At 45.1% G+C, this 124,307-nt stretch overlaps 1 protein-coding gene and 1 long non-coding RNA gene across 15 annotated transcripts; one reads left to right on the top strand and one right to left on the bottom strand.

The window, feature by feature from the left end:
• The first annotated feature begins 43,826 nt into the window (after positions 1-43,826).
• Positions 43,827-49,695, top strand: LOC122460891. The gene is made up of 2 exons (XR_006282498.1): positions 43,827-47,526; positions 47,656-49,695. It is a non-coding gene; the product is annotated as an uncharacterized LOC122460891 (long non-coding RNA).
• A 1,860-nt stretch (positions 49,696-51,555) lies between these two features.
• Positions 51,556-122,171, bottom strand: SLF2 (SMC5-SMC6 complex localization factor 2). 14 transcript variants are annotated; one of them, XM_038409120.2, is made up of 20 exons: positions 122,020-122,171; positions 97,452-97,495; positions 94,822-95,531; positions 93,652-93,709; positions 88,486-89,681; positions 86,012-86,094; positions 84,823-84,942; positions 83,985-84,152; positions 76,942-77,044; positions 73,041-73,116; positions 71,282-71,420; positions 70,371-70,473; positions 69,209-69,385; positions 68,468-68,565; positions 66,657-66,744; positions 65,933-66,061; positions 65,075-65,152; positions 55,907-55,993; positions 54,377-54,445; positions 51,556-53,418 (listed from the first exon to the last, which is right to left on the bottom strand). In XM_038409120.2, the coding sequence occupies exons 1-20, from the start codon at positions 122,079-122,081 to the stop codon at positions 53,383-53,385; spliced, it is 3,624 nt and encodes a 1,207-aa protein (XP_038265048.1). In that variant the 5' UTR covers positions 122,082-122,171; the 3' UTR covers positions 51,556-53,382. The 14 variants fall into 14 exon arrangements, 13 of the variants coding, with proteins under 13 accessions (XP_038265048.1, XP_043373977.1, XP_038265047.1 ...); XM_043518042.1 differs by lacking the exon at positions 122,020-122,171 and adding an exon at positions 105,406-105,476; XM_038409119.2 differs by lacking the exon at positions 122,020-122,171 and adding an exon at positions 105,177-105,419.
• Positions 122,172-124,307: the final 2,136 nt, after the last annotated feature.

The raw sequence follows: 124,307 nt of genomic DNA, 5'->3' as shown, positions 1-124,307 counted from the left end.
TGCCACGTAGGCTGATGCTGCTTGGCTCATGCCAGCCGGATGGGTATCCATGCCAGGCATCCTCTGCACTGCAGCAGCTGAGCACTTGGCCCAGATTCACAGTGCTGCATCAGAGCCTCTGCCTGGCAATTGGGAACAGCCCTGGTGACGGCTCCAGGGCTGGGGAGGGAGTCCAACACGACTCAGGTCATTTCCCTGGAGTGTGCAGATTCCCTTTGCTTTTGCAAGTTGTGCTGATTCAGCTGGTAGCATACACCATCCCCAGCAAGGTGGGGGAGATGCTATGCCTTTTCTACCAAGGTTATTCAGTTTAATGACTAAGAAGTTTTGTGCAATTCCTCCCCCCTTACCACGTGGCTGACCTCTCCTCCTCATTCGCAGATTACACAGTGACCCAGCCATGTGACTAGCTCAAGGCAAAGGTAAACACACTAGAGATTGCAGCCTCCTCTGTCAGACAGGTGGCATTCAACACCCCCATTGAATCACCTTATTGGATGAGCAGAGTTCAAGGAAAGCATGTTGCAATCGGAAAATGGGCCAAGCACGCATTGCATAACAGGCGCCGGGGCATCCTGGTTTGTTACATGAAATGCTTCATTCTTGTTCCACGAAACCATGGCTTCTCTCTGACACAGTCTCCAAAGGAAATGGCAGCCTCATAAGATACTCTGCCATACAGATAGTGACAGGTGAGGAAACCCCAAATCCTGCCAGGCGCTGAGCACACAGTGACATCAATGGGGGCCAATTGCACTCAGCCCCTTGTTGGGTTGGTCCCCTGATCACTTTTCCAGCCGTCACACTGTAGAAGAGACAAAGATGTAGTTGGGCTCGTAACCAGAGTACTGAGTGGTGCAGCAAAGCAACCACAGGTCAGCTCTGACCAGATAGGAAAGGCAGGGCAGGAGACTAGCTATGCTGTAACAATGCCATTACACTGAAATAAACCATTCACATGAGTTTAATCAATAGCTTTGTAAGTTCCCCAGCCTTTGGAGCCATTTTCCTCTTCTCTGAAAGGCCCCCTGAAGCCAAAGGGTTAGCAGTCTAGGGCTTGTGACACACAGATGAGCAGTTCTGAATCTAGCTAGTAGAGGGCAGTGGTGAACCTGCTCAATGTCTGCTACAAAACCGATTCCGTAGCCAGCTGAGACTCTTTCACTGCGCAGTTTGTGGGTACAGCATTTCTGAGTACTAGGAAGAGCTCAGCTGAACTAGGGTGAACTCAGCTGAACTACCTCAGCCCACTAGACTCATAGGTTTGATCTCCAGGAATGGTGGTTTACCCTTTAATTCCCCCAAGGTGAGGCTTTAACCCCAAATTTCCTTGCTTTCACCTGTTTGCAGTGCATTGTGGCCCAGATCCCCTACCTCCCATAGCCAGGAATCAACCCCGCACTGGTGCTGCCTCTTCATCGTCCTATAGCCTGTTATTTGTCAACACATAACTGCCAGGATCTTCATTCATTTGATAAGAAAGTTTCCCCCACAATGCAGCCAGTAGTCACACCATGCAAAAAGAAAAACATAAATCAGGTGAATAACTCGTGGTTATATTTCAAGGTTGGCATTCTGCTGTGGCTGGCCTGGGCAGTGCAGATTAATTCAGCAACCCAGTGTGATTGTGCCAAGGGGGTCCCCAGGAGAATAGAGGACATGGTTAACTCCTGCCAACATGTAGAGCCTGCTCGCTGTCAAAGCCCTGGATTTATCCCTCACTTTAGCAGTTACTTTTTCCAGGTTCATGCATCATCCAAAATGTTCTTCCATCTTGTTGAGAGGTAACTGCAATTCTCTGTTCCACTGCATCATTCATCAGCCCCAGGCGATGAAGATAAAGCCATTGAGTAATGTGACACTAGACTGGTCAGTTTCAGTCTCTGGTCAGTTTCACTTTCTGGTTCTCCTGTCTTAGACTAACCAGTTGTGTTTGGATTGGAAAGGCTGCTGAGGCAAGTTTGGGTATTTCAAAGGCCAATCCCTTTGCTTGTTTCATAAAGGAGATCTCATCCTATACTCCTCCCTTGATGGAATGACCAGATTATGTCATGTCTACACAGTGGCCTCATGGAGAAAACTCTATCCTCGTACTCCAAAAACACATGGCCACCCGCTTGAGCTACTGGGGAATCTCCATTAGCTGTTAGCGGTATAGGCCCCATGACACACAGCAAAGTGACACTGATTCTAGCTACAAGAAGGCAGTGGTGTACACACACTAACTGGTTCATTTTCATTAATCATCATTATTACTTATTTGTATTGCAGACTTTACAAGGATACATCTATCTCCCCCTCTTTATTTCCATCTTTCTCCACCCCCAAACAATACCAACTTCAGGCCCTGACTCTTCAAGCTATTCTGCATGGGCTGACCCAACTGGGGCTCTGCCATGGTCTCCTCACTCATACCAGTTTGCATGATAAGGGGCCAGGTTTCTGATTTTCATGGACCTTGCCCTTCCCCACAGAGGAGGAGCAGTATGAGCTAGAACTTATTATTATTATTACTATTATTTGTATTACCCATAACACCTGGGAGTCCTAGTCACAGGCCAGGTCCCAACTGTGCTAGATGCTGGACAAACAGAACAAAAAGACAGCCCCAGCCCCGAAGAGCTGATGACCTAAGTAGGGCTGGTTGGGAAGTGATTTTATTTTTCCCCACCTTGAAAATTTTAGATGAAAATAAAACTTCTCACATTTTCTTTCAAATGTTTTGGGTTTCTGTTGACAAGTGAAAACGTTCAGTATTCGGGTTAAAACAGATAACGTTCACCAAAACCAGACATTTTTCATGGAAGTTTCCATTTTGTCAACAACAAAAAAAAGCCATTTTCCACCCAAAAAACCACCACAAATATTTTGAGGGAAAATTTCCAAACAGCTCTAGGATTAACTATCCATCCCGGCTCATCCCACCTCATGGGTGCCCCCTCTTCTCAGGTCACAACATCACACAGGATCTCCATCTCAGGTAATCCCTCCCCTCCCACCAAGCTCTGCCTCGGCTCTGAAATGGCGTTTCCCAACCTTCGTCTTCTCCGACTCCCCCTCTGAGTGTTCTGGGGCTCGGCCTTCCCACCAAGTAACTCTCTGGTAACTTTCTAGTTAGCTCTACCTCAGGGCTTTCCCAGCAGGAGCCTAACCCATTCCTATAGAATTCTTCTTCCATTGTTTCCTGTCTGCTAAACCCTATCCCAGGGCTTCTCTGCACCAGACACCCATCTCCTCTGCAGTCTTCCCCCATCAGTCTACTTCTAAAGCCTAGCTCTGCCTCCTTGCACCAGGAGGCAATTAGTTAATCACCTCCCAGGAGCAGAGCATGATTCATGGGGGTTCTTCCTGTGCCTTGCAGGGAATGAGGGTTAAGCCCCCATCACACTAGCATCAAAGTCTTTGTCTGCCCCATGATCTGAATTGATGACAATTCAATCCAATGATGGAGATTCCACAACCTCCATAGGCAATTTATTCCAGTGCTTCACCCTCCTGACAGGAAGTTTTTCCTAATGTCCAACCTAAACCGCCCTTGCTGCAATTTAAACCCATTGCTTCTTGTCCTGTCCTCAGAGGTTAAGAAGAACAATTTTTCATCCTCCTCCTTGTAAAAACCTTTTATGTACTTAAAAACTGTGATCATGTCCCCTCTCAGCCTCCTCTTCTCCAGACTAAACAAACCCTATTTTTTCCATCTTCCCTCATAGGTCATGTTTTCTAGACCTTTCAACATCTGTGTTGCTCTTTCCTGGACTTTCTCCAGTTTGTCCACATCTTTCCTGAAATGTGGCGCCCAGAGCTGGACACAATACTCCAGTGAGGCCTAATCAGCGCGGAGTAGAGCTGAAGAATTACTTCTCGCATCTTGCTTACAACACTCCTGCTATTACAGCCCAGAATGATGTTCACTTTTTTTGCAACCGTGCTACACTGTTCACTCATATTTAGCTTGTGATCGACTATGACCCCCCAGATCCCTTTCCGCAGCACTCCTTCCTAGGCAGTCATTTCGCATTTTGTACGTGTGCAACTGATTGTTCCTTCCTAAGTGGAGTACTTTGCATTTGTCCTTATTGAATTTCCATTCAACTTCCCCCCACACACACACCAGGATCTGTAAATTCACAACAGGGGGTACGATTTCCAGACCACATCCCTCCACCCACCACAAACCCAACTCACGGTTCAGGTCATTAACTAGTAGCGTTCTGGCTGGCTAAGGGCAGCGCTCTGCAGAGATCTTTGCTGCTTGCCTAGTCCCACCGCCCCCACCCAGCTTTGTGAATCAGTTCAGTGCTGGGTGGGGGCAGGGGATCACATCAAAGTCACCCCAGGTCTTCTAGCACCCTTCTGATCTCTGCTGAGGAATCCTCTTTGCATTACAGGATCCTCAGTAGGGGGAACCCAAAACCACCTAGGACCCTGGGGCAGAGACCTTGCTATTTAGAGATGCACTTCTCACCCCACAGAAGAACCTTTTCCCACTCCTCCCTCAGAGTTCAAACCTCACCGCTCTACAAAAGTCTACGGCTATGTCTACACTACACAGCTTTTAGTGACATGGTTGTGTTGCTACAGCCGTGCTGCTAAAAGTTATGCAGTGTAGCCACTGTTTGTTGGCTCTCCTGCCACCAAAAAACTTCCACCCCCCATAAGCGGCATTTGCGTTGTCGGCAGGAGAGCGCTCTTGCCAACAATACACTGTTCACACTGGCACTTGTCACAACAAAACTTTTGTCTTTCAGTGGAGGGTTGCATTTTAACACCTCTGAAAGACAAAAGTTTTGGTTTTCAATTGCAAGTGTAAACATAATCTAAGTCTGGTACAATTAGGGTGAGAGCCAAGTGCTACTGGTGGACTGTGGGTATGTATGTGTAAATGAGGTGCTCTATAGCTATGCTTTTCCCTTTCCACAAACAGAGGGAACAAGGAGCTCTTTCCACTCTGAAAAAAGAAAAGGAGTTCTTGTGGCACCTTAGAGACTAACAAATTTATTTGAGCATAAGCTTTCGTGAGCTACAGCTCACTTTATCGGATGCATCCGATGAAGTGAGCTGTAGCTCACGAAAGCTTATGCTCAGATAAATTTGTTAGTCTCTAAGGTGCCACAAGTCCTCCTTTTCGTTTTGCGAATACAGACTAACAGGGCTGCTACTCTGAAACCTGTCACTTTCCACTCTGAAGTGTCTGGCGACAGGCTTATGCATGCACAGAGGGCCCTGCAGGATGGGGCCCGAGCTGCTTGGCTCCTACCCTCTTCTGGCTGCAGGTTCTGATTCAACTGGGGAAAGATGGAAGTGGCAGACCCACCCTCTGTCAATCAACCCCTGTGCTTCCCAGCAGGCAAAGAATTAACTCCCTGTTCAGCTCTCCCAGGAGGTGGAAGCCCCAGTGGGGCCCTGGAAGGAAAGGCAAGAAGCAAGCCCAGCCGGTAGCCAGAGGGGAGCAGAACCGCGGAGCTGGTAGAGCTACTGGAGGGCCAGGCTGTTTGCATCATTCATTCTATGTTCAAATACCAGGAGTTTTGACCAGCCAAGGCTATTTCATTGCCCACTCCACCAGCTTCCTCACCTCTGTCCAAACCAGAAACCTCATGATTGTGCTCCCTAGCTTGGCTGGCGAGTCTGCACCAGCCTGCATATCCTCCCTGACGTGAGTTTGCTGCAATAAAAATTCCTGCTGGCCTGTCGAGACATGAAGACCAGACAAAGCCTGAAAGCAGCTTTCCTGCTCTTTAGACCTGAAACCAGACTCTGCTTTTTAAGAGTAAGATAGGACAGATGGGAAATCAGGGATTTCTCCTGCAAACACAGACTGGCCCTGGGGAGGGGAGGACACCTATGACCTTGATATCTAAGTGCCTGAGCACTGGTACAGAAAAAGCCCTAGACAAGTCACAAGTTCTTTTCTCGGTGGTTGCAGATCAGTGTGTGTTATTAGTCTTTTTTGACTCAAATAGTTAGCCAAAATTCAGGGTGTTGCAGGTTGTTTTGGTTAGGAGGAGAAATTGATGGTGGACTCAAGTCATTCTTTGATGCACTCCTGTTTGTTTACCAAGAATGCACAAATTCTTGTTTCTCTGAGCACAGGAGGACTCAAACAGCAGGAGACGGTTCACTTGCTCACAATTCCTAGCCCCTTTCTAGGCAGCACACAACCCAAAAGCTCTCTCTTTCAGCTTTTTCTCAGGGTCATGGGACCAGTGTTTCTGTGGCTGTGTCTGATGCGTCCTCCTCGCTCTACTTCTCTGGTCTTTCTGCCTCTCTTTCACAGACACATAAACCTTCACAAAACAATGGCCAGGGAAACCCCTCCACCCACGTGTGCCTTTGTTTTGGTGGAGGCTGCTGTTGTTTCAGCTCCCTAGTTCCATAAAGGAGTTGAACTGCATCTTGTATTTATTCCAAATGAAGGGTGGAGGTTACACCCACCTGTTTCAACAAGGTTTAACCCAACCCAGAATGTTCTTTCAGCAGCTGCCATTGAAAGCAGGGCTAAACACGGTACAAACACACAAGCGAGACAGCCCATGCCCTGGAGAGCTCAGACAGATAAAGAGTGGGAAGGGAAACAGAGGCACAGAAAGGCACAAAGACTTGCCTAAAGTCATGCAGCAGAACCCAGGGCTCCTGACACCCGCTCCAGCTCCCTCTCCACTAGATCACCCTGCTTCACTCCACGCCACTTGGTGGAACGCTTTGCTGACAAGACAGGGCCTTGCCCGTGCTCAGCCGGTCTGATCTCTCCCAGAAAGGGTTTCCCTCGCTAGCGCCCTGCTGCTGAGAAGGTTCTGCCTCCAGAGAGCCTAACGCTGAGGCTTCCAGGTCCCTCAGCCCCGTGAAGTACCATGGTCGTGGGTGATAAGCCTGTGGGCGATAAGGAAGCCTGCTGAAGGCTTTGTCAATTAGGGCCAACGCTCAGTGCATAGAAATTGGGTAGTGTCCCTTTAAATAGTTTGGGAGGCTTCCCAGTCTTCTATTGCTACAGCTGATAGATAGCTAGACCTGGTAAATCAAAATATACCAGGCCTAACTACCTATGCACACAGCTGCTCTGGGAGGGCTCTGGTGGCTCCAGGAGCAGTAGAGACTCCCAAACCTTGTAAAGGGGTGGATATGACCCAATTCCTGTATACTGCAGCTCTGAATTCAGATGGGGAGTTGAGGGAGCGAGGAGTCGGTATGACAGAAAATCTCCCGTTTTCTCCCTTGCTGACAACATAGAAACTGTCAGACTGTCGAGGATCACGTTCTGCATAGAGATAAATGGTTGAGGCATGTCTGCACAGTCCCCCACCGGCTGGGCACGGTAACCACTGCTAGTAGCCGATAGAAAGAGCTACCAGAAATAGTCTGCCGGACCCGGAGACTGTGCGTTGGCCTATGCTGCGTGTTCGGGAGCATGACCTACCAGCACCTGAGCTAGTACCCATTTACATTGCTGGAGATCTGGAGCAGCCCGCCTGTATCAGCCTCCTGGAAGGAGATGCCGTGAAAAAGCCATTTGCTCCCTCTGTCCAATCCCTTCCCTGAAGCAAGCCAAAGCAAAGATTTGCTATTAGGAGAGCGTGGTGCATCCACAGGACTCACAGATCACTGGGATGCAGGTGGGGAAGCAGGTGGCTCATTCTCAACATTTCCAGATTGGGATTTCCCTCACATTTCGCCAGGATGGAGCTAGGACTGCCTGTCTGTTCAGCAATGTGGGGAGGGCAGGGTCATCGTTACCTTCTGATGCCTGTTCATAACCCCCAGCGTGAGACCCCCCCAGTTTAGGGCCAACACTGGCTTCCCCGTCCCCAAAGTTCTCAGACAAAATATCCCAGGGGCTTGCAAAGTTCCACACCAAAGATGCCCTCCACACAATCTCGCCCCATAACAGAACCCGCCCTGCACCGCAGACCTTTGCCACAGAGGCCTATTGTCAACGTTACCAATGGAAGAACCAAAACAGCGATACCCGGGGATCAGCCAATGTGCCGTTGGTGAGCTGAGAGGAACCAAGCCATCGTAGGCTGGAGTGCCTGGCTCTCAGGAGAGCACGTCGTGGAACACTCTGTGCAATGCTGCTTCTCCGATACACGCAACCGTGAGCCTTTCGCATCTTTATTAAGGCAGAAAGAGGCCTGGTTATGTCTCTTAATGGCTCAAGGCTCCTCAGTCCAAGACCAATGAACCAGCCCGTTACCTGGACAGCCAAGTCAGCTGGGCAGTTGTTGCCTGCTTCCAGGCTAGGAGTCTACGTGCCACTGCTGGAGCTTCCGACTGCAGATGGTGGAACCGGGGATGTTTAGATCAAGGTGTAGGCCAGGTTTTGTGGTCTCACAAAGATTTCTCACCACCATGAGTAGCAGATATCCCAGGAGATCAGCTCCTGGGAGATGGCCATCATCTTGACCTGGACCTGGAAAACAGGCCCCCTTCTGCGTTTGGGCTCACCTCGGAATGAGCATGGGTTCAAACCTGGCCTCCAGCCCCAAAGCATGTGTGGTGTCAAGGCAAAGTTGGGCTGGAGGTTCCCATTCACTATACTCCTAACCAGTAACTGGTCCCAGAGCCTCCCAACTTCAAGGTGCCCATTGGAGCCAACGGCAAAACTCTCCTTGACTTGAAGGAGTCAGGATTACAATGTGCTAGGTCCTGATTTTCCGCCAAGACCATTCCCCATTCCATTTGACTTGTTCTAGCCCACACAATCCCACAATGCAGCCTGGGGCGTGGGCCTGGCAAAGGGGTATGGCTCCCCCCAAATAAATCAGGTGCATAAATCCACCTGGAGTAACAACACCCTTCTTCTTGGGAGCCGGGGAGGTGGGGCAGAGGGCAGAGAAGGTCTGTTTTAAGAGAAACAGAACAACTTCAAACAGGATTTCAGCCGTTTGGAACAACAGGTTAGATCAAGCAGCCAGCTTCACAGGGAAGCACACACAATGGGGATTAGGAGAAACTCTGATCACACGGATGGCCCAGGGCTCTGGTAATGAGATACAGAGCCTTCCGCCTCTGAGCTGCTGGCTTCAACTCAGACCCAGGGCACAATGGCGGAGGGGAAGTTTTCCAAAGATACAGATGGGAGTGGGAGGCACACAACTTTCACTGACTTCCCATGGGAGTTGGACACCTGAAATACCTTTTGTATCCGCAAAAAGAAAAGGAGTACTTGTGGCACTTTAGAGACTAACAAATTTATTTGAGCATAAGCTTTCGTGAGCTACAGCTCACTTCATCGGATGCATTTGGTGGAAAATACAGAGGGGAGATTTATATACATAGAGAACATGAAACAATAGGTGTTACCATACACACTGTAACCAGAGTGATCACTTAAGGTGAGCTATTACTAGCAGGAGAGTTGGGGGAAAAAAACCTTTTGTACCCCTGACAGTGGTTGCAATCAAAAGGCTGTTTTGGGAGGGATTTGGGAAACGCTGGCATTAACTTGATCCCTACGTGACAGACTCAGGGGAGACGCTGATTGGACTAGAGTAGTCCTCGAGGCTGTCCCTCCAGATGGGAGGTGGAGCAGCAGGATTAGGGTGTGGGGACTTGCGACTGCACAATGGAAGAGCCCTTCTCCAATGCTTTCAGTCAGTGTCACAACTCACGTGAGCAAGGATTTGGCTCTTAAGCTGCTTGTTATTATGAGTCATGAGACTATCCATCCCCTGACAAAACCCAGCCACCAATTTGAGCCGATGCCTCCTGCAGCAGTGAGTTGCACAGGTTGTGTGAGAAAATATTACCCCTTTTTTGTTCTAAATTGACCATACCATTGAATGTGGTAAGCATTCAGGAAGGAGCCTACAAAGACCGAGCTGAATGCATACCTATAGGCGACCTGTTGCATAAGAACTACTGAAATGCACTCCTGCCCCCTGAATTGTGGGGATGGTAGCTTTAAGCAGGATGAGTGAGCAGTGTTCTTTCCAAGCTACTTTCACTAGGAGGGAAAGGAATGTGGAGCCAGTTACTTGACGTCTGAACTCAGGAGAGAGAGCAAAGTGTCTGATGCAGGGCCCTGTTAAGACTTGTCTGTGTCTAATGCTTAGCACGCCTCTGGATGCAGAGCACTTTCCAGCCATTCTCACCCTGCTGACCTAGCCATTATTAGACATTTGATTCCTCCTGTTCCCAGAAGGCTGAACTCCTCATCCCTCCCTGTCTGTCCAAACTTTCCAAATACCAGCCACTCTCAGGCAGAGACGGCACCTGGAAAACATCAGCCCAAAAGGTAGAAGCTGTGAGTGACTGAAAACAGCAGGAGAGTGGAATGAAAACAGTTGTGCAACCTTTAATAGCCGCAGAGCCGCCCACTGCAGGGAGAATGGAGGGAGCTGGGATGTGATTACCCAGCATGCAGTTTGGCCAGGATGCCCAGCCTAACAACCCAATGCCCTTGCAAAAATGCATGGTAGGTTCTTTAATGACCACACCTGGCCAGAAGCTCCATTGGACATTTCATCCAAAAGACAGCACCTCCAGAAGAACAGTGCTCCCTAATGCCAGGTTTAGGCACCCACATCACATAGCACGAATATACTTCGGGGATGAGACGGTAAATCGAATTCCCATGACGTGTCCATTTCCCTTAGCCTGTTGCCCCAGCGTGCCCGTCGCTCCTTTGGCACCGACAACAATGCAGGGTTTGTTTAAGCCTGTCAGCGCTGCAGTTATGCAGCGGGGCTAGAGTTTATTCCAGCCAGTGCACCTGGCAACGGTGCCTTAACCTCAGTCATTTGCTTTAAGGAGGCACCATGTCTCCTATTGCTCACCAGCTATCTCCCCATTCTCAGCCTTCTTCTAACTCTGCTCTGGCTGCTGCTGACCTCACTGATGCTCAGAATATCCTGCCCCATGGGGATGGCTTTTTTCCTTCATCTCCTGGGTAAATTCCCACTCCCTGGTGATCCTCCTTCTCCATTCTGTAGCTACATCTATATTTACTGCATCTGTTTTTTGCCATGGAAATGGCTGTCTCAAAATAATCGTTATAGCTTCTCTGCAGGGATCAAAGGGGATAGGGATGGAGAGGGGAATACTGTGTTCTCTTTGTGGATGGATTTAAGGCCTTTCTGCAGTGGGCAGGTGTCTCCCGTAATAGACTCGAGCTCGTTCCCTTGTTGACAGATTCCCAAGAGTGGCAATGGATTGTCTACCACATGGCGCCTTTCAATCAGGGATTGGATGCCTGCCTACAAGAGAGGATCTAGCTCCACCAGCAATTGTAATCATGCTAATCTGGGACTGGGAGAGTCCCATGGTGATGGAGGCCAGCAAGTATAGACAGAGGCAGGAATTATTGGGTGAGGTTCTCCGACCTGTGTTATGCAGGAGGTAGGATTACATGATCATAATGGGTCCTTCTAGCTTTAAAATCTATGACTAAGGGGTCCCTGGAGAATAAAGCCCCTCTTATTCCAAGAGTTGGTCTTTCCTGGCCAGGCCAATGGCCCAGTAGCTGGGGAGAGGGAGTGAGGTGGAGAATGTTTGTTCTACGGCTTTGTATGCCATACCTGCTCTGGGAGATGGTTAGAAGATGTCAGTCTATAAGGCTGGCAACACACCCTGCACAACCACTGAACTCCCTTAAAGAAAAAAATTATTAGCTGAGAATTAGATGGCAGAGTTTCCAATGCTTGCTGACTAAATAGATATGGAGAGACAGACAGAATTTCTGTGTTGTTCAACGTATTCCTTAATGATTTGGAAAAGGGAATGAACAGAGAAATGGCCAAGTTTGCAGAAGATACAAAATTACGCAAGCTAGTTAAGTCCAAAGCTGACTGTCAAGAGTTACAAAGGGATCTCACAAAACTGTGTGACTGGGCAACAAAATGGCAGAGGAAATTCAACATTGATAAGTGCAAAATAATGCACGTTGGAAATAAATAACCCCAGCTACATATATATAATGATGGGTTTGGAATTAGCTGTTACCATTCAAGAAAGAGATCTTGGAGTCACAGTGAATAGTTCTCTAAAAACATCCACTCAATGAACAACAGCAGTCAGAAAGGTTAACAGAATGTTAGGAACTATTAGGAAAGGGATAAAAAGTAAGACAGAAAATATCCTGATGTCACTATATAAATCCAGGATGCACCCACACCTTGAATACTGTGTTCAGCTCTGGTCACCCCATCTCAAAAAGGATTTAGTAGAACCGGCAAAGGTCCAAAGAAGGGCAACAAAGATGATCAAGGGTACGTAACTGCTTTCATATGAGGAAAGGCTAGAAAGATTAAGGCTTTTCAGCTTCCAAAAAAAATGATTGAGGAGGATATGGCAGAGTTCAATAAAATCATGAATGGTGTGAACAAAGAATAGAGAAGTGTTATTTACCCAGTCTCACAACACAAAGAGCCAAGGGGCACCTGATGAAACTAATACATTAATACACCAGGTTTTATACAAACAAGAGGAAGTACTTTTTCACACGTCACTCAGGTTTCAGAGTAGCAGCCGTGTTAGTCTGTATTCGCAAAAAGAAAAGGAGTACTTGTGGCCCCTTAGAGACTAACAAATTTATTAGAGCATAAGCTTTCGTGAGCTACAGCTCACTTCATCGGATGCATTTGGTGGAAAAAACACACCACTCAGTTAACCTTGGAACTCATTGCCATGGCGATGTTGTGATGGCGAAAAGTATAACTAGGTTAAAGAAAGAACAAGGTGAGTTCATGGAGGATAGGTCCATGAATGGCTATTAGCCAAGATGAACAGGGATGCAACTCCATGCTTGGGGCGACACTAAACCACTGATCACCAGAAGCCAGGAGGGGAAGCCAGGGTTGAATGACTCCAACTGCCCGGTTCTGTACACTCCCCCTGAAGCTCTGGTACTGGTCACTGTCAGAGATAGGCTACTGGACTAGATGGACCAGCACAGCCGTTCTTAGGAAGGACTGAGCCTCCAGACACATCATCTCTGCTGCACATGGAGTCAGGAGCACACGTTAGAGCAGGGGTGGCCAACCTGAGCCTGAGAAAGAGCCAGAATTTACCAGTGTACATTGCCAAATTGCCATAGTAATATGTCAGCAGCCCCCCATCAGCTCCCCACACTCCCCCGCTTCCAGCACCTCCCCCTCCTGATCAGCTGATTTGTGGCATGCAGGAGGCTCTGGGGGGGAGGAGGAGGAGAGATGGCCATAGGCGCCAACTCTGTGGGTGCTCTGGGGCTGGATCATCCCTGGGGAAAAATTGGTGGGTGCTCTGCACCCAACGGCAGTTCCCCGCCCCGCCCCCCCAGTTCACCTCCGCTCCACCTCTGCCTCCTCCCCTGAGTGCACCATTGCGTCCTGCTTCTCCCCCTCCCTCCCAGCGCTTGCACCGCGAAACAGCTGTTTCATACGGCAAGCGCTGGGAGGAAGGGGGAAGGAGGAGGAACGCAGCGCGCTCGGGGAAGAGGCAGGGCCGAGGCGGGGATTTGGGGAGGGGTCCAATAGGGGCAGGGAGGGGGTGGAGTCGGGGCGGGGGGGCACGAGTGTTGGGGCCGGGGGTGAGGGCACGGCAGGCTGAGGGGAGGGCACAGGAAGGGGTTGCATCGGGGCAGGACCTGGGCTGGAGCAGGGGGTTGAGCAGTGAGCACCCACGACACATTGGAAAGTTGCCTGTACAAGGAGCCGCATATTAACTTCTGAAGAGCCACATGTGGCTCCGGAGCAACAGGTTGGCCACCCCTGTGTTAGAGGGTTATTTTGGTGGTGGTGGGGTTTGTTCCTTCACCCCCAGAGGCAACTGCTCCCCGATCCTGATGTTACCAGAGGAATACTAAAAAGAGAGATGTTTAAGGGTCACTGCTTCCAAAGCAAGTTCGATTTCCCCGAATTAGGATCTATCACCTATCGTCGCAGTAAAACAAGATACTTAAAGATATTTAAAGGGTGAACTAAAAGGATTTATTAACAAAGAAGATATACAGATATAAACCAGGTATACAGCAATAGAAAACAACTATAAAACAGCTTGGTGGTTTACCAAACAAATGGGCATTAAGCCAGATCCCAACGAGAATAAATGGGCTACCGAACAAATAGTCTTAATGTTCCGGTTAGATAACCAGAGGCTGGGGAACCTCCAGGACCACGCCACCAAGGGATCAGGACCCCCAGATGTCTGGAGCAAGTCACCATCACCGGGTGGATTGCCGGCAGGTGGTTGATGTTCTCCTGAAGAACCGCACGACCCGAACACAGGATCATGGGCTACGTCCTGGGCGGACAGCAACCTGTCACACTACGTCCGTCCCTTATATCCTGTCCTGTTACCAGGCAGATTACTGTGACCCTTTCCTGCTCTTTTTGTCTGAGTTTCCCGCCTTTGCTCAGTTGCTGGGCAGGATTATGTAAACGTTAACCAATCAAAAATGTGACACCACAAAAAGACGGCCAAAACCGAGCACGAAGATAGTGCATCAGAATGGAGGGTAAAAACTTGCCCCGGGATTCCTGCTGCCCCGTGCCTCTCTCGGTGCGTGTGTGCCTGCGACAGCACCCCGGGGGGAAGCCACCCTGGGAAGGATGCTGATGAAGAAGGAGTTGCTGACCCCGAGCGTTGGAGAAATGGGGGGGGCCGTGAGATTAGAGGCAGTGTGTGATCACGTACGGATGCTCTTGGAGCTTCACAGTCCCACCCCTCCTGCAGGGCGAGTGCTGGGGTATAATAGCACCACGTGCGAGTTCCGTCGCAACCTCTCTGTGGTGCTTCTCGTCCCTCGATCTCAAAGCGCTTTACAACGGTGGGCAGGGATCACTAGCCTCATTTTACAGAGGGGGAAACTGAGGCAAAAGGTGACAGACTTGTCCACCATCACGCAGCAGCCCAGTGTCAGAGCGAGGAACAGAGCCTGGTATCCTGCACCCCAGGCCAGTGCTCTACCCACTAGGTCACACTGCCTCTCATGTTATAATGTCGGTAATAACGTTACCTAGAACAAATCAATTTAAAAGGTCATCCTTTTCAGGCCTGCTTCTTTTGAGACAAACCCCTTGGATGCTGCTCTCTCGCCCCCCTGCTGGGGTTGCTTTCTCTCTCTGTGTGTGTGCCATCTGCTGCTCTAATTAGTTCTCATTTCTGGGAACTTTGTTTTCACTGGATTGCTTTGCCACCACGCTGTTCCTGGAGCAGGCCTGCGTGGGAAGGGTGTTTTACACATCGCTGTTCCCATCCAAGCAGCAGTTAAGCAGCATTCTTGGTTTGCTGCAGTGTCGTGTGCTTCAGAGAGACCCCAGAGGAACAGGAGTGGGAGGGAGGGAAGGAGGGAATGGAAATGACCCATGCGCTACTCAGCTGGCAATACAGTGGCTGGCCTTGTGTGTGATGAGTTTGGTGGGTCTCTGCCCAATTCTCTGTGGACAGGTGCTGACATCACCAAATCCAGCCCGCCTGACACGATTGGCCCCTCTCTTGCAGCTTCAACAGAGAGACCCTTTCCCCTGACTCTGAAACTGCCTGTATGATGGGGGCATACACACACCTGGCCCCCGCTCTCACCTGCAGCTTCCTCTGGCCCTGAGAAACACTATGCTGTGGTTGGGCAACTTGGAAACCCAGATGTTACCTGGCCATGGCTGTGAAGGAACACCTGTTTGCTGCAGACAGAGGCAGTGAATGAAGCCCGGAGGAGGTCTGGGCAGGGAATCACAGCTGTTCATCGCATGCCGATCTGGGTAACCTTCCTCCACTGCAAAAATCAATTTGCTCTCTAAAACTGGTCAGGGTAAAGTGCATGTTACAGCTATCATGGAAATGAGCTTAGCCAGTTAGGGAGGACCCCACACACACTATAACCTGCTCACTGGTGTGACCACTTGGTCTGCGTGTGGTCTGAAATCGCAGGCCCCAAGCAGGTGCAGTCAATTGCAGGATCAGCCCTTACTTCGTAATTGGTATTACTTTATACCACACTCCTCCTGCCAGCTACCCCTCTGGCTTAAAGACTGGACTCTTCATGGATTTAGCAGCATAAACGACATACCCTGTAATGAAATAATTATCACATAAGAGAAGAGAGATCACAACCTTGTGCATTAAATGCTGCACATTCACAAGACAAAACCTGAGTGGCTTAATTAAAGAGACACCATCAGGTGAGAGATTATATATTTGAAAAGCCCTTGCCTCTTTTACGAACAGCCACTTAGATTGTTCCAAAGGAGAGAATTTAAAGAGACACCATCCACTTAAATTCAACTCCCATCATTTTGGAAAAGAAAAGTTTTTATAAAAGCCAAAAGCAACACGGTTTTTAAAACATTCCAGTGAAAACGGTCATTTGTATAACAACAAACTCTCCCCCATAGGGACTGAAACACCGAGACTGCAGGGCCAGAGAAATAAAAGTAAATAAAGAACATTTCCAGTGTCAGGGACAACAGGAGAGAGGAATTGCCAGACTGGATCAGCCTCATCATCCATCTTGTTCAATCAGGGGCCGGAACTGGGGGGCCAGAGGGCCATGGTCCCATCACTTTTAAAAGTGGGAGGGCTATGCCCTGCAACTTTTTAGTGGCTGTAAGAGTGAGTGGCTGTAAGGGTGACAGGAGGGAGGGGGCAGAGAAGAGTGAGTAGGGGCAGGGCCTCGGGGAGAAGGGGCAACGTGGGGGCGGGCCTCGGGGGTGGAGGCGGGGCCACGGTTCAGGTGCTGGTGGCTCCCCTACTTTTAGGAAGCTTTTGCCCCTCCTGTGTCCAATACAAAGGCCTGTACCAGGAGCGGGACAATGATGGGGAAACCTGCCTTGGGAATATTTCCTCCTTGGATCCTGAATGTTTTCACTGTTAATCACAGGCGATGTCTCTAGTAGGAGTGCTAGGGTCTAGGAATACCGGTCTACTACACCAGCAAAGCAGACCTAGTGTGGATGGAGCTATGTCATGAAAACTGCACTCTGTAAAGGGCCCCCCTCCACAAGTGAAACAACATATACCAGTAAACGCAGTCATTTGTGAACAAGGGTCTGATGTTCAACCTCTTGGGGGGCGTAGAAAAGAGCAGCTCATTTGGTCTGGAAATAGTCTGTGTTCTCGACCTGAATGTCAGTGCTATTCAGAAATTGGAAAAAACAGACCGAGGCCAAAAAGATCATCTTGCTTTGAAAGGTGTGTAAAGGCTACTGAAGAAACAGAAGCTCTTGGTGATGCTAGGCAGGGCTGTCCTTAGGGTTTATGGGGCCCTATGCATTATTATTATTAAACTGGTGCCCCTACGCCCGACTTGCTCTTAGCAACACAAACATAAGATTATAGTATTGGAAAATTTACCACATGCACTGGATTAAAAACAGCTTAAACAAATGAAGCACACTATAATGCTGATGGACTATATTTGCACTAAAGAAGTAGCACTATGGAAAAAATTCGGATTTATTGACAGAATGATGTGGAGAGTCACAGTTCCCCGCAGAGACCCGACCCCTGTACCCCCTCGCCCCGGCACATCGTGCATGCTGGTGGCTCCGTGCGTACCAACTCCTCCCCTTCCCTCCCAGTGCTTCCGGAGTACCGCAAACAGCTAATTCACAGCGTTCAAGCTCCGGGACGGAGGGAGGGGGCGGAGCAGGGATGGGGTGCGCTCGGGAGAGGAGGCGGGGCAGGGGTGGAAAGAGGTGGGGCAGGGGCTTGGGGGAAGGGGTGGAGTGGGGGCAGGGCCTGGAGTGTAGGTGGGAGGGTAGAGCATCCCTCAGCAAGATGAGAAGTTGGTGCCTATGGCCCTGGTGGTGCCCCAAATTTTCGGGTGCCCTACGCAGCCATGTATACTGCGTATGCCTAAGGAGGCCCTGATGCTAGGAAGGTAGAGTGTGTGAAGAAGTTTGTATGCCCAGTAATTCCTCCACATGAACCTATTTGCTTTAGTAAATGTCTTCCTCCTTTGGAACCTTGCTCCAAGGGACACACAGACTTGGCCACAGTGAGGAATATTGTAGAAAAGTCCATCCAACAGCATCAGTCACAAGGCAAACAGATTCATGTGCACGCTGATGGCACATCAGACAAATCCTTCAAGAAAGGTGGTTGTGGGTGTCTTCATGCAGTGGCCTATTGGAAGGAGAACAAGTTCGGGACATAGCCACTCAAACTATATGGCCAAACTGAAAACTTTCTTCACTGCCCTGCAAGAAATACACAGAGCAGAAATAGAGGTGAATGTCGTGATGTTTGTTAACTTGCAGGTGGCAATCCTCGGTTTCTTTCGGAGAAACCAGAATCCCACCAACAACGCAATTCATAAGAGGACTCAGAAAGCAAGGCAATATGCTGACTTTTCAATGGATTCCATCACAATTTGATGCATATGGGAATGTATAGGGCCCTTCTGGCCTTAAAGTCTGTGAGTCTATGAAGTAGCGGATGGCCAAAACAGGAAGATTGGAAACACTGCTGAAATGACAACGGTTGAGGATATTGACACCCTAAAAAGGGAAATATTAACTGAAATAAACGGTCAGAAGATGGAATTTCCGCCAAGTGATACCAAAGCATCTTGGAAAATAGTATCCACTGTTGCGAGCCTGAGGACAGGGCACACTGCAGGACTGAAAACCAATAGAGATGGAACCAAGACCATCTCTGCATGATGTGTTGGGAGCTGGCTTTGACACCTGCCCACGCTTTTGAATGTAATATTGTAAGGAAAGTGAAGCTTTGCAGATTGGTTACCTTGGAGCAAACCTTTACAAAGGACCCTGGATGAGCTGCCAAATTCATTCTTGAACCTCATGGCCTAATCTGATTATTGTGGGACAAAACAACAACAACAGTGCAATTTTGCCGGTATTACTCTGTCTACACTAGCAGCTTCTGCCAATCAGGCTGTATCAGTCACTCACACTCCTGATTGGCACAGCTATACCAGCAGAAGTCTCCACTATAGATCTGGCCTAAGATGGAGTCAGAGAGCTAGAGAAATACTTTGCACTAGTTTACAATGTATTGTTTTTTTAAGATGACTGTGTCATTGATTGGGAGTGGATGGGTCATTACACAAAGTAAAACTATTTCCCCCATGTTTATTCTCTCCCCCTCACCCCACACTGTTCCTCAGACATTCTTGTCAACTGCTGGAAATGGCCCACCTTGATTATCACTACAAAAGGTTTTCTCCCCCCCTCCCCGCTCTCCGGCTGGTAATAGCTCTTCTTAAGTGATCACTCTCCTTACAGCGTGTATGGTAACACCCATTGTTTCATGTTCTCTGTGTGTGTATATAAATCTCCCCACTGTATTTTCCACCAAATGCATCCGATGAAGTGAGCTGTAGCTCACAAAAGCTTATGCTCAAATAAATTTGTTAGTCTCTAAGGTGCCACAAGTCCTCCTTTTCTTTTTGCGAATACAGACTAACACGGCTGCTACTCTGAAACCTGTCAGATGTTCTTGTTAACTGCTGGAAATGGCCCACCTTGCTTGTCACCATGAAAGGTTTTCCTCCTTTCCCCCCCCCCCCCACTGCTGGTGATGGCTCATCTTAAGTGATCACTCTCCTTACAGTGTGTGTGATAAAACCCATTGTTTCATGTTCTCTGTGTGTATATAAATCTCCACACTGTATTTTCCACCAAATGCATCTGATGAAGTGAGCTGTAGCTCACGAAAGCTTATGCTCAAATAAATTTGTTAGTCTCTAAGGTGCCACAAGTCCTCCTTTTCTTTTTTCAGAATGGAGAGAGGTAAATAGTGGTGGAACAGGGTACCCTGTGCCAGATACTAAGGGCGTGTCTACATGGGAAAGTTATACCAGTATAATTATACCCCGTGTGGACACTCTTAGGCCAGCTTTTTCAGTTTAGTTTATATCCCTTCCACAGTGACATAAGCGACACTAAAAAAAGGCCATTCTTATACCAGAATAAGAGTGTTCACGCAGGGATTGATCCCCATTGGATGGTACTGACTTAAATTCCTCCTGTAGCTTCCACAGGTATAAATGTCCTGTGTAGACAAGCCCCCAGGGCCCCAAACCACAGATACAACAGTGGTAGGCATGGTATAAGAACCCATATAGAATAGAACAGAACAGGGGTTGGGGTCCCATGCAGTACACACTGGATAGAAAATCCCGAAGTAATCCTTGCCCCAGCTGCCTCACTGGGCTTTCGGGAGGGTTGCACCTTTCCCTGTAAGACAATGAGCACTTGTAACCCACTGGTGAGTGTGTTTTATGGGACTCCCCCTCTGGGCCTGATCTACAGGGGTAGGAGTCTGTTCGAAGGTCCCAGTTAGAGAGCTTTGGCTCAAGCTGTAGCTGCTGCTGCTTTTAGCGCTGGAGGTGCCTGGTTCAAACCCTGGTGTGTCGGCCAAAAGGGCACACCTTGTACACTCACAACAGCAAATAGAGGTGATGGGCAGTGAGGGTGCTCAGCACCATGCAGGATCAGGCCTTTGATTGTCTGTGGGGGTTTCTGAGTTCCTCTGATGAAATCTGCAACATCCAGCAAGTGCAAAACGTCATTCAACACGTGAAGTGCGATGCAAGTACGAAGCACTCCTGTTCTCTTTACACATGGAATGAGATCGGTTTGCCTTTCAGGCACCCAGAAACCTAGGTTAAACCCAGCTCCATTGAAACATTTCAATCAACAATATATTCTTTTCCTCCCTGGCTGGCGTTCTAGATGAAGTGTGTAATTATCACACTTTGGCGGCGCAGCAAGACAGTTGCAACTCTGAACTGCAGAGGCAGCTAAGCTCTATCAAGGCAATTAGCGATGCCAGACAGAAAATATTAATGGGATTAAAATAGTATCAGCTCTTCTATAAATAACACTAACTGACTGCTCCAGCCCTTGCCTTATGTTCTCCTGTGTACTGATGCACTTCTGTAGTGTTTCAAAAGCAGGGACAGGGCTTGCCCTGAGCAGGGTTCATTGCACAGGGGATCATACGATGCCAAGGTAGGTTTAAAAAAAGAAACAAAGAGGTTCATTAGAAGTAAAACCCAGCAGGCAAAGCCGCCTCAGTCTGGTAGGATTTTCGACAGGAACAAGGCGGCTGAAAGTGCACAAATGTCAGGCTCCTGCTGCTAGACTCCTTTCCCTTTCCAGAGTTACCGCAGCCGAATGTAGAAAGCAGGGAGTTGTTTGTAAATTAAGCTGTTATGCAGCAAAGGTCCTTTTGTTGGCATTAGCACACACGTGTGTAACGCAGACAGACCCTGGGCGTCGGGATTGAACCTGGGATCTCTGAAGCTTAGTGTATGAGCCTCTACTGCATGAGCTAAGAGCCATGTGACTCTTAGCTAACGCTGTAGCAGACTCATTAATCTCTAAGTAGTCTAGGTGCCACTAGAGGGGGACAGAGCACCACACCCAGCAGGCATGGGTTACACTGTGTGCGCACACACACACACACACACACACACGTTCTAATTGCAAGTAATCTGCAGGGGGTGTGTGTGAATTTTTCATTAAAACCAGGACATTTCTTTATGCATGCCCATGCAAACAAATCCATCAGCCAATCAGAATGGAGACATTCAATCTGGCCATATTGGTTGGCTTGCCAGTTGTTGCTGTTTGGTTGTGATATATACGAGAAAGGGGCCCTTCTCTCCTGGCTATGCAGCTTCTGAGACTAAATGAACACTCATCATGAATTTAGATTCAATCATTGAGAAAGACCCCTGATCTAGCCCCCGGCAGTGCAGAGGATAAAGCAATACAGGGTGGTGTCACACATTAGTTACTGATCCACACTGTGGATGGGAAGCAGAAACCAGGATAATAATTTTGTATAACATCTCTGTGACCCAGGGATGGATTGGTTCCAACTGGCAGTGGGCACAGGGCATGCATAGGGGTTAATAGGGATCTCCGGGTTGGATATCTGCATCATAGTTCACGCAAGTGTGGCACGTGAGGTCTCCACTATGAGCACAATCATTGAGGAATGTATGTATCCATAATCATTAAGGAACTATGTCTCTACACTAAAAATTATGCTCTTAAGATCTTGGAATTAAGGCAGGTCACCAAGCAGTGACAAACCACAGAAGTGTTCCTTTCAGGCAGGAAATAACTAAGACTTATCTCCTTGTATATATTTGTGTATTGTAGGCCTATTTGAATATGGCCCCAGGTGTGAATTAAGCAACTGCAAAATCTATGAGAGAGGAAATCTATAGGAAGAAACAAAGAGCGGCGGGGTGTCCTGTTTATAAGCAAAGACCTCAGATTATTCTGGTATAACTTGGAGTGCAATGGGACACTCTGAATCCTTACGTAGAGGCAAACTGAGAGAACACATGTCTCATGAAAGAAGGGTCCCAGCCAGCCCATCTGTAAAGCACTGCAAGGATTTTGAGTGAGCAATACTTGGTTAGACAGATGATTATCTGGTTAATTAACTCTACGTTCTGGGATGTGTGTTATGATTTTATTTTATATGTAACTGTGTGCTTCTAATACTTCTACTTGGTATCTCACTTGAACCTCCAGGCTTTGTATGTGATTTCACTATCAACATATCTCAGTGCTGCGTGTTCAGTAGACTGGTGATCTGCGGGGGAATTGGTAAGCTGGGGTGCACTGGTTCTTTGGAACCAGCGCTTTGGTGAATACTGCCAATGTCCCAGGGCTAGACACTCCAGGGAGATTCTTGGATGGCAAGGAGGTTGGGGTGTGCAAATCGCTAACCTGTAGAATGTCATTGAGGCCTGAAAGAGAGGACTTGCATTGCCAGTGGCTAGTGGAGCTGACGCATAGCAGGCACAGACAAAGCTTCCTCACACGAAGGGCAGGGGGTAGTGAGATGCCTCGCAACCCTGGGTACCCTCAGGAGGTGTCACAACCTCCCCAGCTGCTTCCCAGGACAATTTGGCTGCAGAGAGAGAGAGTGGAATCCCAAAGCAGAGAGAAGCAGCATGAGCCAGTGTAAGAATCTGGGCCCATGGGGGATCTAGGCTGCTGACACTTCTGCATTGCCAGCGGGAAGTTCAGGCTCAGTTTCCAATAGGGGAGCCTGTGAAGCTGGATGCTGCAGGAAGTACCACCCCCTGCAGCCCACTCATGGGCCCAGGCTGGTATATAAACCAGGAAGCTGTCATGGGGAATCGTCTGAGCAGCAATGCAGACTTGTTTCTGTTCCAGACCTTGCCGTGCTGTGAACCCCAGATTCTGGCTCCTGTCCCTGGTGTGTCCCCAACTCCACTACTCACCTCCTGCATGCGGCCCAGTGCTGACCCCGGCTTCCTGGCCTCCTGGCCCCAACGCCTCTGCTTGTCTCCTGACCACAAGCTGGTAACTGACCTGTGTTCTCAGACACCCATAACCCGGCCCAGACAGCCTTTGGCCCCCTGCCATTCAGCCCTCCACTGAAGATGGAAGAGGCGGGCGAAGTCATTCATCTGCAGGGGGAGAACCTCGCGTTACAGACCCCTACAGTGTTTGCAACCGAAGCACAGACTGTGCACGAGCCGTTAGCCTGCTCACAGGCCTGAGGGAGGTGGCCAGTGTGCTCAGAGGGAGAAGCAGCCATACGACCTGTCTCAACCCATCACCCGCACAGGCTCCCAGGGTGCTGCTGCCAGACCAGACAAAGGTGGGGTAAGTCATCAGCCTGCTCACTGGAGAAGTGCTCAGCTGGGCTTCCCCCCAGTTGGATGTAGAGCAGCCCGGTGCCCTCCGCCGGGGACACCTTCCTGCTTCCTCTGCAGAGGCTGCCAACCAGAGGCTTTGTCGGGGCAAGAGCCGGCTACCTCCCATGCCCCTCACTTCCGATGGCTTGTGGCTGATGTTGAATGGAATGAGGTGGCCCAACTACCCCAGTTCTGGTGGGGACTCAGGGTGGAGGTAAAAGATGAGCTAGCCCACATTGAAAACTCCACCTGCCTAGAAGCCTGGTGTCTCTAGGTCATTGGTTCCAATCAACCCCAAGTCAGTAGCGACCCAGCCTTGCTCCTGTCCAATGGGCGTCTGGTGGTCTATGTGACCAGAGACATGATGGGTCAGGGGTATGTCAGAAAGCCCACCGTCCTGCATGGCACTTGTGTAACCTCTGGGTGGAGTTTACTTCAGTGCCCTTCTCCAGGGCCTAAAAAACCCAACCCCCATAAAAAAGCACCTGGAGATCCAGAATTCAATCACTAAGGATTGCACAGGGTTCACTTAACCACTTTCAAGTCCGAAAGAAATTAAATTCCTAAGTACCAACTTTCTAAAGTCTTATGATAAAGAAACAAACAACAACAACTTAATCGCTACACCATAGCATGACGGCTGTGTAAGCCACACACATTATCTTCAGTTCTACATAAACAAAGAAAATTAAAATAAATTAAATCTAAAGAGGTCAGTCCCCACAGAAACACAGGGAGAAGAAACTCAAAAGAGTTCCCAAAGCTGAGCTTGAATTCCCCTGAGTCTCAGTTAAGAGTCTTTGATCATGAAATTTATACAGGCTTCGGAATCAAAAGCAACATCTTCCCTCCCCTTGCTTGTAGACATCTTCAGTTGGAATCCATGCAGACTTCTCCTCTGCTGTAACCACTCAGCGAGCTAGTCAGCTAATTAAGTAACCAATCACTCAGTTAAGTATATAGATTAAAAACAAAAAACCCTGCTGCATAATGCTTCCGAGTTAGGAACACTAGCCTGCTTTTTGCATCTGTGCTCAGCTTCTCCCAACTCACACAGGGCACGTGGCCTTTTGCCAAGCAGCTGCCCTGACCACGCGCCCTCCTGGAGTCCGAGTCTAGCTACAGGGGATCTAGTGAGCAGACCCCAAACCACTGCACCTAATTCCGGAAACTTCTGAGTGTGGAGAGCTACTTGTGCACCTGGCCAGCTGCAATGACCCAGACACTGCTCCTTCCTACCCCCACCCCCACCCCAGACCTCCCTATTAGATACGTGGGTTACACCAACATACCCTCCTGTTGGCCAAGAACAAGACGGGTCTCACACAGCCCCCCCTGCTGATCTCTCCAAGGCAGGGAGCAGGTCCATGAGGTGAAGGACACCATGTACCATGGCTGCAAGTGCTGTGTCTGTTCGGTGGATTCAGGGCTCTCATTCCAGCCTCTCTGCCAGCCCTGAAGTGGCCAATTGTTAAGGAGGAAGGATGGCTCAGTAGTTAGAGCACAAGCCTGTGACTTCATTGACCTGGTGCAATGCCCAGGGGTCAGGCAGGTCAAAGGGCAGCCAGCTCTGGGCTAAGCATTCACCCGATAGCCAGAAGATCCAATCCCAGGGTCGGGCGAAGCAGGGTCCAGGTAGTGACTAGCAGACAACAGCTTGTTGCTCAGACAAGGCCAGATAGGAAGTGGGACGTTTATATATATATGGTCACCAGCCAATCAGGGTCAAGCCCATGTGGCCAATCAGGAAGCAGGTGGCAGAACCCTGGAAGCTGGCCCACCCACGTCTGTGAATCCCCTGGTGATGGGATGAGTCAGTGCGGCACAATGGCCAAGGCTGCTTCCCAAGGACCCAGCGGCCCTGGGTATGAGACCAGGGTCCTGACACCCGGCTTTATTGCTCTGCTCTGCCCCAGCCTTCCTGCATGACCCTGGGCCCAGCATAGGCTCCTAACTCCCATTGATTCCTGAGGATGTTAGTAGCCTAAATACCACTGAGGCTGTGTTTTTTACCCTCTCTGCCTCAGTTCCCCATCTGTACAATGGGCGCAACAGCCCAGCCCTGGCTCACAGGGGTGTCATGAGGGTAAATGCATTAATGATTGTGCTATGCTCTGGTACTCTCCCACTTCAGTGGTGGGAGCCAGAGAAGCAGGTCAGATAATTTGTTTAGAGCAACGCCCCGCCCCACTTTTAGATTTCTGTGCCAAGCCCTCTCCAGCAGCATGTAGCTCAACCCTACTGTCCCCTTGCCAGAGATGGGAGCTGGTACATTTATTTAGATGGGAGGAAGTTTTAATTGCAGGTTGCAGCAGTGTAAACACAAACAATAGGAGGCTTAGCGGGATCAAATAACCAGCTGCAGTCAATTGAAACTAAGCTGGCTGTGTAATTAGAGAGTCACTTGTATAGTTATGCAAAAAGCAGCCATGGGGAGCACCACGTTCCAGTGCCCAGGGCTGGAGTGGGAGCGGCCTCTCTGGAGAGCAGATGGGAGAGCTGCTGTTGCAATCACAGCATCTGGGGAAAATTAAGCCTAGCAGTGACTGTCAGGGCTAGTCAGCTCCTCAGATCTCACCCCTTAGCAGGTATGGGCCTGATCACTACCTGGATGGGAGACACAGCCAGGGAAGCTGCAGGAAGTGATGCTGGAGCCACCCCTGTGCCAATGGCCTAGACTGGCACTAGAAGACACAGCACATGACAATTCTACGACCCTGGAGACGAATGATTGCACCTGTCCCAGGGACCAACCCCACCTAAAGGCTGTGCAGAAGTCTGGGTGAAATAGGCGGCTGGGAAACCATCAATTTCCCGGAGACATCACAAAATCCATCATTGCAACTGGCTTTAACTGGTCCCTTTGTCATCGTCTCAGCAGAGACTGGGCCATGGAGAGTGAACCTGCCTGGACAGGTGGCTGGCCCCTCTAAGTCAAGAGCAGGAAACATGGGGGCAATGGGTGGGGGAAGCCACACATGCTGTGGGGTTAGATAGGGAATTCAGGGCTGTCAAGCCAGCAACCTTGACAGCCCTGCATCCACTTTAAATGAAAATGGGGGAAGATATCAAAGAAACCCATCACAGCAGCATTTAACTTCAAAACGGGGAACTACCCAAAAATGAGGAGGTTAGTGAAATGGAAGGGGGAAAAAAGGAGCCGTCACCAAAGTGAAATGCCTGCAAACTGCATGGAAACTTTTTTAAAAACACCATGACAGAGGCTCAAACTAAATGTATACCCAAATAAAAACAGCAAGAGGACCAAATAAATGTCCCCATGGCTAAACAGAGTAAAAGAGGCAAAGACAAAAAGACATCCTTTAAAAATTGGACGTTAAATCCTACTGAGGAAAATAGAAAGGACCCTAAACTTGTTTGGGGGGGCGGAGGAGAGAAGCTATCCCTAATCCTTGGGCTAGGCAAGAGGGTGAAGGCCTTTGTGTGCTATGTATCCGTGGATTTAGGGCCACGCAATGTGGCTATTAAAAGAGAAACCAAACCATCTCTGGGGAAACACAGCTGAGGTCCCAAGAAACAAATCAGAATGAGATTCATTGCCTCCTTCGGCCCATCTGAGCTCCTGACCCAACCACAGACCCACTGACGTCGGAGCCAACTGCCAGCAAACCCCTTCAGCCTGAGAGGTCACAGACGCTGCTGTGCATTGTGCTACACTGGGGTATGTGCGGGGTGGAGGGGGAACGGTGCCCAGCACACTCAGTCCCAGCTGAGAGGTCACCCGGGGACTGAGAATAGATTGTGGCCTATTTAAATTCCAAGGCTACCAGAACAACAAAAGGACTCGCCCTTCTCCGATGAGGCAAGTTATGGGGGACAACAGATGGAAAACGGGGAGGAGGGTGTACATCACTGGGTCCAAACAAGGGGTAGAGGGGGGACACTGACTAGAGAGCCCCAGACAACACCAACTGCTCCGCCAGGGAGTCAGCGGAAGCAGCCCAGAGGAACTGACTCGATACATGCACGGCTGAGGAAATGCATGAAAGAGTGCCAGTCCCTGGAGGTCCTATCTCCCCGGTGTAGGGGTAGAGCCGGTGCAAGGTTCCCACGTACCAGCCCGCCTCACAGCCCAGCGGAGCGCCTGAGCTTAGATGGGCGAGCTGTTTCTTTGGCCTCTCTCCACTGAGGTTGCGATCTAGAGCCATCTTGGTCAACAGCTGGGACTGAATTGGAGTCCTACAGAGAACTCTGCCCAGGTCTCTACCGCTCAAGCCGAAGAGCCAGGGTCTCTAGCTGTACCAGGCCCCTCCCCTCCGTGGATCAGGGACAGAGAGGGACACATAACACACGCTGACTGGTGTGTGCCGTCCCACTGCCATCTGTACTGGGACCCACCTACTCAGGTCCCATAAGCTCCTGAGATGCCTTCAGCTGGTGCTGTTCAGCTGTGGCACAGCTGCTGCTGAGCTGGGCTGGATTTGACCTGGTGGTTTTGAGGGGGAAGGCTCCCAGCTCTCAAGCCATGTGTTTTTACACATAGATACCCACACCCGGATCCACCCAGCCTCACCCCAAATTCATGCCGCCTGGGGGTTGTACCCTCAAAGGTACAAGGACGAGGGCTTGTCCAAGCCGTGAGAAGTGCTCAGAACATTCTTATTCATGTTCGTCTCACCAGCACGGGGAGCTGGGGCTAAAACCCTGCACAGGATACTCATCCTAGACACCCACCCCTGTGGGGTCGTGGGTAGGACACGGGGGTTCTACTCCCAGCTCTACCCCGACCTGCTGTGTGAGCTTGGATGACTCACATCCCTACTCTGTATCTCAGTTTTCCTCCACTGTGAAACACGTCTGATGGGTCAATACAATTGAGGTAGAAAAAGAATCCCCCTCTCCCCCGCTCATGGAGATCAGGAGGATTAATTCAATCCTCTGTCAAGTAGCTGTGAGATGCCAAGGTAGAAGGTCCTCTTGAAATGCCCAACATTGACTTACTGATAAGAGCCAGTGGCTGGGCCCATGCCCTGAGTCCCCGCCACAATGAACTAATTAAAGGGGAGTGATTAGCCCTCAGCACTGTCTCCATTCAGCAAATTAATAACCTCCTTCAGGGGACGGCTCTGAAGACAAATGGGCCTGTACATTCGCTGAGCCGAACCCGTCAGCTGGCACAGGGATAGTTAGCCAGGAAATGACAGATTCCTGCTTCGCTCAGGTGGGCACCGGGAGATTCCCCACTGTAATGAGCAGCTTGGATTTATCGAAGATATCCAGGCAAATGCTACGTCTCATTCACCTCCGAGAGCTGCCGCAGAGATAGGGTGACCGAGCCTGGAGAACCAAACACCCAGCCCAATGCTGAGAGCCTGCCGGGGAGAGACAGAGAAAATGATGAGTGAAAACCCAGGCTCTGGTAATGCCCTACGGGTGGGGCATGTGGGGACCGTGAGTGTGAGAGAGAAAGAAAATAAGATTTAGCTATGTTCCCGTTTTATTAACTTCCTTCTCGGACATCTTGTTACTTTTCCACCATTTTTCTCGGTGATTCCACCGTGTCCTTGCGCCAGTTCATTGGCAAGAGCCGTCCTGTCCTTTTCTGGATGCAGAGAACTGACCTGCTTAGCAGATGTCTTTATCCTAACGGAAAGCCCCGCAGAAGCTGCTGGCCTTCCTGCCCCCAGCCCTAAATCTTCCCCAAAATTTTGTTACCTTTTCTGTGGCAGCAGGCTGGCTCCACTTCAGAGCCCCTGTAATTTGCACTGACACAAGGGTCCACTTTTCCTGCCCAGGGGCTCCCCAGCAGCTCAGCTCCATTAGAACCAACGCTGGGGTTTGCACCATTAAACCCCAATCCACCCTGCTTTGCTAAAAGAGAGCCCCCCCATTCCAAAGCACGCAGGGGTTGCCCATCCCTGGCTGATTGCAGAGGAAGGGAAGTCTCACTCCGTCAGCCTTGGGGGGGGGGGGCACCTTGCTCCCTGCCTCCCACTGAATTTGATCCTGGGGAAATCTGACTTTTTCCCTTGGCTTTGCAGGCGACGAATGTATTTCCAGAGTGACAGGGCCGCTGATGAGCAGGCACTAGGATTTGCTCCATGGTGCTGGTGTCACTGCTCCTTTTGGACACCGTTGGAAGCATCAGTGCCCTGGGACAGGATTTCCAGCTGCTGCAGAGGCTACTGAGCTGAACCAGGTCATCAAATTCAGCATCTCTCTTTGAACCGGCGACTGAGGGGGGCAGCCCAAGACATGTGTCTAGCTGCAACCACCCTGCGGGGTTCCTAGTGCAGAAGGGAGCAGGCTCCCACCTGGGACTGTGAGTCACCCGGCACAGGTCTGAACAGCCCTTGAATTCCTGCCCCTACTACTCATTAGACCCAGCAGCCCCTCGGAAATGAGTCACCTTGGCCTGCAGACCTAGCATCATCCTCTTTCAACTACCTGAAAGGGGGTTTCAAAGAGGATGGCTCTAGACTGTTCTCAATGGTAGCAGATGACAGAACGAGGAGTAATGGTCTCAAGTTGCAATGGGGGAGGTTTAGATTGGATATTAGGAAAAACTTTTTCACTAAGAGGGTGGTGAAACACTGGAATGCGTTACCTAGGGAGGTGGTAGAATCTCCTTCCTTAGAGGTTTTTAAGGTCAGGCTTGACAAAGCCCTGGCTAGGATGATTTAACTGGGACTTGGTCCTGCTTTGAGCAGGGGGTTGGACTAGATGACCTTCTGGGGTCCCTTCCAACCCTGATATTCTATGATTCTATTCTATGATTCTCTGAGCGTGGGGCCTGGTAGATCCAAAGGTCTGGGCCTCTGTAGTTCCAGCCCTGGAGTTTTTACAGGGTGGCTATCAAGCATGAGATCCTCATTTCTTGCACATCCAAAACTCCCATTGACTTATGTAGTTTTTGGGTGTGCAAAGTAATGCAGGATCAGACCAGAAATAAATGAATAACACCTGCTCCTCAACAAAGCCACAGTCCAGTGACTACAGGGGCAAAGGTCTGGAAACTAAAAGGGGGAAAAGGTTTCAGCAAATCTCACATGTCAATCGCATGTGCCCACCCCCACCGCATTGCAGTCTGGCCCTTTAGGAACGTTCCCAGAGCTCAGACATCAGCAGGCAGGTGGAAGTGTATTGCGGACAATGACATGTGCAAATGAACGATGTCAAACAAGCCTTTCCACCTCTGCGATTGCCCCGGTAATTGCAAACCAGGCACCGTTAGCCCTGGAGAAGTGGGACGACAGCCCGGTACACAAGCACAAAAGGCAGGTTCTCTCGTATCAGGGCAGCATGAGTAACTGTTGTTTGGCTGCACGGTGCAGGAGGAAGGGCCAGGCTCACGCCGTGTCATTTGTCCACCTGTGTTTGCAAGGACACCCAGGTGAGATGAGCGAGTAAACAGACTCCACCTCCGCTCTCGGTTACCCCGAACCCCTGCCCCGAACCCCTGCTCCAGGGCTGAGGTCTCTCCCAAGGTCGCTGCCTTGTCAGCAGGCCGCGCGCACCGGCAGAGCGGGACGGTGCAGGCAGCGTGGCTCTGTCTCGGCAGACAGCAGCGTCTCTCAGCACTCCCCGAGGAGGGAAGCATCACGAGTCAGAGCCTCAGTTGGTATAAATGAGCCTACGTCCATGCACCAGCCGTCACTGGCACCAGCTCCGGGCAAATCCACAAGGAGCCCATGCCAGAGGCACCAAATCCAGGGGTGCTCAGCACATACCTGCCACAGCTGTTTGGTGGTGGCCCCAATTAGCTGATTGGGCAGCGGGGGAGAGGTTTTGGGGAGGGCAGAGAGCAACGAGCAGGTGGGGGCCTGGGGAGGGAGAGGGAACAGGCAGAGCGAGGGTGGGGCTTTGGGGGAGGAGGGCGGGGCCTTGGAGGAGGAGGGCCTTGCTGGATTCTCCATCGCTGACCATTTTTTTTAATCGAGATGAAGATTAAGAAATCTGCTCTCGGAATTGCTTTGGGACCCTTTTCTGGCCTGTGCCACAGGAGATGATCACAATGGCCCCTTCTGGTCTTGGCCTCTATGACTCTAATTTTCCTTCCTGCTCCCCAACATCGTCCTCCAGCCAAGAGCAGACCCAGGGCAGCTTCCCCTCCTTCTGGCAACACGAGCCGAGTACGTTCATGCCTCCAAAACCAAACCGTGGGAATACTGAGCAAGCCCACGCTCATGAGCCAGAATGCCATGTACTCTGCTGGGTTTCCCAGGCCCTACATGGGCATCTTTGTCAGCTGCTCCATGAAACAGCCCAGAGCAATGACGAGTCCGCCTGTCAGCACCATACTCACAGTGCGGTCACCATCCTGGCTGAGCGTGGAGGTGTTCGCTCACTGCTGGCACTCCTCTCCTCTGCCCTCCCCTGCCGATGGCTGCTCCAGCCCCGCGGTGCTCTGGGTCTTCTCATGCCTCCAACCTCCCCACACCTCAGGGTTTGCGTCCGCCCCTTTTGGGAGGATACGGCCTCTTCAGACCTTTCCCTGAGCCTCTAGCCAGACTCTCTCCAGCTCCTTTCAGGGTTAGAACATCTTTAAAACCTTCAGTCGACTCCGTTCCCCCGCAGGCCACCAGCCCGCCCTTCGGGGACCGGCACATGCTGTTCCCAGCCCGTTTCCCTCCTCACACTCTTTGTCTTGAGCCTGCCCCTTCTCTCGGGGCTCAACTCCCTTTTCAAAGCCCTCTCCCAGTCCTGCCTGCTGCCCAGGGATGGTCCCGGTCCCGGTCCCGGTCCCGGTCCCTTCCCCTTCAGCCCAGCTTTCTTGACCTTTTTCCAGAGCTTCCTCTCAGTAAATAATCCCTGTGCTTCTTCCCTCCTTTTCTACCTTGAAGCCCTACCCTTGGAGCAGCCACCTAGTCTTCGCCAGGTGGGTCTCATCACAAATTGGTCCTGACCCCTCATCCAGGTGCAACTAGATGCACTTATTGTGCTCTCCAGCTCCTCTTAACCTCTTCAGTGCTGGCATGGGGGTTTACCCCCCATCACACCAAGATTTTCAAAAGTGACTAGTGATTTTGGGTACCCAGTTTCAAAGGGACCTGGTTTTCAGCAGGTGGCTGCTCAGCACCTCCTGATGCTCAGACCTCCTTTCTGGTGTCTCAGATTGGCTACCACAAAAATCAAGGCACCTAAAACTCCTAGATGTTGTTGCAAATCTTTTTCCAGGGCTTTATGGCGACATACTGTACAGGGATTCCAGCAATATCTACTGCAACGAACCACAGCTCACTCCTACTGCCCAGCAAGTGAGTTGGACCTTTTCTTCCTGCATAGTGACCAGTTGATCTGGGCTTGTCAGCAATGGAACAAATGCTAACAAGCAGCTAATAAAGCACATGTGCAAAAGGTCCCAGTAGAAATGCTCATTACTTTCAAGCTGCTGAACCAATTTTCATCAACCATGGCTTATTTCTTTAGATCTCAGTGAGATTTACAAAGCAAACCAAGCACCGTTTCTGATGGAAAGAGTTTGGTTTGGGTTTTGTTTTACTGGAAAGGCTGAAGCTAACTTTCAAAATAACTGTCTCTTGGCTGAGAGCCAGCAGGGAAAATTTGAGTTCCAAAGGACTGTGTGTAGGAGAAAGTTATAACCAGCTGAAAAGGGGATGTCAATTAGAAGCTGGGTCTCAACCTTAAAGCATACCCTGTTTATAGCTGCTGTAATGGACGTGGTTTTCATTTCCTCTTGCGAAGTGCTGAATTGCTAGCTCCTAACGCTCAGTAACAGCAGTAATTACTACCCCGAGTTACATAAAGCAGCAGTCCTTTCCCCCAGCTTCTTGATCACATGCTGTATTTCTCCACTGTCCCCATTTGGTGGAGAAAATTGGGATTTTCTGCCTAAGGCTGATCATTAGCACAGGCTCTGCCGTGTGACTCTCAACCGTGCAGTGTGATGCCAGGCCAGCCTGGAGTTTCTCAGGAGAAAGGAAGGTGAGCCATGGCAGTGTATGATTTGTTCCTATGTGTCAATTAAGCTTGGGGCTCATGGAGAACAAGAGTTTGGCTTGGGAGCCTGGCTGGTTCGTTGGTTGGTTTGTAACCTTTTTCAGTACCTAGACTGCGTTACAATGTGACTAACTTCCCTTGTTCAGAATGTGTCATTGCTGCAGGAAATGGGAGTTGTAATTGCTTTGATAAACAGCTATACAGGGCTGGGCCCTCTCCTGCCCTTCTCTCGAGCAGCTGCACTGGGCTGGAGCTTTCTGCACAGCCATGTTGAAATCGTAAGTGGCCCTAAAACTCTCTTCTCCCCTCTCCTTCAGATGCACTGGGAGGAAAAGCAGCAATCTCTGCCACGTGATAGACCGAGGACACCATCATTCACCGTGCAAAGAACACCTTATCGGCCTTCAAGTCAGAGACTGCCCATTGCCATGTCTGTCCAGCGCCTAGCACAAGGAAGCCCGGGCCTGGCTGGCCTGTGGGTGATATTGCAATCACAAAGCTGTGGTAAACCGCGAAAGTAGCCTTTTCCCCCAGATTTTAAAATTGCCAGCTGGATGAGAAACAGCTTTGTGAGCAGTATCCAGGCTGCCGTTCCGTCACAAGTGGGGAGTAGGGGATGTGGTATGGCGGTCAGAACACAACACTGGCATCTATTCCCAGCTTCGCCACTGATTTGCGGTGTGACTCTGAGCGTGTCCTTAAACCTCTCTCCGTGGCCTTTGAAACAGGGATCGTGAGACTTATTTACTTCCCATGGGGATTAATGGTGCATGTACAAAGCACATTGAGGACCGCAGGTGAAAGAGATTAGCAGATGTTAGGAATTGCTCAAGTTTACCTTCAGCCTTACTCAAGGAAGCAGTGGGTCTCTGTCAGGTGGCCAAAGCAGCAACCGAACTCTGGCACTGAATTGTCATATGGGAAGCCCTCTGCATTCTCCCCATCCATAATCATTCCCCTTTCTTCCCTCACGCTGATTGCTCCAGGTGAAGCGAGGGAAATAATGGTTGGCTTCAAACTGGCCAGGTCAGAGGGACAGAAATCATTTTTAAAAGCAGCAGAATTTCTCTTCTCGCTTTCTACCTGTATTACTTCTATGGATCACGTGAGCATCATGTCTGAGCACCTCCCACTCTCTGATGTGTTCCTCTTCACAACAGAGGGCAGTGCTTTTATCCCCGTTTCCCAGGCAGGGAGCTGAGGCACGGAGAGACTAAGTGATCTGCTCAAGGTCACACAGGCCATCTGTGGCGGAGCAGGCAACTGACCTCAGATTTCCCAGGACCAAGCTAGTGTCTTCATCACTGAACCGTCTGTCCTCTGCTTTAAATTCCCATCCCCTTCCCCAGCAAAACTTTACATACAAACATAAGAATGAGCACAGTGGGTCAGAGCAATGGTCCATCTAGCCCAGTGTCCTGTGTCTGACCGTGGCCAATGCCAGGTGCTTCTGAGGGAATGAACAGAACAGGGCAATTCCAAGTGATCCATCCCCTGTTGTCCAGTCCCAGCTTCTGACTCTCAGAGATTTAGGGACACCCAGAGCATGGGGCTGCGTCCCTGACCATCTTGGCCAATAGCCATTGATGGACCTAACCTCCAGGAACTTAGCTAATTGTTTTCTGAACTCTGTTATATTTTCAGCCTCATGGCAAGGAGTGCCAAAGATTGACAGTGTGTTGTGTGAAGAAATACTTCCTTTTGTTTGTTTTAAACCTGCTGCTTATCAATTTCATTGGGTGACTCCTGGTTCTTATGTTATGTGAAGGGGTAAATAACACGTCCTTATTTACTTTCTCCACACCCAGATAGCAAGCGTAAAAAATCGGGACAGGGGGTGGGAGGTAATAGGTGCCTATATAAGAAAAAGCCCCCAAAATCAGGACTGTTCCTATAAAATCGGGACATCTGGTCACCCTACCTCCTATAGAAGCTGTTCCATACCCCAATCGGTTTTGTAGCCCTTCTCTGTATTTTTGCCAATTCTCATATGTCTTTCTGAGATGGAGTGATCAGAACTGCGGTGGGTATTCAAGGCGTGGGTGCACCATGGATTTATATAGTGACAATATGATATTTACTGTCTTATTATCTATTCCTTTCCTAATGGGTCTCACACACACAGAATCATAGACCCATCAGGTTAGAAGGGACCGCAAGGGTCACCTAGCAGAGGTACCGACTTTCTAATGTGCCAGGGCGTGCTCCCTCTAGGCTTCGCCCCGGGCCCTGCCCCCCCTCCACCCCTTCCCCCAAGGCCCCACCCCTCCCCTGCCCGCCCACCTCTTCCCACCCCGTTCTGCCCCCTCCCGTGAGCACATCCTGCCCTCACTCCTTCCTCCCCCCCCCCCCGCGCCTCCTGCCCAACGCAGAACAGCTGATCCACGGGGAGGTGCTGGGGGAGGTGCTGATTGGGGAGGGGCAGTCAGTGCCTACATCATCTAGTCTAACCGCCTACCAAGATGCAGGATTTGGTGTGTCTAAACCCAGGGCCGTCCTTAGGCATACACAGCATATGCGGCTGTGAAGGGCACCCGGAAATTTGGGGCACCAGCCCCTCTGGCTGCAGCGTGGACTCCTCTCCGGCCCCTCCCCTGCACTGGGCTGCCAGGCTTCTCCCCGACCCCCTGGCCCCTCAGCTGGCCGGCTGAGGGCTCCAGCTCAGGCTGGGCCTCACCGGGCTGGAGCGAAAGTTTGCATGTGAATGAGCAGGGGGAGCTGGGCCAGGCATGGAGGGAGGGGGGGCAAGGCTGCAAACAGAGTGGGGGGGATACCTGGAGTCTGGGAAGAGAGTGGGGGAGCTGAGCTTGGGGGGTAGAGCTGGGCACAGGATTTCAGGGAGCAGGGGGCAGAGAAGGAATCAGGCTGGGGGAGTCAGGCTGGGAAAGGAAAAAAGCGGGGGGGGGGTCTTTGTTTGGCTCAGTGAGCGAGCAGCAAACGCCCTAGGGCCTCCAGGGGAGCAGGCTAGTGACCCCAGGGGAGAACAGCTGTTTCGAGCAGCTGCCCACTGTACCTGCCCCTTTCTCCTCTTCTGCCCACGTGCCCTGCACCACCAGCAGCTCCCTGCAATCTTTCTCCTTGGCTCCTTTTCACGCCACCTCCCGCTTCTCTGAAGTTTAATCCCAGACTCTGAGGATTCCCTTTGGACCATCACCTTTTCTCTCCTCCCTTCCCCAGCAGGGATGGTGGGCTGGAAGGAGGGAGAGGCGCACACACAGCCAGGCTGGGGCCGAGGGAAAGTTAAAGGGAAATAAAAGGTGGCATTTGCTTTTCCTGCCCATTCCCAATATTCCGGTGAAAACAGGAGGAAACTGACACTAAAACAAAACGAGGAGAGGGATGTACCTGGAGCAGAAAAGCCGCAATCAGGTCTGCAGAATGCAAGGGAGAGAGCAACCTCTTAGCTGGGGAGGAAGATGGACTCACACTTGACATGGCTGGAGTAGCTGAAAACTTTTATTTAGGCAAAAGGGACGTGACTTTTTTTCTTGTGGATCCAAGTATCTCCAGGGCTGTCTCTCAAGCTGGCAGCATTTTGACCGAGGGAGAGTTGTTCTAAATAGTGCAGAGTTGAGTGGGATTTGAAAGGTCCCTTCAAGAGTGCAGCACCTTCTTCCTCGCCTGTGGGAAAGACCTTTAAAAACAGCCTGAAATAATCCAAAACAAGAACCACTGTTCAAATGAGCCCCGGCTGGTTATGGCTCCAGCCCCACTGTTGAAGCATTGTTGAAATTGCGTGCAGAGTTATACCCAGTACAATCCCACTGAATCGTGTGTGGCAACCAGGAGTGTAAATCAGGGCAGAAAAAAAGCCTGGTGCCTGAATACAATTCCTTTTCTTATTAAACTGCACCTCCCAAGCACCTCTTCACTAGTCAGGACTAGAGGGAAATGCTCTAGTTTAGGGAGAACGAAAGGACATTTGGGAGTTGATGGCCCAGAGCGGTGGCAGGCAAAGGCCCAGAAGAGGGCTGGACTCAGTCATTGGTATCAGCTATTTCTTTTTTGTCATTCAAATGGATTTGGGGCCATGGCTGACATCCCAGTCATCATGTAAAACGCTTCCCTGTGGCCTTTTGACATGCACACCGAGGTAACTCACTGCCAAGTCCCCATCCTAGCAGGGGAGAGGAGGGGGAAGGCTGCAGGGTGATCTCCCACATCTGTGCAGCCAGTGGCCTGTACTTGCCACTGCCATGCTGGAGCCTCCACATTTATTTATTGACAAAATTTGCAGAATTTTAAAATATTGTGCACAGAATTTAATTTTTTGGTGCTGATTTCCCTGAGGAATATGGGGTGCTGGGTAGTTGTGGGAGGCTGTGGTGGGGAGATTGCTAGACATAGGGATCTGTGGTGGAAATCTCTAGGTGAGGGGCCACTGGGCATGAGAATTGCTGGCATAAGGGGGTGGGGGGTACTGGGCAGGGGGACAGTGTGACAGGGCATGCTGGCAGCGCAGGGCTAGGGTTAGGGGCGCAGGTGGGAGGGAAGTGTAGAGGTTAGGGGTGAAGGCGGCACAATTAAATTGTTTTTAATAAAGTGCTTGTGGCAAGTTTTCCAATACTGTAAGCTTATGTTTGTGTTGCTAAGAGAAAATCAGGTATAGGGCCACCAGTTTAATAATACTTCGTAGGACCCCATAAATCCTAAGGACAGCCCTGTCTAAATCATCCATGACAGATGGCTCCAGCCTCCTTTTGTAGACTCCAGTGAAGGAGCTTCTACAACCTCCCTGAGGTGTCTGTTCCATTGTCCTACTGTTCTTACAATTGGGAAGTTTTTCCTCCGATTTAATCTAAATCTGCTCTGCTGTAGTTTGAACCCATGGCCTCTTGTCCTGATCTCTGTAACAAAAGAGAACAACTTTTCTCCATCTTTTTTTATGGCAGCCTTTGAAGTATTTGAAGACCGCTCTCATATGCCCCCTTAAACTCCTCTTTTCCAAACTAAACATACCCAGTTCCTTCAGCCTTTGCTCACATGGTTTGCATTCCATCCCTCTGATCATCTTTGGCACTCGCCTCTGGATCCTTTTCCGTTTCTCTACATCCTTTCTAGACATTGGTGACCAAAACTGGACCCAGTTCTCCAGCTGAGGCCTAACCAATACAGAGTAGAGTGGCACTATCACCTCCCGTGACTTGCATGCTATGCCTCTGTTAATGCAAGCTAAAATTGCATTTGCTTTTTTTGCAACAGCATCACATTGCTGACTCGTGGAAGTTGTGATCCACCACAGCACCCAGATCCTTCTCAGCAGTGCTGCTGCTAAGCCAGTTCTCCCCCACTCTGTATTTGTGTATTTGTTTTTTCTTCCCTAAGTGGAGCTCCTGACATTGGTCTTTGTTGAATGTCATTTTGTCATGTATACCCCAGTTCTCCATGTCAAGATCCCACTGAATGTTAGCTCTGTCCTCTAAAGTGTTAGCAATCCCTCCTAGCTTTGTGTCACCTGCACACTTGATCAGTGTGCTGTCAGCCTCCATCCAGGTCATCAATAGAGCTGTTAAACAAAACTGGACCCAGAACAGATCCCTGTGAAATCCCACTTGAGAGCTCCCCCCAATCTGACATCATTCCATTCATAGTTACTCTTGGTTTGCGGTTGTCTAACCCATGATATGTCCACTTAATGGTCATGCTGCCAAGAGTACATTTCTCCAACTTATTTATCAGAATGTCATGTGAGACTGTGTCAAAAGCCTTGCTGAAGTCCAGGTATATTACGTCCACTGCATGCCCCAATCCACCAAGCCAGTTAGCCTGTCAAAGAAGGAAATCAAGCTGGTTTGGAACGATTTGTTCTTGGTAACTCTATGCTGGCTGCTAGTGATCACCCCTCCATCCTCCAGGTATTGCAAATAGAATGTTTTATGCATTGCTCTAGTAGCTTTCCAGGTATTGAAGTCAGGCTGACTGGTCTATAGGTCCCGAGCTCCTCCTTTCCCCCCTTTTCAAAGACAGGCACTACATTAGCCCTTCTCCAGTCTTCCAGGACCTCTCCTGTGATCCATGAGTTTGCAAATATTATCGCCAGTGGCTCTGAGATTTCTTCAGCTAATTCCTTCAGTACCTCAGGTGAATAGCATATGGCCCTGCTGAGTTGAAGTCATTCAAATTGGTCCAAAGATCTTGGCTGTGTGTATAGATTATTTTACCTACAACCAGTGCAGCTACCTCTAGGGAGGAAAAAAAATAGGTCAGCAGGGTGTGAATAAACCAAAGTGCAGTCTTCCTCCACTGGCCAAAAGCTCAATTTTTACATCTCATCCAAAAGAGCCTCATCTCATTGTTCCCTCTCTGGCCCTTGGGTCACTCGTGACTTGGAGGGATACCTGCAACAGTGGTTTTCATATTTTTATTTGTGGACCTCTAAAAAATTATGAATGGAGGCATGGACCCCCTTTGGAAATCTTTTAGACAATCTGCAGACCCTTAGGGGTCTGTGGACTACAAGTTGAAAACCACTGTTTTATGGTAACAACCACCTTTCATGGATCCCTTAGACATTGTCTGCGGACCTCTAGGGGTCTGCGGCCCACAGGTTGGAAACCATTGACCTAGTGCATTTCCAACTTCTCTGAAGCATGGGGGGTTGTTTCAGAAAGACTTCTCATGCAAGTCCTTGCCCAGCTAGCTGGTCCCTTCTTAGGATGAACTGCCATGGGATCAAATGAGTCAGCATAACCAAGGAAGATTTGAGGGCATTCTTGATATCTCTAGTTCTATTCTAAAGTTGCTGTTGAGGGCAACCTTCCCCAAATGCAGCTGAGAGTATAGCTTTTGTCATTGCAAAAGACAAGGGAGTTAAATATGTACTTACCCAATGAGTCATCTGATAATGGAACAAAATGGACAAGATCATTTTTGACACTACATGTTATTTGCCGAAAGGCTTAAAAGGGGACATGGCCAAGGTTGACTGTGCTGAAATGCTACCTAGCTTTTAAAAACTACAAGACAGGGTCTCAAAGTCTTCTCCCAGTTCCTACATCCTTATTCCATTGTGCCTGCTGCCAGTCTCCCCCCTCCAAAAAGGGCCAGGTGCTGCAAAAAGGCTGTTACAGCTGAGGACTAACAGATTGTGCATCGGTCAGAGAGAGATGTAGGATTATTTCCTGCTCCACTTCACCTCACTGCCTTGTTGAGTCACTCCACTTATCCATTCTTCAGCTTCCCTCGCTGTAAAGGGGACAGTGCCCGCCTTTTTAAAGTGCATTGTAATCTATGGATGGCTAAAGCCCTGAATTAATGCAGTGTGGTGTTATTAACAGAACTTTACTCTGTAGGTTTCCCCACATTGATCATTGATCTTCCAGGTCTATAGGGCGCTAGGATATGCTTGCTTTGGGGGGCAGAAAAGACACTTCGAGGTACACATACAGTGTCATGACCAATGTAATTCTTTCCCTCACCTTGCACATGTCCTTATGAACCAGCAGTTTGATGTTACCAGAGTCATACAAAAGAAACAAACTCTTCTGGTTGCAAGACAGGAGAAGAGGATGACTGTGGAAAGAGCCACACATATGCTGCGGCAGGCAGGTCCGTTTATCAGTATTAACATTTCACACTTCAGCCTGAAGCGTCTCCATGTGTTTTAACCATGCAGCCCCCCCCGAAAGGCAGCTGCCTGTTTGGGCTGAGCAGCAAGCAACAAGCACAGACTAGGCTGCACACCCATAAGGACAGGGTAAATCCCGGTACACTGGAACAATTCTTTTATGGAAAGTGCCACAACAGAGCAGAGAAGACCTTGAATTTTAGGTCCCATCCAAAAGCAAGAGCCAGGAATCTGCAAGGAGGTCCATTTTTTCTGACCCAGAGTCAGCCCTCCTGGGAACGGAACCTTTAGCTCCACCCAGCCTACGTGTTTTCACTATTAACCCATCCCCTCTGGCAGTTGGTGTGCTGGCTTAGACCCTATCCTTTTTTAATGGTGTTTTAATTAGCTGCACGGGCGTGTCAGAACATGACATCGGAGAAATTCTGCTGGCTCTTTGTAAATCTGCATGTACAAACTCCATTGATAGTAAAAGTGCTATAAAACCAGGATCCAAGTGCAGTCCAGTATGGAAATCTAAGGATAGAGACTGCTTGTAAATTGTCTCACACTTTTCAAAAGTCTGATTCGTTTTTAAAGTACATTGTTGTATACATTAACTAATTTAGAATCTGACTAGGATAACAGTTAGTAGTGTGATGTGATACGTTTGCTAAAACCAGCAGAGAAACTTCACTGACTACAGGTTTCAGAGTAGCAGCCGTGTTAGTCTGCATTCGCAAAAAGAAAAAGGAGTACTTGTGGCACCTTAGAGACTAACAAATTTATTAGAGCATAAGCTTTCGTGAGCTACAGCATCCGATGAAGTGAGCTGTAGCTCACGAAAGCTTATGCTCTAATAAATTTGTTAGTCTCTAAGGTGCCACAAGTACTCCTTTTCTTTTCACTGACTACAATATCTATTTGCACAGAATAGCATGTAATGTAGCATTTGTACCCAAAAATATTTTATGTTGGGTACCTGAAGCTGCTGTATGTAACCTGGGAAAAAAAAACTCCCAAAATAGCAACATCAGGACACATACAATAATGCCAATGTGTTAATTGAGAAAGATAAACAAAGCTCATGTCAGTGGAGAGCAAGAGTTACCAGCTACTGGGTGGTTATGGTACAAGTAGATATATTTTAGTCCAGTTCCTAGTGGTCAGATGTTTACATCACAAAAACCAACAACCTAAATGGCACCGTGACTCAGAAGGGAGGTCAAAGATGAATGAGGCCACGGATGCTAGACAGCAACAATAGTCAGACTGAGGCTCTTTGCAGCACATATTAAAATACAGTATGATTTAATTAATAACCAGTTTAAGTTATTAACTAATCAGGATGCTTTTACCATGTTATTAACCAATTGTAGTTGATAAACTACTACTACTTGGTCAGTCATTTTGCTGTGAGAATCATACATCTAGTAAATGAATCCATGAATTCACACTACGGTGGCTCTCTTGGGTAATAGCTCCTGAACCACTGAGGTCCAGGTATCATGGAGTATCTTTGCTATCCAGGCAATATGTGGAATCTTGTACAACTGTTATTCATGCTGTACCACTTCTGTAGAGAGTGCACTTCCATTTCTAAGGCTACCAATTTAGCATCCTTCATCAGCAAGACATTTGCCCACACACCTTCAAAAGAAATTTTTTTTAAACCTGAGATTAAAATTGCTCACCAATTTCTTCTGTTCAGATAAATACTTGCTTGAGCTTTATTACCAATAATCTCAAATCAATTTAATATTAACAGGTGGAATAGTTTTCAGCCATTTACTCCTGAGGTTCCCCTATAGTGAGACTACATCTGTAAAGATCCAGGTGTGTAATATTGCATTGGGTCTCCCCGACCTTCATGTGGCTTTAGTTGTAGTCTGATTTTTACAAGGGAGCTTCTGTTGCTATATGTGACTACGAAAATCTTAACATACACGGATTGCTAGGAGATTAAGGGAATATAGGCAAATGAATACAATAAGATTAAAAATTACAGGACAAATTCTGCCTCCAATAAGGGTTATGTTATCACAGGACTGGAGGGATTAAACCATAGTTAATTCTATTACCAACATTAAAGGAAACTTGTAATGTACCGCCTTAGTGGTTTGCGAATGATCAATAAAAAAAAATGCAGATTGTCCAAATCTCATTTATTTGGAGAGATCAATTTTAAAAATCTCAATTTTGGAAGTTTCCACCACTCAAATTGTTGCAGGTTGGCAGTATACTAGGAAAGGCTGAAGAAAGATGGCTTAAAATATATATGCCTGGCTACAGAAGATGGGCCAGACTAGAGGAAGGAAAGCAGGGTTTGGACATCAAGAAGCCCAGCATAGTCCACTCTGCCACTGTGGTGCCGTGTGACTCTGAGAAAAGCCCTTCACTACCAGTCATGGTGGGCGGGTGCATCAGAGAGAGAGAGAGAGAGAGAGAGAGAGAGAGAGCCTCCCACAAGTCTGTCTCAGTAGAAAAGGCCTACTGGCTGTTTGGTGACAGGATGAACAGCCTTTCCCTTCTGTGTTCCTAGTGGGTGCCCACTGCTGACTCCGGTCAGGCCCCGCCCTGACACTTTCAGCAAAGAGTCCAAAGACTGAAGGAACCACAAAGACTTAGGTCTGGTCTACGCTACAGAGCTACATCAGATCAACTACGCTGCTCAGGGGTGTGAAAAATTCACACACCCCTGAATGACGGCATTATACTGACCTAGGCCCCGGTGTAGACAGTGCATTGTTGGTGGGGGAGCTTCTCCCATCAACATAGCTATTGCCTCATGGGTAGGTGGATTAACTACGCTGGCAGGAGTAGCTCTCCCATTGGCTTACAGCGTCTTCATTAGAACACTACAGCTGCACTGGTGCAGCATTTTAAGTGTAGCCCCAGCTCTACGGTTGCCTTAGTAGGCCTGTGTGGGGAAGTTTGCCCCATAACCTTCCATGCCCCATAGATCTGATCTAGCAATAGACAGACTTCAGACTTGCTATAAATCCAACATCCCTCCCATGTGTAATATTTATGAAAGGGGGGGGGGGAAATACACTTTGAAATTCCATTGCCAATAACCTGCAGATTGTTGTTTTTTTATCTCCAAATTAAGCAGGCAGTTAGTCACTGCAGCTCTGAGAGAACAACCAGCCATCTGCTTGTGGTTAAATATTCACTGTGCCGCTCTTTTTTTTTTTTTTTTTTTAAAACATGACAATTGATGGCAGCACAGTGGATTGGTCTCGTTGAATTACACAGCTGATTTGGAAACAGATGCACATGCAGTTCTCAATCAAAGGGGGAAAAAAGTTAAATACATCAGAAGTCAGGAACCTGTCCAATAATCAGCTGGATGATTGACGGGCTAAAGGAGTTTTCAAGAAAGACAAGGCTGTTGCAGAGAAGCTAAATTAATTTTTTCGCATCAGTCTTCAATGAAGAGGATATGGGGGAGATGGTTTAGGTGACAATCTGAAAAACGGTCCCAAATTGAGATGTCAGTGAGGTGGTTTTGGGACAAATTGATAAACTAAATGGTAATAAGTCACCAGGACCAGATGATATTCACTCAAGAGTTCTGAAGGAACTCAGATGTGAAATTGTAGCTACTAACAGGGGTGTTCAACCTATCTCTTAAATCAGCCTCTGTACCAGGTGACTGGAGTATAGCAAATATAATGTTGATTTTTAAAATAGGCTCCAAAGGTGATCCTGGCAACTACAGGCTGGTAAGTAACTTCAGTACAAGGCAAACTGGTTAAAACTATAAGAAAATCATTATCAGACACACAAATGAATAGGATAGGTTGGGGAGGAGCTAACACAGCTTTTGTAAAGGGAAATCATGCCTCACCAGTCTATTAGAATTCTTTGAGGGTGTCAACAAGCATGTGGACAAGGGTGATCCCATAGATATAGTACTTGGACTTTCAGAAAGCCTTTGACAAGATCCCTCACCAAAGGCTCGTAAGCAGTCATAGGATAAAAAGGAAGGTCCTCTCATGGATCAGCAACTGGTTGAAAGACAAGAAACAAAAGGGTAGGAATAAATGTGTCAGTTTGCAGAATGGAGAGAAGTAAATATCAGTGTCCCCCAAGGATCTGTATTGGGATCAGTGGTGTTCAACATATTGTGACAAAGTTCCTCCTCAACCTTGGTAGGTCTTGCACTTATTGGTGGATTTACTCGCCTTGGAGCTTCACAGCAGCCCTCAGTTTGGCCGTTTTCATGAACCCACAGTCCAGGTCAACTCCTCCTGTGTCTGACCAGGAGTTGGGAGGTTTTGGGGGGAACCCGGGCCCGCCCTTTACTCTGGGTTCCAGCCCAAGGCCCTGTGGAATGCAGCTGTCTAGAGAGCCTCCTAGAACAGCTGTGCGACAGCTACAACTCCCTGGGCTACTTTCCCATGGCCTCCTCCCAACACCTTCTTTATCCTCACCATAGGACCTTCCTCCTGGTGTCTGATAATGCTTGTACTCCTCAGTCCTCCAACAGTCTGCATTCTCACTCTCAGCTCCTAGCGCCTCTTGCTCCCAGCTCCTCACACACGCACCACAAACTGAAGTGAGCTCCTTTTTAAGCCCAGGTGCCCTGATTAGCCTGCTTTAATTGATTCTAGCAGCTTCTTGATTGGCTGCAGGTGTTCTAATCAGCCTGTCTGCCTTGTCTCCAGAAGGTTCCTGATTGTTCTGGAACCTTCTGTTACCTTACCCAGGAAAAAGGGACCTACTTAACCTGGGGCTAATACATCTGCCTTCTATTACTCTCCTGTAGCCATCTGGCCCAACCCTGTCACAATATTCATATATGATCTGGAAAAGGGGGTGAATGTTGAGGTGGCAAAATTTGCAAACAACTATCTTGAGTAATTTTGTATTAAGTCCAAAGCTGACTGCAAAGAGTTAAAAAGGGATCTCACTAAACTGTGTGACTGGGAAAGAAAATAGCAAATGAAATCCAATATCGGTAAGTGTAAAGTAATGCACAGAGAAAAAAATAAGCCCAACTATACACACAACATGATGGATTCTAAATTGGCTGTTACCACTCAAGAAAAATCTTGGAGTCAATGTGGATAGTTCTCTGAAAACATCTGTTCAGGGTTCATCTGTTCAAAGAATGAGTTACTGCTGGCAAGAAACATTACGGACAACAGGAAGGGGGGTCTTCAAACATGTCAGACAAAAATGGAAAGATCAAGGATGGCATGGGTCCAGTGCTCAATGGAGGCGGTGAGCTGGTCACGGAAGATGATAGGAAGACGGAGCTGCTCAGTGGCTACTTTGCTTCAGTCTTCTCACAAAAATATGTGACCGGACAACTAGCGAAGTTACCAGACAATAAAGGGGACGGGAGGCAGATCAGAATAAGCAAAGGAAAAGGAAAGCAGCAAATATCTCCAACGGCCAGTGATGGGACACTAGATGAAGAGGGCTCTGATTTATGACAGAGAATTTTTGCCCAGGTGGCTGAGAAAGACCCATCGGCTACATGCTCAGGATCTAACTAATCACTGTATTTGGGCTCAGGAAGGAATTTCGCCCTGTGTCAGATGGGCAGAGAGCCTGGATTTTTTTTTTTTGCCTCTCTCTACAGCATGGGGCATTTGCAAGTTTGAACTAGTGTAAATGGTGGATTCTCTGTAACTTGAAGTCTTTACAATAATTGTAGGACTCCACAAACTCAACCAGAGGTTAGGGGTCTATGACAGGAATGGGTGGGTGAGGTTCTGTGGCCTGCGATGTGCAGGTCAGACTAGATGATCATGATGGTCCCTTCTAACCTTAGTCTATGTGGACTGCTTTTTGCCATGTCTGTACAATGCCTAGAACAATGGGGTCTGGTCCGTGACTGGTGCTCCTATGCACTACAGTAGAAATTAATAACTATCCAAACTGGAATTTAGACAACACCAGGGTTAACATCCACCTCTACTTTTTGCCTAGTGCCATTGGCTCTTTAATGAGCCACCTGTTTTATGTCTCATTCATACCACAGCCCCTTCAGGAGCACAATAGCACTGTGCTGATTCAAAAGAAAACCACCACCTATTGACCCACCAATGCCAATCTATGCTGCAACAAACTATGTTTTAATGAGTCTTTGTAGTTTTGACTCAACAAATGAAGACTCTAGAGAGTACCTGCTTTCACTGCTCCTGCCAAAGAGTTATGATAGGAAGTAGATTCAAGCAGTTCTCAGCAAGCAGGGGAGGCTAACGTACTGTAGGGAAAACTAGAGCCAAAGAGAGCGTGAGGTATAAAAGTCAAATGGCATAAAACCCACATCATACTAAGTAAAGTTTATAAAAAACATCAACACCAAAGCCCAAAATACCAAAACAAGTTTAATATACAGAACTAGACATTCAAACAAAAGGTACAAAGCAACAAAATGCTGTATAAAGTCACAAAATAAATCCTTGACGTTTTCTTCCCCACAGCTTGCATAAGACAAAGCATATGAATGACATTGTTCTTTCAGGTTTCAGAGTAGCAGCCGTGTTAGTCTGTATTCGCAAAAAGAAAAGGAGTACTTGTGGCACCTTAGAGACTAACAAATTTGTTAGTCTCCAAGGTGCCACAAGTACTCTTTTTCTTATTGTTCTTTCAGTGCATAGACCAGAACAGCAGCAGAAACACCATTGTGAACAGTGCCCTCTGGGAAAAACCTCACAATTGTAACGCAAATGACACCGCTTTTACAAAAGTCTGCAGTTTGAACAACACAGGAAAAATCAACGCTTGCTGACTTTCCCTCTGCCTGCCCTCAAAAGCCTGACTACTCAAACACCTGCTACCGAGTTCTTTTTTTGCCATCCTAAACATGGTGTTTATATATCGAGGTGAGTAGCTGGAACGCCTGCCATCAATCCAAGAGCACAAAAGTCAGTCTTTCATTTCTAAGCAGGCTAAATAGAAAAACTAGTAAACAAAAAACCCCTCCCTTGGGATCCTACAGTGATGCTTCAGACCAGGACCTGAGATGAAACACTTGTAGCTCTGGTGATTGACCTCCTCCCATTCATAGACAAAGAAAGTACAGCCATAATCATCCTGCTGGATCTCTCTGCAGCATGGATACGCAATTAGGTTACCCACCTCTTAGATGTGATGAATGTAACCACCTTGAAACACCTCAATTCTATTCTCCCACACTGAACCCATGTGTCTTTCTGGGCAATTTTTCATCCCCAGAGCAGTCACCTGCAGAGTCCCCAAAACTCTATTGCTCCCTATTATTCAACACCTGTCATGAAAGAATCGGTGAGACGAATGGGGACGAAGTGCCAAGCAGCTCAGATACCCAGCTCTACATCACCTCTCAACTTTCTCACCATGAGGATGAAGAGGAGGTGCCCAAAGCTGAAGCCAGGCAAGACTAAAGCCATGCTGGTAGGAAGAGGGAAGCACTTTGAATAACTTTTACAGCCCCCACTTTCAAGGGCACCCGCTTTCAAATTATTTCACCGCCTCAGATCTCCTGGGATGCCACTGGGTGCTCTAACAGTCATAGGGGCAGAACATGCCTACTTCCATGTGTGACCAACCAAAAGATTTATATCCCATTACGTCAGGCACACATCTGGCCGCAATAACCTCCGGGCTTGACTGAAAAACTTTTGGCTAGGCATGGAGCCACAGAGCCTAAAAAGGCTCCCACTGACACAAAACACAGGAGCCCATCTGTTCAGCAACACACATCACTGAACAGATCACCCCTATGCTCTGCTCTCTGCACTCCTTCGCCATAGAAAGGGATTTCAGTTCAAGCAGTACTTGAAATCCTCCATGGGATCCTTCCTGAGAGGTCGCTACTCCCTCTGCAACCAGAATCCCCCACTATTACTACATTTCACTGAAAAATAAAGTGGTAAACAACAGTGCTGGAGGCAGAAGATTCTCAGGAGCTAGGCCTAGACCATGGAAGTGACAATAGAAATCAGCTACGTTAAGTCAGAGGAAGATTTTGCATTTATATCCTGCAAACCTGCTCCCCACCCAAATTCTTCTCACAATGAGAAATAATCACCAATTTATAAACTAACCAAGCTCTTTTACAGGCTGGGAAACATGAAAGACTTATTTTTATTTCTATTTTTAAATAGTTAGCAGACGGGAGGAACCATATAAATCGTCTAGGAGATGCTCTCATCCCACCTGACAGTGGCAGGGCCCTTGGTTATACACTATTTTCACCGCCTATCCACACTGCAGCAATGCAATACACCAGAGCACAAAACCCTCAGCTCTTAGGAAACTCCAGCTAGTACAGGGCTCTGCAGCATGTCATCTTGGCATCATGGACTACTGCAATCACACCAAACTTAATCTCCATCCTCTACGCTGACTTCCCATAGAATACTAAATCAAGTTCAAGGTCTCAGTCCTTCTCTTCAAGGTGCTCAGTGGCCTGGGCCCAGCGCTCCTAGAAGATTGTTAACATTCTTCAACAAAGACAGTGGTAAAGAGCTCTATTCCTCTGGTACAAAATTTTCTACCAGAAAGGTAAAGCTCATCTGTGCAGTAGGGCTGGTCTAAGACTGTGGAATAAACTCCCACAGAACTAAGGATCATCACGAACCTCAGCACCTTCTGACTTGCAATGCAAGACAACTTAGAGCTGCCTTCTGACAGAGCAGTATGTACATTTTAAAAAAAAAAATGTAACACAAGCACTGTACTGCATACAGATTTCTCTCCTTGGAAGGAGAGAACAAATCACATGTTGCAGATTTGTAGTCACATTGCTTAATGCAGTAATGAAAACTTTCAGATGCTACAGTAACAAGCAAGGTATCAGAACCTATACAGATCATAATATCTAGATACATTAGTTCCATACTCCAAGTATATAGAGCTTGAATAGCTAAAATTGCACTACCCATTAATAATTTTATCAAAAAGCATTTTCTGTTAAAAATGTGTTTACTTCTATGATCCACCTATTGTACTGATCTTGATATGCACCCAACAAGTTATACATATGCCATATGTCCCTGATGTTCTATTCACCTGAGATCCATTAAGCTCAACAGCTGAATTCCCTTCATAGGCTTCAAAAAGTTTTCACAACTGTCACCTTGAATGAAGTTTTTCAAAACGCACCTGTGGAGTGTAAGTCCCCACTGCCTTTTCAACGGAACTTGAACTCAAATCACCAGGCACTGTAGAAAAGCCCAACTCACATATCTAAGACCACAGCACAATAATAGGGACAAGATGGTAGAGTACAAATGTTTGTTGCCACTGTGCTATCAGATTTTCTTAATTTAAAAACATTTTATTGATCTAGTTTTGTAAACCAAACAATGATCGTCAGTAAAATAAATGTGTTGCGTAGAAGCATGAATGTACATTGCATAGCCATCCTTTCATTTCCTGTCTGTGATAGTGTAGCAATGTGTACTTAATTACCCACAGAATGAGAAAGTGGCTCTCTGTGCAGCTAGCATCATTTTGAAAGATAAGCCTCAGTGCAAAGTGCTTATTTGAAGACAGCAGAAGTGGTGACACATTAATGGTGCAATTAGCCTTTCTCCATAGGAGCATTAGCATCATAGGGACCTAGCAGGATCACAATGGGCTAGCAAAGCACAACAGCCCCGGATTCGGTCAAAGTTGGCAACAGCCAGCAGTACTGGAGGCAGTTCTGAGCTCAGAACAGATGACAGGGGAATGGAAGGAATCCCTGGCATGACACAGAAGCAAAGCTTTGGGACCATCTCTGTAAATCAATGATAGGTTCCCACTGAACCACTGTCCAACCTTCACTGGCTGGGGAGCTGTTCTTTCAAAACACAGGAGAGTTGAAAGTGATTGTATACAAATCAAAAGAGAAAGGAAAAATCCCAAGGTTTACAAAAAAGGCAAAAGGAATTAAGTGAAAAAAGTGCAGGAGTACGTGTGCTGTTACTTCAAGACTTATTGTAAGGCATTGCAGTAAGACAGAAATATGATGTGCAATGATTTTTCACAAAGTGAAAGTTGATATTTGCATGACTGCCTGTTTTATATGCAGACACATTTAATTAAAAAACAATTCTAGCTTTATTTTCCATTGGAGCTATTAAATAAAAAAGCAAATATCAAAGTGGCTATTTAATCTGAAAAAATCAGCAGTTTCAATGGGCTTTGAACTGCAATAAAAAACGAGCCTGGCTGTCCAAACCGTCACCTAACAGTCCTCAGAAATGTACAAGACAGTAGCCTCCTCTTCACTTAGTAAGAAAATATATACACATTAATTACAGTAAGTAAAAACCAATATATTCGGCACTTTTTTTAAACTTTACACAATGTGAGAAAAATATAAACACTAATAAAATTATGTACAATAATATATTCACAGAACAACAATCTGACACTAAAGGATGCATTTATATAAGACAAACTGGAGAGAGAGAGAGAGAGAAAGTCCCCTATCCTACATTACCCAAACAAAAAAATACCCTTGAGGTAGATTTCTCCAAATCCTGGTGACAGGTTAAGATTTTTTTGTTTCTTTGTTTTCAATAGTGCCATCACCATGAATCTTGTTCTAACATGTGAAGACCTTGTGAAAGGCACAAAGATGCTGTGGCTTTCGACTTTATTAACACACACTAACGCTGGAAATGGAGGACAAGAAATAGTCTTAAAAGCAATTTAGCAGCAAATGTCAAAAGCAAATAAAATCAGGTAAGGATACTTTTCTCCTCCTTATAGGTCACTCCACAATTCTATAATAGTTTCTTCTACATATTTACATGTCGGAGCTTTTTTTAAAATTGAGTCTTTTTTGGCTATTTTTTCTGGGAAAGAATTTGGAATATGCATTTGATTATACAATCAACCATAAGTACAATTAATACTTGTAAACCAAAGAAAAAAAAACGTGTGTATTTTATGTTGATATCACTAGAATCTCTGGGCTTGCCAACACAACCCGCAGCCCACACTAGTATGTTATGCTATAACTTCCTCATATAGACCCTGAGAGCGTGAATTAAAAGGTACTTAGTTCACATTAATGTAGTCCTGTTTAAAGAGGACTACATTCACACAAACTAGGTAAACTTTTTAGTTTGCACCAGCAGCATCCACATGGGACAGTTACAGCTTGTGCATACTGCAGTTCACACTCTGGTAGTCTGAACTGGAGGGCCATGTAGACATACCCTAAGTTTTAATTAGCAAAAGATTCTTGATGTTTCTACCAAATACTTGAACTTATCTATTTAAGCACATATATTTAATAGATGAAGTTGTATGCTAAGCACACTATAAGTAGTGAGTGCCAACATTTGCTCCCGAACAAAGATATTTTGGCCTTAGAATATTACACACAGCTCAAAGATTTCAACAAGAGTTCTGAGCATACCTCTAAGGACAAAATTTAGCACAAATGATTTTGGACAAGTCTAATATAACTTTCACAGCTACTTCAACGTTGGCAAAGTCAAATAAGTTCTCATTTTCCCAAATCTAAGGTGACATTTTAAAATTGATATTTTTAAGTTGATATTTTGGTCATGTACAGAAAGGTGCTGAAGTTAGACTACATACATAAACTGGTGAAATTTGTGTTTTGGATACTGGTGACAGGTAATATTAATGTTGCAGGAAGATTTCTCCTTGTAATATTCGTCTTACATACAACTTAATTTTCTGCACATTGTCACTATATATAAATTACACAGACTTGCTAAAGCATGAAGGAGGAAAATTAAGTTTCAATTGAACCTAATACATCACTGTAATGACCTCTTAAATTCTCCTTTGTTTATGGGTACAGCACAGCCATGGAACAAAGAAAAGTTCAACCATCAATCTGCCTGGACCACTATTTACACCACAGCCCCCATCCATTTAATTGAGGGCCCACCATTTCCTACTTCGCACACTGAATTCATGGCTGTTCATTTTCTAGCTGTGCAATAGCAATACTTATGGATGCATTTGGGCAAAAGAACAAAAGAAAAAGTATATTACCCTAGTTTTACATTGTAGTGATTAGCAAGGGAAGGGAAATGAGAAAACTCTCTGAGCTTTCAATAGGATAGAAGACTAGTGGACAATTCAGATAGACATACTGGAGGAAGATTTTTTTTTAAATCTTGCACATACATACACACACTTTTTCAGGAATGTTACTGTATCTATCAAAGTCAGAAATCAATTGCACAGGTTATGTTTCTTTCTAGTTGCCTGCACCAAGCTGAAGTTTTGATTCAAGTTGTTGATTTAGTCTGTTCTTTGACCAGGCTAGAGTTTCAATCCTCTTGGAAAGTCTTCCTTGTCTGCAAAAGAAGTTCTTGTTCAATTTTTCTCTGTTGTTTTTTCTGACCTGGCTTATGTTTCACAAATCTGGCTCCCAGAAATCATGCAGCTTCCCCTTAAAAGAAAAAACAGGAAAAAAATTGAGGAAAAAAAAACACACACAAATTTTATTTTTGAGAGAGTAATAAAGTGAGTAGATAAGTAGCTTGAGCTATAGTACTGCAACTAAACCTGTAAATCCATATAATCTTATTTTAAACAATAAGCCTACCAATGAAAAGCAAGTTTCCTAGGCAACAGCCAAACACATATCTAATTTAAAAAACAATTTGAGAATTGCATCATCAGCAATTTCCACAAACTGATTTATAGAAAGCTTTTTCAGCAGTGTATCACCCTCTAGTTCCTTTCCTTTCATGGCATTTTCTCTCACACAGGGATTCCATTCATTTTACCAATGTTACAATTATGTCAAATTTTCAGCAAGATCGCAAGAGCTATCAATATGCTAACAATGCCAATGTTTAATTATTCAATAATTATTTCAAATAGATTTAAGTGTTCATACGTGCTTAAAACTCAGTCCAAGAAGCCTCTATCAGATTACTGGTTTAAGCAAAACAAACTTCCCCTTAAGATAATTTTTTATATCCCTGGTTAGTATTAAAATAGAAAATACGTACTCTGATACCATGGCTGAGATACAAAATCTAGAGACTGATAGAAACAGCCCCAGATCTTGGATATTTGTACATTCCACACAAGATCATCTACATATCTTGAAGGCATATCACTTACAAAGTGTAATCAAAGTACACTAGAGTTTACTTGGTCACTCAAGCCATTTGTTAAAAAAAAAAATAAAAAATAAAAAAAAAGGCTGAAATCCTACCGAAGTCATAGGCAGGATTTCACCTAAGGATTATAGCAGCACAGCTAGTAGATAGAGTACTTTACTACTGACTTCATTTACTAATTAGAAATTGCTTTTTAAAATTGCTACATTACACTTTAAAGTAACACAGAAATTAGTAAAATGCATTTAGCAATAAGAAAAATTGGTTAAACAATACCTGAGTAGGCCGAGAATTTTGTATCATTTCCTGCCACTTGCCATATATCCTAGCAACCAAGTCTTTTACCTATAAACAAAAAATTAATTCATTTACCTATTTAATAGAATAAAAACAAATGTGAGACTTATCAGACAGCATATGAAGATCCCTTTTAAATCTGTGATACAGCAGGGCTTTGGGGTTATGGCATTTGAACTCTTAATCGAATGCTTATACTCCATATGCGGATACTAGAGTGATAGACCATTTTACAAGCAAGATTAAACTTGATCATCACAATTTAACACATGAATAATGTCAGTGGTAGAGATCAGCCTGAAAGCATTTGCCTCATAATACCGGTGTCTCACTCTTTTTTGGGTTAGCAGGGTGTAAAATGCAAGTCTTGCAGTTTGCCACTGGATTGATTATCTTGTTACAGTAATTATTCTGGCCAACAAACAGCAGCACAGACAGCTTCTAAAAGGCGCTGATACATAAGGCCATACTTCTTGGCTACCAATCTTGAGTATGCACTCAAATTCGGCTCTGAAGAGCTTACATTATTTCTTACTCTGCTTGTACAGCACCCAACATAATGGTACCCACCCCCCAAGAGCTACTTCACGACAATACATACAAGCAGAAGTGGTGGGGAGAAGCAGTTAAACAGGAAAATAACCCCTTCCCACCTCAAGGGTAAGCGGAAAAAATACACAAAAAGATATGTATGGTGGTGGGGATGCAGTTTAAACTTGAAATATAGTTAAAGTAGCTCTGCAGTATTAACTGCACCAAATGACACCTCTATAGAATCAAATATCAATAAAGAAGCTTTTTGAAGGGTAGGAATTAAGTGAATTCTCTAAGCTGGTATAAAACAGCATAAAAATAAAGGTTTGACTTAATTGAACAAAAGGCTTTTGAAAGGTAAGGACTGCCATGCCGTGGCTTGCTACTAAAGCACATGAAAGTACTCAACAAACTTGAGACCCTCATAAGTAAAGCACCACAACATATTATAAAATAGGTGAGCTAGGCTTAATTCTGCATCGCCTTGGGTTTTTTGGTGGCTTAATTAATTATGTATGTATGTAAATTACTTGTTAATTCAAATAAAAGCTATGGATCACTGTGCAAAAGAATCAGATTACTTTCCAAGTCCTCATCTTTTTCTCTGTAAATGCTGCTTGGACAGATCCCTTGTCCCAAAGAGCACTTCCTCCATCAACAAATCAGTGACGTCTCTAGGCAGGAAAAATCAGCAGTATCCAGAGATCCTTTGCAGCTATCTTTTTTTCTGGCCATGTGGCCCCATCTTGCAGTGATTTAAACACATGCTTAACTCTATGCACTGAAGAGTCCTTCTGACAGCAAATGAGACTATTCGCAGTGCACAGAGTTAAGCAACATGTGCAAGTCTTTGCAGGATTAGGGCCTACATATATAAAGCCAGCAAGGAAATGTAAGGGAATCATCAGTACTTCTAGAACATCCTAAATTGGGGCATGGAAATGGAACACATTTCAAAGACACACATATGCTTACCTTAGTTCTATAAAATAGCCTTGCATCTTCCCTAATATCACACTTCACATGTTTTTCTAAGGCACCACAGAGCCTCAGTAAGCACTTCTAAATAAACACAAATTCAAAAGTATGTTTAAGTTCATCACTTCAGAATTAAACTTTGTCTAAACCCTAAACAGAAAAATTGCAAACACAGGAAAAAGCACACAGTTTTTGCAGGGCCTTTTAATTTTTTTTTCCCGTTTTTTTTTTAATTTGAAGTGTTTTCTCCAATACACACATCTGGCTGACTTTAGAACCATAAGGCCACTGCTGTTAGGCACCTTTAACACCACTTAACTCATGACTAAACATTTTTTTAAATAGTAGTTCCAAAGTTATATTCACGGAGAAGATGTGACGAAGCGGGACTGTTCTTACAGTAAAAAGAAAAGGAGTACTTGTGGCACCTTAGAGATTAACAAATTTATTTGAGCATAAGCTTTCATGAGCTACAGCTCACTTCATCGGATGCATTTGGTAGAAAATACAGTGGGGAGATTTATTTTCCACCAAATGCATCCGATGAAGTGAGCTATAGCTCACGAAAACTTATGCTCAAATAAATTTGTTAGTCTCTAAGGTGCCACAAGTACTCCTTTTCTTTTTGCGAATACAGACTAACACGGCTGCTACTCTGAAGACTGTTCTTAATGTTTCCTCTGAATAGTGTGGGGGTGCCTCAGTTTCCCCAGGCAGTTCTTAAGTATCTAGGTGGTGGGATAAGGGTGTATGATCGTTGCAGGGCCCTAGAGGGCAGGGGTCTGGACACAGATAATGGCCAACACCCTGTTTCCTAGCAACTGATGGCCTGGCCCTTCCCCCCTACAAGGTGAGAGCTAAAGGGGTTGGAGAACAAAGGAATCAGGTGACCTCCTGGCCCGGGAAAGGGACAAAGCCCAGAGGAGGAGGGGCTGGAGAGAGTTTCAGTTTGGGACTGGCTGGGGACATGGAGTGAAGTGCAGACATGGTTGTCTGGCTCACTGCCCCCCAAAATGGACCCGGCTGAGGGATCCTATTTAACTCTGACTGGCTAGTTTGAGTCTTCAATGCCCTAGAAGTAGTAAGACTAAAGGTGCCACTCGGATCAAATTTTCATGGAAAGCATTGAAACTACAATAGTCAAAATACAATTTTTCAGCAGACAAGTCAGGTAATCATTAGGCATTTCCTGGAGGAATTAATGGTCTTTTCATGTTTGTAGCAGCTCTTCTAGAAGATTAATCAATCTTCTGGCAACATCCTTTTGCTTAAATATGAACTAGGATCCATTTTACAGTAGTTTTGGACAATGAAAGCTGGTTCCCATATCTAACAGAAGCTACACTGCAGAATTCTGTTCCCTTCCTAAACAAGTCTTCAAAAAACGAGTTGACTTTCCTCTGTGGAGACTAGAATTGTGTGCTTGGAGGAGGGAAGCTTGTACCTTGAAGCATGGACTTTTTATTTTTGATTAATAAAAATGGAAAAACCAAGGAAGATCTGAATCTCAAGGTAGATAATTTAAATGGAAAACATAATGGTGGGTTATGCACAGGTGTTTCACTTCTAGAAACCTACTTAAGATCATCAGAAGTGAAGCAGGTGGACAGCATCCTATTCTCCACAGCAGTAGTTCCCTAACCTTTTTTCCATTCTATGAACCACTTCATAAGTGACTTCTGTTCTCCATCTCCCAGTGAATAGGAATAGAAAAGATATTCTATCATGCCACCACTTTTCATTAAAAAAAAGTAAATTTGGTGGAGAAGAAATGAGTGGGATTTCTAACTGAAAACACAACATTAGGGAGAGAGAAATGTATTAAGGTACTTATTTAAAAAAAAATTTCCAGGAAAAATGTGTAAACAAAAGGTTTATACAAAACAAGTCACTAACATCTTCACAATAAAGCTACTATGAATCTTTCTCCACTTTCAAAGGAGTCGAAGATTCCCAGTCACACAAATATTAGCAACAGATTGGAGCAGACATAAGAACGACATTCTCCGTCTTAAGGGAGTCACATGATAGTCAGATTCCTTTAACAACCATGTGGAAGATCCACGGAGTGGCAACAGCATCGGCGGTAAGAGCTGTTCAGCTACCTTACAGTATGCAATTCAATGGGAACGAATAAAGAAAGACCAAATTACTGTATGGGATAACAGATGTCTCCTGGTCAATACCCCCTCAATAAATGGATTCTAACATCTTAGGCCAAAAGAGAGCTATTGCTACTGAGCCTATAATGGCTGCTATATTAGCCTGAAGTTGCACTCCAGTACTTCACTATGCTCTGTTAAATACTTCGCAATATCTAGAGAGTGGGTCAAAACATTTTTGACTAAATATTTATTTATAAAAATATGCCGTTTCAGAGCTGAAACTTTTGCTGAGATGTATCAATTTCAAAAAGGGTTCGGTGTGAAGGTTTCTGAGGTCCAGGTGGACTGTCAGGTCACTTAAGAGACCTGAAACAAAAACTAACCTCTCTCATCCGAAAACAGACGAACAATTCTGTTTCATGAAAGTGTTCGAAAGAGAGGGTTACTCACCTTGTGCAGTAACTGAGCTTTTTCCCAAGATGGCTGTCCCCGTGTGTGCTCCACTTTAGCTGTCTTGATGCCCTGCGCTTGTAATTGGAGATTTGTGGTAGCTGTGCCCAGGTGGGCCACGCACGTGCCGTAGCCGTCTCACACTGTTCCGAGTGGTTACATAGCGGTGTGTAGTCAACCATCCCCCTGTTCCTTTTCTACCCCCGAGAATCCGCACGAAGCGCTGAAGTAGAAGGGAGGAGGGAGGGTAGTGGAGCACCCACAGGGACAACCATCTTGAAGAATCACAGTTATTGCACGAGGTGAGTAGCCCTCTCCTTCAAAGGAGTGTCCCTGTGGGTGCGCCACTTTAGGTGACTGTTGAGCAGTGCCCCTCAGTGGAAGGGATGGGCTTCAAAGTTGGTCTATTGAGGCTGGATAACATCTTAAATCCAAAGTGAACATCTGATGCTGATTGTTGTTCTAAAGCATAGTTTTTAGTGAAAATTGTATGGACTGATGCCCAGGTAGCTGCTCTACAAATGTGAGCGATAGGCCACAGAGGCTGCCAGTGCTCTGGTAGAGTGTGTGTGAACTCCTGCTAGAATCTGTACATTATTGTTTTGGTAGCACATCTGGATAGATCTATGGTGGGGAACCCCCAAAGTTTGAATATGGACTAGAGAATTCCGGGATCCATCTCCCATTCGTGGGTTTGTGAGAAATCCCTGCTCAATATACCCATTATTGTATTTGGACATCCCAGAAGATAGGATGCAGATATCTCTATGTTGTTGGTGATGCACAAATTCCAAAGTCAAATTGGCTCTGTACATAGGGAGTATGATCATGCTTCCCCTTGGCGGTTTATATAAAATATGCATGCTATATTGTCAATGAGGATTTTGATGGCATTGTTCTTGATTAGAGGGAGGAAGTGGTTGCATGCATTTTGGACTGCCCTTAGCTCCAGTAAGTTTATGTGCAGGTTGGACTCCGCTGGAGACCAGTGGCCCTGAACCATATTGTTGAATAAGGTGTGCCCCCCCAAACTATTAGGGAAGTGTCTGTCGTGATTGTAATGATTGGAGTTCTTTGCTGGAACGGGATTCTTGAACAGATGTTCTTTGGTTGTGTCCACCCTGTTACAGGGTCTCACTCTGCATGACATTGTGAGGCGTCTGTTGAGAGAATATCTGTGTGGTATATACGCTGGCAGTATATACCACACCTGCAAACATCTCACATGGAGTCTGTAGGGTTGCCAATTTTGGTTGGATAGATTCCTTGAGGTTTTATCACATGACAATCTTTAATTAAAGATTAATCTTTAACTCCTACAGATTCCAGGACAATCCTGGAGGGTTGGCAACACTAGGAGTCTGGCATGTTTTACAACAAACATTGTTGCTGACATATGCCCAAGAGTTGTAAGCATGTTCTGGTGGATGTTTGTGGGTGGTCCATCACCACTGAATTAGGTTGACTAGAGTGAGGAAGCGTAGTTGGGGTAACGTTGCTGTGAGACAATCGAGGTAGGCTCCTATGAATTCCAACTTTTGGACAGGGACAGGTGTGGACTTTTGTACATTTTATTTGCAACCCTAGGTCCGTGAACAGGGTTATCGTGTGCGGCGTGGCATTTATTGCTTCTTGCTGCATTGTTGCCTTTGGACACCTTCTTTATAAGTATGGAAATATCATTACTCCTTGTCTGCGGAAGTGAGCTGCAATGACAGCAAGAACTTTTGAGAAGACTCTCAGAGCGGTGGACAGGCTGAAGGGTAGTACCCTGTACTGGAAGTGTTGTTCCCCTAGGATGAATCTCAGGAAAGTTCTGTGTGACGGGTGTATAGTGATATGAAAATATGTATCTTGGAAGTCAAGGGCCAAGTGCCAATCTCCCTTCTCTAGTGCTGGAATTATTGTAGTTGGTCACCATTCTGAAATGTTGTGTTCTTGCAAATTTGTTGAGTTTGTGTAGATCCACAATGGGTCTCCACCCGCTGGTCTTTTTCTGAGTTAGAAAATAGTGTGAGCAGATACTTCTCCCCCTGTGTTGTAATGGTATGGGTTTCACGGCACCTATTTGTACAAGCTGGTTTATTTCCTGTTGTAGTAGGTGCTTCTGAGAGGGGTCCCTGAAGTGGGATAGGGAAGGGAGTGGGTAGGAGGGATAGAAATAAAGGGGATGGAGTAAACCTTTCAGATAATCTCTGACACCCATTTGTCTGTCATGATGGAATGCCAGACTGGGTAGTATGGTGACAGATGGTCTCCAAAAAGACAGGGGACCATTTCTGATTCCGGAATAAGAGTGTGGAGGACTCATGTCCTCAACCATGCCTTCAAAATTGTTTTCTGGAAGTGGATTGTTGAGACTTTGAAGGCTGGTCTTGATTCTGCAGACATCTATTCTGTCTTTGTTTAAAACGTGCTCTGTTTCTTTTTGTTTGCAGGTATGTAGATGCCCAGGCTTTTTAAGGTCACCCTTGAGTCTTTTAGGGTATGTAATGAGTCCTGGAGCCAGTTTTGTTCAATACCTTCATTAATGATCTGGAGGATGGTGTGGATTGCACCCTCAGCAAGTTTGCAGATGAAACTAAACTGGGAGAAGTGGTAGATACGCTGGAGGGTAGGGATAGGATATAGAGGGACCTAGACAAATTAGAGGATTGGGCCAAAAGAAATCTGATGAAGTTCAACAAGGACAAGTGCAGAGTCCTGCACTTAGGACGGAAGACTCCCAAGCACCAGGACAGATTAGGGACCGAATGGCTAGGCAGCAGTTCTGCAGAAAAGGACCTAGGGGTTACAGTGGACGAGAAGCTGGATATGAGTCAACAGTGTGCCCTTATTGCCAAGAAGGTCAATGGCATTTTGGGCTGTATAAGTAGGGGCGTTGCCAGCAGATTGAGGGACGTGATCGTTCCCCTCTATTCGACATTGGTGAGGCCTCATCTGGAGTACTGTGTCCAGTTTTGGGCCCCACATATAAGAAGGATGTGGAAAAATTGGAAAACATCCAGCGGAGGCAACAAAAACGATTAGGGGACTGGAACACGACTTATGAGGAGAGGCTGAGGGAACTGGGATTGTTTAGTCTGCGGAAGAGAAGAATGAGGGGGGGATTTGATAGCTGCTTTCAACTACCTGAAAGGGGGTTCCAAAGAGGATGGATCTAGACTGTTCTCAGTGGTAGCAGATGACAGAACAAGGAGTAATGGTCTCAAGTTGCAGTGGGGAGGTTTAAGTTGGATATTAGGAAAAACTTTTTCATTAGGAGAGTGGTAAGCACTGGAATGCATTACCTAGGGAGGTGGTGGAATCTCCTTCCTTTGAAGTTTTTAAGGTCAGGGTTGACAAAACCCTGGCTGAGATGATTTAGTTGGGGATTGGCCCTGCTTTGAGCAGGGGGTTGGACTAGATGACCTCCTGAGGTCCCTTCCAACCCTGATATTCTATGAGACATCGGTTTTGTCTGCAAATAGTTTCTGACCCTCGAAAGGTAAGTCCTCGACTGTTGCTTGGACCTCCCTTGGGAGCCTGGAGAGGTGGAGCCAAGATGTATGGCACGTGACCACAGATTTTGCGATGGATTGTGCTGCTGTGTCTACAGAGTCAAGGGAGGCCTGGAGGGCCATCTGGCGATGAGACACCCTTCAGAAATCTGCTTTGTACTGTTCTTTTTTGTCACTGGGTAAATTTTCAATAAAAGTTGACATTTTGGAGAACATATTGTGTGTATATTTGGCCAGCTATGTAGAACTGAAGTGTAGCTGAGGAATAAGCTTTTTGCCTGAAAAGGTCTAGCCTTTTTCAATCCTTGTCGTATGGCGTCATTCAGGACTGGTGTTGTTTCCCCCTTTGGTTGACCGCCTCCACTACTAAGGAGTTTGGCGTAGGGTCTGTAAATAGGAACTCAGCCCCTTTTGCTGGCACATAATATTTTTTGTCAGATCTTTTACATGAGAGTGGTGCTGTAGCAGGTGTCTGCCAGATTATTTTTTCAGGCACCATGATTGCATCATCAATTGGTAGAGCTATCTTTGCCGATAGGGATGCCTGGAGTACATCTGTGAGCTTAGGTTGGGCTTCTGGTAGCTGTTCTAGTGAAGCGTCTAGAGATTCGGCTACCCTTTTCAAGAGGTCCTAAAAGGATTTGAAATCATCCCCTGTGGTGGGTGGTGACAGCATTATGGTTTTGTTCAGTGATGACGAAGAGAGGTGAGTAGGCGGCTAAGTGTCATATTCAGCTATGTCCTCAGGTCACTCAGTCTCTTCCTCTTGTGTTTCCGAGGGAGCTGGGACAGTTAGTGAAGAGTATTATGCTGTTCTGGACCTGGGCGGTGTTGGGCCATATACATTGCCCATGTATCCCAGTAGGACCAGTTAAGTGGGAATGGTATGGTGGGGGCAGTGCCCATGGCTGACCATACCATCCTCATACATCTGTAGAAGTTTGGTGGTGAGATGGTCTGGGCTTGAGTGAGGAATGGTGAAGAGTGTATATTACTGCTTCAGCCTCCTCTTCCTCATCAGTGGAGATAGGAAGGGCTGATCTGCAGGGAGTAGTCAGCTGGCTTGGTACCGATCTGGATGGGGTACCCTCAGTTCTGAGCAAAGGAGATTCAGGCAGAGAGCCCACTATCAGGTCTGAATGCCTCATGAATTGCTGCAGGACCGTGAGGCTCAGTGCCGGAGATGGCATGGTGGATGGCCCAGGAGTACGAGTTGAAGCTGCCGGTGCCAAGGATTTAGAGCTGTGCGGTATAGGTACAGCAGGTGAAGCCATTGTACCGCTCAGTGCCGAGGTAGTCTTCGGCTCTGTGGGTGCCGAGCTGGAAAGTTTCACTTTGCTGTGAGAACCTCCATTAAAGCTTGCCCACATAGGGTCTTCAGTTCTTTGGGAACTCTCGGTGCCAGACGTTCCCAGTGCTGCACGGTCCAGCACGCTGAGTGCTGTCGGTACCAGGGCAGATTTTTCCGTTGGAGATAGTTTTCTTTTAGGCGATTCTCGGTGTGGGGATGTCCATGCCCGCTTTTTGGTAGCCAGGCTTGGAACAGGCTCCTTGTGAGCCATTGTTGGAACAGAACCCGTCAGCTGCTGTTGCCAGCAACTGTTGGCCAGGGGGCATCCTGGACTCTGGATTTGAGGCTGGCCTGAGGGATTTCTCCATCATGAGGAGCTTCAGTTGGAGATCCCTGGCTTTTCTTGCCTGGGCACTTTTGAGTGATGTGTTATGTCAGAGACCGGTATAGAAAGTCTGCAAGTCAGGCAGCATTTAAAGCCAGCTGACCCGGGCATGCCTGAGAGCGTCTGTTTCTTCAAAGAAAAAACAGGGATAGCCATGTTTGAGGCTATCGCTGTGTGCCTCTTGAAAAGACGGGGGACAGTAAAAGGATAAAGGATTTTTTTTTCATATGAAGAACATAAGAACGCCATACTCGGTCAGACCAAAGGTCCATCTAGCCCAGTATCCTGTCTTCCGACAGTGGCCAATGCCAGGTGCCCCAGAGGAAATGAACAGAACTGGTAATCAAGTGATCCATGCCCTGTCTCCCATTCCCAGCTTCTGGCAAACAGAGGCTAGAGACACCATCCCTGCACATCCTAGCTAATAGCTATTGATGAGCTCTCCTCCATGAACTTATCTAGTTCTTTTTTGAACCCTGTTATAGTCTTGGCCTTCACAACATCCTCTGCAAGGAGTTCCACAGGTTGACTGTGCATTGTGTGAAGAAATACTTCCTTTTGTTTGTTTTAAACCTGCTGCTTATTAACTTCATTTGGTGACCCCTAGTTCTTGTTATGAGGAGGAGTAAACAACACTTTATTTACCTTCTCCACACCAGTCACAATTTTATAGACCTCTAGCCTATCCCCTGTTAGTTGTCTTTTTTCCAAGCTGACAAGTCCCAGTCTTATTAAACTCTCCTCATAGGGCAAACCGTTCCATACCCCTAATCATTTCTGTTACCCTTTTCTGAACCTTTTCCAATTCCAATTTTTTTTTATTTTTTTTGAGATGGGGCGACCACATCTGCACGCAGTATTCAAGATGTGGGCGTACGAGGATTTATATAGAGGCAATATACTTTGTCTTTTTATATATAAATAAAGAAATAAAAGAAATTATAGTAGGGCAAGGAAGTAGGGTAGTTAACTACAACTAAGCTAACACTATTAACTATGAACTATTTGAGGTGAGAGAGGGAACTGCTGATCACTCTGACTCAACCCAAAAGTGAACAAAAAACTGAAGGACGGTTGGTTGAGCACCACTAGGTAACTGCTCAGAGCGGTGCAAGATGGCTACGGCGCGTGCACAGCCCAACCAAGCACTGTTACCACAAATCTCTGATTACATGCACAGGGTGTCAAGACACCTAAAGTGGAGCATCCACAGAGAAGCTACTCGAAGAAGGTTTTGTTTCTGTTCTACTTTGGAACGAAAATAAACTTTGAAGCCTCAAAATTTGTTACAAAATAGAATTGTCCTCCAGCCAGCTCCACTGATCTCTTACACAAGACAGACATGTTTTCCTCTAATATTTAAAAATTTAAAACTGTGTCCCTATATAAAAAAGCACCATCATAAGCAGCTAATCACTTGAGCCAGTTACTTACCCTTTGATTAGAATTCACAATGTCAAAACAACTAACTTCACTGACCAAGTGAAGAAGATTGTAGGTCAGATAGTAGGCCTAGAAAGAAGCCAACATAATTAATGCTTTTAATATTACAAGTATGAACTTGAATCTTAGTTAAATTCAGAGTGCTGCCACCTTCCTCTGAAACTACACCATGGATAATTGATTTTAGGATCATTTTTAGTGCTATAATATCTAGTTTTAAGCCCTCAGGAAAGCCAAATGGCCAGGTCATTAAACATGTATATCTGAAAGTTTGCCTAAATAAATAATTTGGAACAGTACGGACAAGAGCATTGGAAAATACAATTTAGGAACAATTTTACATGGGTCCCTACATGACCTGAAAGGTCTTCTGTATTTCCAATTGTTATAATTAAACAAACTGGATGCATAAAATGGGTAGCTATGTTTTTCTCTCAGCTTACCGCCCAACATCAAATATGTATACCAAGATCCTGAAGGAATGGCTTTCAGACAAAGCCATCCTACGCAATCTCCAGTCTTCCAATATAGACAAAGAATAATATTACTGCGGAGTAGTCAGCTTCTAGACAGACTGTAAGCTTTTTGGGGCACAAAGTGCCTTATGTGCTAGGCATTTTTCATGCACAATACGAACCCAATCGCAGCTGTGGCCTCTAAGCTCTACCATAACAATAAATAATAATAATAATATCTCAGCTCATATGAATGGACATAAAATATTAAGAGCAAGATGCTGCAAGGCATTCCATACACAGAACCCCTCAAGCACTTAACTCTAAAACTGTGAAAGTCAACATGTTCCAAATGACAAAATAAATGTGTAAGAGGAATGCAAATCACATATACCTGCTGCTCTAGTTCTGTACGGACGGACTCTACACTGAGGTCATCCTGTTGCTCCTTTCTTGCTTCTATCTTTTTCTTTAGTAAGTCAGAAGGCTTCATCTGCACCAGATACTGATATAGAAGAGACATCTATATAAAAGCCAACAAACAAATGTTCTAGGAATTAGTATAGCTTACTGACACTGCAAAGCTCAATACAGTATAAACAACAGGTCATCACCAGTTGGAGATTATTTTGTCCACCAAAATGAAAACTCAACATCTAAAACAGTAGGTAATTTTACTCTATTCACAAACTAACAAGTTAATTCTTGTGTGTTGCCAACATTAAGCCAACACTATGTTAGTAACCAATGGCTGATTTTTGCATGACAAGCAATAAGCAGGAGAAACTTGCAAAGGGCATGGTACCATTGTCAGGAAAATGGATCTTAAGGAGTTAACATTAAAAAAAATAAATCACCTATTACAGAATAAAGCAATGATAGCTGTGGAATAAGTCAGGGAATTGAAGAGCTATATTTAACAGCATACATCACTAGTGATTTACAGAATTTTAGTAATGTAATCAGTCTTCTTGAAGAACTCCTAAACCACAGCATCAGCCTCAGAGAGTCAAGACCAAGATGTAAATTAAACACATTTAATCAGTAAACAGCAAAATGAAACAAAACCCACACACATACGTACACAAAATTTTAACAAAAAGGTATGTATACAGTACCTGCAGGTCACTGGTAACCGGTAAACTTGTATACTTTTTATTAAGAAGTTTTGAAATTATCGTTAGGCTAAGGTGTCGTCTTATTTGTCTGAAAGAGAAGTTTTTTTAAAAAAGGAACATTTCAAATAAGTGCTTTTTAACATTGCATATGGGGCAAAATATGCTTTCCCTAAAGTATTTAGCACGTGCTTTTTTGCATATCTAGTGCAGATCTTCCAGCTTCACTAAATAAAGGTAAAAGGCCCAGTTGTTTAAAAATCGTTCCTCACAGATCATGTTTTCTAAACCTTTTATAACTTTTGTTGCTCTCCTCTGGACTCTCTAATTTGTCCACATCTTTCCTAAAGCTGGACACAATACTTCAGCTGGGGCAGCACCAGTGCCAAGTACTATGGGACCCAATTACTTCCCATGTCTTACACATAAGAATCCTGTTAATACACCCGAGAATATTAGCTTTTTTCGGGACTGCATCACATTGCTAACTCATTCAATTTGTGATCCTCTACAATCTGTGATCCCCAGATCCTTTTCAGCAGCACCACCTAGCCAGTTATTTCCCATTTTGCAGTTGTCCATTTGATTTTTTTCCTTAATGAAGTACTTTGCACCTGTCTTTACTGAATTCTATCTTGCTGATTTCAGACCAATTCTCCAATTTGTCAAGGTCATTTTGAATTCTAATCCTTCCCTCCAAAGTGCTTGAAACCCCTCTCAGCTGGGCATCACTTGCAAATTTTATACATACACTCTCCATCCCATCATCCAAGTCATTAATGAAAATACTGTATAGTACTGCCAAAATTGACACCTGTGGGACACCCGCCCCCAGAAACAACCTCACTGTTTGACAGAGAACCACTGGTAGTTATTATGAGTATGGTCTTTCAACCAGTTGTGCACCCACCTTATAGGAGTTTCATCTAGACCACACTTCCCTAGTTTGCTTATGAAAAAAAGTCACATGGTACTGTGTCAAAAGCTGTAGTGCTTCCCCCATACCCACTAAGCCAATAACCCTGTCCAATAAGGAAGTCAGGTTGGTTTGGCATGATTTGTTCTTGACAAATCCATATTGGCTATTCCTTATAATCCTATTATCCTCTAAGTGCTTACGAACTGTTTATTTAATTTTAATTGTGTAATAATTTGTTCCTGAATCTTTCCAGGTATCTAAGTTAGTTGACAGGTCTATAATTCCCAAGGTCCTCTTTGTTCCACTTTTTAAAAGGACAGGCACTAGGTTTGCCCTTCTCCAGTCTTCTGGGGCCTCAACCTTTATGAATTCTCAAAGATAATTGCTAACGGTTCAGAGATTGCTTCAGCTAGTTCCTTAAATAACTGAGGATGAATTTGATCAGGCCCTGCTGACCTGAATATATCTAACTGTTCTTTTCCCTATTTCGGTTTGCGTTCCTTCCCCCTTGTTCTTGATATTATGTTGAGTATCCTTTTAGTGAACATTGAAGCAAAACTACCTCAGTCTTCTTGATGTAATCAGTTATCTCTTCCTGCCCACTAAGCAAAGGACCTGTACTTTTCCTTTGTCTTTCTCTTGCTCCTAATGTAATTAAAGAATCTCCTTGTTTTGCCTTTTATGTCCCTTACTAGAAGCAATACATTTTGTGCCTTAGCCTTTCTACATGCTTATGCTATTCTTTTATACTTCTTAGTAATTTCTTCCAATGTTTCCACTTTTTGTAGGCTTCTTTACTTAAACCTGTGTGTATTTCAAGATATGTCTAACGCGCTTAGCACAATTTTGATATTACATAAACTTATTAACATCAAATAAATGCAACACTTATTACCTTCCACGCTTTACCCAGCTAGGGACCAGTTGAACTAACCAAAGGAGATCATGGTGATGACTGGAAAGTTCACTAATTGTCAGACAGAGCTGAGGCATCTTAAAAAGGAAAAAGCTTTACTAAGAATGGATTATATTAAAATGGTCAGCTGTCACATGTATGAAAAGTTGTCAGAAAATTCACATATCTACAATCAAATGATTATCCCCTTCCTGGAGTCGTGCAGAAAGAAGGGAGAGTATGTCCTTAATGATATTTTTTGCATTGCATTTGTAGCTAGTCAGCCCATAGATATTCCAGGTTTATTAATTTACAGTGGGACAGTCAAGGTTTGTATGCCAAAAAACTCGCTTGCCAGCTACATTTAGGATAACGCTTTGCTTCATTCTTTCAAGCAGACATTTTAAATTTACAAGAATTCTGTTGAGTCAGATTCTTGTACAATTCAATATACTGCTTGCTTACAAACAAGCCAGACAAGCACAATGGTAGAGAAACATTTACACTTACCCCTCTCCCCCACATACGCAGTCACTTTCCCCATGATTACTCATCTTGCTTGTATTGAATTTTCCAATTGTGATATTGTTATTTACATTAAATTTTTTTTTTTTTAAGTCAAGAACACAAATCAGGATGACCACATGAATGTACTTAAATATAGGCCAACGTTTAAACAAGAGGGGATTTCCTTGGACTCAAGCTGTTTACCTAGCATTATAAAATTAGTTATAAAGTTACCTTGGCATCCCAGTCTCTGATATTTTTCAGTAGTTTTAACAGTAGGCACTGAAGATCTATCAACGGAATTTGCTTCAATAGTTTTTCCAGGCTAATTTTAAATAGCAGTAACAGCAGCAGCAATATTTCTTGGTCCGCATAACCATCCGGATACATAGTTGTACAAAAACCAAGAAACTTTTTGTGGAAAAAAAACCAAACGTATTAAATTATGAGATTTTAGTTAAATTACTATAGTAGAACCCCATTTATCTGACCCCTCCTTAACCAGGTCTGTGCATTTACAGAACAACCAGGACTCCAGGGCCAGAAGCAGGTGATCTCGCCTGTAGCCACTAGATGGCGATGCAGCATTGCATTTTCCCATTCTTTATCCAATCTGGCAAGGGGTCCCAATGAGACCAGGTAAACAGGGCTCTGCTGTATTTTAAAATATATTCTAGGAGCTTAAATTTGCCAGCAGGCATATTGAATGTGTATTAACTGATGGATTTCCTTTGCAACATCTATCATACCAGGGGACTAAAAGGGAGTATTTTTTCATTTACAGTAGCATATTTTTCTTAAACTATTCACTCCCTCCTTTCTGTCATTCAGACAGAGTGTCTTTTCATCTGATTCCAATACAATATTCCCCAGAGAGGCTGGAAAAAGGTGCTGTAGCAGTGATCATCCCCCATGGAATAGACATTCTATATAAATATAGGGTGATGAGTTGCTGACAACCTTCCCAGCTAAACAAACAACGTTTGAAAAATCTACGATTTTGACTAGATGCTCTCAGGTATCACTGTATGGGTTAATCCCACTTTATTCTCTTCTGAAAATATATGTACTCCTTAACCTACATCCTGAGATACACATATTCTGGATTTCTCAATAATGTTGCTCTAAATATTTCCTGTAAACAGTAATGCTATCATACAGTTACCGCTTTCCCTACACAAATGATATGTTAATGACAATTAAAGTATTTCCACAAGATATTTTTGAAGCCACTTAAAAATTTTGTATTTAAATTTTAGAAACTTTTACTTGGAAGAGCTAGCTCAAAAACATGAGCTTGGTTTTCTCTCAGGGTAGTATTGCCTTCACAAGACATACGCAGTACTGCACTCAGACATAGATCTCCCTTAAAAAAAACACACTTGAGAAATCTCACCTTGACCACATTAATTAGATTGGATTCTGGCAGACAAGAAAAAGCAGGACCTGCAGAGGTTTCTCCACTTGTTTGTTTTCCCACTGTTATTTGCATTTCAGATCTAAGAGAAAACATGTTAAACAACCTATACATTTAAAAAAAAAAAAAATACTCCAAAACCATCTTGATTCAATTTAAGACAAATATTGCATGATTTCTTAGAAAGTGTTATAGGGAACAAGCTCTTGGTGTTTCTAAAGCGAGGGGCTCAACCTTTTTCTTGCGGAGGCTCCCCCAACATGCTATAAGAACTCCACAGCTCACCTGTGCCCAACAACTGGTTTTCTGCATATAAAATCCAGGGCCGGCATTAGGGGGTAGCAAGCAGGGCAACTGTCTGGGGCCCCATGCCACAGGAGGCCCCACAAAGCTACATTGCTGAGGTTCAGCCCCAGGTAGCAGGGGTCAGGGACCTGGGCTTCAGCCCCATGCGGTGGGGCTTTGGCTTTCTGCCCTGGGCCCTAGTGAGTCTGAAGTTTGCCCTGCTTGGAGGCCCCCCTGAAACTTGCTCGAGGCCCCCTAGGGGACCCCAGGCCCCTGGTTGAGAACCACTGCTCTAAAGCACTCTTAATGGTTTGGCCCAATTTCCTAGGTTGTGCTTTTTGTAAAACTCAATGAAAAGTTAAAGCAGGAAGAGCCAAGAACTGATAAACTCTCTGGTTTGTTGAACATTTAACTGGCAGAAATTGTTATAATGGTATGTGTTCTATGTACTATATGGTTAACAGTCAGGCTGTTGTACACTGTTAAAAATCCAGAGAGAGTGGACATGACAGAAGAAAACCAAGGAAGCAGCTCCTAGTCTACATTCCAGCACGAGATAGGGTATTTATCGTTTAGAGCAAAGAAAGCAAGAGCAAAATACTTACAAAATATCATCTTCACTAAAGGTGGGCTGTAGATGCTGCAGAGGAAATAAAGATCTAAAAGGCACTCCCATATTGATAAATACAGCCGATATATCAGACAGTGAGGGAATCCACGCTTTAGACTGTGCATCGATGGAAGCTACAAGTACAAAACAAGACATTTTTGTTTAAAAAGTTAATTTTAGAGTTTGTTGCTTTTAAAGAAACTGAATATGTGCAATGGCCATATGTGATGCCAGTGCTAAGCACTACTAACAAGAGGATCTTCTGTATATCAAAGTACAGGCCTGTTATCCACAAAGCCACCAGGATAATTTTGTAGAACCAACGTGTGGTACTTGACACTGAAAGGTGATATTGTCTAGTTGAGAGCAGTTTATGTTTTAGGTGAGTTTTTGAAGTTGCTCCCCAACCCAGGGCATGATACGTAGGGTGAGGGTTACATTCATAGGACCTGATAATAGCCCCACTGACAATTTATCTGAATACCGGAAGGGTTATGCCTGCCTCTAAGAATGGACACAATTTCTAAACCAGAAAGCATTGTACAAGTATAATTTACTCTTGTTTGATGGCAGTTACCAAAAAGAGATGATGCTCAAAGCCTAGGGGATATTGGTTTATAGCATGCATTACTGTCTGACATACACACAGTAATTGCAGAAGATGCTCTCGAGCCCAGGGGTAGCTAAGTTAAGAAGGGAAGATAAAAATGAGATGCAAAATTTTTCAGACAACAAAAAGAATCAGGATTATAGCTCTGAACTGGGTTACGCTTTTGTAAACTGGGACTTGATGCTGTTGTGAGAAATGCTGAAAACAGTGGAAACTGAAAGTGCCGCAAAACAGGATCAAACCCTACTCTTATTGAGTAACATTTGAGACAAAGATACCACACGGTGATGTACAAGACAAAGGAGGACATGTTCCCTGTCCCAGAAGCTTACAATCTAAACAGATAACAGAAATCAAGGAGAAAATAAATAGGATGGTTCAGAGAAACTCAAACAATACCAGCTTTTTAAAAGTTTATATGAAATGGGTGAGTGACTGCCTTTTTAATTAAAAGAATTAGCTGGTAGGCTTCAATCAGTAGCGAGTTTTGAGGGATTTGAATGAACAAAAAAGCTGGAGAATATATGGAGTGGTCAGACAGAAGTCCTTGAAACTGCAAATGAGAGAGGGGAGGATAAGCAGGAAATGAGAGCAGAGACGTAGGCAGGGGCAGATGCCTGAAGGCCATTTCCATACATGGGGCCCTCTGTTACCACTTCTGCTATTTATCCTGAAGGAAAACCATGCAGCATTTGATATAACCATCTGAAAAAAATCACACTGCCTTCTAGTTTGTCTATGGACTGTTTGCCTATACTTCACAAAACAAAGGCTGAGAAAGAGACTTCTGTGAGGGAAAAAGTCAACATTTGATCTACTGGACAGATGTCTTCCTAGTTTTAGTGCTATTTGGGCAAGGATTGAAGGTAATTGACCAGAGTAACCTTGGTAGTGGGTGTATCACCCCTGCAGCTGTACAGTGAGATCATGACCAGCTGCACGGCTTGCACACAATCACTGAAAGACTAGTGGTTATGAAATGTGTACCACATCACACAACAAAGGGACCTAAACTCACAATCTGGATCTACAGTGGCAATGTAATGAAAGAGAACCAACATATTCTCTATTTTTCCTCTTTCTAGATTTGGGCCTAATGACCATTTTCCTCAGTCAATCACACTGTCTCATTTAAAAGACTCACCATTTTTAATTGTTATCTCCATCAGCGTATCCAAAATCTGCATTGAAACATAGTAGTCTGAATGAACTGACATCATCTGTTGAAAGAAGCATTTAAGATATATTAGATACACTGCAATTTTATTAATAAAATAATCTGAATCCTTGTTAAGAGAAGAAACAGGTTACAAAAAAATAAATGCCAAAGCTTCCTAAGCAAGGAACAGTGTGAGGCATGATACCACAGGGTATTCGGGTTATTTGCGTCATTCAAACAGAGTTCTTATCTTGTGAATGTTTTAATTAAAATTTACATTCTTGCAAACGATACGGTCAGAACCCTACCATCCCGATGTCTCAAAAGTTCATGAGAAGATTCATACTAGTAGCAGCAACCTCAATGTGAGATATGTCAGTCACATGAAGATTTTCTTTCTGGAACTGACTTCTCCCGCAGGCTAAGCCAACTGGACAGAGTCTCTCTTCTAACCAGTAGTGAAGACAGTTGTGACTTGACTTCAACTCTTAAGCCAGATAAGCATCCATAATACCGTACTGAAACACTGAATGCTCAGTAGATAAACTCGAGACCTTATTCAAAATGTATTAACAATATACATTACCCTTGAAGAGGTGATTGTAGAGGAAGAACTTATTGAGTCAGGCAGTTTGGGGGGAAGAAAGGAAATGCAGTAGTAAGTTCTGCTCTCTGAATCTTGACCTCTTCCCTCAGAAACATTTGAGATGTAGCAAACAGTAAAGAAAAATTGGTAAGGAGGGAGAGCAGCATTTCCTAAAACCAGCAGTACTGTATTAATCCATTTGGATACCATCTTCCTGAATATTGTTGAAGAGAACTGGGGAGGAAGGTTTTTTTTAAGATATAAAGACAACCTTAAAGAAGATTTCCTAAATGGTGGTTCATGTCTTTTCCTAAGGCCAATGTGGTAAGTGGGCTCCTGCCTTCTGGAATCAGTTTTTCTGAAGCTGCATATTCTCCAATGATTCAGAACTTGACCCACCTACCCATAGTGAATTTATGCACGTTGAGGATTTTGGGCAAGATGAATAATTCCTTGTGATAAATGGAAGGATGTTTACCTTGATAATAAATGAACTACAGAGAACTGCTGTATGTAATATGCTGTAAAGTCAGTGCCTTCTAAGAGCAGAGACTTCAGACTCTTTCTGCATAAGTATGACACCAGGAAGCATGTCTTTACGGAGAGAAAGTATGGAGGGGACATCTACTTTCCAGTGACTTGATAGGTTGCAAGAGCTTATAACCCTACAGGAAGCTCCCAGGTTGGAAAACAGCTCTAACTTTTGGATTGACAAATTGCCCTAAAAACTTTGATATCAAAGTCTCTGAGCTACCTTATGACAAACCTGTGAACACTATTTGCTGTTGAGATGCAACTGTTCAACTCCAAGTCTAGGATGAGCTGTAAGTAATCCAGTGGAGATGGAATGTCTGGTTTCCAAGTTGATCCACCCCCCTTGACACCATTACTAAAATTCTGTCAATACTCGGAATAAGCTGAAAAGGGTAAAATGCCCACAAGAAAGCTAGGAGAGTACCTTGTTTAGCAACTGCTGCTGAACAGCCAAGCTACCCAGTTTAGGTAGTTGAGGCAGTATGCAAGAACAGACTATGGGACGGGAGAGGCTGTCTGCAGAGAAGGAACTGTTACATCTCTTCATTTAACTAGCTGAGAACCATGTATTCTTGGCCAATTCGGGGGTAATAAGAATGACTGACCATTAATTGCTTCTTCAGTTTTGATCTTCTGAATCACTCATTCTAGTAGTAGCAAAGGGGGCTGGAAGGAGAGGGGTGTCAGAGCTATTTATCAGAATCCCACATGCCTGCATCATGTGACCAGGAAAGTACTCTGGGGTGCCTCCTGTACGGCCCCTGGGGCTGAAGCTCTGATAAGAATGTCAAGATGAATTCCTGGACTCCTTAAGTCTGGCTAGTGTCACTACTGACAACATCAGAACATCCTGGGGGCAGAAGACAGACTAAAAAGTAAGGCTTTTTGTGGTGATTTCTGCAACTGAGCAATAGAAATTAAACAGGTCTGATAGAGACATGCAGAAAAGCTTCTGCCATAACCACCAGTGTCAATAAGTTTGACGGAGAAATTTCTGCTATAACTGCAACTAGAACTCCATCTTGAACTTTGCCCTTATCTACCTGTTCATTCTCCTGAGGTCTAAGAGAGGTCAAACTCTTCATAATCTATTCTTTATTGTGGAAAATATAGACTACGGCTGTGATTTTTTATCACGAAAGACAGGCTTTAAGGCCCTTAACTAAAGAAGTGAAAGTCAGTTTAATTCTTCTCTGGGTCTAAAGAGGGAATGAAGGGTGTGGAGGAGCTCCAGAGAACATCTATACTGTATAGACTCCTGTACCCACATGTCTGAAGTCAATAGCATCCATGTGATAGACAAGAGATATTCCACCCTTAGGCCTGTTTCAGGACAGAACCACCCCTCTTGAGGGTCTCTACAGAAGCCTGCTGGTGATAGGGGAAGGGCCACAAGGGAATGGAAACCCTGATTCGCTGTTCAGAGTCAGAGCCCCTTCCCCAGCATAAGATTCGATGGAATGGGAGCAGGTGTGGCAGAGCGCCCCAATCCTTCCGACTCCTGACAGAAGAAACACCTACTGGTCTTCTACTTGCACTGTTTGGCCAGCTCTGCCTTGACTGGGGAGGGAAGAGGAGAAAAAAAAAGGAGTTTGGTAGGTGGTCCTACTAGACAGAGTGGGTACAAGAAATTTGATCTCCTAAAAGGGATAATAGTGATGGGAAGATGGAAGAGAGCTTTCTGTTGCCCCCAAAATAAGATTTAAGACACTAGGATTCTAAAGAATAAGGCAGGATTGCTGAAGTCCTATTCCATTTGTAGTGCCAGGAAGGTGAAAAGACCAAAGTGGCATGGCAAAGCCCCGGAACCCCACAGTGTCTGAAATGTCTCTGATGTTTGCAGGAAGAGAGGTGCAGCTGAAATATTTCAGATTGGAGGAAAGATCAGGATCCAGAAAGACAGGGTGATTTATATTTAAATTAGAAACTGATCTAGTAGGTTCACAATGTTGGGTATTCTAACTGTATGACTGTATAACTGTGTCCCCTGTGACGGGGCAAGGCCAGATGGCTATGGAAGAGTAGTAGGAGATAGATATATTAGCTCCAGGCTAAACAAATCCCTGGTACCAGGATAAGTGAAATGGCAGCTGCTCCAGGTCAATTAAGACACCTGGGGACAATTAAGAACTTTCCAGAAGGCTAGGTTGATTGGGACACCTGAAGCCAATCAGGGGCTGGCTGAAACTAGTTAAAAGCCTCCCAGTCAGTCAGGTGGAGGTGCACGTCAGGAGCTGTGGGAAGAAGTTGCGCGGTTGGAGAGGCTGAGTAGTACTCACCATATCAGGCACAAGGAAGGAGGCCCTGAGGTAAGGGTGAAGTGGAGCTTGAGGAAGTGAGAGCTGCTGTGGGGAAAGTAGCCCAGGGAATTGTACATGTCATGTTTCTAAAAGGTCAGTTACCATAGCTGATACTATTAGGGTCCCTGGGCTGGAGCCCGGAGTAGAGGGTGGGCCCGGGATCCTCCCCACCCTCAACCTTTGTCCCCGATTAATCACTGAGACTGGGAGACAACAAATAACTTTTCTCCTCACCTCCCTCGCTGGCTTATGATGAAAATGGCTCAGTAGACTGTGACCCTTGTCTCTAGAGAAAGAAGGGTGAGGTGGAGGGTCACAGTGAGCCTCTGAGGCTAGCAAAATCCACCAGGAAACACGGGACCCACAGAGGCCAGGACAGAGCTTTGTCACACCCTGAATAAACTAATCATGAATATAAAATTGTATAATCTAACCTTGGAGAAATGGAAAATAGCAGTGATCTTACCTGAAACAGCCACTTCAAAACTGACACGGGGCACTGTGTACAACTGTAAGCACAACTGAGGAAACCCTGAGTTGCTAAAGAAAGCTGCTGTGTTACTTCTGATCTGTGAAAATAGTTAGAAAGAGAACAGGAATCAATTTGGTGATAAAATTGACATCTCCAAAACCATAAAAACAGTATTTTTCCCCAAGATCTCACTTAAGAATTTGAGTTTATGAAACATCCATTGCAAATATTCTTTTCACTATATTCCTGGTGGATACAAGTTGTAAGCCATGTCTATGCTACAGAGTTAAGTCACCTTAAGTTTTGACAACGATCGTAAGTTGCTTTAACATCAGTGGAGCAGGTCCATGCAACGTTACTTGTGTCAGCTGAGCATGTCCACAGTCGTTGCTCTTGCATTGACAGAGAGTGTGTTGCATTAGGGGTAGCTATTCCACTGTGCAACTCGCCACCCTTTGTGACCCTCTGCTGCTGGGAGCTCTGGGAATGGATCGTAGTGCATCATGGGGATGTGCATGCCATCCTGTGATGCAATTCTTTCCATCCCATCATTCCATGGGCTTCCTACTTCGTTTCACACCATTTTTCAACAGCCCTCGTAAACTGTGTGCCCACTACCGCTAATTGACAGTATGGATCCTCAGCTGCTGATCACTGTGATGATGAGCATTACGAACACAACGCAGCTGGTCCAGCAGTTTTCCATGAGCTGCAGAACAGAGTGAATTGGGTTCCCTGCTCTGCAGTCTGCTTTGGAAACAAATAATTCAAGATTGCTGCTGCCATTCACAGAACAGCTTGCCAAGCTGGACCATCAGAGCTCAGACACGGGTGAGGTTTTTCGTAGGAGTGGATGGGTGAGATTCTGTGGCCTGCGCTGTGCAGGAGGTTGGACTAGATGATCATAATGGTCCCTTCTGACCTTAGTATCTATGAATCAGTACTGGGCTTGGGAAACGAGCACTAAGTGGTGGGAATCGCCTCGTGATGCATGTATGGGATGACAAGCAGTGGCTGCAGAACTTTCAAATGCATAAAGCCACCTTCTTAGAACTGTGTGCGGAGCTCACCCCAGATGGAGGTGCAAGGACACCAGAATGAGAGCTGCCCTCACTGTGGAAAAAAGGAGTGGCCATCACTGTGTGGAAGCTGGCAACTCCAGACTGCTACCAGTCAGTCGCAAATCACTTTGGAGTTGGAAAGTGCACCCTGGGTGCTGTGGTGATATAAGTGTGCAGGGCCTTTAATTGTATCCAGCTATGAAGGACTATGACTCTCGGTAATGTCCAGGAAATAATAGATGGCTCTGAAGTAATGAGATTCCCTAACTGCAACGGGGTGATAGATGGAACACATCCCAATTTTGACCCCCTGACCATCTTGCAATAGAGCATATCAACCAAAAGAGTGACTTCTCCATGGTCTTGCAGGCACTGGTGCATCACCCAGGCTGTTTCACTGATTTCAGTGTGGAGTGGTCAGAGAAGATGCACGATGCATGCATCTTTCAGAACACTGGAATGTATAGACAGCTGCATGCTGAGACTTTCTTTCCAGAAGATTCCAATGAGGGATGTGCAAATGCTCACAGTGATCCTTGGAGACTGTGCATACCCCTTAGCTCCTGTGGCTCATGAAGCCTTACACAGGAATCTAGACAGCAGAAAGGAGCACTTCAATAACAGGCTCAGCAGGTGCCAAATGACTGCTGAACATGCCTTTGGACAATTAAAAGGTTGCTGGTGCTGTCTTTTTCGCTGGTTAGACCTCAATGAGGAAAATATTCCAATGGTCATTACAGCCAGCTGTATTCGCCATAATATTTGTGAATCAAAAGGAGAAAGTTTCCTCAGGGATGGGCCACTGATTCCGAGCAGCCAGCTGCCGATTCTGAGCAGCCAGATACAAGAGCAATTAGAGGGACGCAGAGGGAGGCTTTTCAAATCAGGGAGGCTTTGAAGAAGCATTTTGACAATTTCCAGTAATGTGTTGGTATGTGATGCATTTGGCCAAGTAATGTTTACATGCCACCATGAATTACCCCTGTAGTGCTTGCTTCTTGAGTGTTAATTGCAAGGAGCAAATAGTCCTACCTATAGCCAATGTGTTTCAATGTTAGCACTGAGCAATGTATGTATTTCACAAATAAAGACTCATTTAATTTCAAAGTCTCAAGTCAAACAACAGGATCAAATGCAAACTTTTGGTCAAACAGGGGACACAACAAAGAAGAACAATCTCACAGTTAGGGCTCTCACAGTTGGGTGCAACTCCAGCTTTCACTGGGAAACCAGTCCCCCAGCATAGCGTGCACAGGGGACAACAAGGGACGAGGAACCCATGATGAATGTGGTGGGGGAATTTGGGGAGGGCATGGACCAGAGCTCTGTAGTGGCTGGAGGAGACAGGCACAGATTTGCTGCGATCGCAGGCTAATGAGGGACTTCAACATCTCTGTCAGGTCCTCGAGGAGCTTAATCATCCGCTCCTGCCCCCATCTCCTTTCCTGGCTATCCAGCCTCAGTCTTTCATTGTCTCCCGCCATGCTCTTTGTTTCGCTCTATGCTGCATCTGTTGACTGCAGCACCTCCCGAACATATCCTCCTTTCTCCTCCCGAGTCACTGCCTTATCTGATGGAGGTGCTCTGCTGGTGTGAAGGAGTGTATTTCTCAAAGGCACATTTGCAGAAGGCGGCAAAAAAACAATGAACAGAGACAGTATTGTGAGTGCGCTGACAGCTGAGACTATCAAAAGTTACACACACCTCTTTCTCACTGTCTCTTGGCTAGCACACAGGTCGCCGTGAGTCCCAATCATGGTGAGTTTAGGGGGAAGGGGGGGTCAGAGGAGACAAAGGGTGTTTTGCGAAGGGGTTACTATAAGTGGCTTGGGAACCTACTCTGAATACTGGTACACTTTTCCACAGGCTGGGGTAATTGAACCCAATCTCTCATTCCTATGGGTAACCCAGGATACAAGGGGGCATCTGCTGCATACAGGTGGCTTCAGACTAGCTCCGTAGGCTGCTTGCTTGCATACTGCTCTGGTCCCTGCAAAAATAATTGCTGCATGGAGCAGCAAAGTTTCCTACAGATGGGGGAGAAACAGAGCAACTCTCCCAAGGAACCTTCAGCAGAGGATTGCAGAATATCTTCAGGAAAGTTTCCTAGAGATCACTATGAAGAATTCCAGAGAGAGAGCCCTGTGTATACTAACAAACTTTTCTGCCACGGCCCCACTGCATAGATGGGCAGGCTCTGTTAATTTCTGTCCCTTACCCCATCTTCTAGCAAAGTACATGAGAGCTCAATCTCTTCTCACCGTGCATTATGAAAGCAAAATGAGCACTTACCAGAGTTTCCCTCTCCTGCACATCAGAGCCGGACTGCAGGGACTGGCTAGACCCTTCCAGAGTGGAAAAGAGGTCCTGACTAGCCATGGCACTGGACAACCCTGTCATGTGCTGCACAGCATCCTCCAGCTCCACCTCCTCGTCCACCACTTCCTCATCAGGGTTGAGCCAGCTGCCTCCATTCCCCCCCAAAGTATCCACGGGATTCTTGGTGGGGGGGGGGGGGTCGTCGCCGAGGATAGCGTTCAGCTCCTTTTAGAAGTGGCATGCCTTCAGTGCTGCACCAGAGCGACAGTTGGCCTCCCTTGCCTTCTGGTACGCCTGCTTCAGCTGCTTTATTTTATCATGCCACTGCTGCGTTTCCCTTTCTTGCCCCTTCTCCTGCATGTCACTGGCAATCAGCCCTATGGCTGGTGTGAAGCTGTGATTGCACAGCCTCCTCTCCCCATATAGTCAGCAGATCTAACAGCTTCTGTGTGCTCTATGCAGGAGTGCGTCTGCTGCATAAAGCCAGCACCATCAGCTGGAATGATGCTGTGTGAACTGCGCACACCGAGCAAATGAGGAATTTCAAAAGTTCCTGGGCCTTTAAAAGGGGGAGGGGGGCATACCTGTGTACCTTCAAACTGGTGACCAGAGCACTCATGAGGGGCATTGTGAAACACCTCCTGGAGGCAAATTAGGGAGACATAATCAAGTGAGCTGTCTATACTGACACTGCATTGCTCCAACTACATTGCAATAAATTCTATGCCGCTCCTCGAGGCAGTTTTATTGTGACAGCATAGCAGAAGAAGCATTTCAGTGTGTATACCTCTACTGTTTTGCTGACTCTTGTCGACAAAACTGTGTAGTTTAAACAAGGCCTTAGTCTACTACAGTGGCTGTACCTTATTCATAACAAAACTTTTCAAATGCAGGTGACAAATTTTAAAGCAATTAGTCCTCTCTCAATTGTCATAATATGCATTGAAAATTTTAAGATTAAGAAAGAATAATTCGCTTTCAAATATTCACTGGTCTTCATTAAAAGGCATAATTGTTTTAAAGATGTGTACTTTTTAAACAGTGTACTAGCTCTATTAATGAAGAAACAAATTCTAAGACTAATTTGGATTATATTTTTATAACCAAATATATGCACTGCTAAGATGGATCAAACCAGTGGCTCCCTCTAGTCCAGTACCCTGCCTCTGAAAGTAGGTGCTACCAGTTTCCTTAGTGGAAAAAGAGAAGAAACTTTATAGTGAACACTTGTGAAATAAGCCCATGGATGAAGTGTCTTCCTAATTAGATACTGACTTATACCTTGAAGCATGTGTATTTTTACCCCTTCTAAGCAACCGTCTAATATAACCATGTATGTTTTTACCATCAGTGTCTAATCTGCTGAATCATTGGCCTCAATTATAGCAACTTGTGGTAAGAGTTCACAGGTTAATTAGGCATAGCAGTATTTCCTTTTATCAGTTCTATACTTGTGGAATTACAATGTTATTGAATCTTTTGTTCCTATATTATGAGAATGTCCAAATCATCATTTTGTATACCTCTATCATATACACGTCTATCCCTTCTCTAAACTGAAAGTGCCAATCACCTCAGTCTCTACTCTGGGAATGGTTTAATAAAATTTAAAAAAAGAACAGAAAAAACTGAAAACTACTTGCATGCCAATATTTTCCTGCAGTGTTTAAAAACCGAACACCATAGCATCATCAAACAAGAGATTCTGGAGGTGAAACTGACTAACTTAAAAAAAGCATTAAAAAAAAAGCAACACAGTAATTTCCTGCCCAAGCTCAGAGAAATGCAAAAAGGAAAATTGAAAACTGAATAGCGAAACGTTCGAATTTTAAAACCGAGTTTTGATCTTTATGAAACTATCAAAGGGGCATAGTATCAGCTGTGGCTTTTGTGATGTGTATGAAACCATTTAAAGTACAAGGAAATTTTGTTCTTGTGGGTTACGTAGGCATACGAAGGATCTTAGTTCTATGATTAAGCCCTGATAACAGGGATAGGGATGCCGCAGATTGTAACTTTTTTTTTTTTACGGCCCCTATTTATTTTATCCTCTGGTGATAGGTGAAGAGAAACACTTCTGTTTGTTTCCCCAAAAGGGAAAGAAGAGAAGCTGCTGGAGCCTTGGTTTCCCTCCCCTTCCTCTGGAAGGCAATATGGTCCAGTGGATAGGGAACTGGATTATAAGTCAGAAGAATTAGGTTCGTTTTGCAGCTGATGTGTTATGTGACCTAAGACAAGCCACTTCACCTCTTTTCAGATCCAGTTGGGGCCTCTAAACACTAATGTAAAACAGATAAGAAATTAAGTGCCACCTCCCTGTAAGGGAAAGATGATGGAAGAAGTTTGCCACGACTGACTTACCATTACTTCCAAATTTTCTCATGACAAGACAGCCATATGCTTAAATCGGTTCTACGGGTTTTGTCATAAGACTCAACTAGCTCTTCTGATGGGCTGCGTGATTAGATACACAAAGGATTCTAGGTTTCATGTCATCCCAGAACATAATGATTAAGTTGTAAAAACTTGTTTGAATCCTCCTTAGCATGGAAATCTTTCTACAAACATGTGCAACAACTACTACAGCTCAGAGTCCATTTTATGAGACCCTATCTTCTGGGTCTTGCCATACCCAAGCAGCTAACTTTCTTCATTCATTGTACTGTATTTTTCAGTTCTGCCTTTGCAAACTGTCAAGCTTGTGAAGGATTCCATGGGCCAAGGATTCCAAGAGCCAACAGAAACAGGGGGAAGCCCTCTATCTTGAATCCTTCTTCATCCATGCTAATGAAAAATGGAGGTGGGTTGTTCAATGAGCCTGGAGGTGGTGTGACTGGGTTTATAAACCCCCTCACTGGGCAGGCAGGGTTAAGGAGCACCTCTGGGCTCAGGAGGCCCTGCACCTCTGCCTGTGCCCAGCATTCTTGGGTTGGAGGCGAGATTGAAAAGGCAGCCAGACAGCATAGTTGGGGCTGGCAGGCCAGGGAGAAGGATATGCTTCAGGAGCTCCAGGGAAGAAGGTGACCCAATACTGCAGCAAGTCAAGGAAAAGAGGAGCCATAGCACCCTAGCACCCAGAGACCGGGACTAGAGTAGGAAGCCCAAAAGGCAGCACTCCCCAGGGACAGGCAGCAAGGATGCAGAGGGAGGTAGGAAGTGACCCAGGGAAGCGACCCAGGGAAGCTGGCTTGAAGTTGACGCAAGGCACCGCCAGGTGAGTGAAGCCCGGGATCGGAACCCAGTGAAGTGGGAGGGCCTGGGGTTCCCTACCCCACCTGAGGACTGCACCATGATAGGGCTGCCACTCGGGAACTGTGCCCACAAGGTGGAGCTGCCACCTGGAGCCCTAACCGCTAGGCAGGAGACCCAGGTTCCCACCTACAGGGGGAAACAGCAAAGCCTCCTTTCAAGCAGTGGCACAATTGTTTTGTAACGCCCTCTAGGAAAATCTGAGTTCCAGATAAAGGGGTCAGCACTGGTTTTCAAGGTAAAGCAGAACTCACTTCCATCCAAAGGCTTTTTTTTTTTTTTTTTAAACTCTTCAGAAAAATCTAGCCAGTATGACAGCTTTGCAAATAAAGGGCAACAACATGGGGGGCGGGAGGGAGGAGGGGGGAGAAAAAAAAAAAAAAAAAAAAAAAAAAAAGATATCCTCACCTAAGAAGGAGTTTTTCTATAGGATTTTGAGGGATGAAACCAGAATTCCTCAAATCAAGGTTTTGCTGATTGAAGATTTTCCCAGAGGTTGAGAAGTGAAATATTTCTTCTCCAGGATGAGAATCAGGAATGGCATCAGATACTACTGAAAACCTCTTTATAAATGCCCTGTAATACACACAATTGTTCTTGTGAACTTAGATAATTGGTACCACCTATCTGAGAGAGTTTTATCCTTGGCTGATGAACATTTCAGCCTTAAACTGAAAAGCCTCTTTAACCTAGATTCAATACAGTTATTGCTAAGAAATTATGTAGGACCCTGAAGATAAAAGGAGGAGCTTGCATTTAAAAAAAAAAAAAAAAAAAAAAAAAAAAAAAAAAAAAAGACAGAGGTAACAGGGATAGGTTACAGCAGCCACATAAATCAGGGGTTCTCAAACTTTTTCTTTCAAAGTCCCCCCCAACTTGCTATAAAAACTCCACAGCCCACCTGTGCCACAACTGTTGTTTTTTTGCATATAAAAGGCAGGGCCAGCGTTAGGGGGTAGCAAGCAAGGCAATTGTCCAGGGCCCCACGCCACAAGGGGCCCCAAAAAGTTGGGTTGTTGAGACTTTGGCTTTAGCCCCGGATGTCGGGGCTCAGAGCCCAGGGCTTTGGCTTTCTGTCCTGGGCCCCAGTGATTCTAATGTCAGCCCTGCTTGGTGGACTTCCTGAAATCTGCTCACAGCCCCCAGGGTGCCCAGATCCCGGTTGAGAACCACTGACAAACATTACACTGAGTATGTGGAGAATAAAAAAACTAAACAGATTTAGGTGATATTAAAAAGGAAAAACCTGTGTTCTTCTGACAGGTCTCTATCTTCATCAGAGTTTTCTTGCTCTTCGTCTCCAGTTGAAGAATTTAATCCAATTTCCTGTACATCTTCTTGTAGTTGCTTCTCTAGTTCATCTACCCTGCAGTGGAGGCAAGAGCAGAACACCATATTATTGCTAGTCCATTTTTACAACAAACTGAAGTATGTTCCGTTGTAGATTAGAGTTTAGATCTCGGATTAAAGCATCACATGAAGCACATTATAATGTGATAAAACTGGCTGAATATACTCTGAGCATATCAGTTTAAAACAAAAATTTGATGAAGACTACTATAGCTGTATGATCCTACTTGTAAATAATATCAAGAAATTATTATTAACAGGTAAAAGATCAACGGGAAGAATACTCTATTACTTTAAATTCAAAAGCTGTTTACTTCCAAGATCAAGTTCGTTACTAGCTAGATTGTCAATAGTACCCCCTCCCATCATTACAAACTGGCATCAATGCACATTCCAGCCTATGCCTTTTGCCTTAAGGACATCTTGGAAGGATGCTAATTGATCGCACCCACCAAACTGTGGCTGTTCTGATCCTAAAAGAAAAGGAGTACTTGTGGCACCTTAGAGACTAACATTTATTTGAGCATAAGCTTTCGTGAGCTACAGCTCAGCTTACGAAAGCTTATGCTCAAATAAATGTTAGTCTCTAAGGTGCCACAAGTACTCCTTTTCTTTTTGCGAATACAGACTAACACGGCTGCTACTCTGAAACCTGTTCTGATCCTAGTACACAGCAAGAACGATATTAGTGTCTGATAGGCCTACCTCTATAACAGCAACCAACTCGGAAGAAGCAACAGTAAAAAGTCTATGCAAGTAATTTTATTTCATACTTGCCTAGCAGCTGTTTGGTGACCTACAATAACGGAGACGATAAGAACTAGAATGAGACTAAGGACAGGTATACACATCACAAAAGCTACAACTAACACTGTGTCCTTTTACTGACAGTCTCATTAACACACATTCAGGTGGTCCCTCTACGTGGAGATTGAGGCACACTGGCAGCAGTAGCCAAATCTAAACTTGCCACTGCTCATGCTGTGCCAGTTCCAGGAGGAATAAAGAACCTATGATTCTACAAGCAAGTTTAGCGTTTTTCACAAGTATTATTAGATTTGCCTTAAAATAATAAACATGCTAACCTTTTGGATTCCTCCTTCTCCTTCAAGAGATGCTCTAGGCTGTTCACATAAGACACTTGACTCACAACAGGAATCTTAGAAAGCTGTAATGAAGTAGTATGGATTTTTTGTTTTAATAATGGGGAAAACAGTCTTCTTAAGAGGATTCATGGCTAGACAAAAGGTAGCATTCATAATAATAATTTAATCCATCTGCTCAAGAAGATATATTATATAAATTTGCACTTAGAAACATACAGGAGATCCTGAAAAATAAAATCTAAGCCAAAGAGCCCCATTTGACACATTACACAACCAATTGTAAAGAGCAGAAACATTTTCTCTCAGGCATCACTGACCAGCAAATGAAACATTGGTCTTACCATCTCAGATCTTAGTTCTGTTTTCAGCTCCACTACAAGCTTCCCATGAGACACTAGGTAAAAAAAAATCAACCTCTTGAAGCCTCATTTAACTGATATGTAAAATGGGTGTCGGATACTGCAGTGAAAAGCACCATATAAAAGTTAAGCAAACACACTTGCTAACTTCTTACAGAAGCGATGCCAGATTTTACCAAATAAGGGCTGAAGAGAATTAAGGCTAGTCAATAGAATAGAGGAGTCTAAAACACTGGGCACAGGGTTCAGAGCTAGGTGGATCCAATCACAGAAGCTCAAAGGAACATTTTGGTGGGGAATGAAGAAGCGCTTTTACCAGATCCTGCATTTGATTAACATTTAGAAATTCGACCCGAGACAGCTTTAGCACAATTCAGGAGCTTTTTTTTTTTTTTTTTTTTTTAAATTTCTGATTTTTGTTCTATGCACACCCTTTAAAAATAAAATAAATAAATAAAACAGGAGACTAGCCCACAAAAGATATAGTCATGGCAATTCTTGAGTAACATACTATTTATCTGTAGTGTCCATTTAATTCCACGGACACATACTAGGTAAGGGGTTTGCAGTAAATGTATGTGACCAAACATCTGATCTAGTATGTGCCTCTAATTAATGGTCATTACATGTGTGTATAATGTGTGTGTTTTTTCAGGAAACAAGGCAAACAGCACACACACATATACCCCACTATTTCAAGAGTTAGAAACAGAATAAATTTTTATGTAGTCATAATATTTATGACAACTTTGACTAAGGTTTTAAAAAAATCAGCTATTTCAAGGTAATTAGCCTTCTGTTAGGAGCACTACATTAGGAAAGTCTTATGCTAGAAGTGCTTAAAGTTAACCCTCCTTTATATTTTATTATAAAATTTAAATTAAAAAAAAAAGCAGCTTTTTTGCCAGGTTGTGCTACTGAACAAATAATTTGTAAAGTGCTAACCTTAAGATATCCCCATAATACTCATGTAAATTGTAAGATAGGGTTCATCCTAATGGACAGACCGAGGAAAAAAGGAGAAGTGACTGCAGGATAAGTCCTGGCACCTCTTGCAAGTTCAAGTATTTTCAGCTTCCTTGAAATTCAGGCTCCCTCAATAGGGTCTGATACACTTCAAGGAACACTTCATGCTCACAGGTCAACTTCCTGAGCCTTCACAGCTCACTAACTATCTAGGTTCCCGCTAAGCTGCATGGCTGCACAGCAGCCTATTAAGCACCATGCAGGGCTGTCGTGGGGAGAGATGCCTCTCCCCAAGTCCCAGACCTGCCACAGCCCGGGGTGGAGGGTGGGAAGAGGTGCCTCTCCCGCCCACCCAGGTGCTGCTGCGGGGAGAGCGAGCTGCGGGGAGTCCTCTCTTCCCGCTGTAGCCCAGGGCAGCCTGCACCCCAAGCCCCTCATCCCCAGCCCCCCCCCCCCCGAGTCCACACCCCCAGTCGGAGCCCTCACCCCCTGCAATCCAACCCTCTGCTCCAGCCCTGAGCCGCCTCCCACACTCCAAACCCCTCGGCCCCACTCCCGCCGCATGAATTTTATTATGTGCGCCAATATGGCACACATCACCTCCATACTGGTGCACATAACAAAATTCATTCTGCCCATGAGCGGAAAAAAATTAGAGTGAACACTGCTAAGTACTTTTAAATTCATCAAGATGGATGAACTTCTTGAGACTTGGGAACAGCTTACTCAGCAGCCAGCCCAACAAATATTGAACTCCCAGAAGAAATGAAGCAGACCAAGAAAGGATCTTGCCATATTCAGGACAATATGAAAACGTAAAGCCTATTTCTGTTTTAACAGGAAGGGTAAGTGGAAAACAAAGTTCCTGAAACCGCTAATATGCTCAAGTGGAAGAGGCCAAAGGAACTTATTTACTTTATGTAATCTCTGCAAATGCTCAGATAGCATAGGTATGAGTGTGGTATAATACATGATGAAAGGATGCTCACCATGTTATAGGAGCAGGACTGACTACCCAGTCTTACAGCCAAATACACAAGACTTTACAATAGATTCTTCTTACATAGGAAACACTGAAGTGTCAGAAGAAATAAATTTGACTCAGATGAAAAAATTTTAGTCACTTACAGGAAGTTTGGGTGATGGAGTCAACGTGTCCTGTGAAAGATCCTCAAGACAAGCTCCCTCTGGAGTTCCAGCATGTGATTTTGAAGTTGAGGACAGGATATCTTGCAGTGGCAAGAGCATTTCTTCTTCATCGCTGTCCAGATTACAGTCAAAACTCTCATCTTCACTATCAGAACTGTTGCTTAATTTTCTATTCAACACAGAAGTTGTTATGGTGGAACTTTCAACGTTCAACTCATTTGAAATCTGTGAAGAACTAGCGCTATTAGCTGAACAACCATCTTCAAAATACAGTGAACGTGCAACAACTTTGCCAACCTTTACTGAAAATACAGGCTTCTCAAAAATTTCCACTGAAGGCAAATTAGAATTATCTTCTGAAGTCTTTACAGTGTTCTCTTTTGATTTAGTAAAGTTCTTGTGAGAATCTGAGGGAAGCTGTACATTATCATCTTTACAAAGGATAGGTTCAGTCTGTCTCACTCTGTCTTGCTTTTTCTTAGTTTCCAATACCTGAGAAGAACTAGCACTTTGAATGTGGGAAGAAGAATATAGGCATTTCATTTCTTCTGTGCACACTGTGTTTGACTGAGTTTTAGTTAATTCATGGATACAAGTCTTTACAGTAGCTTTTTCCTGAGAAAAAGATGTTGACTTTTCTAAGAGGAAATGTGAGCGGGTTGCTTGCAACTGATTTTCTTTGGTATCTGCAACATGGATTTGGTCATTTTTATTAGCACAGTGTCCAGAATTTAAAGGTGATAAACCCACATATGAGGAATTATCTTTTTCCTTTTTGTGGCTTATGTCAAAATACTCCTCTGAAAGAGACAAGTCTTCTCTATGCGACATAGCAGCATCCTCTAGTTGCAGAAGACCATCACCTGGAGACTCTAGTACAATGTGTTTAATGAATTCAGACTTTCTACTTTGGCATTTTTCAGATGACCTGCTGAAATGAGGTTCATTCAAACTTTGTATCACAGGTTCTCCTGAACTTTTCAAATCCATATTCATAGATATTCTTTTTTTTTCCCCAGGAAAGTCTTTTTGTTTGGACAGTCCTGAAGAAATTTTTGAGTTAAGGCGGAATGACTGTTTTTTCCATATATTATCAGCCTTTTCAGATGACCATCTTGATAGAAGTGGGGAAGAAACTTCAGGTTTTGAAACCTGCTTTGATTGAGATGAATCATCTGTGGAAAAAGTTGCATACACTGAAATTTTTAAAAAAATATCTCTTGAAACTGTGTCACAACATTCCTCTTTTAAAAAGTAGTAAGACAACCGTTAGTTCCTCATTAATGACATAACTGACAAAACGTTTGAGCACAAACAACGACTCTCTCACTTAGCCCACAGTATTCAGGCTAAGATCAGTTATCTTTAGTTGAGATTATACAGATGCATTACTACTTGCAACTAATTTGGCAATGAAATAAGAACAGCTTCTTTTAAGAAAAGAGCTCAGTATCATATTGGGGCACCTGCTCCATATACTAGAATTAAAATATGTTGGACTGACAGTAGCCCAGACTAAGGGAAGAGGGATCATATCTGAGAACAGAGGAAAGTTTCCGTTAAGTCTGAAGTAGTTTATTTCAAATACATTTATTTATATCTGGGCTTCTGAAAACTGATTTTGAAAACAGAATTAAAAGTATCACAGTAACTAACACACTTCTCAGATCCCATTCCCTTTTGGATAAAGATTCTTTTAAAATATAGGTACTGATCTTCTGGGCGGTGGTCCAATTCCAAATTTCTAATTAGGCATTGTCACCTCTGGCAGCCTGGTTGGGGGGGGGGGGGGGGGGGAGAAAGAGTAGAAAACGTTACCATATATAAAGCTATTGGCTGGTAAGTCCATCCAACTTAAAAAGAGACCCAAGGATGCCTTCCTCTAAAGCTCGATTTGATACCCGAGACAGAGAGCTGGGCAAAAGCACTGTTATTCTGAAAACTGGTGCATGCACTGTGTATTTTGCGATATTTTGATATTTAAGTAAACAATCAATATCTCACATTGTCAACTATGCATTAATTGTGATGTTCACTTTTTAGTTAAGTATGAATCTGTCCCTTTAAAAAAAAAAAAAGATTAAGCAAAGTGACCTATGCACAAAGTGAATGAAATTCTGCTCTTATTTATTCTAATTAAGGCTACGCTTTAGTCATGGGTATTTTTAGCAAAAGTTATGGACAGGTCATGCGTAGTAAACAAAAAGTCCATGACTTTTACTATATACCCCTAATTAAAACTTGGGTGGGGAGCCATGGGTGCTCAATGGGGAGGGTGCTGTCTGGGATCCCGCTGCTGCTGCTGCTGAAGTTTTTTGTGGAGTGGGCAGGAGTTCCCTATCTAGCTCCGTGTGTCCCTGCAGCTCCTAGGTGGTGGAGGAGTCAGAGGGCTCCACGCGCTGCTCCCGGTCCGGCCAGAAGCGCCGGCTGTGTAGCTCCCATTGGCCAGGAACCACAGCCAATGGGAGCTGCGGGGGCGGGGCCTGAGGGCACAGGCAGCAAGCAGAACCCCATGGCCCCTTCTCTGCCAAGGAAGTGCAGGGCCATGCCAGTGGGAGCCGGGGAGCCCTCCACCCCAGGATAAGTGCCTCCCACACCGCCCAACCCCCTGCCCCTAGCCCTGAGCCCCCTCCCACACACCCAAACTGTAACACAGGCTGCAGAAGTCACGTAGGTCACGGAAAGTCATGGAATCCATGACTTCCGTGACAGACTCGCAGCTTTAATTCTAATGTAAACTCAAAATAATTCCATCGATTTCAATGGAATTACTTTAGGATTTACTCATTTGGTTTAATCATTTTTTTTTAAATTCAGTTTATGCAACTTCTATATACTGAATAGTACAAAATTATAGTTTAAAAGGAAAGCAATATATTAAAAATACAGCTGTCAAGTGATTAAAAAAATTAAATGCACTGTTAAATAATAGAATACAGTCTATTTAAATATTTTTGAATGTTTTCTACATTTTCAAACATTGATTTCAATTACAGCACAGAATACAAAGTGTACAGTGCTCAATTTATATTTATTTTTGATGACAAATACTTGCACCTTAAAAAACAAAAGAAATAGTATATTTCATTTCACTTAATACAAGTACTGTAGTGCAATCTCTTTATAATGAAAGTTGAACTTACAAATGCACAAAAAATAACTGCATTGAAAAACAATGTAAAAACGTGAGGACCTACAAGTCCGCTCAGTCCTACTTCTTGTTCAGCCAATTACTAAGACAAACAAGTTCGTTTACATTTACGGGAGATACTGCTGACTGCTTCTTATTTACGTCACCTGAAAGTGAGAAAAGGCATTCGCATGGCACTTTTGTAGACGGCATTGCAAGGCATTACATGCCAGATATGCTAAACACTCATATGCCCCTTCATGCTTCGGCCACCATTCCAGAGGACATGCTTCCATGCTGATGATGCTTGTTAAAAAAATAATGCATTAATTATATTTGTGACTGAACTCCCTGGGGGGAGAACTGTACGTCTTATTTCATGTTATAGCAGTCTTGGATGATGACCCAGCACATGTTCATTTTAAGAACACTTTCACAGGAGATCTGACAAAACGCAAAGAAGGTACCAATGTGAGATTTCTAAGGATACATACAGCAGCCAACCCAAGGTATAAGAATCTGAAGTGCCTTCCAAAATCTGAGAGGGACAAGGTGTAGAGAATCCTTTCAGATGTCTTAAAAGAGCAACACTCCAATGCAGAAACTACAGAACCCGAACCACCAAAAAAGAAAATCAACCTTCTGCTGGTGGCATCTGACTCAGATAATAAAAATGAACAGGCATTGGTCCACTCTGCTTTGGATTGTTATTGAGCAGAACCTGTCATCAGCATGTACGCATGTCTTCTGGAATAGTGGTTGAAACATGAAGGGATATATGAATCTTTAACACATCTGGCACATAAATATCTTGTGATGCTCACTACAACAGTGCCATGCAAACACCTGTTCTCACTTTCAGGTGACACTGTAAACAAGAAATAGGCACCATTATCTCCTGAAAACTGTAATCAAACTTGTTTGTCTGAGCGATTGGCTGAAGTAGGACTGAGTGGACTTGTAGGTTCTAAAGTTTCACATTGTTTTGATTTTGAGTGCAGTTATGTAACAAAATCCAAACTACATTTGTAAGTTACACTTTAAAGATAGAGATTGCAATACAATACTTGTATGAGGTGAATTGAAAAATACTGTTTCTTTTATCATTTTTATAGTGCAAATATTTGTAATAAAAAATATACAGTGAGCACTGTATACTTTGTATTCTGTGTTGTAACAGAAATCAATATATTTGAAAATGTAAAAAAAAATCCAAAACTATTTAATAAATTTCAATTGATATTCTTCTATTGTTTAATAGTGCAATTAATTTTTTAATCAGTTAATTTTTTGAGTAAACTGCGATTAATCGACAGCCCTAATTAAAAAGTAAAACCATTATTTTTTTAAAAAAAAAGATGAAAAAGACAGAAGTTGTAAAAACTACAACAGTAAAGGTGGAATTTCCAAATTAGTCTTGGATCAATATTGTGGTTTCTATGTTTAAAAGTCTTAGGAATTCAGGCTTAATCCTTTTATAGCAAATTGATAACACAGGTCATTTCTGCAACATCATATCCTGATTTAATTATATACTAGAGAAAGACCGGGTAGGTGAGGTAATACCTTTTATTGGACCAAGTTCTGCTGGTGAGAGACCAGCTTTCAAGTTTACAAAAGCCCTCATCTCTCCAATATCCTGTGACCAACGTGGCTACAGCACCACTTAATTAAATACTGTATTTTAATACTTTCAGCAGCTCCAAGTCATTTTTAAACTTTGCCACAACAGATCAAACCACTGCAATGCTGAAATAGTTAGGTCTGTTTAACTGACATTACTTAAAAAAAACAAAAACAAAAAAAAACAGAACATTTGTGGTACAGTTTCATGTTTAGTTTCTTAGTTACTGATGAGCCTCTATGAAATTATGAGAGTCTCAATTCATCTTCATGCACATACAAGGAGTATTCAAACTTCAAAAGGAATCTAGCCATTAATAAATGACAATCATTAAAATGAGATAACCTGTTTGCTCTAACTAATTCTACATCATTAGCACTGTTGTTTCTACCTGAGGCAGTCTCCCATGAAGCAGAGCTTGATCTTTTTCTTAAAAGACATCCATTACCCTGTTAATAAGATGAAAAAAAAAAGTTACTTGGTTGAGCTTGACAGTGTTTTTAAACAGGGCTCGCCGGTTGGTGAAATAAATACAATATTCAATTTTAGAAAAAAAAAATACCAATGCCATTTCCATTTATTTAAACTACTTTTCATTTCTCTTGGCTGTAAGGTCCACATCTAAAAGATGCGTTATGCCTCAACTCAGGGGTTCTCAAACTTCATTGCACCGCGACCCCCCTCTGACAACAAAAATTACTACATAACCCCAGGAGTGGGGACCAAAGCCCAGGCCAACACGAGCCCTGTCACCTGAGGCCGGGAGGAGGGCGCAAAACCCAAGCTCAAGGGCTTCAGCCCCAGACGGGAAGCCTGTAACCTGAGCCCCGCCGCCCATGGCTAAAGCCGAAGCCAGAGCCCCACTGCATAGGGATGAAGCCCTGGGCCCCAGCAAGTCTAACACCACCACTGGTGACCCTATTAAAATGGCGTCATGACCACTTTAGAATTAAGGCAGCGGTTCTCAAACTATGGCTGGGGAATCCAAAGTTGTAAATACCTAAAAAGTGGCATACAGGGAGAGAGGATCACTGCTTCACTTAAAATTACCTTGTCAAAACATAAGCTTTTTTTAAAAAAATAAAATACCATCAGTTATATCAATATATTTCACTTTATACTATTTTTGCATACTTGTACGGGTTTCCAACATCAGTACACCTGCCTTTGCATTTAAGTTTACCACTGGGAGAGGGATTACAATTTCCATCAAAGCACTGTGTTTGCACTGAAAATTGAGAATGAAAGCAGACCACTGCTGCCAGGAAGAGAGCTAATATCCCTTCCTATTGCTCAATGCTTATGACTAAGGTTATGAATTATCAGATGGGTCCTCAAGATTTGGTGTATTACAGTAAACTTACACCTAGCTTGGGTAGTCTTCTGTTTTAACCAGGCAACTTTTAAGCTAGTTATTTCTGATTAACCTAAAAATAGTTATTAATCACTTTATCAATGCTTTGCTTAAAAAGACAATACTATGTAATATATTCTGTATGTAACCACATTCATCTAAAATATTGGTCAGAGGTTTGGCCCTTATTGACACTTGCAAACATACCTGATTTGATATACCCGGTCCTAAGAATACCTTTACTGGACTGAAGGGCTGCAGTTTAGGTTGTTCCATTCTTTGTCTCTTCTGCTCTCCTTCTTTGCAGTAAGTTTCCAGTGGTAACCAAAATTGAGATTCAACGGGGCTGTACTGGAGCTTTGTGGAATGCCCTGCTTTTTGGCACAAAGGTTTATTGTTCTCGTTACCATTACTTCTGGTATAGTTTTTTAAGATGTCAGCTTCTGAGGTTGAAACCCATTTGCTGGCAACATCTGAACTGGCCTCCTCTAAATCCATGCAGTCAGTCCACTGTTCCCTACCATTTTCATAAAACAACGGTGTTCGTGTTTTAATTAGGCACTTTTCATTCCTCCCAGGTTCTCTCTTACTAGTCGTATCCTTTTTTGTCAAGGAATAGTTGGGAGAGCCTGCAGACATAAGGAGTTTTCGAACCACAACCTTCGGATACTTTGTGTTTAGCACCATGCATGGTCTATTCTCCAGAATTTTTGGACTGTCCTTTTTCTCTCTATTAGCTCCTCTCAATAAGTCATCCAATACAGGACTCTTGTTTGGAGACTGGACTGGAATCTTTTCCCTTCTAGTTTTCTTCTGAGATGATATTTTCTTTTCAAATCGTTCTGTACGTCTGACTGACAGTTCAACATCCCCATTTTTTACATTTCTTTTGTCCGGAGAACACAATACAATTCTGTCTTTATTGCCAAATTTAAAGAGATACAAAATATAAAAATTATGCGTAATTTAGTCACCACACTATTACAAAGAGAAATAAAAAAGCTTTTAGACACAAAATATGAAGTAACAATGCAGAACCTACAGTCAAATAAAGAAAAGGTATGTCTATCCTGCAAAAAAAGAGTGTGTTCTTAATTCAGTTTAAAAAGGGTGTGTCCTTAATATGGCAGTGAAGAGCAACTCAGCTTTTAACTCTGTTTAGCAGCTTGAGTTAAAGCCTCTATGGGAACCCAACTAATTTGGATTAGCAGCTTGAGTTCAATGCCATGCTCACAGAGACTAACTCAGCCTGCTAACCGGATTTAAAAACCGAGTTGCTGTCTCTTTACTGCTAGTTTAGTTAACTAACCCAAATTCAGAACACACCTTTTCTGCACAGCATAGACCGGGGGGGGGGGGGGGGTCTCTTTTTGGCCTGAGGGCCACATCAGGTTTCCAAAATTGTATGGAGGGCGGGTTAAGGAAGGTTGTGCCTCCACAAACAGCCAGGGGTGGCCTGGCCCGCAACCCCTATCCAATCCCCCCCGCTTTTCTCCCCTGATGGCCCCCCCGGGACTCCTGCCCCATCCACCACTCCCTGTTCCCTGACCACCACCCCCGCCCCCCGTGCCCTCCCCCCAGCCACCAACCAGCCCTGCCACCCAGAGCATTGTGCTGGTAGCACAGTGAGCTGAGACTGGGGGGAAAAGGGGGAAAAACAGCAGGGGAGGGGCTGGGAGCTAGCCTCCCGGGCCAGGAGCTCAGGGACCAGGCAGGAAGGTCCCATGGGCGAGATGTGGCCCACGGGCCGCAGTTTGCCCACCTCTGGCACAGACATATCCACAGACTCCATCTTTCTCTCTCACCAGCCAAACAGACTATTAATTTATGTAGTGTAAGTGAACGTTGAATTACTTATTTCAAACAGTATTTTATGCCCAAAACATAAAAATAAAACTGAGCCACAGCTTGGGTTACTATCCACAATCTAGCTTAACTAGCCTCAATGGAAAGGAAATTTGTAACCTTGCCATTATTACCCTATTAGAATTCACGCAGGGTTACATCGGACCTATTTGATCAGCAACATTACACACACATCTGGTTATACAGCTAAGGCAGGGGTGGGTAAACTTTTCGGCCAGAGGGCCACATCTGGGTGGGGAAATTACATGCAAGGCCATGAATGTAGGGCTGGGCGTGCGGGGTGTAGGAGGGGGTGCAGTGTGCAGGAAGGGGCTCAGGGCAAGGGGTTGGGGCGCAGAAGGGGTGTGGGGTGCACAAGGGGGCTCACGGCAGGGGATTGGGATGCAGGAGGGGCCTTGGGACAAGGGGTTGAGGTGCAAGCTCTGGACCGGCACCACTTACCTGCAGCAGCTCCGGGGTGGCAGCAGCGTGAAGCGGGGCTAAGACAGGCTCTCTGCTTGCCCAGGCCCCACTGCTCCTGGAAGTGGCCGGCATCATGTCTCTGCGCCCCGAGGGCTGGGGAGGGTTGAGGGCTCCACACGCTGCCCTCTCCTACAAGTACCTCCCCCGAAGCTCCTATTGGCCGCGGTTCCCCGTTGCCAGCCAATGGGAGCTGCAGGGGGCGGTGCCAGAAGGCGAGGGCAGCGCACAGAGCCCTCTGCTATCCCGTCCTCCCCCCGCAGGGATGTGGTGCGGGCCGCTTCTGGAAGTGGAGCGGGGCCCGTGGTGCTACGAGGGTGGTGATCCGGCCCGCATCCAATGCCCTAACTGCCTGGATCCGGCCCGCGGGCCATAGTTTGCCCACCCCTGAGCTAAGGTCTTGTATAGATTAGAAGTATCGCAGCTGGAAATAAGTTTAATTAGATTTCTGCACTTGTATAATTTAAGAAAAATCATGTACGAAAGATCTTTCATAACAATGATTAACTTACCTTGTTTTGGAGCTGGTTTGAAGAAATCTGTAATAGACTGATTTCTGCAAAGGAAACAGAAGTATTATAGCCTAAATATACAGTTTTCATAATATCAATGCTGTCGTAAGAAATACAGATAAAACTGAAATCCTGTAATATTTTACCCATTTGTTATAGAAAATTTTGTAAGTGTCAAAACTAAGTTCCAATAGCATTCTGTCCAGTATAAAGCCTTGAAAAAAAACAAGCAGACGACATCATTCCTTTTCCCACTCCGAATGGAATGAGAAACTATAAATAAAGTAGGTTTCAGAGTAGCAGCCGTGTTAGTCTGTATTCGCAAAAAGAAAAGGAGTACTTGTGGCACCTTAGAGACTAACAAATTTATTTGAGCATAAGCTTTCGTGAGCTACAGCTCACTTCATCAGATACATCCATACATCCGATGAAGTGAGCTGTAGCTCACGAAAGCTTATGCTCAAATAAATTTGTTAGTCTCTAAGGTGCCACAAGTACTCCTCTTCTTTTTATAAATAAATTACTAAGCTAAGTTCTCTGCAAGCTGTATGGCCACACAGCAGCCTATTTAGTGCCGCGGAGGCACTAAGGGAACCTGCTCGGGGACCTGCCCCAACCTATTGCAGCCAGGGCAGCCCCCCACCCCAACTATGCCACAGCCCTGACCTGCCTTGGCCAGGGTGACCCGCAGCCCCAACTATGCCGGGGCCCGGGCCCAGCCAGGGCCGGGGAAGCACAGCGTGGCCCGGCCCCAGCCTGGACTTGTCACAGGGTGTTCCTCCCCGAACCAAGCCCTGGCCAGACCCGCAGGAGGGCCCCCATCCTGAAGCCTCAGCCCTGGAGCTGCCATGACAGGGAGAGGTGCCTCTCTCCCCCAGCCCAGGTGCTGCTGTGGGGAGAGGGCTGGGGAGAGTCCTCTCTCCCTGCCATAGCACCCTTCTGCACCCCAAACCCCTCATACCTAGCCCCACCTCAGAGTCTGCACCGCCAGCCAGAGCTCTTACATCCCTGCACCCCAACTCTCTGCCCCAGCCCTGAGCCTCTCATCTCTGGCCCCACCCCAGAGCCCGCACCCCAAACCGGAGCCCTCACACCCCCTCCCACACTCCAATCCCTTCAGCCCCACCCCTACCACATGGATTTTGTTATGCGCACTGATATAAAGGTGATGTGCACATAACAAAATAATCTTTCCCACCTATGTTTGGAATAAAGAGGGAACACTGGTACTAAGTGGTCATTTTTTAAGGGTGAGATTTTCAAAGCTGATGAGGGGATTTACCTACACTGCTTCCATTAATTTCAATTGAACCTGTGTGGCTAAAACCCCCGCATTCAACTCTGAAAATGTCAACCAACCAGTCTTGTTGATCAAGCTCTGGAGATAGGTATAGCTTTTAAAACATTCCTGATTTACAATTGCAGCCTCCTCCTCTCTGAATACACTGCCTTCTCTCTTTGTTATCCAATAATTACATCATGCCCCTATCTGAATCCCTCCACCGACTCCACTCTTCCAACGCATCAACTTCAAGCTTCTCGTCCTATCATTCAAGACCTTTACAATTCTGCTCCTTCCCACTTCAGTATAAGTGCACTCAATTTACTCCTTTTGAGTCTAGCATGAGCTAGAACAGCCACACTGTGAAGTAACACTAGAGATGCTGCAATGCCCTATCTCTAATGATTCAAGGTCCATAGCTCCTACACATGCCTAGTACAATATGTGGTGTTCCTCATTCAGTGCACTAAATGCCCCAATAGCAACTACGTGGGTGAAACCAGACAATCACTATGCTGTCAGATGCACTCACAGAGAAAAATGATGAGACCAAAAAAAACCAAAACACATCACCACATGTGGGTGAACGCTTTTCACAAAGCGATCACTATAGCTCACGAAAGCTTATGCTCTAATAAATCTGTTAGTCTCTAAGGTGCCACAAGTACTCCTTTTCTTTTTGCGAATACAAACTAACACGGCTGCTACTCTGAAACCTGTCTCTGACCTATCAGTCCTAATTATCAAAGGAAACCAGCACAATACTTTCAAAAGAAAGCCTGGGAGCTTAAATTAAAATTTTTGCTACACACTAAAAATCATGGGTTTCAGAGTAGCAGCCGCGTTAGTCTGTATCCACAAAAAGAAAAGGAGTACTATTTGTTAGTCTCTAAGGTGCCACAAGTACTTCTTTTCTTTTTACTAAAAATCATGGACTCAATCAACACACTGGATTTTATGGCTTATTACAGCAATCTGTAACCTTCCAACAACCCCCTTCCCCAGTTTGCAAATTAATTCCAGTTCTGCAGTTTCTCATTGAAGTCTGTTTTTGAAGTTAGATATGCAGACAGAGTTGGCAACGCAGTTATTGCAGGGATTGGTTCCTGGGTTAGAAGTCACCTACTACAGGACAGGCCCAACAAAGAAAATAACAGAATGCCACTCACCTACAGCCCCAACTAAAACCCCTCCAGCACATCATCAAGGATCTACAACACATCTTGGAGGACGATCCCTCACTCTCACAGATCTTGGGAGACAGGCCAGTCCTCGCTTACAGATAGCCCCCTAACCTGAAGCATATACTCACCAGCAACTACACACGCCACTACAGAAACACTAACCCAGGAACCAATCCCTGCAACAAACCACATTGCCTACTCTGTCCGCATATCTATTCAAGGGACACTATCATAGCACCTAATCACATCAGCCACACCATCAGGGGCTCATTCACTTGCCCATCTATCAATGTGATATATGCCAGCAATGCCTCTCTGCCATGTGCATTGGCCAAACCGGACAGTTTATGCAAAAGAATCAATGGACACAAATATGACATCAAGAATTGTAACATTCAAAAACCCAGTAGGAGAGCACTTCAATCTCCCTGGACACTCAACAACAGACTTGAAAGTGGCAATTCTTCAGCAACAACAAAAAACTTCAAAAACAGACTTAAACGAGAAACTGCAGAACTGGAATTAATTTGCAAACTTGACACCATCAAATTAGGCCTGAATAAAGACTTGGAGTTGCTGGGTCACTACAAAAAATAATTTTCCCTCTGTTGCTACTCACACCTTCTTGTCAACTGTGGGAAATGGGCCACATTCACCCTAACTGAATTGGCCTTGTTAGCACTGACCCCCCACTCGGTAAGGCAACTCCCATCTTTTCATATGCTGTGTGTTTATACCTGCCTAGTGTATTTTCCACTCCATGTATCTGATGAAGTGGGTTATAGCCCATGAAAGCTTATGCCCAAATAAATTTGTTAGTCTCTAAGAAGAAAAGGAGTACCCGTGGCACCTTAGAGACTAACAAATTTATTAGAGCATAAGCTTTTGTGAGCTACAGCTCACTTCATCGGATGCATTGGTGGGGGGGGGAAAAAAAAAAAAAAAAAAAAACTTAAAAGGGTTTTTTTCCACCAAATGTATCCGATGAAGTGAGCTGTAGCTCACGAAAGCTTATGCTCTAATAAATTTGTTAGTCTCTAAGGTGCCACAAGTCCTCCTTTTCTTTTTGCAAATACAGACTAACACAGCTGCTACTCCGAAAAGTGTCACTACAGTACCCACATATTTAGAGTTAGGAACATACTTAAGTTTATAGCACTTTTCAGTCACCTTGTAAGAGTACTAATATATTAATTTTTACATTTGATTTTTAGAAAGACTGGAGAAGAAACCTCATGTTTAAAAAAAAACACCAACTTTTTATTTACTTGCTTTTAAGGTGCACACATGGGAAATTTCCTGCACCCAACGTTAATTTAAAATGGGTTAAATTAAAATTTGAATTTCAGAGTATACTCTCAATTGCTGTGACCAGACTATATGACCATATAATAACTATGTATTCTTGCTAACATCTAGGGTAGATGTAACATCACAGCCACACTTGGGGGAAAATCCATACTTAGTATGTAAAATTACTTTCTCCTATCAAGATAGACAAGTCATGAATAGTACATAAAAAGCCCTGATCATCATTATTCTGATAATTAATGATCTTCCACCTTTGCTTCACCCAGCAGGAGAAGGCAGGCTCTTGGAGGAAGCTCTATTCTCCAGCCTTCTCCCTGCAGGCCCACAGCAGTACCATCTTCCCTGCCCTTGCACTCTGAAGAAACAGTGGTCAGAAACTTCAGTCCAAAAGAAGGGACAGAAAAACCTGAGTATATATGCTTTTCTTCCAGGGTTAAAACAATAAATGCTATGCAATTTTATTTGGTATTTGCTCTTTCCATCCATTTTTATTTTTTTAATGTCACTGTAAAATTTAGAATAGAAAGGGTAGGAGGATAGACCTTAAAGACACATTGCCTTTTGTAACCATGGGCAATAGTATCTGTCCTATCAATAGGTCAATGATCACTCAAGACTAATATCCTCTCTCAGACAACGGAGTATATTAGATACACGACAAAGACAAATAACTCAGTGGGGGTAAAAACCTAAAAGGATGCATAGGTTTGTGCGTATTTGGGGAAGCAGTGCATTTTTGCCTCCCCTAGGAAAAAACAAAAAAACCCAAAAAACATTGAAAATCTAGGTCACCAGCCCTGGAAGATGGAGAACTAGTGAAGTGACAGTGTCACAATAATTAAAAGAATGAACGAAGTAACTGAGAGGGGAAAGATTTTCAGTCAGACTTTAAAATGTTTCTGTCAACACCTACTTCAATTTATTTATGTTTTCAAGGGGGAAAAAAGCCTTTACTAAAGCTCTCTTTCAATTAATGTGCAAGTACACAATAAATCCAAGACCATCAAAAAGGACTCAGGAGAACCCCACACACAACTGGGATGATCCTACTCAACATTCCTGATAATAAGACAAGCAGCAAACAAAATCCTTCAATTTAAAAAAAAGGGGGCAACCAACCCATCTCACACACTTTTCAAGCCTTCTTCATATCTCATACAACAGGAAACAACAGCACAAGCCTAAGTTCCTTTTAAAAGGACTTTTAATCACTGAAACGAATGTTTAATACCCTAAGAACATAAGGGCCCACAGCCCTTCCGAAGTATTTATTATCTATATCCATCTTATTCAGATCCAGCAAGATCCATGTTTAATCTTTAAAGAAATCTGCAGCAGCACCAATATTGCTATTCCATCAGACAAAGCACAGTTGCACAAAATGGGAGCAGGGTATCAAACATCTGCCCTTGCCGCAATGGAGCATCTCAAACTAATATATCTATAGGAGTGATGACTTGGTTTTGTCCTCCTGAAAGCTTTTTTAACACCTACCATCTCATGACAGTCTTTTCAAAGTCTGCAAAATAACAGGATGCAAGTTGGCCAACACACATTTTCAAAATAACCACTTTCATCTGAATGCCTCACAAAGAAGGAAAGCCACATAGATCAGTTTCACTTTCCCAAACAGGAAGTCATACAGAGAGGAAAATGAAACCATAACTGTTTTCCCTCCAAAACAGGTAATATTAAGATGGAAGAAAAATAAAGGAAATAGAAGGGCAAAATAAGGTGCTCCATCATGTAGGAGAAAGTCTGTCACATACAGGAAATCTGGGATGGAGCTGACCAAGTCATCAGCAGAATTCAGCTGATTGCAAGTGTCACACCAATAGAACCTGGTCATCAGTGGGCAGGATTGAACTTGAGACCTCGGGAGCTTAGTGTATGAGCCTCAACTGCATAAACTAAAAGCCATATGGCTCTTACCTAAGACTGCAGCAGACTCACCAATCTCTAGCTCAGTGGCTCTCAAACTTTTGTACTGGTGACCCCCTCACATACCAAGCCTCTGAGTGCGACCCCCCCCCCTTATACATTTAACACCACTATAAATACTGGAGGCAAAGTGGGGTTTGGGGTGGAGGCTGACAGCTCACGACCCCCCATGTAATAACCTCACGATCCCCTGAGAGGTCCCGACCCCCAGTTTGAGAACCCCTGCTCTAGCAGGGCTAGGTGCCACAAGAGGGGGACACAGCACCACACCAAGCAAGCATGGGTTACACAAACAGCTGGACAGATGAACCCAGCTGGTATAAAAAAAGTTTCATTTGGTGCCACCCTCATGTTGCTTTGATTTCAATAAAATGAGCTGGTATTAGTCATATCCGGGACAGGCCAACTAGAGTTAAAGATAAACAGAAGCTCTCTCTTTTGATCTGAGCTCTTAAGACCAGTTCTCTGGAATGGCTACAATTCTTCCTGGACTCAAAACAGACCAGCACATGTTGAGAGCTGCAACCTCTGCACACCGGAGTATGACTGACTTCCTGAATTAGTACTTTTTGGGCCAGCCACCATTTTCAATTTGCTCCCAAGTCTGCCATTCAGCCATCCTGTGTTATCAGAACCACTGGCACCAAATAAAAGTAAAGAAAGAGCTAGCCCATCACCTACCACCCTCCGAAGAGTGGAGAGATCCATTTGCCATCAGCACCGGTTATTAAGCAACACTATCAATTCTTCACCTGCTTGTGAGAAAAACTGCAGCACCACCAACACCCAGATGAACACGGGAATTGCATAAGCAACAACCCAGAGCTCCACAGAGGCAAGTCCAACAGCCCTCCTAAACCACGAGATGCACTTTGCATCTCACGAAGGCCAAACCAAGCCCAGAAGGCAGCTGTCTGTTTTGACAGTGTCCCAAGTGGGTGGAACTTGGGAGCGTAGCCGACTACAGAACTTACTTTCCTCTGAGTTGGGCACTTGCAAATGTCTATATGGGAAAATCCTCCGAGAAAAACTGAGATGCAGCAGCATATGGCGACTTCTGCCGTCTCCTCTGGAGGGGTGGGGAGGCACCCCCCCAGGCATGCTGGGCACTGCCGTCTCCTGGGGGGGTGGAAGAGAGACATCCACCCAGGCATGCTAGGCGCTGCGGTCTCCGGGCGGGGGAGGGAGGCACAACCCCCCCTCCCCCCAGGGCACGATGGGCGCTGTGGTCTCGGGGGGGGGAGGGAGGCACAACCCCCCCTCCCCCCGGGCACGCTGGGAGCTGCGATCTCCGGGGGGGAGGGAGGCACAACCCCCCCCGGGAACGCTAGGCGCTGCGGTCTCGGGGGGGGAGGGAGGCACAACCCCCCCTCCCCCCGGGCACGCTGGGCGCTGCGGTCTCGGGGGGGGGAGGGAGGCACAACCCCCCCTCCCCCCGGGCACGCTAGGCGCTGTGGTCTCGGGGGGGGGAGGGAGGCACAACCCCCCCTCCCCCCGGGCACGCTGGGAGCTGCGATCTCCGGGGGGGAGGGAGGCACAACCCCCCCCGGGAACGCTAGGCGCTGCGGTCTCGGGGGGGGAGGGAGGCACAACCCCCCCCCCCGGGCACGCTGGGCGCTGCGGTCTCGGGGGGAGGGGGGCACAACCCCCCCTCCCCCCGGGCACGCTGGGCGCTGCGGTCTCGGGGGGAGGGGGGCACAACCCCCCCTCCCCCCGGGCACGCTGGGCGCTGCGGTCTCGGGGGGGGGGGGGAGGCACAACCCCCCCTCCCCCCGGGCACGCTGGGCGCTGTGGTCTCGGGGGGGGGGGAGGCACAACCCCCCCTCCCCCCGGGCACGCTGGGCGCTGCGGTCTCGGGGGGGGGGGGGGAGACACAGCGCCCCCCAGGGCACGCTGGGCGCTGCGGTCTCCCGGGGGGGTGTCACCCCCCCGCCGAGAGGGGGCGGGCCAGGACATTTGTTTACACGCGCTGCCGCGCCCCAGAGCCCCGGTCCTGCCCGCCGGTACCTGCAGTCTCGGGCGCGCTCCCTCCCGGCGGCCGCCGGCTTAAAATGGCGGCCGGGAGTCTCCCCGGGAGAACCCTGTGCGGAGGCGCCAGCGCCGCGGTGCCGGGTCATGTCTCCGGCTGCACGGAAGCCCCCGCCCAGGCGCGAGAGGAAACCAGGGCCGCGCCCGCGCCCTTCCCCATAGCTCCGCCCAGCCGTGAGCGCCGCCGCCGCCCTTCCGGCGTGCAGACCTCTGATTGGCTGCGTAGGCGAGGCGCGAACTCTCCCATTGGCTCCCACCATGCATGGGGGGGGCTGGGACAAGAGACCGAGGGTCCCTCTGATTGGCTGCTAGGCTGTAAGGGCGGGGGAGAGGCGTTGAGCGAGAGCTTCCCCAAACGGCTCCGCCTCCCAACGGATAGGGGCGGGGGGAGGGGGGGAGGGAGAGGAGGAGCCTGGCGGCCTCGCCTCGTGCTGCCTCTCCCATTGGTCCGTGCACGGCGCGCGAGGGGAAGGGCGGGAAAGGTTCGCGCCGGTCCCTCTATTGCGCGCGCGAAGCGTCGTCTGCGCCTCACAAAGCGATAGGGGCGGGTGGGAGGCTCCGTCCTTGTGTGAGGGGAGTATGACCCCCCCCGCCGCTGGGGTTCTTTGGCGGGACAGACACCCCCCAGCTCACTCACTGCTGGGGCCCTGCCCTGACAGCCCAGCCTACGGCCTTTTCCAGCTGGGGGCCAGTCAGCACCCCCCCTGCCTGGTTCCCCCTTCTCCCAGACTGGCCCCACCCCGAGCAGCCTCCTCTCTCGCCGCGGTCCAGCGCCACACACAGATTCCCCACCCTCCATGTAGGGCCACCAGCAAATTTAAACAGAGCAAGAGCAGTGCTTCCAGCTGTCATAGGGGCACAATGTAGTGGGGTCCTCTCGTGCAAACAAAGCTCCTGTGAGCAACTGTCTTCAGCCCTGGGGTGCACTGACCTCGTGTAGATAGAGGCAGAGGTGGCCAGCCACCAGTGCAAAACCCATATGTGCCTGTTTAAGGTACTTGTATGGTTCCCATAACTATAGTACCCACGTCTCTAATACATTTATCCTCACAGGGTCACAACACCCCTCTGAGGCAGAGAAATGCTGTTATACCTGTTTCACGGCTGGAAAATGGAATAAATGACTTGGCCAAGGTCACACAGCAAGCCTCTGACAAAGCAGGACTCAAACCCATCTCTCTGAAATCCTAGAGGAGCATCCAACCACTCGACCAAGCTTTCCTCCCAGGTTACCCCTGCCTGAAGCAAACAGTGCCTTTCTAGGCACGGGCTTTATACTAGTCTGATGCACCGAGTAGGTAACACGAATGGTTGTCCATGGGGCATAGACAAAGACCTCAAGCCTTAGCCAAAGGCTCAGAGAAATCAATAGCATAACCAGCAACCTCTAGCACCAGTTGTTAGATATTCAGGCCTGTCTGTAAAGACCTATACTCTAAGAATTTAGGTGTATTCTTATCACTTGGCTAGTTATACAGGTATAAAAGCAAGAATCAAAAGCACTGTCTGCCGGTGTAAGGTCCTTCTCTTACTGTGACAGTCTGAGGCCCTGTTCTTAGGCCAAGGCCTTTGGCTAAGCAGCAGAGGCAGCCATAAGTTGCCACCACCAAGACGTACAGCATAAAGACTGGGGTTTAATGTAACAGGAGGTAAGCCATGCATTAACATAGCAGCAAGGGTGCTGCACTGGGGATTGAGGAGATAAAATGGAAACAGCCAGAATCCTCCCAAGAACCAGAACTGCAGTGGAGACCTGCCTCCTCCCCCCCTCCCCCCAATTCTGGAAAAACTAGGACAAGGTGGTGAATCCCTGCCATGTGGCCTTGGGGAAAAACTGCAGAGGATGGAACTAGAGACTCTAGCTGGTAAGAGCAGCTACAGAAGCAACCAAAGCAGACATCTAGAAAACTTTCTAGAGTTTTGACTGGCCTTGAAGGGTTTGCAGGTACAGTGCACTCTCCTTTGGTTCAGGATATATACAGTACCTACAATCAATCAATTTGGGCTGCAGTTTAGGAGCACGCTTGGATTCTTTGCCAACTCTAAGATCTCACATAGCCACTTCTGCAAGTAATGCTTTCCATCGTCTCTGGTTGGCTAAGACTGCATCCCATCATGGTGAGTTGGCCTGTTATTCACACCTTTTGTCACTTTTTGGTGGGAGTACAGCAATGCAGTGTAGCTGGGCATAAAGCGTTCAGAGCTTAATAAACTCCAGCTAGTACAGATGGTGAAGCACAACTCAGCAACAAAGGCTACAGCAAGCACATCATACCTATCCTACCCTCTCTCTACTGGCTTCCCATAGAATTTTCAATCAAGTTCAAGGTCTTAATCCTTATCTTTAGGAGCTCCATGGCCTGGGCCTAGGATATCTGAAAGATCTAAAGATGATGAGAGGTGAAGACAGTGTTTGACAACTACACTTTTCTGGCACAGTGGAACTCTCCACGCTATGGGTAAAGCTTGTCCGTGCAGGAGACAGAACTTTCTCAGGGGCTGGGCCGAGCCTGTGGAATGAACTCCTTCAGGAACCAAGGACCTTCTGCTTCAAGTGCAAGACATCTTTGACCATGTCTTCTCCAACAAAAATAAACAAACCGAAAACCCTACCAAAACAAGACCCACTGTTGTACATGCTTCTCTCTCTGGGGAAGAGGATTAGAGAACCACCACCACATGACAGATGTATTGTCTTGTTATTTAAGGCAGAAGTTACTGGAAGGGGCTTAGATATTATGGTGTTGAGAACATTACAACAGATTAAAAAAAAAAAAAAATAGACTGCCCTGTGCTGATCAGTTGTTTGCTCCAACCCTCTCCCTCCATCAGTCTCTTCACCTCAACTTCATTCCACTTCTGTCCGAGCCCACTTGTTCTCTTCTTCCATGTCCCTTCATTTATTTTCTTTCCATTTAATTTACCTCCTCCTAATGGAGACCACACCCAAAAAATATTGTGGAACTAACACGACATCTGCTGCCATTATAGTACACTCCTCTTATGTGTTCAATCCAGGAGCGTCAGATGCTTCCTAAAAATGGGGTGGGGACATCTGCGCCCAAACCAAGGCCCCCCGAGGCCTTGCCCTGCCTTTCCCCCGCCCCTGAGTCCCTGCCCCCTGCTCGCTCACTCCTCTCCTCCCATACCCCCCATTGCTTACCCTTACAGCCAGTAAAAAGTTGCAAGGACATGGCCTCCTGCTTCCCCCCTTCCAGCGCCCCTGGTTCTATCCCTTTCGCTAATCCTGGGTCTGTCTTGTCTATTTAGATAGACACTCTGGGGCAAGAGCTGTCTACTACAGTTTGTACAATGCCTGACACAGTATGGTTGATCCTTGGGCACTACCATATTAAAAACAGGTGCTTAATAGACTATTTATGTCCATGTTGACACTCACTCTTGAGAGATATTTTAGGATTAAGTTGGTGCCTCTGGTCTTGTTATTGTATAGATTTGCTTGAATAAAAGTGACAGCGCATACCTGAATTCATTTTTAACTAAAAGTTTACAAAAAGCTTCCTGCCCAAGGCTACGAATTGAAGTATTAGGAATTATTTCTGAAATTCTCTTGAGGAGATGGGAGTGCAAATTATAGTATGAAGATTGCAGTTTCCTTTCAGTTTAGAATTCTCAGCCTTGAACAACTGACAGTATTTTGAAACTGATTTGGTGGCAGTATGTAAATAAGTTGTCAAATAACCAGCCAAAGCCAGACATACAGTAAACCAATCTGTTTGAAGAAAACTGCAGAGCGAGCACTGCAGTTTTTGCAAAGGCCAAATAGATTCAAACCGAGGTTAATGGCAGCAGGAGGTTATGATGTCATGTTAGTCATATGGCATCTGAAGGAAAAGATAATGAAAATACAAAAAAACAGCAATTGTTTTATTGAACAGACTAGATGTGATATCTTTTGGCTAGTACTTGAATTAGAGTAACTGAAAAGAGAAGGTAATCATGGCAAAGAGTGAGTGAGGGAAACATGAAGATAGGAAACATTTGTCTACTATTGTATCAGTCAAGTATTTTCAGTGGGAGAGCTGTAAACACTAAAGATGCATGACATTTAACATGCCCATACAACAGCAGGTTTAACCCTAAAGATGTAGGCATCACTCTTTAAAGGCACAGATACAGGTGTAAATAGGAGTTAATACAACACTTGATAGTCCTCTTTATTTTAATTAATTCTCATTTTAACTAGAGTAGCTAATCAGATCACCCTAAACATTATTTACTACTGGAGAATGAGGAATCTCATGTTCCCAGTCTCTTCCAACCAGAGCACTAAATTGACTTACTTATTTTAGACCTGTCTCTGCACTTTCACATTCCTTTTCTCTGGATTAAGCAAAACAGTTAAAAGAAGCTTACCTCATAATGTCTTGCGTTATAGAAGTTATAGGAGCTTAAAACTTCTTGTCCAATCCCCTAGCTTTCTGTTTTCATTAATGTTTCCTGTATTCTGACTGTTCAATCTTAAAACATCTATTTCTGCATTTTGCTCCCCAAAAAAAGCAAACAGTCAAAAACCGAGAAAGTTAAATACCTGGAAAACTATTAAGCTTTTGGAGTGGAGTCAGCACTATACAATACATGATGTTACACAAGACATTCATAGAAATAAATTTCATTTCTGTCTCCAGAATTAGTCATGCCTTTGCTATTCAGCAAAACCAAGATGCTATTGTTCTGGCTAATAGTCCACAAGGAAGCCCCAGATGGACTAGTCACATTACAGATAAATCATAGTGAAGAACTAGACACTGCCTAAGGGCCTTTAACATCTGGAATGGATTGGCCATAATCCTGTAATCTGTTACGTAATTTCTCAAAATTTAAGCTTTTAGATAAAGCTATTTTAATAAACCTTATTCCGAGAAGGGCAAAAATACTCCCAGGCAAAAAATAAAAACAAAGAAACTAAAACACCATTGTCAATCTGGGAGGAAATCTGCTTCAGGCTCCAGAAAGTATAGTTGAATTCCACAGTCATTAAGTAAAAACTGAATTACATTAATGCATTTCTTGCTTCTGCCACATCACCTGTAAAAAGTCAATAATCCTAAAATACCACATTAACAGTTTATGCATTTGAAATTCCCAATATTAGAGCTGTATCAGAAATCACAAAGAAAGAAGGAATCTCAGTTTCCTGGACAGTTTCTATTTGCTTTCAATTTCAAAATACAGTGAAACCTGTTCATTCTGAAACTCTATTGATAGAGGTGTAACATTGCCTTCCTTTCCCTTTATGGAACTCACAGCACAGAGATTGTGGGGATGCCTGTCATCTACAATGTGTAATCTTTATTAGTCCTCCAATCCTCCCCACTTCTGCACTCATTGTTCCCACTCGGCCATTAATGCAAACCTCCTCTCCAACTGTATGTTGAATTTAAGATAGTGTTGGTTTATATTCTTGTTATTTTGAATCCCCGAGTAAACAGGAATGTTTGCTTTTAAATCATACTCTGTTATTCCAAGGGTTGTTTGTATCATTAATAAGCCTATTAACCTGTTCCTGGTTTTGATGTGAAATACAACATCAAAGCCATCACAGATCAAGAGAGGGACCTGGCATCCAGAAGTGACCACCTGCTATTTCAACAAGGGAATCAGACTGAAAACGAGAGCAGATACTTTTGTTAACCTGAAGAGGACCAGGAAACTCACAGAATGTTTAGGTCTGAGATGGAAAAAGCTAATTTTTTAAAAGACAAAAGGACAGAACCAGTGATGGAGAAATGAGGTTGCAGGTGGAAGACTTCCACAGAGAATATCTGAAAGATTGCATACAAGGGCAAATCACTACTATCCTAAATTAGTGTTGCCAGGTGTCTGGTTTTCCACCAGAACGCCCAGTCAAAAAGGGAGCCCGACGGCTCCGGTCAGTACCACCGACTAGGCCGTTAAAAGTCCGGTCGGCGGTGCTGCGGGTCTAAGGCAGGCTAGTCCTTATCTGTCCTGGCACTGTGCTGTGCCCCAGAAGTGGCCAGCAGGTCTGGCTCCTAGGCAGGGGGGGCACAGGGATCTGCGTGCTGCCTCTGCCCCTAGCACTGGATCTGCACTCCCATTGGCCAAGAACCGCAGCCAATGGGAGCTGCAGGGGAGGTGCCTATGGGCCAGAGCAGCGTGTGGAGCCTCCTGGGTGCCCCCGCCTAGGAGCTGGACCTGCTGGCTGTCTCCAGGGTGCAGCGCAGTGCCAGGACAGCAGGGAGCCTGCCTTAGCCCCACTGTGCTGCTGACTGGGAGCCGCCTGAGGTAAGCCTGAGCCCCTGCCCCAGCCCTGAGCTTCCCCCAAACCAGAGCTCCCTCATCCCCACCCCAGAGCCCAGCCCCCTCCCACATGCCAAATCCCTTGGCCTCACCTTCCAGCCTGGAGCCCCCTCCTGTACCCCAAACCCCTCTTTCCTGGCCCCACCCCAGAGCCCACACTCCCAGCTGGAGCCCAGAGCCCCCTCCCACATCCAGAACCCTGCATTTCTGGCCCCACCCCAGAGCCCGCACCCCCAGTTAGAACCCTCACCACCTCCCGCACCCTAACCCCCTGCCCCAGTCCAGTGAAAGTGAGTGAGGGTGGGGAGAGTGAGCTACCGAGGGAGGAGGAATGTAGTGAGTAGGGGCGGGGCCTTGGGGAAGGGGCAGGGCTAAGGTGTTCACTTTTGTGCAATTAGAAAGTTGGCAACCCTAAATCCTAATAGGCCCCTTCAGCAGGTAAAACAGTAACCACTGCAGCTTGTGGTTAATCTTTGCCATGTGACTAGTAAAACCATGTCATATGACTGGGGCCAAGAAACAAAGATCAGTCTTGTCCCAGCAGTGATGTGTGTCATTCTTATGTGGTGTCTGAAGAAAAATGACTTGTGGCAAAAGTGAGGCAAATAAAGTCACCCTACTCCTTCAGTATGGAAGGGAATCTGGCAGAGAGTTAGAGGAAGTGATTACAATGCTTCCAAGTTTTCCCTGGAAGAATGGCAATATTGAAGAGAAGTCGTGGGAGTATGGAGTGAACTCCTCCATACTCTTACATGGGGAAGGCCTAGAGACACATGAGATCTACAATACATTCTATTGGAAATGTGGAGGGGAACAGCTAGATAGTCAGAGAATTTTTAAGAACACTCATCCATGAAAGGATTTCACTGGGAAAAGGCTCATTGGCCCAGATTATCAAAGCTATTTATGCATCTAACTTCCCCACCTGAGAGGATTTGGACTGTTTTCTTTACAAGATGCAAAGAAAATCTATGCAATAAAATGAAGTAAAATAAGATGTGAATTTGATTCATCGATACCAAGGTCAGAAGGGACCATTCTGATCATCTAGTCTGACCTCCTGCACAATGCAGGCCACAGAATCTCACCCACCCACCCCTACGAAAAACCTCACCTATGTCTGAGCTATTGAAGTCCTCAAATCGTGGTTTAAAGACTTCAAGGAGCAGAGAATCCTCCCTCAAGTGACCCGTGCCCCATGCTAGAGGAAGTCGAAATACCTCCAGGGCATCTTCCAATCTGCCCTGGAGGAAAATTCCTTCCTGACCCCAAATATGGCGATCAGCTAAACCCTGAGCATATGGGCAAGATTCATCAGCCAGATGCTGCAGAAAATTCTTTCCTGGGTAACTCAGATCCCACCCATCTAATATCCCATCTCAGGGGATTAGGCCTATTTACCGTGAATATTTAAAGATCATTTAATTACCAAAATCACATTATCCCATCATACCATCTCCTCCATAAACTTATCGAGTTTAATCTTAAAGCCAGATAGATCTTTTGCCCCCACTGCTTCCCTTGGAAGGCTATTCCAAAACTTCACTCCTCTGATGGTTAGAAACCTTCATCTAATTTCAAGTCTAAACTTCCTGGTGGCCAGTTTATACCCATTTGTTCTTGTGTCCACATTGGTACTGAGCCTAAATAATTCCTCTCCCTCTCCTGTATTTATCCCTCTGATATATTTATAGAAAGCAATCATATCTCCCCTCAACCTTCTTTTGGTTAGGCTAAACAAGCCAAGCTCCTCGAGTCTCCTTTCATAAGGCAAGTTTTCCATTCCTTGGATCATCCTAGTAGCCATTCTCTGTACCTGCTTCAGTTTGAATTCATCCTTTTTAAACATGGGAGACCAGAACTGCACACAGTATTCCAGGTGAGGTCTCACTAGTGCCTTGTATAACGGTACTAAAACCTCCTTATCCTACTGGAAATACCTCTCCCGATGCATCCCAAAACTGCATTAGCTTTTTTCACAGCCATATCATATTGGCAGCTCATAGTCATCCTATGATCAACCAATACTCCAAGGTCCTGCTCCTCCTCCGTTACTTCTAATTGATGCGTCCCCAGCTTATAACTAAAATTCTTGTTATTAATCCCTAAATGCATAACCTTACACGTCTCACTATTAAATGTCATCACTATTACTCCAGTTTACAAGGTCTTCCGGATCCTCCTGTACGATATCCCGATCCTTCTCTGAATTGGCAATACCTCCCAGCTTTGTATCATCTGCAAACTTTATTAGCACACTCCCACTTTTTATTACTGATCTCGGCACAAAAAGATTAAATAAGATTGGTCCCAAAACTGATCCCTGAGGAACTCCACTAGTAACCTCCCTCCAGCCTGACAGTTCACCTTTCAGTAGGACCCGTTGTAGTCTCCCCTTTAACCAATTCCTTATCCACCTTTTGATGTTCATATTGATCCCCATCTTTTCCAATTTAACTAATAATTCCCCATGTGGCACGGTATCAAACGCCTTACTGAAATCTAGGTAAATTAGATCCACTGCATTTCCTTTATCTAAAAAAATCTGTTACTTTCTCAAAAAAGGAGATCAGGCTGGTTTGGCATGATTTACCTTTTGTAAAACCATGTTGTATTCTGTCCCATTTACCATTGACTTCAATGTCCTTAACTATTTTCTCCTTCAAAATTTTTTCCAGGACCTTGCATACTACAGATGTCAAACTAACAGGCCTGTAGTTACCCGGATCACTTTTTTTTCCCCTCCTTTCTTAAAAATAGGAACTATATTAGCAATTCTCCAATCATATGGTACAACTCCTGACTTTACAGAGTCATTAAAAATTCTTGCTAATGGGGTTGCAATTTCAGGTGCCAATTCCTTTAATATTCTTGGATGAAGATTATCTGGGCCCCGCGATTTAGTCCCATTAGGCTGTTTGAGTTTCACTTCTACCTCAGATATGGTAATATCTGCCTCCATATCCTCATTCCCATTTGTCATGCTACCATTATCCCTAAGATCCTCTTTTGATCATATATACTAATTAGAAACCAGATTATGTGATAAATTCATAACAAGTCAAAGCAACATTATTGCAAGAAACTAACTGTGCTAACAGTGGATATTTGTAGAGCTAGTGAAAACCATATTTCCCTAATGAAAGGGTTAGCAATCAGTGATGAAATAGAAGCGCAACTAATTAAAAAGGCAAAGATAGAAGGGCACGTGAATAGCAAAGAACAGATTTATTTGCAGTGAATATGGAGGCAATTGCAACACAAAGGTGTCCAGCATAAAGGGTGTAGAGTCAGGGTTGCTTTTAATTGATGTATTTTGCAAAAGCCTATCAGCCTTCACAAACTGCAAAGAAATATGACAGCAAAATACAGAATTAATAAACATCTTAAGGAGAAATTTCTCCTGATTCAAAGATTTTTTTTTTTGGTGTCTCTATAAAACACAGTTGTACAACAGATCAAGTTGTAACACTGGAAATAAATAAAGAAAAAGTGAATTTCAAAATGGATACTGTGGAGTGCAAAAGGATAACAGCAAGCATACACAAAAATATTATATAATGATCACATGAGTTTAAATGGCAAAGCCACACTGGCATATTTGCATAAGGACAGATGCCACTGGGCAGAGTTTGAAATAACTGAACAGGAAGTCCAGTGTGGGCTTGTGTGGAAGAGTAGCCTATAAATGCAAATCTGTCAACTAAACATGCTGCCCACGGGAAGGGCCGCTGCTTTGTGGACTCCCCGCCCCCAATCAAGACGCAAAAGAAAGATTCTTAAAGCATACAACGTGGTGTTTAATGGACTGGTATTCTATCCTTAATTCATCCATTACATGGATACAGGTTTCAGAGTAGCAGCCGTGTTAGTCTGTATTCGCAAAAAGAAAAGGAGTACTTGTGGCACCTTAGAGACTAACAAATTTATTAGAGCATAAGCTTTCGTGAGCTACAGCTCACTTCATCGGATGCTTATGCTCTAATAAATTTGTTAGTCTCTAAGGTGCCACAAGTACTCCTTTTCTTTTTACATGGATACAGAGTCCCTTTAATGCAGAAGTTAAGTAAAACCTGAACTTCATTGGATGGTAAAAGTTAAATTTTACTGAATGGATTCAGTAACCGTGACTGGATTACTTCTGTGGTCATCAATACAAGCACTACTGCATGAAAACAGCTGGTGTACAATGTCTTATGGTACAGTAACTGCTTTTATTGGAATTTGCCTTTTGCCTCCCCTGCATTCTCACTGTACTCCACTCTTGCCAGAGACCTGGAATGCCTAATGTTGCATTTTGTGTTTGTAAGTGTCTGTTATTTTGCACCGATTACTTCATGAAGCTGGCTTGGGCCCCTTTGTCCTCCACGCTTCCACTCATGTCAGGATCTCACATCAATTTCTTTGTCAGTGATCTTTTGAGACACATAGGATTGCAGTAAAGGGTTACTAGTCAGCGTGTCTCAAATGCAGCCACCAGGGGCTTTTCTTGCAGACAGCCTTCTGGGCAGTGATGGGGGGGGGGGGAAAGGAGACTGCAAAGAAGTGGCCCTTCCTATGGGTAGCATGTAACCTGCCCCCTTCAGGGAGGCTAGCCCCCCGGTCCCACCCCTTCCACCTGAGGCCCTGCCCCTACCTCCACCCCTTTTGTGCCCCCCTCCCATCCCACTGGAGCCCTGAGGTGCCCCCACCCCTCATGGCCAGAGGAGCTCTGGCCAAACAGCCCCAGCCACTGAGTCCTAAGCCGCCAGCCATGCCAACACCCAGGCCAACCCCTGGCCACTGGCTGGCCCCAGCACTGGCCGACTCTCAGGCCGCCAGCCGGATGAACCCCGAGCTCCAGGATGCCGACCCAAGCTGAGTACCTGTTGGCTTCATGGGAGCGGGCGAGCGAGGGTGGGGCCTCAGGGCAGAGCGTGGGCAGGGCCATGGGCAGAGTTAGGGGAGGCAAAGCCTCCCCTGGCCTATGGTACCTGCCACCCATGGCCCCTCCCCTGGGTCTGCAAGGAGAGGTTGGGCCCTGCCCCATCTGGGGCCACAAAAGCTGGAGGAGCAAACAGCCAGTGTGAGTTCCCTACCTTCCTGAGCATGGTGGGGCTCAGGCTTCTGGCTTCAGCTCTGGGGTGGCAGACGGCAGCTCTGGCCATGTGGTGGCAGGCTCCAGCCATGGGTTTTGGGCTCTGGGCTTTGGCTACACAGCGATGGGCTCCAGACCCTAGCCACTGGGCTCACCACCTCCCTCATCGCCCCTGGCCCCCCTGCTGCCACCCCTGGCCCCTCACCCAATCACCCCAGCCCCTGCTGCCTCCCTACCCATCTCCCCATCCAGGGAACAAATGAAGCCTTGGCTTGCCAGGGCTTAGTAAGTCTGCTATGAAAAGTGATGTGCATATTTGTTAATATCATTTTTTACTGCCTCCCAGCTAGCTAGCAAGTCTGATGCTGTGAAAAGTGATATTAACGATCATACAAAATCACTTTTCACAGAAGCAGGCTTACTAGTTAGCAAGTCAAAAAAAAACGCAACCAAAAAAAGTGGGGAAAAAACAACAACAAAAGACAAGAACATGCAAAGCACCTTATCTGTGTTTCTATTCTGTTTAGGTCCAGTAAAAAAATAGAGACAACTAACTGTATGTTATGGATTCTGGAAAAACCCTACATAAATAAATTACACTGATTTGGACATGTCTATATGCATATTTATTTTCCTAAAGTTAATTAAGTATTTTAGGAAAAATTGTCATAGTGGCAGTGGCTGGATCCTGAGACCACCAAAAAATTTGTTGTGAGAACCCTTGTGAGGATGCCTGCAATGTTTTCATTATTGCTTATCTAAAACTAATAATGAACTATAGACTCTGAAATCACTATTCAGATAGCATTCTTGTTCTGATCCACCCAATCCATAGTTCAAATACTGAGCTGATTGGAACTGGTACAGTTCCAAAATAAACCTTTGTACATTTGAGTGACTCTCTAAAATACATACTGAATAATATTCAACTCTTAGAAGCACAGTTTTCATATACAAGATTAATACTTTTAACAAATTTGTTAAATTTATTTCAATGACTAAGGAATGTAGACAGGTTTCAGAATGGTAGCCATGTTAGTCTGTATCAGCAAAAAACAGAGGAGTACTTGTGGCACCTTAGAGACTAACAAATTTATTTGAGCATAAGCTTTCGTGGGCTAAAACCCACTTCATCGGATGCATGCAGTGCTAAATACAGTAGGAAGATATATATACAGAATTTTCCACAGCATGCATCCAATGAAGTGGGTTTTAGCCCATGAAAGCTTATGCCCAAATAAATGTGTTAGTCCAAGGTGCCACAAGTACTCCTCGTTTTTTGTTTTTGAAAGGAACGTAGCTGCATCTCCGCTCTAATTATTGAGCATTTTAAAGTCCAATTACACTTTTCAGTGTGTGTTTGAGAGAGAGAGAGAGAGAGAGAGAGAGTGCACATGCCCCAGTTTCAAAACAGTTTTGTGTTTTAAGGCAGATTCAGTAAAAATGATTCACATAAGGACTTAAAACATGATCTGTAAACTATCAGTCTTCGTTCAATTATGAATTTTTTATTTTCAGGTAGCAGCTTGAGTGAATTCAAATTCTGTAGCTGTGTAATATATGCACAGCATCCAAAGAACATTTCCCTTGTTAGAAATATACAAGTTAGAAGAGTTGAGCCATATAAAAATATGACATGTTAAATGCTTCTTTGGTTAGGCCAGAAGTAAAATACACAAGAGTTGGAAAACATAGAACTAGGAAAGACTGTTATGCCTCATTTGCCTTGGCCAGAAGGTTCCTCCAATTCCTATTTGCAGGATCAAATTTCCACATAGAAAGGTAAGCTCACCCCAGAGCAGCAGGTGATTAAGTTTGTTTGATTAAAATCTCAATAGACTATTAGTATCTCCTTAGTAATTGTCACAGGGAGGGCAGACAGCAGTAAATACACCCTGTTCCATAGTCCAGGAAAGTAGATTTTATTGTAGTTAATATGGTTATGCTGAGCAGTACTGGTGCTTGTTTGGATCACAAATCTCTTTACGATTGGGTGTGACAATTAATGAAACTGTCAGTACAAGTTAATCAAAAGACCCCAGCTAGACAAAAGGGGTTGTGAACCCACCTATGAGTTCTAGACTGAGTGGACAGAGGGGCTTTTGCTGCGTATTGTTTTGGGTAAAGCGTATGTGTGTGTGAGGGAAGGGAAAGCAGATTGACAACAGACAGACTTAGAGCAGGTCTACACTAAAAGTGCTACGTCAGCGCAGCTGCACCGATGCAGCTGTGCCACTGTGGTGCGTCTGGTGACGACACTATGCTGACGGGAGAGTGCTCTCCTGTTGGCATAATTACTCTACCTCTGAGAAAGGTGAAAGCTATAAAGGTAGAGCGTCTCCCACCAACATAGCACTGGTGCAGACAGTGCTTAGGTCACTGTAACTTGCATTGCTCAGGGGTATGTCTTTTTCACACCCCTGAGCAACGTAAGCTAGATCGACTTAAGCAGTAGTGTAAACCTGCCCTCAGAGACAAAAAGCAAGACAGCCAAGCTGCAGCCTTTGAGCAAGGTGTACAACCCTGGAAGAAACTAGAGATAATTTTTTGGTTCTGGTGTTGCCTAAAAAGGCTTGGGGCTGTAACCTAAGCAATTATGCTTTTGGTTTGCATTTCTTCTGAGTTCGGAAAAGCAGGACTTTGTATGTTCTTTGTAAATAAGACCGTGTCAAAGAAAACACCCAACTCCCTCAAATTCTATTCCCAACTGGGACGTCCCCAAGACCTCAAATTTAGTCAGCTTGCTTGAGTCAAAAGTAGGTTGGGTAACAATAGAATAGATCATGTTTAGCAGAGTTCTACCCCTCCAAGGGTCAACCAGAAAGATCTTCCTCTTCTTTTTCTAGCCAGTAATTCCAAGCCAAATGTGGTTTACTTTGACCAAGTTTCCAGGAGATATTAAACAAAAGCATTAATCCTACCAGGGTACTTCTGGTTTCACAGGAATGGGTGGTTTATCTCAGCCCATTTGCTTGCATCCTTTCCTCTTCCCCACTATCTGATCCCTTACATATGAGTATGGGGAGGAGACTCTTGCCCTCTCCACAGCTGTCTTTGCTCCCTTGCCAATATCCCTGCTCTGAGAGCAGACAGCTGTGGTCCTTCAAAAGGCAAGAAAGTTAACTGTTTTCTTGGCAGTCACGGAATGGTGTTTGTTTACCTCATCACTTCCATTTCCCTAGAAAGCTGCTACCCCAGGACCTTTATTTTATTATGAATTATGTTTAGTATACAGTGCCAAGGGACCAAACAAGAAAAGGCCTCATTGTGCTAGGCACTCTTAAAAAAAAGAAAACGCAATATATAGTTTCAGGTTGTTCCTCTATTTTCCATAAGAATAATCAGAAGGCTGGAGATAAAACCTTTTTGTGAGAGACTTCAAGAGCACTGTCTGTTTAGTTTAATAAAAAGATTAAGAGGTTACTTGACTGTGGTGTATAAATACCTACATAGGGAAAAAATACTGACTATTAAAGGGCTCTTTAATCTAGCCAAGAAAGGCTCAATAAGAGGCTGGCAGCTGAAACCAGACAAATTCAAATGAGAAATAAGGAACACTTTAGTTTTTTGAGTAGCAGCTGTGTTAGTCTGTATTTGCAAAAAGAAAAGGAGTACTTGTGGCACCTTAGAGACTAACATATTTATTTGAGCATAATCTTTCGTGAGCTACAGCTCACTTCATCAGATGTTTTTTTAACAGTGATGCTGATTAACAGTGAAACAAGCTACTAAGGAAGTGGTAGATTCTCCATCTCTTGAGGTTTTCAAATCAAGACTAGATGCCTTTTGGAAAAATATGCTTTGACCAAACACAATTATTGGTCTCAATAGAGGGGTAATGGGGTGAAATCCTACAACCTGCATTATACAGGAGGTCAGACTAAATGATCTACTGGTCCCTTCCTGCCTTAATTCTTTTTCAAATAGTTCATTCAGTTTAAGAGCTACTTTGTTACATACACACAAGTATATTAATATGGGTGATAGTTTGTATTATGTTCCACACTGAAGTTTCTCATCCACATAAAATATTTTGCTGGATATTTATAACTTTGTGACAACCATTAACATTGCCAGCTCCTGTGTCTTCAGCTTTTCTAAGTCCAGAACATAGTTTAAACTGTGATGTTCCCATCTCAGCACCTCCTTTTCATGCATAGGTGAAGAGTCATGGGTAATTTAGTCCTTGTCCATCCTGCAGACTTCATAATCCATTTTGTTTCAACAAGATTTTTAATATTTTCCTCTCCTATTTTATAAATGTGTCAATGCAGCACAAAGAGGTGAAATCCCTCCTCCAGTATCACAGCATGACTCATGCATAACATATCAGGCCACACTTCTGCCTTTAATTTTCATAATATCCGTCAGCTGAATGGCAGGTCAGAACATGTTTTGGAGAAGCACTTTCTTTGAAACTTACAGCCATGGTACCTTATGCTGTGCTCCAGCTAGATCCCATAGCCTAAGCAAGTAGGGTCAGTCTTGGTGAATTATTGACTAGGAGACCTTAAAAGAATACCTAGGTGCTACAATAAGTGGTGTTGGCCATTGCCTAGGTGGTGCTTTTCCATCAGCATCCTCAATGAACCAACTAATCAGCATGATATCATGCGATGCTGTGCTACAGGCATAGTATCTTTCCAGTGATCTATAAAAAAGAGAGTTTTTGAATGTCAGGTCTTGAGTTCTTGATAGTGCAGAAACCATTCAGACAAGGTGCATAGCCAAGAAAGCCTTCTCAGCGATATGGTTTGCAGGTTCCCTATGCCTTCAGATGTGTTTGTTTGTTTCCTTTTAGACTCCCCAATAAGGAGAATTTCCAAGGGAGGAAAACGGAAGCTTTTTTCCTTCTTCTGAAGGCCCCTGTGTTTGATACCAGGCCAAGCAAGTCAATTGGAGGCCACCTGCCAAAATATGTCTGAATAGGTCCAAGCCACTTTCTCTTATTTTCTTTCCCCCTTTCCAAACTAGCCCAGTGAACAGCTTTCCCAAGAGTGACATTTTTCACAGCCCTGAACAATGTAGCTAGGTCAATCTAAGTTTTCAGCATAGACCAGGCCTTTGATGTAGGGTTCTTAATAGAACAACTTTGGGGGTTCTTTTTCCTTCAGAATGAATAAGAGTTAAAACTCCAGAAAATCTGACTTGAAGAGGATTATTTTAGGGGACAGCACATGTATATTTTTAGTTACTGATTTAAAACTGACCAGAAAAGTCAGAAAGAAGATTTTGTTCCCCCCATGGAATGAGGAGCTGTTGATAAATAATCACAAAGACAGCAGCAGAATCTACCAACTAACAAATGAAGGTTCACTTGATTTGAGATTTTCTTGTAGAAAATATTAGTCCTCAGAAAGGGGGTTCAGGTTTTTTTACTTTCAAAGGTACTAATTATAATAAAAGTAATCACAACTTTTGATACTATACTAAAATAAACCATTCACACTGACCAGTTCTTACCTGTTTGTGGGCTGGTGATTTTTTTTTTGCTCAGAAACTGCTTTCTCTATTCCCTCTGCCATTGAGAGAGGAATGAGGATTGAAACAGGCTTTATAAGAACAAAAAAGGAATGGGGTTGATTTTTTTTTTTAACTGACAGGAAATGATGGTTAAGACTGAGAATTATGGGTAAAGTGAGTGGTTTATAAAAGGACAATCTGCTAATTCAACTCAGCCTTGTTCTTTTTATTTGCAGTTTATTGAAATAGGGGCTCAGAGATAGTGATTTCTTAAACTGGAAGTAAGTGGGGAACTGAAATTCTTGAACCTTTACAAGGTAATAGCTGTGATTATGATGTCTGCTCTTCATGCTGCTCTGTCTTGAACTTTAAGAAATTAAAACAATTTAGGGTTTATTTTTTATTAATCTGTGGCACTGCACTAACTATGAGACTATAGCAAAGACCCTATCTCACTTATTGCAAGCATAAAACATTAAATAAACTGTAGATCTTGTTTTGTGTATTTTGAGGTTGGTTTTGTTCTGTTTTTTTGTAATAGGCATATTTTGTATCTAGTCCAGGTTCGCTTTAAAGGTTAAGCGAAAAATGGCCTAAAACTCTTTGGGGCACGTCTCTCATTCTAAAATTCTCTAGTTTCTTCTTAGCTGTCACTTCCTCTTTCCAAACAACCTATAAATGCTGGGTGTCTTGTAGCTATGGTTGGCACTAAGGAAGTAGCATTGGGTTGGTCTCTCTCAGCATAGGTAGTGTTTGCTCCTACTGCTAGGGATTCTGTCCAGTGCTCTGAGAGGTTTATGGCAGCTACCTACATTATGGTTGGATTTCACTGGGTACTTAGGCCCACGTTCACAAAGGTATTTAGATGTCTCTAGTGCCTGGTTGAAATCAATGGGAGTTAAGCAACTAAATATCTTGGTGAATCAGGGCCCTACAGCAGAGATTCAAGCTTTGTTTTCTATGAATAATACAATGTAATTTCCGCAACTTTTCTGAGAGCAGATGAGATTTTTCAAGTAAATCCATTATCGCCCATTAAAAATGGGATCTTAAAGTTGATACTGAGTGTCATTACTTTTTTTATTCCTCTTTTTTAAAAAAAAATACAGAATCACTCGAGCTCTCACAGGAGACACCTTTTATCTCTGGGAATATGTAATTTAAAAAAAAGTAAAAGTGTGAGGGTTTGTTTGTTTGTTGATGTCACAACTTCTGGGCATTGGGTAGTTGACAGAACAGGTTTTATGTTGGCTATTTCCATTGTCTGATGCAGCATTTTGAAGACCCTCTGAATACCTTAGGTGGACAATGCAACATTGCCTCCCTTGAGCTGCCTAATAATGCTTCCTCCACTGGGCCTACCACAGTCAAGGGCAATGGCTCTTTCTAGTGTAGCACCACTTGAGTTATCCAAGTTTCTCGTTTGACACAAAGCAATGACTACTGTCATGAAAGTCTAGTTCTTTGTGAAAGTACCCAGCTGGCTGGAAGATGGAAAAAGGCATAGCACTAGAGCCATTGCTGATTTCATCAATGCACCTGCATCTTCTCCCAGTGTCAGCAGGACTACCCCTGCCTGCTATCCACACTCCTCAGCTTGAAGCTGCTTTCTGGTGCCCATTCCTGGTAGGCAGGAGTGTTGGAGAGGTAGATGAGCAGTAAGATCTAGGAGCCAGCCTCTATCACTGTGTTGACCGGTTCTTTTCCCCGCCATCCAGAATGCACAAATTTACCGACAGACTCTTGAGCTGAAGAAGTAATGTCATGTATTTGCTGCTTCAGTGAGTGACAAGTCCACTGAAACAGAGCACAGCATAGGGCTAAATGCAAGTGCATACCCACATTCTAAGATTAGTTTGTTGACCCAGTTGTTTACCTGATCAGGTTGCTGGCTCCACTTTTTACCTGGCTGTTCTTTCCTTGCCAGACAAGCAGGAATCTTTTCACATGTCCCAACACCTAAGATATACATTCTACATATTCGCAAAAAGAAAAGGAGTACTTGTGGCACCTTAGAGACTAACAAATTTATTAGAGCATAAGCTTTCGTGAGCTACAGCTCACTTCATCGGATGCATTCGATGAAGTGAGCTGTAGCTCACGAAAGCTTATGCTCTAATAAATTTGTTAGTCTCTAAGGTGCCACAAGTACTCCTTTTCTTTTTGCGAATACAGACTAACACGGCTGCTACTCTGAAACCTGTGATTCTACATATTGCATCCTACACACTGGTTCAGGGGCATCATTATATCTGGGGAGCTTCTTTCTCAAATCAGAGGAATTACAA

Source organism: Dermochelys coriacea, chromosome 7 (assembly GCF_009764565.3).
Source record: "Dermochelys coriacea isolate rDerCor1 chromosome 7, rDerCor1.pri.v4, whole genome shotgun sequence".
In the NCBI taxonomy this organism is placed as follows: domain Eukaryota; kingdom Metazoa; phylum Chordata; order Testudines; family Dermochelyidae; genus Dermochelys; species Dermochelys coriacea.
This window is presented reverse-complemented; position numbering and strand designations above follow the sequence as displayed.

Excerpts from the sequence above, each read along its gene's own strand:
- SLF2 (XM_043518037.1), bottom strand. The coding sequence starts at position 105,286 with ATGACCCGGCACCGCGGCGCTGGCGCCTCCGCACAGGGTTCTCCCGGG. Across the intron at positions 84,943-86,011 it reads GAGAAGGAGGAATCCAAAAG|GGTAGATGAACTAGAGAAGC; the intron begins GTTAGCATGTTT and ends CCTCCACTGCAG. Across the intron at positions 70,474-71,281 it reads TTTAGTGAAGATGATATTTT|ATCTGAAATGCAAATAACAG; the intron begins GTAAGTATTTTG and ends GTTTTCTCTTAG.